Here is a 144179-nt window from a genome sequence, read left to right on the forward strand (position 1 = left end):
TTCCAAGCTTCTAGAACATCACTGACGCCAGCAGCCAGAGCCTGTTTACTTCCCTTGTCTATGCACACGTAAAAATATGCTGCTAGTGGATCCTTGAGTTTGCAGTTTGGGCTCCTCGCTGCTTTCCAGCCCAATCTCTCTACTATCTTGTCAGGATCTTGGCAAGGGGCTGCTTCAAAAACTGCCGTGCATTTGCAGGGGTTCAGATTCCTTCTGATTTTTATCTTACTCTGTGGGCAAACTTGCCCTGTCATTAAAAACTAACCTTTTTCACAGGCTGTGTGATCTGGAAGTGTGGAACAGCTCTACAGGTCTAAGTACAGCTAATCCTGCTGCAAGGTAAACCTTTGGGCTAGCTAATTTCCTGAGGCTCCTCTTGGTTCTTTCATCTATGGCCTTCTGGTCAGCTGCAAAAACATGTGTAGGGGAAAAACACCATCCTGGGCTTTACATAATGACAGTGGTGCAGAAGGATGCTAGTTCCAGCAAAGAATGGGAAAAGAAGCATCACAGATGCAATTTGCAGAAACCAGAGATTAGCTATTCAATTACCTCCTGGTCTAAATGGTTCTATTAATAAATTCTGCTCAGTAATACCAGCTGAGAATCTGGTCTCCAAAGTTTTCATCTGCATTAAGTTCTCAGGTATGGGATATATTCTGGGAAGGACATGATCTGGATTTGTGGTAGCATGCCTGAATGATCTGACTGGTCTCAGTACACAGCCATGTTTCCATCTCCAGAAGCTTACTCTTCACATACTGGATTCCATTTTTTTTTTCATCTTTTCAGCTTAAGACATGCCTTCTCCTTGCCGCCAAATCCTATATTGGGTTGAACTTCTGTTACTGTCAGCACAGACTTGGGATTGTCACTGAAGTGTCTCTGTTGGCATCCAAGGTAGTCAGTGTGTGACACCACCTCTTGGAAAGTATGCAGTTAAGTAGGACCTGGCCATTAAATATTTTCTTATACAGAAGTCAGTCTGACAGCTTGCCTGGGAGGCTGTTGGTACTTTGGAACTCCATGCTGTTATCCATCCTTTTTCAGCATACCCAAGATGACATACAAAAAATACAAGTTTTATGCAGATTTTATTCTCCCACTCTTTTCTCTTTGCAAGGTCATTCCTAGCTGTTTAACCAGCTCTTTTTACTCTGAAATGCCGAACTGTGCAAAATGTTGAGAAAAACATGACTGTCCCTTGCTACTAAACACAGTCTGTACAGGGATAAGATCTTCTTAACAATCTGGGGTTGAGGAGTCATAGTTTATATGGAATAACTAAGACCTGATTGCCAGGGGGACAGGAACGAACTGAAATAAACTGAGGGAGCTTTCAAGGTATTTTAGATGAATCTTCATGGAGATGCATGCATTTTTATGTCCTTTTGCTAAAAGTCATAGTCAAAATGTCAACAGTGGTGGGACTGTTTGTTCAGCCATTTCATTTAAAAGCTGGTAAACTGAGATGTATCTCAGTGCAGTTGTTTAAAGATAAATGTTGTTAAAGAAACCCAGAGCTGACTGTTTTATTAGGAGCTCTGCTCGTGTTATTGTCCTGCCTTATTTGAAGTCTGCATGTTCTGCCTCATTATTGTTTGACATTATCTGAAGAGAATACTATGAATGATGTATAGTCTCTACTGAACAAAGTGCAATAGAGAAAATAGTATCTGGGCAAAATCACTCTTACATTTCTTTATCACTTGACCACGTGGGAGACAATCCATTAATTTCACAGCAAAGAAGGAAAATACTCTCTTCTCTGTACATTTTCCTTATCTAAATAAAAAGTTTATAGATTTTCCAATATCAGAAGTGCTCAAAGGTTCTATTCTGTTTTGCTCTAGTTGTAACATTCAGGCTCATAAAAAAATGAAGTGAAAATTGTGTAGTTTTTGTTTGGTTTCTTTTGTGTTTGTTTTTTTTTCTTGTTGGAATTCACCGAATGTTAGAAAGGCTTATGCTAATAGAGAGTCCTATTGATTTAGGAAACATCAGCCAGCTAAATACATGTGCAGTAGTTTTGAAGGGCTAACCTGTCTTTAAATTGTTCTCCCCAGGCATTTTGAGTTCCACTGCATGCAATATGCACAATATACACACAGCTTGAGAATCAGAAACGTGCACAGCATGCCAAACGAAAGGATGTGATATCACTGTTCCCGGGATCTGTTTCCTGGAAGGAACCTGACTCCAGCAGGGGCCAAGAGGTGCTTGAAAGCAGGTTCATCATCTGTTCTCCAAATTGTTGCATCAACAGCTGGTTGGAGAGCCATGTATGTGCAAAATGGCAGAGAGGCAGGCATGAGCTTTTCTATTCCAGTTGCTGGGAGGTTGTGCTGGCCACTTAGCTCTCTTATAGGCTACATTTCCATTTATTACGCTCTTTCTGAGAGCCTTTTTCTCTACCTGCTGGCCTGCATCTTCTTGTAGCATAGCTGTTGTTCCTGAATGTTGGTTGAAGATTTGGAGTGGGATGGGGAGAAGGGAGAACAAACTCATTACAGTGAGGATTTTACTGCCTCCCTCACTATTTCAAGAGCCCAAGTTATGTGCAGAGCAACCTGGAGTTGGTTAAAGATCTGAGTCTTGTCTCTCCAAAATGCTTAATTGGTAGAGGAAAATGAGACCTGTTTCCTGAAGTATAGGAGACAGTCTGTGAGTCAGTCTTGTGTCCACTAGAGAAAAGGTCTTGCAGAAAAAATCCTTCCCACAGCCTCCATTCAGCAGATCCTGCTCCCTTCCCAGCTGCTAGAAAGGGGAACAGGCAGCAGCCAAGACAAGAAACCTTTGGGGCTGCTTTGGCTAAGGGAAGGGCAGACTGAGCTCTGCGCTGCTGGGGCAGTGGAGAAACATGGGCTGTGACAATTACTGTCCCCTACCCTGGTGCCCTGTTGTGGGACATGCAGGATTTGTCTGTCTGGGCTGCACCCTTACAAACGCCCAGCCCCGGGCTCCTGCAGTGCTGGGGAGGCTGGCGGTGTGCTAACCATGCTAACCACCGGCGCCTGCTGTCTTGGCACTTCTCTACACTGCTTGTGCCTCACGCCTGCCTGCCTGCCTCCCTGAAGGGCAGAGTGAGAAGGGCCTCCCTGGTGCACCAGTGCTATACTTACTTGCAGAGCTGGCTAAATTCATGGTATGTTCACCAGCTGCTTTCTCACAAGCAAGCCACTCCCAGCAAGCTGCAAATCCTTAAATTCTGCTCCTTGTCTGCTCATCTGCCTACATGCCCTAATCAATAGGCACCATCCTTTCTTTAAGCATCAACAAGTTGATACAGGGCCTCCTTGCTCACTGCGTGTAGCACTCGTGCCACACAGGCATGCTCCTGCCTGGCATGGAGTTTACACAAGAACTTTCCCACGCTGTCTACTTCCAAATGCAGTATGTGGAAAGCAAACTCTTATCCACACACCCTTAAGCTCCCCAGAAACAGACTCTCTCTGTAGAGGAGATCTGCTGGGGAGGCAATAATGAAATTAAAGCCCTGGTGGAGGAAAGCAATGCTTCTTCTGCATTCTTATCTTCTGTGGGATGGTGGCCAAGCAGTACAGAGGAAGTTGTTAAATTTATGTTGTGCACGTAATCAAGAGCTCCTCAATCTAGGAGGAGTTCATGTCCTCCTAGCCTAGATAGAGAACAGTTAATGGAGGATGAGGAAAGATAATCCTGTTAATTGTCTTTTAATAATTCTTAGTGTTTCATCTCTATCTGAGATATTTGACTCAGCCCCTGGGGCTCTGAGTTTCATGAGGCTACAGGTTCTGTCAGGAAGGATGCACAGTCCCTGCTCCACGGGAGACCTCCTTGGGAGAGCTCATGATTTGACTCCTTGCTTTCTTTCTTCTGCTTTAGGCTGCCTGCATGTGCATCAGGAGCTACAATAATCACAGAGTACAGATGGGAAACAAGCACAAGCTCTCCTCTTTTTTTCCCATCTTGCTCATATATCAGGTATGTATATTGGTTGGACATAAAAACCATGCTGAAGGAAAGAGAAAGGAAAAACTGGAAATGGGATGAAATACAAAGGAATTTGTTCAGGGTAGGTCATGCCAAATTAACATAGTGCCTTTTTTTTCTAAGATAATTGACCTTTTCAAACAAGGCAAATGAGGTCAGTCCATTCTAAGAGGTTAAAGTAATACCAGAAGAGTGAAGATACAGAAGAAATGGAAATTTTAAGGTGAGGAGAGCACTGACAAAAAGGAAGATAATGGTGGGTTATGATGAAATGAGAACAAACACACCAGAAACAATTACTTGTAGAATTCCTCCAGGACTGGACTTGGACTTATTTAATATTTCATTCCCAGCTGTGGCAAAAGAAGCCAAAAGAAGACAGTGCCATTAATTGATGAAACAGTGTTAGGTATTGTCAGTAATGGGGCATGTGAGATGCTACCCACAGACAACTTGTTGGTTTGAGCAATAAGCAGTGGTGAGTAGCAAAATAAGTTAGGTGAAATGTAATGGGAAAGAGGGTGGGCCCTGATCTGAGGTTTTCTAGTAAGTTCTCCTATAAGCTAGCTGCTCCTCTGCTGGAAACAGGTTTACTGGGGAAAAGATCTATGTGTTAAAACTCAGATGCAACCAAGATTTGGGACACCTTGTCCCTCCCCTTTACTCACAGGCTGTTACAGCAGTCGCTGTGGCTCAGGCCTTTGCTGACATGTCACCTTCCCCTTGGGTGCCACGAACGAGGCAGACACTTTAGCCAGGTATGACAGTTGGCTTTTTGCCAGCTCCTTCTTCCAATGCATGGGGATGGAGCAGTGGTAAGGGCTCAAAGCTGGCTGTGTAAGGGGGAAGATGTTCAGTTCTTGGGCACTGTTTGCTACAAAACAGCCATTTCCTGTGGGGAAGAGATGACTGGATGGATGGGAGTATGCTATGTGTTGTGATCTGGAACACAAGTTGCATCATGCTGTATTAGTCAGTCATGGCATGACTATGAGCCACCAGTATATGGGAAGCATAGTTCTAGCTTCTAGTTCTAGTTAGTGTTACAAAATATAAGACATCAGCAGAGAGAAGGTGGCCTGATACAGGGATTGTTTCAGATTCATCTGGAAGGCTGTGTTCACTATGGATTTGTTCAAAATGCAGAGATGGGCATCATGAATGAGCAAGAGATGGAAAAGCCATTGTAAGAGAAGATTCAAAAGTGTTAGGCGTGTTTCAGTTAGCAGGAAGAGGTGAAAGGGAATGTGATGTCTGCCCATCAAAAAGTCTGTGCATCTGCAGTCTGGATGGAGGTGAAATAAAACCAAAAGTAAAAGACAGAGCTGACCACAGATAAATCAAGGCTTCAGAATAGCAGGTGTGGAGCCCCTTAGGATTGCTTTTTAATAAAACAGTGCGGCAAGCAACTTAACGTGTTTTAAATACAGGGATTCTTTCAGAGATTAATTTGTTCATGACAGTTTGTACTACAGCTCATAGCTGAAGACAGGGCTCAGGACAAAGTTCCCTTCCTGCTCTGGCTCTTTGCGCGTTGCTGTTATTTCCAGTTGTGCTTGTTGTTGAAGATGTGAGATTTCAAACAAACAGGTTTCATGGCTGACCTCAGGTAAAATGGAGAAATATTCCTCTCTTCCTCAGGCACCAAAGTCATTAGGAATATCACAGAGGCAAGGAGGAAATGATGCATCTCCCAATTTAATGTCACTGAAAAAAGCCACATGGCCATTAATTCATAAATTCTATCCCAAGTTCAGCCAGTGCTATTGCCTGGACATGTGTACATATGTACCCATGTACATGTGCAAGACTGGTAATGGCCCCGCACACGCTGGATTGCCATTTCAGCAGTAAACTGTCACTTAAGAAATAGAAGGAGCATACCATGTTTTTTTTCCATACCAATACTTGTACATGTTCACTCTGGCTCTTCCTAAGTCCCATTTTGGTCAGAGCGTGTATGTATCTTTGTATACATACATCTTTACACAGTTATATTTACTTTTACAGATATCTACAATTAATGTGGGAGTGAGAAGAAGGCGCTTAGGTTCAAATATAGATACGCTTATTTTACATGTTGATGTTACGGGACATTTTCCAGTATATTTCCAATAATTATACTGCCTCCCCATCTGGAGAGACACTGTGTTTACAGGATGGGCTGGAAGAGCTGGGCTTTCCTCAAAATTACAATCAGATTGCAGCCACTCTTGTATTCCCTGGATACTTTTGTTAGTTACAGGCCTACCTGCTCCTCTTTGGAAGCTTTTGATGAGAAGAGTCATGGTGGGTATCTTTTTTTCATTCCTTCTGGAGCTGCAACCCTGGAAAGTGTGCTGTGAAGATAGCCTGATGGACAAGTGCAGCAAAGAATAAGAAAAGGTGAATGTACTTACATGATTATATCTGGGCAGATCGTAGTAAGACCCAACTTTCAAGTGAACATGTCAAATCCACAGTGTGATACATAATTATGCCACACACACACACAAAAAAAAAAAAAAAAAAAAGAAAAAATGCTCCATTATTTAGTTTAATGAGCTTACTTACACTGCATCCACACTTGCCAAGCTTTGTTGTATCATTGTAGCTAGCTTGGCTAGATGGCCAATTCCTAGCACACACAAAGTAGAGATCCTTTTTTCTAGGGCTGGCATCAGTTTTCCCAACCTCTTCCAGACAAATCATAATATTCCCATTGCTCTGGTGCAGCCGCTTGTACAGCTGCCAGAGACACCTCTGTGAGCTCCCAGTTCTCACCATGCCATGCCTAAATGAAGATGAACTGTAATACGGACATTTGCCTCAGTGAGATGAACTACTAAATCCAATAGATGGTATTGACAAGCCTTCACACCTGCAGAAGCTATAAAGCTTTTGCAATTACTTACATCGAATTTTGAAAAATTAGGGTGGGCTAACTTTTCTCCTCTTTCTGCCTGTCTTGGTAACCCTTGAACTTTTTTGGCTGACAGTATAAAACCCAGATAAGTGGAAAAGCAGATGAAACAGCCAGGGGCAGCATAGAAGCACTTCAGCTTGGAGAGGCAGATGTTGTCAGGGCTGTGAGAGAGCCATATAGGAGGAAGTTGGGAGCAGCCTGTAATGAGAAGATGCTACCAGGCATCTTATCATGCACATGCATCTGGGTGTGTGCATGTGTGTTCACCTGTGTGTGCATGCAGCAGAACTCACTTGTGCCTGTGTAAGAACAGCTACCAGACCGAGGCTGGCATCTGCCTAGATTGGACACAGTTCAAGAATATTGTTTACATAACTTAATTATTTTGCCAATACTTTATGGATCCTCTCAACTGGGAACGGCATTTCCAACTAGCTCAAGTTTGCTACACGCAGTAAATGTGTGACTTGTTCCCCCAACATTTTAGCTGAAGCACAGAAAGAGGCAAGGTGAAAAGAGAAATTATATGATGATTATATGAGAAATTGTATGTATGAGATGATACACTTTCCTACCTCTACAATCCTTCTGGTGGGACAGGAACTATAAAAGACAGCATGTACATCTGTGGCCTTTATTATTTAAGTCCACCAGGATTTTGATGACTTCAATCCCTAGCTTCTTTCAGCACAGTTACAACTCTTCTCCCCAGAATTTCTTCCAAATAGATTCCCATTTATCTCCTTCCTCTGCTGCTGGAGGTGCTCAGGCTATCTCCACACAACTCCTACACAGACTGTGGAGAATATTTACAAGCACTCCCTCACATGTCTTAGTGCATGCTCAGCTCTTGTTTGTTTTTTTTTTTATTGTAGGAGGTTACTATTTTGGGGAGCTATTTAAGTAGCTCCCAATAGGCTTTGCTTTAGCTCAAGGTACATCTTATGTTTCATGTTGTGGGCAGTCTTGAAACGTAACTGATATGACAATGCAAAATGACTGTGAACTTTACATTCTTAAGGACACACTGACCAGGGCTGTTCATTTCAGAGCTGACTGTGGGAGCAACTTGACCGTGGAAATAGTTTCTTGACACTCCAAGAAGCAAGAAGAGGGCTTGAACACCTCTGACTTTGCATTCTAGGAAGACTGTTTCAGAATATACAAACTTCTATTCAAGAGACTGAATATTTATTTCTGAACCATAAACTGTCAAAAAGCCTTGGGCAATCCGCTTTCTGTTTCCTATTTGTAAAATTTGCTGTCTTTTTGGGTTACTGGGACACATTTGGATGTTGTGATGGTGCCTATGTATTTCCCAGGAAGTTATTAGGAAGCAAAAACACAATGCCATGATGTTACCTTTCCTGCCAGGACAAAGTGTGATGGGCAGGAGCACCAGGGCTGTGTCCTGATTGCTTTTTCAGACAGTGGTTTCTTTATTTATAGCTCCATTAAAACACACTTAGGTAACATATACTCTATGTATATACGTGCTTCAACTAAAACTCCCAGTGATTAGGTAGAACATTATTTTTCTATACTCAGTGGCATCTGAACCTGCGATGGAAGCAAGCCATTACTGCTCTGAATGTGGCCACTGTGATACAATGCTGCTCCCGTAGGAACTCAGTGCAGACTCACACGTTTTACACAAGCCACTGAGGTGGTGTTGAATGTAATGATTTATGACCACTGTTCAGCCCGCCTGATCTCCCTGGGTGGATGAGTGACCTTGAGTTACTGGATTTTGGACTCTCTTGCCAGTTCCTTGAACTGTCCCTCAGATAAAGTTTATTGTGAGTATATGTCTTACCCAATCCAGAGGCAGAAGAATGTGTTTAGCTAACTAGCTGCAAGATATTCTTGACATTTTTCTCATTGCTTGACTGAAGCAAAATATGACCTTAAAAGCATTAGTAAATACTGCAGTTTTCATGTAAACATATCAGATATACATCTGTGTTTTCTTTGTTCTCTACTGATAATAGAGAAATTGTAGAAGGAAGGCATGTGCATACCTTCTACTCTGTGGGCTCCTTTTCATCCTTTCAGCAGTGGCCTTTATCTACCAAGAAGTCTTTCAGAAAGCTTCTTACAAAGAAAGGAGATAGGGCACGGAGGTTTGGAGAATCTTAGTGCTGATCTTAGAATCACAGAATCATAGCATCATAGAATCATTAAGGTTGGAAAAGACCTCTAAGATCATCCAGTCCGACCATCCACCCATCACAGAATTTCCCACATGCTTCGGTACAACATCTAAATGTTTCTTAAACACCTCCAGGCACAGTGACTCCACCACCTCTCTGTGCAGCCCGTTCCAGCACCTGACCACTCTCTCAGAGAAGAATTATTTCCTAACTTGAATCTTCCCTGGCACAGCTTGAAGCCATTCCCTCTAGTCCTATCACTAGTCACAGAGGAGAAGAAGCCAACTCTCACCTCACCACAACCTCCCTTTGGATAGTTTTAGAGAGCAATAAGGTCAACCCTGAGCCTCCTCTTCTCCAGGTTGAATAATCTCTGTTCCCTCAGACAATTTATCTCAGCAGATAAACATAGACAGATTTGTGAAATTGGTCTAGGAGGACCAACCACAAATATAGTAACGTAACTTGATTCGTTGGCCAGATTTACCTAGATTCAGAGCAAGTAAGAAACATGCTTTAAAAATGTATAGAAATGTTTGGATGTTGGAATTTCCCTTAATGTGAACAGAAGTGATGTGTGAGATCTCAGCAGGACTGCTGGAGGAATAAGAAGCAATGAGAGAAGGGGAGAGGTGCTGACAGATTAACTTCTTGGTGATATCATGTGAAGAAACAGACCACAGAGCCAAAGGCACCCAAAGTCTGTGGTCATCTTGCACTAACACAAGCTATAATAGGTACAAAATTCACTACTTAGTATGTCCTGCTCCAAAGGTAATCATAGTACTCTGAATGAAGCAGGATAAACATGATGCTCTGCAGGATAATCCCAAATGTGACAGTAATAGTGGAATATTAGCCAAAGGCTCTGAAACATGGGAAAACAGAGTAGGGTAAGAAGAACAGGGATTAGGTAAGAATCCCAAGTTGGTACTTGGTATATCTCTTAATTTCCATCAAAGAAATCAATACTAGGTCAAAGAGGGTTTATGCTATTGATAAATTGGGGGCTCCAGCACCACCAAGCTCACACTTTCAGGCAGACTGTATTGCTGAGGTGGAAATCAGGCAGCCTTCAGTAGATGAGCTAAGAGTTTGTTCTTTGGGTGCTGCTACATGAGTCTTTACCCACAGCAGTCCAGATCCTGAAAGCTGCCACAACAGCTCGATATCTGGCCGGAGTTCATGACCTGCCACGTGCTACAGAGCAGTGTAACAAGCATGCTGGTTGTATAGAATGTGTCCATGAATGTGAAACTCAAACAACCTCTTGACCCACAATCCACCTATGGTTCAATCCACTCCACTCAATCAGATAGAAACCGCTTGCAGCTATGCAAATAGTCCATCCTACCTGTCTTGCTGGCCCTCACTCTGCCTGTCCTAATTAGTGTGGTGAGTAAATAGAAGAATGAGGTCAAATACAGGTCTGGATTTTCCTTGAAATGGCTCCAGATAGGGCCACGCTGCTTGATGCTGTGGTCACCAAAGAGCCTGCTTAGGGACCAGTGCCTGCAGCTTCCAGAGACTGGATGAACCAGAAGGGGCTGGAATAGTTATCAGCACCTGGAACTTTGGGCTGAGGGTTAAAATGAGTAAAATACTATCTTTATCCACTGATCTATATAGCAATCAGTATTTCCCCTTGTTTGAGCTCTGGACTTGTGCTCACGCATTCCTTTGCTTCAGATGCATTTCCAGGGCAAATTACAACAGCATCTGACATAGCAGGGGCTTTTTAGCATTGCAGCGGGCGCCAGGCAAATTTTTCTCTGAGTATGAAGACAAGACAGTCTACTCAGGAGGCAGGCAAGCCCAGTCAAGTTCTCATATACTCTTTCTATGGTATGCAGCCAAACTGTGAAGTTTTCCAAGTATTTTAATGAGAGTGTTTCAGACTTTTTTATTAACTTTTAATGCCTCTTCTGGCAGTTCTAGCTGCTCTGCTACAGGAAAGGCCAAGCTACCCTCCTGTACCACTCCAGATAAATAGGCCTTAACCACAAATTAACACATATATCTTGTACTGCTTCTGAAGGTAAAGGCTCCACGATCTGTCAGAGATTTGCTGTTTGCAGTGTAAAGTTGTGGTTTTGCTCTGTAAAGCCCCAGTCGGCTGTGGATGTAGGAAAAAGGGCTCCTTCCTAAACGCCTGGGCACTGGAGGCAACTTGGGGAAATGCCGGGGCATTTGATGGGCTTGTGTGAATGGGACTGGGGAGCAGACTGCACTCCAGGGAAGTGGAGTAGGGTGGCAGGGAGGGAAAGGAGAGATCAGAGGATAGGCACAGAGCATGGGAGGGAAACACCAAGGCTCCGTCCTGCTCTTTGCCAGTGTGCTTCTGAATTAAGAGGTGGGAGAAAGGTTTCAGCAGTTGGGAAGGGTCCATAAAACACTGACTTGCTTCTTTCAGATCCCTTTTGGTAGCAAACTTCAAAACTGGGATCAACATTCATATTTCTGTATAAAAGAGCCTATTCTGATCCAGGCCTTTAATTACTCCCATTTTACCTAGGAAGCAACAAGGATATAACATCTACTTCCCCAGAACACCCCAAGCCAGACCTCTAGGCATTATTTCAACACATACTTCCAACAGAGACAGGTCGAGCTGGAGGTATGTGCATCCGGTGAGTCTTCTGTTTTATTTAGCTGAATGTGGGAGGTTTTGTAATAATGTAAAACCAGGCACAAGCAAATGCAGACAGACCATTGCTTCATTGCTATCTATTGTTTTGACCTTGATACCCTCTGCCTGGCTTCCCCCGGCAGGATGGCATGTAACTTGTAGGTTGATCAAAGAAACCTGACTGCAATGAAGCAAAAAGCTGCACACACAAAGAAGCTGCTTTCTCAGTTACACAGTGCATAGAGAATAATTCTGGATTTATGCAGTGATTTGGCTCTATTCTTTGGTAAAGATGAAGTAACACAGATCTCGCAGATATAATTACCAATGTGAAGTTCTGCTTATTCTGCTACAAACCTTCCCCACACTAGAGGATAACTAAGCTGGACTAGTGTAAGGCACCTTCTTCCTGCAACCACTTTATCTGCCTAGGCTTTTACCTATAGAAATCACCTACTTATCTGAGATACTTATACAGAAATCAAGTCCATGAGTAGCATTTAAGGACATGTTTTTGTGATAGCCATATCCACCCACAAGATGCTCCTGTGGCTTCTCAACAACAGCACAAATAGTGACATGACAATTTTCCAGGTGATACAAGCGCTTCATGGGAAGCGCTCACATCTGATACTGGCACCTGAAGTAACTCTTGCCCTCTGCATCATGCATTGTAGGGCTGCTTAGCAGCAGTTCTGGCCTCTTGTGGTGTGGCTTATGTGCAGGAGCTGACCACCTTTCAGAAGCCTGTTTATCTACAGTGCCAGCATGGAAATGCTGGACTTGCTTTGGATTTGAACCAACAAGGTTCTGTCCTTTTCTGAAGGACAGAAAGGCCCACTACCATTTCAGTCTCTTCATACGTGTGTCCAAGATACAAAATCTTCTCTTCGTACTCTGCACATGAGAAACACCAAACAAATGGGCTTTCCTGCTATCTGCTCCATGCCTTCTTCTGGAGTGACACAAAAACAGAGTGGTATCTCAGTCTGTGTGTGGCAACTGGGAGAAGTTCCTGGAGGTTGGAGGAAAGCAAATGTCACTCCTATCTTCAGTAAAGGTTAGGAGGACCCAGGAACTGTGGGACAGTCACTCTCACCACAGTGCCTAGGAAGATGATGGAACAACTACCGAAACCGCTTTCTGAAACTGTTTCCAGGCATGTGAAGGACAGGGAGGTGATTGGGAGTAGTCAGTATGGATTTATGATGGGAAAGTCATACTTGACCAACCTCCTACCATAACACAAGTTTGCATTTCTCAGAAACTGGGAGGAGTGGCTGATGCCCCAGCTGGCTGTGCTGCCCTTCAGAGCAACATGGACCACTCCAGAGAGCTCAGAGCTCACCCAGCTTCCATATCTGCAGAGAGGAATGGAAGAGGATGCCAGTGCTGGAGTGCTTGTCTTTGTGTGTCTCGAGCAAGTAACAAAGCTCTAAGAGGATTTTCCAGTGGTTCCCCTGAAGGATTTTGAAGTTTGTTTTTTTCTGTTCTTGGCTTATCTTGAAAAATCAGTCCTTCTTCCTGGATATTCAATACTCTGATAGATAACACAGGTGTAGACATAAGTATGGACAGTCATCATGTTTTCCCTTCTCTTGCCAACTTGCATGCAAGACTTGTAGTAGTTTCTCATGCAGGAAATCATTAACACCAGCTCCTTAAACAGCAAACTTACGTGACCAAAGCTGCCCACAATTGTTCACCTCTGATTTCAGTATTTGAAGTGGAGCATTTATGGGTTCTCTCATTTCCTGCCCCATGTCTCTGCTACAATTGCAGGCACATTGGCTGCACTGTTCCTGGCCAGCTGCAAGCATGGCAGCTCTCTAAGAGCATTGTTAGCAGGACATGGAGTCATTGGGACCACTGGTTTGTGAGCTGCTGCTGTCCAATAAAATGTGTGGAAGTACAATACTGGTAGATTTTTCCCCCTCTAGCTAGCTACTTCTGAAGTTCTGGCACAGGCAGAAGAAGTTACAAAGCATTATAACAATGAATACCAAGAATATGAAGTGCAGCACTTTATTTGAAAGAAATTAAAAACAAATTAAAAATATCATTTCATAGTGCACAGATAATAAAAAGTATAAATTAATGATACATCAGCAGTGGTCACTTCCTGAGTATCAATCCTGGTGGAGAGCTTGAGACAGCAACGTCCAAGTTAAATATTTCACCAGTATTCAAGTGCTTTGAAAAGTGTGTAGGTTTTGATCTGTAGGTTGCCTTTATTTGTTTATGTTGCTACAACCAGAATTTTCTATACTTATTTTTTTTTAATGATATGGCAGTTGCACAACTTGCAGTCCCCATTGTGTCACCCCTGCTGTCATCCAGGTAGACACGGGGGTTTCTTTCCACATGTAGCCAATCCAACGGGCAGAACCAGCCCGATATTTGTGCATGTCATGAAGGGCTGGATGTGCACCTTTATCTCTGTAATATCACAACATTGTTACGTTTAACATAACTAACAGCTGCTTTACAAAACTCCTATGATGATACTTGGATTTGCCACATAACTTGTCCAGGGACTGGGAGAGGACAATTGTGACAAATCTGTTTCCATGAGTCCTTTCTCTTACTGTAGGTCAGCTGATTTTTACTAAGTTACCTCTTCCATTTTCTCAAAAATATTTTTTCAAGCCAGCCATTGTTTCATGAACTCCTGCCATGTGCCGCTGCGGTGTTCTGCTCCACTATCAGTGGAGCAGCCATCAGTGAATTCAGGCCACTCGGAGGTGCCTGGGAATGCCATGCTCTTCTATGTGCTTCTTCAAACTGATTTTCTGAAGAGCTTTAAGACTTCCCAGGAAAGGATTTCAGGCTGACTGGATGTAGCTGTCACTTGCCCTTGGGTGGCTTTCCTCCAGCAATGGCTTTTAGTTATGTTTTCCAGTCCTAAGGAATTTCTCTTGAAATTCTGAGAAGGTTTGTTAAGCATCTCTAATTTCTTTGCCCATTTCCTTCAGCATGCCTGCATGTCGTCTTTCCTTTTCTTCCACTTTTATGGATCCCAAGCTTTTTATTAACTATTTCTGTTCTTATCTCCTGGTTTCATAATTCCTCATCATCTGCTCTCAGTAATCAGATCCTGGCTTAAGAAAATATCTGTTCTCTTGTAGGCAGAGATGAAAAGTGTTAATATTTTCTTTGCCCTTATCGTTTATTTCCGATTACTTTTTAACAACTTTATGAAAGAAAATGCCTTCTCTGTCATCTTCATTTTTTTTTTCCTGCTTTCTTTTTCGGATGATCCAGGCTGATCTAAATATAGTGCAACACATTGGTGTCTCCCTCATACAATGTGTTCAGCTGTGACCGAGTGCCTTATTGCTCCACTGCCTATAAAGGTGAAGCGCATTGGCAGAGGCTGCTCGCATGGGACCATGATGAGGCCCTCACAGATCTCCAGCCAATGTGTGTGAAGCTCACTGGGGTTTTTCAACTCAGTGCTTGTGAGAGCAAAGCAACCAAGGCCTCCTTGAAAATGTGTTGCCCACCTTTGCTTTTCTCCTTGCTCTTGCCAGCTATTTGTTGAACTGGGCTATGAAACTTGGGAGCCTGGAGCAGCTCCTGCAGGGCTTGGGGCACTGGGGCTGGGGGACAGCCTGCTGAGAAGCACCACCTCTGGGCAAGACTTGACCACCCTCTCCATGAGGAAAATCTTCTTAACATCCAATGTAAACCTCTGCTGGTGCAACATGAGGCTGTTGCCTGGCATTCTGTCACTTATCACCTGAGAAAAGAGACCAACAACCTCCTTGTTGCAGCCTCCTGCTGGGTGGTTTTACAGGGTGATGAGATCTCGCCTCATCTCTTTTCCTCTGGACTGAGCAGCCTTGGTTCCCTCAGCCACTCCTCCTAAGTCTTACTAAATGAAACAAAGTCCTGTGCAGTCATGTGAAAGTGTACACGTATACATGCATGGGCTGTGTGTCACGGGATGTCTGGAAGCCACCGGCTGACTCCATCACATATCATACAATCATAGAATTACAGAATTGTAGAATCTCAGAATGGTTTGGGTTGGAAGGGACCTTAAAGTCCACCATCTCTCACCAGACCAGGGCTGCCCAGGGCCCATCCAACCTGGCCTTAATGCCTCCAGGGATGGGGCACCCACAGCTCCTCCGGGCAACCTGTGCCAGGACTCATCACCGAAATATCATTAACTCCCTTTTTCATTTTGCAAAAGTAAGTGAGCCGAGGGAGAAAATGAATGCAGTTCCCAAAATGTGGCAGCAGTGGCCAAAGACGCTTGCCATTTGTCACTCATCAGAGGGCAGACATGGGGTAATGGTTTTCAAAATGTCCCTGCCTCACAGAAGCCTCCAGCTGGCACTTTCTCCTGGAAGCCAGATTGGTTATTAACAATGCAAAGCCCACAGGAGGTCAGGTTTGCTGTGCAGCTGGGGGCTGCTTTCAAAAGGTTTCTAACTTGGCTGGGTTTTGGTGGGTTTTCACATGGGAAGAGACATCTGATGCCAGTTGCAGCAGCCATGTGGGAAGTCCTCAAGGAGAAGGTGCTACAGCTCAGTGCTCTTCATAGCGGCTGCCACGGCTACGGCAATAGTAGACCACATGGATGCCCAGCAGGGAGATGTGGAGCAGCACTGTGGGGCTCCTGCAGGTCTGGTGCTGCTTGCAAGGAGCTGGGGAACAGCAGAGCTTACAGGGGGTGAGAGGGAGCGGGAGCTGTGCTGCAGCATGCCAAATCCTGCTCTGCATAATAAGAAGGAAAATTGGCAGACAGGAAAATGCCTGTGAGCGATGGAGGGAGGGGGCCTAAACTGTCATGGGGTGTGGGGGGGACATGATGCTATGCAGAACTATTTTCAGAATAGCTCTACACAGGTCTCCAGGGGTGGCAGCTCCCTCAGCCCATCTGCCCCACCTCAGGCTCTTCTCTGCAGGCTGCAGCTCCAGATCAGGCTGTTCCTGCAGTGGCATCCATGAGCTGCAGCTCCTTCACACCACATCCGCTGCTGCACCGCAGGCTCCTCCATGGCTGCAGGTGGAGATGTGCTCTGTGCAGTGCCTGTGGGCTGCAGAGGGACGGCCTGCTCTTCCATGGGCCTCTCCTGGGTTGCAGGTAGCTGCTGCTCTGTGCCTGGAGCACCTGCTAGAACAGCTGGGATGTGATACTCACTTGGCTTCCAGGTGCCTGAGATATACGATATAGGCTTGAGGATGAGTGGCTGGATGACTGTGAAGAGGAAAGGAACCTGGGGGTGTTGGTTGATGCTCGGCTGAACATGAGCCAACAGTGTGCCCAGGTGGCCAAGAGGGCCAATGGCATCCTGGCCTGCATTAGGAATAGTGTGGCCAGCAGGAGCAGGGAGGTGATCATCCCTCTGTGCTCAGCACTGGTGAGGCTGCACCTCGAGTACTGTGTTCAGTTTTGGGCTCCTCACTACAGGAAAGATGTTGAAGTCCTAGAGCGTGTCCAGAGAGGGGCAACGAAACTGGTGAGGGGTGTGGAGCACAAGTCTTATGAGGAGCGGGTGAGGGAGCTGGGATTGTTCAGTCTGGAGAAGCAGAGGCTCAGGGGAGACCTCACTGCACTGTACAACTTCCTGAAGGGAGGTTGTGATGAGGAGGGGCTTGGTCTCTTCTTCCAGGAAACAAACAGGACCGGAGGAAATGGCCGCAAGTTGTACCAGAGGAGGTTTAGATTAGACATAAGGAAGAACTTTTTCTCTCAGATAGTGCACTGGAATGGCTGCCCAGGGAGGTTGCTGTCCCTGGCAGTGTTCAAGAGGCATCTGGATGAGTAGCTACGAGATATGGTTTAGTGCTTGTGGTAGCAGTGGTATTGGAGGGTGGTTGGACTAAGATGATCTTGCAGGTCCTTTCCAACCTTGTGATTCTATGATTCTATGTCTGAAGCCTTGATGTCCTGGCAGGCTTCACACACCTGTGCATGCAAACGCCCATAATTAACCTGACACAAAGCGCACTATGGTGCCAGGGCCTAACAGAGCGTGCTTGCAGGGATGGGTGTGGATGGATCCCACAGCAGTTCTGTAGCTGACTCGCATCCCATTCACATAACGTGCTGCAGCCAAAGTCATCTCCTGCGCTGCAGAGCCCAAGGGTGACAAAGACAACACACCTTTAAGGCCAAGAGGGCTGTGCTACCTGGCAGCAGCTGGGAGCTCCCTGTCTCCCAGTCAAAGGAACTCTGCAAACAGAGGCAGACACCTGCATGCTGTTGGCAGCTGGCAGCTTGCAGAGCATGGACACGGCCAGGGAAGGGGCTGGAAGGGAAGGGGCTGCAGGGGAAGGAGCCTCCAGCAGGATAGCAAAGGCCAGAAGTGCAGTGGTGCATTTCTAAGTAAATCCAGAACAGAAACTCAGCATGCTCTGGACCACTGAGACCTTGTAGGAGTATGTGAAAGTAAGGAGGTGCTGAAAAGCACTGTGGTTCACAAGGGAGCCTGTGTGCAGAATTCCTGTCAGCCAGGCTGAACTATATGATGCACCATAGCTGATAAATGGCCCCACAACCACGACCTGAGGCTCAGACATGCCTTCACACAGATGCTGATGCTGCTCATCCTGCAGCTGCTGGGAAAGCGAGATCTGAGAGATAGGATCCAGGAGGGAAGATGTACAGTCAGACTCTGTGCTGACTTCATGATGAGATGACACTGGCACAGCGGGAACTGTCACCCGTGATGCTGCTGTTCAAGAGAAAACTGAAAACAAGCCTGCTCAGCCTGTTGCAAGCTGAAGTTGTACTCACTGGGGCTTTGCAGATTTGCAAAGTCAGATGTAGCAAGAAGCTCATCTCACTGAAGAACTACGGTGGAGTTATGGAAGAAGCCATTCTGGACCAGACGTCTTCCAGAAGAGGTCCCTTCCAGCCTTAACCATCCTGTGAAACATGCTACAGGGCGTCCCACTGATTACAGCCCAGGCCAAGGTACAAACATGGCTGCTGCCAAGTGACAGCTAGAGCAACCTGATCTAGCTAAAGTGGTCCCTGTTCACTGCAGGGGATTTGGACTAGATGATGTGATATAGGGGAAGAGGTCCCAGCAGACCACCTGGCCATCCCTGGTCAAGTTCAGCAGTGCTGTGTTCTTGTTGCTCCCACATCATGGGGTTAGAAGATGGACAAGAAGAGCCAGGCTGGATGGCCATAGCTCAGGCACAGGCTCTTCCTTCCACTGTGAGAGAAGTCAGCAATAAGTGCACTTTCTCAGGTGACAGCAACTCAACGCAAATCCTTGCCACCCTTTTACCTGGAGCTATTTACTCATCTTGAAGCACTGTGCTAACACAGCCTGCTGCCAAAACCCAGCTCCTCCTCCAGCTCCCAGTGGGGAGAATCACAGCCCTTGGTCTTACCCTGACATTTCCTGTAAAAACAATCATTCCTCCACCGCTGACTAAATCTGTTAGCAGCTGCCATCTCCACGACCCTGAACAGGACATGAGAACAGGGAGGGGACAGGGAGGGATGGAGCAGACAAAAGGGCTGTAGCAGAAACTTCAGGAGAGTGAGATGGGATGCCAGAACCTGTCCTTTCTGCAGCTTATAGAGCCTATGGCTGTTGTCAGAGCTCCCTGAGCAGCACTGGCTATACAAGGCCTCCTTGAGTCCCACGTGACCACTCATGTGTTGAATTAACCACAGCAGTTTGATTTACACCACCTGTGCATCTGACCCAACTTATCTAACAAGCTCTACAAAGCTATTGCACTCCCAGCAATAAAAATGATGGGCACCCATGTCTTTCACAGGTTGAGTTTAAACAAGACTGGTGATGGATTTTACAGCTTTTAAATTGCTTCTGTGTACTTATAAATAAGTGTCAGGTATAGCATTAATTGTTTGGGGCTATTTTTTGTTTTACACCGCTGGAAGGTTGTGACAATGCAGAGCAGTCCTTTCCTCCGGGGTTCTGGCTGCACTCCTGGGCATAAGGAGAGATGGGCTGCAAAGATTTAGTGCCAAATTATTTACAGAACCTGTCTGAAAAGAGCTGACATTTCACTAAGTGTATTTGAATCATTAGGTCATGAATTAAAAGCTCTCAGGATTTTTTTTCACACTGAAATAAAAACATTATAAACAATATAAACATTCTTTAAAACCATCCAGCTCATGATCTGGGGAAAAAAAAGATGACATACTCCCAAAGTGACCTTAGCTTAGCTTAGCTTCTCAGCTGCACAGCTCGTGGGGCTTCATTCTGCCTTTCACAGAGTGCATTGATAAAGACTATGAGAAGCTTAATGGGGTACTTAGAACAAACACAGCTGAGATGGTTAGTGTGTTTTCTATTTCATAGTCCTAAGGCTTGATTTATGCAACAGCACTGAGAAAGGGGAGGAGGGGGATGATGGAGGTGTTCACCAGTGTCACGTTACCATTGGCTTGGGATGGAGGGTGAACCTGATCATCCCACAGTGTGTGCCTGTGGGTGCCTGCGACATTGGGTGCAGCTGGTTTACTGCCCAGGAGCTCTCCTTACATAACTGTCCTTCACAGCTGCTTTGGGATAGGCATTGGGGTTGGCACAGGCTTGGGAGGACCTGGAACATGAAGCTCTGTAAAGAAGTACACGGATTTTCCTCCTCCAAATATTTGCTATTCCCTGAGAGGGCTAACTGCAAAACTCATCCTTAAGAGTTTGGAGCCCTAAGTAAGCGACCTCCTTCAAATCAGTGCAGTGAGATATTCCAAGACCAATTGAAATTTCTTCTCAAACCACGTGGGCTGCATAGGACATCAAATATCTTCTCTGCCTGTGCGATCTGTCCATGGGGACGTGCTGTAGTTTCACAGATAACTGCATCTATGGAGGGAGTTGTAGTTAAAAGTCTTCCATGACTTCTTCCAGCCATTGAAGGAAACAGGCTGGGACATGTCAGGTGTCTGCTTGGGCTTTGCTGGAGGCTTTCATCCTGTGCTGCTCAGGTAAGACAAACTATGAGATCACTGGTTGCTGAACACCTGATGCGATTTCCCAAGGTTTGCCTCCATGAAACTCTGTAATGTACTCTGGTAATTTGGGTAGTGTTGACAGAAGCACTGAGTATTACCCAAAGCACTTACTGATTTCTTTTTAATGCTAGCTCCAACAGAAAAATAGTAAGTAGTTCACCTCTCCTTCATGACATTGTAATGCTTCTAATGCTCCACAGAAATCTACCTTCATGTCCCATAGCCATCACTCAGTCTGGGCTGCTCTATTGCTCCTTTTCCAGCTCCAGGGTTAGGATAGGAACAACCAGATTCCTGGACAGGATCATGTAGCTGCCAGCCTGAGTGAACCGTGTTGAACTGTGCTCTGTTTCTTCAGCAACCACAGTTTCAGCAGCCTGGGACTGGATAAACTCTTGCCCCTAATTCTTGGGTCAGATCCATCTTTACATCTTTTAGGTTAATATTTTTGAGTCTTTTAGCTTAATATCTGAAATGTGATTTCAAGTTGCATTTTAACACCGTATTCTGAGAGTGGAGCAGTGAGATCTTCTAAAAAAAATACATTGTTTATTTTTTCTTTTGTGACAAAGGAGTCTTTTCATTTATGAATCCTTTATAAATACTTTCGAGACTCCATATTGTCTTGTATTTGCTTTCAAGGACAGCCCTCCATTAAACTTCCCTGTACTACTGTTTGTACTACTGTTTACCAAAGGGCTCACACTGGCATGGATCTGTTCCAGGATCCCAGTTGCTGCTGGGGGGGAGTACTCAAAACCTGACCAATAAATAAATGCTGAACGACCCCATGGACTTCTGCACTTGTAGAGCAGAAAACGTCACAGCAGCTGCTGGAGCACCCATAGTGAAAAAGGCTTAGGGACTCTGGAAAGAATCATTAGCATCATTAGCATCATTATGGTTGGAAAAGACCACTGAGGTCATCTAGTCCAACCATCAACCCACTGCCAACAGTTCCACTGACCCATATCCCTAAGAAGAGCTTGGAAGGAGAAAGAAATACACGCAGTGGTGGTTACTAGAAGTACCTCTGAACTGCCCTTTCCATTTTAATGATGAAGAAGGAACAGGCATTAATTGGGATAACTGTCATCCAGCTTTACACTCTCATACGGGGTCACATACATTGCTTATAGTCAGAAGGAATGTTTATGCAAGCATTATTGATAATTGTGTAATAAAACTTCTTAGCTGCTGGTGTTTTTACAAAATCTTGCATTGAGTATTGAATACTGTTGTGCAAGGTAGTGTCTGTGTGCACTGTGTGTGCAGGACATGTGGTGGGGAGAGAGGGGAGGAATACTGATGGCAGTGCTGATCCCCTGTCCCTTGTGTTGGGACAACAGACTCAAGCAGCACAGCTATTATGAACACCTACACAATTTTCAAAATGAGATGGGTCTCATTGGCTTCCATTCGACAAGGTGTGATGCTGATAAGCACACACACCTTTGGAGGACCCAGGGACCTGCCACTTTAAAAGGAAGCTCAGGCTCAGGTTATGCTGAGGTGTTATTGAGTTTGTCTGTCCTAGGATTTTGTTTAAATTAAGTAATTGCGGAAGTTGGCAGAAAGCAGCCACGGGGGGTGGAGTTGCACAAGAACCTATCTGTGTGTTTGCTTGGGTGTGGGGACTTGTGTTTGCTCTTTATTTCACAGAATTGAAAAGATTTAATAAATTATGCGTGTCGCTTAGAGTAACAAATCCTCTACAACTTGAACTCTTCCATCACAAACTATTCCTTGTGAAGGCATTACTCCTTTGCGTTGATCTATCCCGGCCTGAAGGAGAGGCTGTGCTTTTGTGACCATCCCAGGGATGCTTCTCATCCCCCTGTTATTATAACCTGTTATTCCTGGAAAGGAAGGAACCCACTGAGCCAGGGTGCTGGTTTATTGGTTTATTTCCCACTAACCCTTGCCTTCAATAGCTGGACTGCAGGCAAACAGCGCACTGTTTGCTTTGTCCCTACAAGCCTTGGGTAGACACATTCTGCATGTCAGGATTTAATCACTGGTGGCACTGTACTGTTTTTGTTAAACACAGATAGCTTCTCTCTTCTGTTTCTCTTTTCATAGAATCACAGAATTATAGAATCACTCTAAGATCATCCAGTTCAACACCTACCACCAATATTGCCCACTGACCACATTCCTCAGTGCCACATGTACATGTCTCTTGAACACCTCCAGGGATGGTGACTCCACCACCTCCCTGGGCAGCCTGTGCCAATGCACTACCTCTTTTTTTGAGAACTGTTTACTAATATCCAACCTCCCCTGCTGCAACGTGAGGCCATCACCTCTCATCCTATCCCTGTTACTCTGGAGAAGAGGCTGACTCCCACTTCACCACAACCTCCTTTTGGCAATTGTAGAGTACAATAACGTCTCCCCTGAGCCTCCTCTTCTGAACAATGCCAGTTTCCTCAGCCACTCCCCATAAGACTTGTGCTCCAAACCCCTCACAGCTTTGTTGACCTTCTCGGGATACATTCCAGGTCCTTGCTGTTTTTCTTGTAGCAAAGCACCCCAAACTGAACATAGTACTCAAGGTTTTCTACTACCGATGCTAATACATAATTAGCATAAAATTTCATAGAATCACAAGGTTGGAAACGACCTACAAGATCATCTAATCCAACCATCTCCTCATCACCATTGCCACCACAAGCACTGAACCATATCATGCAGCACATCATCCAGACGCCTTTTGAACACTGCCAGGGACGGCGACTCCACCACCTCTCTGGGCAGCCATTCCAGTGCCTGACCACTCTCTGAGAGAAAAAGTTCTTCCTTATGTCTAATCTAAACCTCTGATACAACTTGCGGCCATTGCTCCGTGTCCTGCTCATTGCCTGGGAGGCCAAACTCCTCTTCACCACAACCTCCCTTCAGGAAATTGTACAGTGCAGTGAGGTCTCCCCTGAGCCTCCTCTTCTCCAGACTGAACAATCCCAGCTCCCTCACCCGCTCCTCATAAGACTTGTGCTCCACACCCCTCACCAGTTTCGTTGCCCTTCTCTGAACACACTCCAGGACCTCAATGTCTTTCTTGTAGTGAGGAGCCCAAAACTGAACACAGTACTCGAGGTGCAGCCTCACCAGTGCTGAGCACAGAGGGATGATCACCTCCCTGCTCCTGCTGGCCACACTATTCCTAATGCAGGCCAGGATGCCGTTGGCCCTCTTGGCCACCTGGGCACACTGTTGGCTCATGTTCAGCTGAGCATCAACCAACACCCCCAGGTTCCTTTCCTCTTCACACTCATCCAGCCACTCATCCCCAAGCCTACAGCGCTGCATGGGGTTGTTGTGGCCAAAGTGCAGGACCTGGCACTTGGCCTTGTTGAACCTCATCCCATTCACCTCAGCCCAGCGATCCAGCTTATCTAAATCCCTCTGAAGGGCCTCCCTGCCCTCAGGCAGATCGACACCACCTCCCAGCTTGGTGTCATCTGCAAACTTACTGAGGGTGCACTCAATGCCCTCATCTAGATCATCAATAAAGATATTAAACAAGATGGGCCCCAGTACCGACCCCTGGGGGACACCACTTGTAACGGATCACCAGCTGGACTTCACTCCATTCACCACGACCTGCTGGGCACGGCCCTGTAGCCAGTTCCTTACCCAAAGAAGTGTATATCTGTTCAGACCACAGGCAGCCAGTTTCCCCAGAAGAAGCCTGTGAGGGACCGTGTCAAAGGCTTTGCTGAAGTCTAGGAAGACTACATCAACAGCCCTTCCCTCATCTACCAGTCTGGTCATCCAGTCGTAGAAGAAGATGAAGTTGGTCAAGCACGACCTGCCTTTCACGAACCCATGCTGGCTGGGCCTGATCGCCTGGACACTGTGCACATGCTGTGCAATCTCATCCAGGATGATTTGCTCCATAACCTTCCCTGGTATTGAGGTCAGGCTGACAGGCCTGTAGTTCCCCAGATCCTTCTTACAGCCCTTCTTGAAGATGGGAGTCACATCAGCAAGCCTCCAATTCTCTGAGACCTCGCCAGTTAACCAGGAGTGTTGATAGACGGCCGAGAGGGGCTCAGCAATCACCCCTGCCAGCTTCCTCAGCACCCTGCATACGTGAGTTACCTTATTCACTGAAATAAAACAACTGATGCTGCAGAATATCTGCTGTCACACTCCCCACGTGCCCTGAAAGAGTGTTGGTTCTGACAGCTGGGAGCTGCCAAAACAGAAGCTGCTCAAGCAGGTGCTCCTGAAGGGCTGATGTACCCACCAAGCTCCAGGCAGTGCTGGCAGGGCCTCCCCTCCATGCTGTATCTCAAGCCCCTACACTCCCATTCCCACTGTTCCTCCCTGGGATCTCTTCCAGTAACTTCCTCCTCTTCTGGTGGGAGGCCATCTATTCTTTATCACCTGCAATGTGCAAGGTTGCTATTGGCCTATGCTACCACTGACCTTTAATTGAAATTGTTCTGTTTGATTCCTGGTAGCCACTTCCTTGAGGAATACCTCCTCCGCTCTCTGCACTGAGCAGACCCAGGACTCCTCCTAAGGTTGACTTCCTGTGCTCTCAGACTTCTTGGGGGCCCTTCCCATTCCCCATGAGCCTGCTGCCATGAGGCTATGCCCTCAAGTCCCACCACCCATTCTGCAGCAGCCTCTGCATCTCCTCTGCCTGGAGGTGCCTTTTATCAGTGTCCAATGGTGGGCTTCTCACTGCCAAGCCTGCATACCTTGCTGCCCAGCCACCACCTCTTGCTGAGGAGCTCCCAGACTTCTACCAACTTTGTATTTACACACCCACTTCTGCCATTCCACTTCTCCAGTTTCATGTCCCACCCAAAATATCTAGTTCTGCCAAATGAAATGCCATTCGTGGTCCAGATTACATCTAGGAAGCGACTCTCCTGCAGATAGAGTTCCTGGTAGCTTGTTTTCTTCCTAGTAATCACAGAATCACCAAAGTTGGAAAAGAACTCTAAGATCATCCAGTCCAACCATCCACCAACTGCCAATATTTTCCCCACTAAACAGCATCATTTAATACAACATCTAAACATTTCTTGAACAACTCCAGGGACAGTGGAGTCCCCCTCCACTCCCCACTTCCCTCGGGAGCCCATTCCAATACCTGACCACTCTTTCAGAGAAGAATTTTTTCCTAATATCCAACCTGAACCTCCCTTGGCACAACTTGAGGCCATTCTTTCTTGTCCTACTACTAGTGATGTGGGAAAATGTAATCACAGAATCATTAAGGTTGGAAAAGACCTCCAGTTAATGTTGGGATCTCAGGGCAATCCAGCATCAGAAGGTAGAAAATGTGGCTCATGTCCATAAATATGAAAACAGATTGGACCAACATTGTATTTTTATCTATTGTTACTGGCACGTGTAGCAGACGTATTTTGGCTAAAAAATTCTTAATCTGAAAGTCTCAGACTATTTCAGAAAACTTCTTCACAAAGAGCTGAAGTCTGGTGATTGCCAACTCAACCCAAAGTCCTTCCATGCAGATCACTTTGTGTCCTTACTCTGCCCACACCTACGGTTGTATGAAATGACCGCAGAACCACCAGCTCTCCTCAGGTGCCCAGAACAGCTCAAAAAGCTGCTGAGAACTGGGAGTTGTTTGCAAGGCACTGGGAAGAGGGAGAGGCTGGCGAGTGTTCAGTACCACTCTGCTCAGCTGCCACACGCTGCAGAGTGAAAGGACTGCAGAAAATAGCAACAGCCACTGTGGGTTCAGTTATGAATCATGGGAGGGACCTTTCTGTATCTGGTGACTCGGTGCTATGGTGACAAAAGCTCCACAAACACTTCACAGAGAGTAAGGTCATGTGTTTTCTGTTACTCCTCACGTAGGGTAGCACTGCCTGGGAATAACCTGTAGTGGTGAATTCCTTTGAGTTGGTTCTTTTTCAACACTACTCTTCTAGAATATGTTTTGCTGGGGTGACAAACTATTTCAGATGCCATCTCTGATTCACTTTATCTGGTGGGCTCCTTATTGGTAGTTACCTGTGAGCAACACAGCCCTTGTCATATTCTCTGGAGTCCCCATATCTGCCCTGAAGTAGTGTCAAACTTTGTACAGAGCCTAAATAGCAGCTGGAGCTATCCTGCCTTGTAACATGCAGGGGCTGACTCACTGCAAGCTTCATGCACTGGTGGGACAATGGCCCTTTGAGTCAGTGTGTGCTTCTAACAGGACTATGACCGCAGAGCTGAAGTGGGAAGGGTGACTGCCAAACCATCCTCTTCTTCATCCCTTTAGGTGTCCATGTAGAAAAGCATTTGGCACACTGGCTGTTCTTCCAATCTTTCCAAATTCTTCATATCACATTTGTTCCTGAGTCACCTTTAATCAATGCCACTCTTCAAATGTTTACAACGGCTCTGGCGGCTGTGCTGATATAGCAGAGAGCAGCAGTAACCAAATGGAAAGATTAAATTCCTTGTGTTCACACTCTTAAAAAAGTGAAGGGTGAAGAAACGCTCTTTCACTGCCCCTGAGTCTGGTCTTTCTGCAAGTACATTTCCCATTTCCAGACACCAAAGGAGCACAGAGTTCAGCGCTGACCACAACTCAGCCTCTCCATGCAGCTCTCTTTGACATTAACAAGGGATGCTACCGGGACAAAGTGATTTTTCTAGGTACCTGTCACATTCTGCAGGCATTCAAACAAACAAACAAAAACCATAATGCTCTGGATGTCAAAAGTAGAAAGGAGTTCAATTGGTGATCAGACAACTTGGCAAAACACGTTGACTTAGAGGTTTGAAATGTCAAGGTGGATTCAAGCTCCAGCTGAGGAAGTCTGGGGCAGACTGGGAGATGCGGGGAAGGGAATGGCACTGTTCACTTCTTGCCTCGGTGCTTGGGTGCCTTTTATTCTCTTTCCCTCACCAACACAGTTGACATGATGACTTAGGCCCCTTTCTGGAGCAAGCACACCATGCATTTAATACAGCCTCTTCACGTGCATGCATGGTCAATTTTCACTCCCTACACCTTTATCCACATTGCCCCCACCCTGTCTGCCCCATAGTTACATGATGAGGAGAAGCCAGGGGCTGGGAAAAGGGCTGGGATGCTATCAGTACGGCACACTGGTGGGTGCAGGGTCTGCACAGGTGGTGCTGGGTAGTGTCAGCAGGGGGGGCCTCCTGCTAAACCCTGCTGGCATTGGGTTGAGGATAGCAGCATCAGTCCTTGCCTCCATGCTACTGTGGTGTTTGCTTGTGGTATGAGGAGCTTGGGAGAAGTAATACGAACCCTGTTGTTGTGTTAGGCTTAATGACCACTTATTGGCCCACGCACTGTTGAGCAAAGAGACTCCCTCTTAATGAAGGTCAGAGTAAATAACAGTGTACAAATGATGTTTAATGGCTCAAAGTGATGCTGAGTCCTTTAAGATCAAGGTAAGTGGTCTCTAATCATACTTGGATTTATTCTTGCTCAAATGAGATTGACCAGTACACCAGTTCAGCCAGGGAAGACATTTATAAGTAAAAAATACATCATTTTTATTGAAAATGAAAAAAAAATGCTTTGTCATCTTTGTGAAATAAAGGTTACAGTGAAAGACTGTGTGGATAAATAAAAACAGATCAGTAATGTGCAAGTAACTAATAGTACTTACTGTCTCTTGTCTGGCTGAGAAGATGGGACACACTAACTCTGCAGGTGGAACTACAGAGACCAGGAAGAAGGATGTGGCTTCTCCAGTCACACAATGGCTTGCTTGTCAAGTACAAAATACCTGAGTGGAAATACACAAACACAAAAGCCTGTTCACAAATGGGAATAAAACACGAAAAGAATCAGCAAATTTTTCTGTTCCTATAACAGAAGGGTTACCTGTTGTGAGGACAAAGTATCAAACGTTGTATAACACCTGCTGCATCCCTGACTGCCAGCATCACTTATCACGCCAGCTCCCCCTGGGGACACTGGAGGGGCTGTTGGCAGAAGCTGGAATCGGGGCTGTTTGTCAAGAAATGGTTTTATTTGATAAACTTGTTGGCACTTGGATTCCTGCTAATGGCAGAACTGAGGAACGAGCACATCAGCAGTGTAACCGTTTCTAAGCTGACTGCCACACGGTTTTCCCGTTTTGCATTTATACTGTGCCAAGTGAGCTTCTCAGACCTGCTATAAACCCTTCCTTTGCTCTCCTATTGCTGGACCATGAAAAAAAGAGGCAGCTGCTTCCTCCAGCCTCTTTGTCAGCTCGCCTTCTATCCCACTATTTACCTTACTTCTTTACCTTGCAAACAGCTCACCTCTTGGAGCCTGAGCTAAGCCCAGCCCTTTTGTGCCCTGCAGTCATCGCTCCATCTTTAGGGGAAAGCTGATTCCCAGGAATGCTGTGCATGCACATACCTATCTGGGCGCTGCACCCACACCTGCCCACCCGCTAACCCAGCGCCCGCTGGCCCTCACAGCCACATTCCAGCCAGCAGAGCTATTGCTCACTAATTGTTACCTGTCAAACAGGTAAATGAGGCTCTTGGGCCAAGTCCAAACAAGCACATATTCCCACCAAATCTTAAATTTGCAAAACTTTAACTTTGCTGCAGCCCTACTGATGGTTTTCCCTGAGACTAATCAGAAAGTATGACGGGTGGAAAAAAAGCTCAGCGTTTGGCTGTTTGTTGTGACGAAGCTCTCCTACACGTCGATACCTGCAGCAGGGCACAGCAGGCACCCAATGCACACGGTGTGTGCGATGGCTCCCACACCACGCGAGCAGCCTTCCAAGATCACAGAATGCTCTGCTGATCCCAAAACGGCATCTGGATGGTGAAGGGATTAATATGTACAAGCTCTGGGGGCTGGAAAAGTGAGTGTGCGTGCAGCCTGGAGCCACGTGGGAGGGCTGCGAACTGGCATTTCCTGCTCCATGCACCCAGTTCAGACTTGCTCTGCTGACTGCAGCAAGAGGGTCTGTGCTCCCGGGCGCAGGCAGCGGCCTGTTACAGTCGCACAGTCTGTGAAGATGGCTGATGTCAGCTTCCTGCAAGGCCACAGAGGGAAAACGGTGCCAACCAAGCTGCTCCCACCTAAAGCTCACTCCCCGCATCTGCCTCTGCAGAACAGACGTTGCCCCGCAGAAGCATTCACAAGAAGGCAGCCTGCTCTTGCGGTAATATATTTCACGTGCATCTGCATCAAAGTGCACTGAAAGAAAACCCCACAGCTACAAATCCCATTAAAAACAGTGCAGGTGTCACTGCTTTTCTGTGCCCCCCTCTTGCAGGCTCCTGGCTTGGACTGCAGGCTCTCTGACCAGGGCCGTGGTGCCACATATCCCCACACACGTGACACCACCTGACGGCATTTCTGAGCCCGTAACGTGACAGCTTCACCTGCATGGTGCGTTGAGACCCTCAGCTGTCAGGGCCTACCTGACAAAGAAAGAGGGGAGAGTAAATGGTAGAAACCAGTTGTTACTGGTAATAACAGAAACATGATCTTCCCAGCAAGATGGCAATCTTCCCCCCAAAAGGCCGCAGTACCTCCATGGTACACCTGATTCTGACCTCTCACCTCAACTTTACCCCGGTTATACCAGAATGCTTGGATCTCCCAGGCGTTGCCTCAGACTGTAGGTGAATTCTACTTTGGAAGTAACCTGGCAAAAGCAGTCATCAGACCACTAGAAAAGCAAATGGTTTTTTACACTTTATTTGAAGATGCACTTATATATTTTTCAACTTAACAGCAGCTCTGGAATGAGGTTTAGCACTGTTTTTTTGGAACAGGCTAATGCTTTAAACTGATTTTTATTTTTTCTTAGCTGTATTTGCACAGCTTCAGCTCAGCCCAGCACCTTCCCTAAGTAGCATGAGATTTGCTCAGAAGAGATCCTGAGAGTTACAGCTGTGGTACTGGGTTTCAAGGCGCTGAGTTGAGCTCTGGGCTCCTGCAGACCCTGTGTGTCATGCACAGATTCATATAGAAATTAGGAACTCCTCTGCAGTTTCTTCTCTATGGTTCTCTCCTTCTTCTTGACTTGGGATTTCTCCTTCTTTTCAACTCACAGCAGGTAAGCAGCTGTCTGATCTGCTCCTTGCTTCTTGCCAGGCTCTGGCACAGAGTGCCTTTCCAGCCTGCAGCCCTGTCACTGGCTTCCTACGCTGTATGGGTTGCTGCACTCTGTATCTTCACGCTACTACTGTCCAGCAGTGCCTGAAACCATGACTAATGGTTCCCAAAGGTATTTTGCTTAAAATAAAAGGGAAGATACCTTAAAAGATACAACGCACTGCTGCTTAAAAAACACTGTGTGAAAGCTGACAGCTGTATTATTACTAATACCCACCTAGAACCAGTTAGAAATACCTTGGCCAAAAAATGTTATTCCTGTGTATCTCATTTCTATTTTGACAAACGTACTGAACAATGAGCATGATTTCAGCAATCTGTTGCTCCACAAAGGCTATTAGGACTCCTAGAGCAGCTGGGTTCTCTGGGCTGCCCTGCAAGCCAGGCAGCTTATCCACAGCAGAGGTGGCTGCCTGGGGCTGTTGTCTCTCTTTTCCCTAAGGATTTTGTGAGGGGGCAAAATAGCTTGAAATCTGAGGTTTCTTTCAGACCTATAGAAGAACTTCTGTGCCTACAAGTCTGTTCACTTTTCACAATCCTCTTCCCAGATCACCAGTTCTACAACATAGCTGCTAGGGATCCCATGTAATAAGTGACAGGACAAGAGGTAATGGCCTTAAGATGTACTGGGGAGTAGGGGTCCAGATTGGATATAAAGACAAATTTCTTCTCAGAAAGAGTGGTGAGACAGTGGCTGCCCAGGGAGGTGGTGGAGTCACTGTCCCTGAAAGTGTTGAAGAACCGTGGAGATGCAGCACTGAAGCACGTGGTCAGCAGGCATGGGGGGATGGGTTGGCAGTTGGACTGGATGATCGCAGTGGTCCCTTCCAACCTAAATGATTCCATGATTTAGCTTTTTCTCAGCAGCTGGAGAAGAGAGTTAGCTGTCTGGAGGGCTGGTCAACTGGAGGATTAAGGAAACCAGGCTACAAGCGCCCATCTGGTGATTGCCAGAAGAGCAGACTTAAGCCACCAGCCCATGCACTGCAGGTCAATGCCTACCAGCACGGGTTCTTCACATTACCTGCTTCTGACTTCAGCTTGTGCAGAACAGCATTAGTCAGAGCTGGCAACACAGGAAAAAAAGCTTTCTAGCTCCTCTAAAGCTTACAAGTGAACCTTCCTGCTATTGCTACTTGGTGTCTTTGTGAAGTGCAATACTGGTTGATTTAATTGAGAGGGTGTGTAACTGTAAACACAGCTTTAAACTGTTGTTTCAGATTTGAAAAAGTAAATGTGAGGACAAGGAAACATGCCCTTCCAGAGAGTTCCAAAACCAGCATTCCCAAATGAAAGTATAAATAAAGGATTCTCACCAGCGGGAAATAATTGAGCAAAATAGATGCACCCCTCATTAAACAAAGCCCAGATTAGTTCAGTGCTGGCGGTGATGCACTGATTTGTACCATTTTGCAAATCTTTCTTTTTCCACAGACCGAGCCCTTGGGTTCACATAACACAGGCACATTATTTGAAGATCTCTTTGATTCTTCAGTTGTACACCAAGGAACAGATTGAGAGGGAAATGCTGGGATGCTGACAGACAGATTATATATTTTTTAAATGTCATGATTCTAAAGCACCGTGTGAGGAAGGGGCTGTGACTGCCTGTGCGCACTCACTGCAGAGTCCAAAGCAGAGTTTGAGGCTCAGGGTCTGCAGAGCGTGTTCCTTCATCTGCTGCAAACATGACATGAAAGAGGTAAAAAGTCACATAAACTTGTGCATGTGTTAAAAAGTGAGGGGAAAAAGAGTTCAGGCCTCAAATGCCTTTATGTTTGCTGTGGCTCAAGACACAGCAAGCATCTCTGACATTGCTTCTGTGCATTATGGGAGAGCTACACTGCTAACGCTATGTTATCTTCCTACCATCACACTGCCTGCTGCCCACAGCAGTTTCTTTATTGCTGGTATCAAGGGCAAGAACTGATTGCACGGGCAGAGGTGCCTGTGCTCGGGGTGAAATAGCTCCTAGCCACTAATTAGCCGCTAATCCTGTGCACCGAGGTTCCCACAGACCGTGAGGGCTTCCTTTGGTGACTTTTCAATTAGCATCATAACACCCCGAGCTTTGAATGCTTTGTGTATATTTATCTTTGCTCCCAATTGTCAGGGCCGGCCAACGGGAATTAAACCAATTTAACAGCATCTGTGTGTCTATCATTTGGCAGCTATTAGCCTAAATTGACATAATCTTCCTCCCTGCTGAGAGATAGATACATTTATATTAACCTCGGTGTGACTTGCTAGGATTCTTCCACAGAACATGCGAGAAATCGTGCAGATAGCGCTAGGAAAGTGGAATTTCAGCACGTACAAGAGACAAATCCCCTTACGGCACCGCTAGCGGCAGCAAGCTGGGCTGGCCGAGACGGGCAAGCGTTGCTACTGGTTACTGCCCCATAGCTGGTGGAATGTTAACGACCGCTTTGTCATACCGAGGGCACCTAACAGCCATCCCATCCAGCTCAATAGGCACCGCAGCCCAATTCCGTTCAGCGCAGCCCAGGGCAGCGGCCGGTGCAATTCCCTGCATTAACGGACACTCCCTGAGCAGAGGCACTTCAAAGCACCCTCCTCAGGCTCAAAAGGCTCTCCCCATCCCGGTACGATGGGTTGTTTACACTGAGGTAATTGTCGTGTGTGTAACTGGCCTGAGAAGATGCTCAGATATCCTCGGTCTCCCTTCCCCTCTCCTAGTCTTGTTTGGAAGTTCTGGAACCCAAAGGGAACAACAGAGGGGAAATATCTGCCTATCTGCCCCCATCTTGCCAGGCTGGGTTCTGAGGGCCAAAGCACCTGCTTTAACCCCAGGCACAGCCGACAGAGCTTGAGCCAGCCCTACAACCACTTCCAAAGCACAGAACAGTGATGCAGTGCAAAGGGCAACTCAGAACGACCGACATTCTTCATAGTACTGTCATAAAAACCAGGAACGTCTTCTATACACACACTTCTTGAAGGAAAGACTGCCATTTAACCTGCAATGTAGAGAATACCTTCTTGATTGGATAGCTGCTCTCATTCATAGACTTCCATGAAACTTGGTGGCTTCACTGGGACTATGGCGATGCAGTACTGTGCATCTGCAGAAATTCACTGCTACTCCAGCCACTGGAGGAGGCTGACAGGCTCAAAGAAACAGCTGCTGCTGCAAGAGCCGTGGGTGATGCTATATCTCTGCAATGCCAAGAGACATCACACGAGGCAGCCACATGTCAGACTGGAAGAGAAGAACTGGGCTGGGTCAATGCTGCAATTAAATCCCCATGCTTACACCTGTGAGGCTTTCATTCATCCCAAGCAGAAAAGACTGCTTTTCATGAGCTTTCACAACTGCTAAAACTCAAAGCTAAAACCGAATTACAGCAAAAAGAGGTGGGTCTGCCCTACAACTCCTGTTCCCTTGCTTTTGTTGTCTCCATCACTCCCACGCTTTGGGAATGGAGTTTTACAGGGTCAAACCAGCCTACTTACTTGCCTGAAAACTAACCCTACTGAAAGCAAAGACAAAACAGTTCTCTGGAGGGTGAAAGAGCAAGGTTGCTGATATGACAGAAGAGGGAAGAAATGCATTCTCTAGGGTAAGGAGAAAGCTCCTTTGGGTAGTCACATATTCTTCCACTAAGCAAAGTCAACCTGTGGAAACCGGAATGCTTTCTACCTATTAGACCTCCCAGAAAAACCAATGCTTTGCTCAACTTCATTGTAAGAAGGGGGATTGAAGCATGTTGTTAACAGGACATTCTCATCCCTTACCTTACAAACAAGGTTGCAGGACAGCCAGGTGACAGGACCTTCTGGCATTCTCCTGTGTGCTGCTTTTTTCCCAAGTTGCTGCATGTTCATTACTGTGACCTTGGGGCTATCAGGGAAATCCCCATGACTTCCTGCTCCACTGTGCTGTGGTGCCAAGCTCAGTGCTTACTGCCTACACTTCATACAGGAGAGAAATAATGATGAGAAAGTAAAACCTTGGTGGGGATGGACTCCATTCTGCCTGGGGTAAGACCTTTCCTTGAAGCCAACTACAACATTGCATCATCAGCTGTCCTGCATAAATACTGGTGTCAGCTCAGAGTTATCCATGCAACATTTAGATTCAACCTGTGTAGCACAGAGGCTAAACCAATTGGCTCTGATAAGACAAGATGAAGGCATTTGCATTTAAAATCCTACATTTCACATGTGGATTGTCTATTTAGCGAGCACTGTTCATTCTGAATTCTTTCCCTTTGCACTCTATCTTTGTCTTTGCTATTGATTTAAGCTAAAAAGGGCAAGGTCAGGCTGAAAAAAGGCACTATGCACTCTGTCAGGCTCTGTCTGGGAGGCTACAGGAGGCTGAGGCGGTGCTTTCAGCGAGCAGTCAGTTAGGGCTAAGAATCTACAAGGCACTCAATGCTCTGGCGCTAGTTTGTCCAAACATGTAGGCTCTGCCTCTACAGTTTAAAAATAAATGCATTCTAAACTGAAGAACTTGCTGGTTTCAGTGGGAATGCAGGCATAATTTCGAGGAGTTGGGCTGAAGCATTTAGCAAACTACCTGTCTGCCTCTGGCACCAGCCTGAGAGATGGGCAAGGGCTACTGAATTCCTAGTTCTGCAGATTCTTCACAAAACCTTTGGCAAGTGTGTTGCTCAAAAACCTCATGTACAAAATGGAGAGGTGCTGCACCTACCTCCTAATGTCTGCCTTGTGCTCCTCCTTCGAGAGCTCCACAGGTCAGGAACTGTCGTGGACAGCTGGTATCTGGGTCAGAACTTGAGCAACTTCACCAAAGCTTGAGCAACTTCATCCTGATACCAACCCGTGTCTCTGCCCCGGAGCACAGAGCCTGCAGGCTGTCAGCCTGGCCTCCCTCTCACACAGGTTTACTGGAATGACACCGCCAAAGCGTATGAGTTTTGCCTCCCTTTCCAGGCAGCTCAACTGTGGTATTAATTAGGAGTGATTTATACTCCCAGCAATGGTAAAGCAGAGCTCATCTTCCCCTGAGAAGTTCTAGTAATCAGAGCGAAGTTTATAGTGAAATAAAGAGCAACACACATATCTTACTCCCTCCCTACCCTGCAGGGCTATTGCTCATGTGTGGGAGCTCAAGAAAAAAGCAGTAAAGAAATGTAAATGTAAATCTGCCTGCTTTGCCCCTCACACCCAAGCACACCATATAAACAAACAGCCATTGCCAGGTACTCTGTTTTCTAGTCAAATAAAGAGAAACAAATACTCAGCATCTCTGTGGCTGGAGCCATACAAAACTTCTTCGCCTTGCTTAGGAAGAAGCTAAGATTTCCATCCACTTGGGAAAAAGGAAAAAGAAATAAAAATGGAAAGAAAAAACACAGCTGTTGTAAATCCTGCTATTAAAGAAGGAACTCAGAGAAACAAAGGTAAGGTTAAAAAGCAGCATATGCCACAGTCATAGGACACAGCCAAAGGAGACAGAATAAGCTCCAAACTCCAGTCTGTTAAAACACAATATGAAAATCAATACTGGTTTGGGCAGCGTAATAATGCACACAGGTAACAGTGATAGTGTGAAAGCAAAATGAAGTACAAAAGAACTTGGGACCTGCATGTCTCACTATGCTCCATGAGCCCGGCTCCCGGTCTGTCCCTCCCAGCACAGTAGCGCAGGACAGGACAGAGCAGTCAGCACACCTCCCTGTCTGGCAGGGCAGCTCCACCAGCAGAAATCTACTTTCACAGCAGAGACTTAGCAGTGATAAAGCAGGCTTGTAGGTGCATGCAGGGCGTGTGCGCTGTACAAACACGGTATTGCTGAGATGCTGCGCCTGATAGTGCAGGCTGATGGAGTGACTGCACGCATCTACAACGGGGGTCTTCCCCAAGCCACAGCTTGAGCTGATCCTTGAGGCTCCTGAGCAATGAAGAACCAAACCCAGACAGCAGAGAAGGACAAAGATTATGTTGACAAACTCTGAGCCTACACTGCCCCAAAGCCTGATGGAGTAACACTACATACTCACAATACTGCCTTTATATTTATGAACGAGATCAGTGGGACTGCTTTCTTCTGAAATATTGCTCTATTTCAAACGAGAACGACAGCAAATAGCAGAAGGACCTATGCCTGTCTGTAAAGGTGCTTTAACATGAACAGAGACAAGTGGCCTAGTGACCCTTCCATAGAACAAGGCACAGCAGAGATCTCTTGGCTCCAGCAGGGGCTCCTTTTGTGCCACCAGACCCCTTTGTCCTCTGCCACAGGGACAACTGAGCAGCAGCCTCAGGGCGATCAGCCCCCCCCCTTTTCTCAGCAAGCCTGGAAAGCTGCTTTTCCACTCCCTGTGATTCTTTAAGCACCTTGCTACTTGATTAAGGCATCGATTCATTTTGAGGAAGAAACACATTGTTTCTAAGCAAATCCAAAGCTTTGTTTCCAGCTCCCATTGCCCTGATCGGAAGTGTTTCTGTGGAATCTGTGCTGAATTTACTCTAGTTTCCGAGTGTGGGAAAAGTAAACAAGCAATTCTTTATATCCCATCCTTCACTGTCTGCACATTGGAACACCAGAGCCTATTTTAGGACATACCGTTGCAGCAAGAAGAGATGCACTCTTAATCAGCTTTTGACTGCCTCTTATTTCAGGATGGGGTGACAGATCTGTGGAGCTTCTCTGCTTTTTAAAAACACTCAACGGATGCAGAGACATATGAAGCTCTCAGAGATGTGATCAACATGTGAAAACCTATTTCAGATTCCTTTCAAATGATGCTCTGCAAATCATAATGATTCAAGACAGACTGATGAAGGAAGGCTGGGAGCGGAAGCCCCAGCAGCCAATGCAGAGAGCCATTCCTGCTCCCCTGTGAGAGCCCTTCAGCAGGAGCAACCATCCATCCAATTGTTTGTTCAACTGTGTCACTGAAAAAAAGAAAAAGCAGCTTTTAATTATGAAAATAAAGATGGCTTTCAAAGTACTACTGCTGACAGCCAACCAAAAAAACCCAAGCATACAACACACTATGCGTGTTCAATGAGCAATTCAAGGGGAAAAAAAAGGATAGACAACTATTAGGACAATTTTCTTCTGACATACCTCAAGAACTCTTCACGTCATAAACAAACTATAAGCATTTCACCTTTCTCCCCAGACAGCTCAAGTTGGGATTACTCAAGATGTGTCTGTGAAGCTGCAGATTTGTTCTGTGATGATGGAGAGATCCTGGTGACTATCACAAGAAGTCGGACAAAGCATCACAAAGATGCACTCGATATTCTTCTCGGAGGCCAGGTTGTTTATGTCCCACAGCTCTACCCCATTGTGACACAGTATCAATTTCAGCTTAATTAAGGTATTTCCAAGTCCCAGGTCCCACAGCACATCAAGCTGTCTTCCAGAGATGTTTTCTTATTCTTTTTCAGGCAGAGTTTTTCACTAAAAGCAAAACCACAGCCATTAGGTGACCTAACTGTAGTTTCCCCTTGTCTCAAAACGCTTGGCTGAATCACTGGAAAATGCTATCAGAGATCAAAGCATCTGCAGAAAAGCCGTCCCTGTGTATTACATTCTGTTGAATTGGTTTCAAACTGGTGAGTAATCTTTATGAAATGGATTGGTACTACTAATCAAGAAGCTAATATTCCAGTCTATTGTCAGACTTAGCTACCTCCTCAGACGTCTCCATGTCTCAACCCAGAAAGGAGTGCCACACTGAGGTATTTTCACCACTAAAAATGACTTCTGTTTTAAGTTGAAACAAGGTTCTGTGTGCCATACTGCCTAAGACAGGCATTGCAGATATGTAGGATATTTACATAATAACATCTTTCAGAATCATGAACTCTATGCTCATAATGAGCAAACAAAGCCCCCCCTTTTTCTTCTTACATGGTTCCATGTTGCTCTGAGGGCTCTATAAGACACGCAGATCAGCATTTCAGATAGAAGTGGCACGTGCAGCCCCATGCCCTGCCCTGTGTCCAGAAGTGCTCGATCATAGAACTAGAGTGGCCTGGGTTGAAAAGGACCTCAAAGATCATCTAGTTTCAACCCTCCTGCCCTGGGCAGGGTCTCCAACCACTAGCCCACGTTGCCCAGAGCCACGTATTCCATGGTCCTCTGTGCTGCTCAACTGCTGTTGCCACGCATGATGTGGAGGCATTGGAGAGCTCCAGGTTGTTATGAAGATCCCAGCTGAGCTGCCTGGGAAGTGCAACTGGCAGTTTCCAGGCAGCAGGTAGTTGCCACTAGTCACAGAGCCTTCCATTCTGATAGCACTTCCATAGTTTCATTGTGAAACAATACAAGTAACCTGCTGTTACGACTTTGGTTACTTAGGATTACTTTCTTTATGTTAGATGCTAATAGTGTAGGATAATCCATTATCAGAACATACAAGCGATCCATTTGGAGTATAGGAGACCTGCACTAAAATCTATTTATTTTGATGTACGTGACGGCGTCATTGAAGTCAGTTGAAGATCAAGGTCTGTACAAATTCCAGTAAACGTAGTTTCACATAGAAGATAACTACAAAGGGAGGGCTATGGGGAGGACTAACAGTAAATGCATTACAAAATTAGTAGGTAGGTGGTTGGCTTTGAACTTACTGCAAGAGAGCATTTTATATCAACAGCCATCAATTACAGAGAAACACACAAATAAAAATACGTGGTAATCACTGCCTACTGCAAACACTTGTTTTCAAACATCTGCGCTCTCACTGAGCTGCCTTACAACGCTGTTTTGACATAAATACTTCTCTAACATCTTTTATCAGACAGACTTCTTTTAATAGTCTTCTGAAAGATATTTTAGGTACTTACTGCAATTAGCAAGCTGAGCTGAACCTTGTTTGTGCACCCTACTTCCTCTGCCCAGTGCTGGCAAGTCCTAACAGCGCTGATGCTGGCTGCTATGGAACACATCATGTAAACACAAGGTAGATGGTTGAATTCTACTCTGAATCCTTGCAATAACAAGCAAGCAAGCAAAAAAAAAAAAAAAAAAAAAAAAAAAAAAAAAAAAAAAAAAAAAAAGAAAAGAAAAAGAAAAAGAAAGAAAGAAACACCCTACCGGCTTCTATGCAAAGAAGTAAACAACACAAAAAAGTGATCTGGTCTTTTAGATTGTTCCTGTACACTCCAAAGACAACTCCTAGATTCATAAAAACGTATTGCATGACCATTTTATCTTTGGCCTATACTGCCTTTATTCTATGAGAAGCAAGACTGGCCTGGCCTGAAATAACATTAGATGATTTTTTCAGTGACTAACAGATTAGTTTATAACAATCCTGGAACTCATGAAGAATGAGCACCGGGCTGGATGAGACAGGACCTGTTTGACCTGCTCAGCTGGACGCTCACAATTGAATTGCAGTTTGCAGTCTGGAACAAAATGCTCATCCAGAAAATGATGAGCCCAATGTCTTCTATCTACTTAAAATAATTTTCAGGGTATATTTTTCACCTAAGCAAGTCTCAACTAAATAAGCTGTCATCTTCAACAACCTCAAATCAAAAGTTCATTACTGCATTTTCCACTTCTGTTCCTCACTTTGACCTTGAACACTTCTGCAGCCATGGAGCAGCAATTCAGTCTCCCAACTGCTACATTGGAAGCAATCCCTCCTGAGAGCAGGCTGCTAAAGGCGGTTTTGTAGCTGACCCAGGACTAGAACAACAAATTCCATTTCAGTCTGAGTTACAGTTTGGGCTTGGTCCAGGACTGCAGATGGCATCAAATGCTGTTTTCTTCCCTGCAAAATCGTACATCAGCAGCATTGCTAACTTGGGGAAGGTGACATTTTCAAAGGTGCTCATTGCTGATCCTCCTTTCCTTTTTCCTATACATTTCATAGAGAGAAAAAAAAAAAAAAAAAAAAAAAGTGAAAGCCACACATCCAAACGTTTCCCATAATTTGAAAAAAGTAAAAAGGGAAAGAGGATACCTGAATTGAGGTTAATCCTATTTACAGCACTCAATTAGGTAGCCTTTTCAGGTCTCAAAAGCCTCTTTCAACATAGTATCAATATTTGTGAATGAAATCTTATCATTTCTGCAGTCAGTCGTAAGGTTTCATTAATTTAAACCGTGATGGGATTCCCATTATTCCTGCAGAACAGCTCACAGTACCTCGTGATAACGTGTCTGGGAGGCTCAACTTGCTTTAAGATGACATAGTAATTCTTTATACAAAACAACTGCACTATTTGTAGTGAAAAAATTACTCGTCTTCTTTGCTTTGCAAAGTCTTACAGCTTCCTCAAAATGTATTCTATAAACTGACTTATACAGGCATTGTTACGAATAACGGCCTACAAACTGAGAAGTTCAATACTAGTATTTGCTATCCACAATTCAGGCCACATTAGCAACTTTTGATGGGATTTACAGATTGCATAATGATTCTTCTTTCCTGTGACTGAAAATTAAGGAAGGCTAAGTAATACTTCGTGCTCAGTCCAAGTGTCAATAATCTAGCTAAACTACATTTCTTATTCTGTTAAGTTAAAAACATAACAGGGAATCTGGGAGAGGGACCTGAATAGATGATCTTTCGAGGTCCCTTCCAATCCTTGACATTCTGTGATTCTGTGATCTTCATGAGACTGCACTTGAGCTGACTTAAAACTGAGCTATATTGATTTGGCTTTATTTGGTTGTTACTATGAATACAGGCAAAAGCTGAGAAATAGTAACAATCATTTGTGCCTGACTGTGATACAGTAATATCTTTGACTTTAATGACTTTAAAGCATCAGTCTTGATTTCCACTGCATTGAAAGAGGATCAGACCTCCAGAATGCAATTCTGTGAGCTTACAGACACACATTCATAGACAAACATACTGAAGTTGCTCTGAAAGTAGTGCTGCCTATTTATTTCCACGGAAACTACAACACAGAATGATAACATTATTTTATAGAGCAAATTCTCAGCTACAAAACACTATTTTTCAACACAGCCACCACCAGTAGCTGATCCATGTGGATGAGCTGGTTGAGACACTTCTTTTTGTGGGCTGACAGCTGTGCATGGCCATGCAGAACGTGGCTTTCACGTCACTGCTGAAACACACCACCTATCGCCTCCCTGTGCTCACATCCACTGTCAGCAGGTGCCATTTTTTCTGCGTGGAGGAATTTAATTCCATACCTTTGCTTCATATGAACTTTCATGTCAGACACCATTAGTCAAATTGCCCTTCTGCTGCTATCTGCCACAAAGCAAAAACACATAATGGATGTTGGTGGGAAGGCTCAGCCTCTACATCCATATCTGATGCTGTGGCCCAACAAAACAAAAAATTAAAAAAAAAATAATAAAATCACAGAATCAAAAATAGGAGGCATTACTTTTGGAGCAGCCCTCACACTTGGTTATACAGATGCTTATTTCTGTGGGCACCTTTCTGCTCTGTCCTCACCAGCCGAAACGAAAGGTAGAAAAGTCGTTCTGCTAGGCCAGCATAAATTCATTCAGCTACTTAACTTTCCTGCGAAGGTCACCGTGCGATATAACGGCCCATTTACCCTCTATGCAGCACTATTTGTAAGGCAGAGATGAAGCCCAGGAAGATCCCCGAGGTGAGGATCCGGGCGGGATGCCGACCTGCCCCGCTGGGGGCACAGCGACAGAGCGCAGGCGCTTCGTTTTCTTCTCCGGCTTCCGAGCTGACCCGAGGAGCCCTCTTCCTACATTTCCCCACCATCGGATGACAGCCGCCGCCCCCAGAGCTCCATCCGTCCTTTCGGACAGCACCGAGGCGCCGGCGCAGCGCACAGTTGCTCGGCAGCTCCGCGCTGTGAGCGCCGTGCGGGCGCCGGGCAGCTGCTGCGGGCAGCCGGGACTCGACCGCCCGCGCTCAGACCGCGCAGCAACGGGGGCGGCACCGTCCGGCACCGTCGGAAATAAGCCAACCGGCAATCAAACCCCTCCAAACCGACCCCAAACCCCCCGTCCCACGAGGAGCCCGGCTGCCGACCGCTCCCCGAAGGCCGCGGCGCCCGCGGGGCCGGCCGTCGGCAGCCACCGAGCGGCCGCCACCTGCCCGAGTCCCGCCGCCCCGTCACGCCCGGCCGCCCGCGAGGCCTCCCCTCGGCCTCGGCCGTGCCGCCTGCCGGGGGGCCGCCACCCGAGCGCCAGCGCGGCGCCGGCCCTCCCCTCGCTCTCTCCCTTCGCTCAGCGGCGGCCCCGCGGTGCCTCCCGGCGCGGCGCGGCGCGTTACCTGGAGCTCGGCGGCGCCGTACCTGCGCGCCTCTTCCAATGGCAGCGCACCTGCCGCCCGCCCCGCCCAATCAGCGCGCGGCTCGGCCCTCTGCCCCGCTCCTTTAGTGAAAGAATCCGACGCCGCTCGGAAAGTTACCTGCGCGCGCCCGGCCCGGCCGCTCTCCGCGCCGCTCCCCACATGCGAGGGGGAGGGGGCTGGGGCCGTACCTGCGCGGCGCTGCGCTGCCCCGGCGGCGGAGCGGGGCCAGGGGGGCACGGCAAGCAGAATTACCTGTAGCTCTGGTTCTGCCGCACCGGGCGTTCGCGCGCACCTTCACCTGCACAGACCTGAAAGTCCAGTTCCACCGGGGAGACCGAGCGCCGGGAAAGGGGAGCGAGTTCATTGGAGCAAACATGTCACAAGAGACGGACAAGTAAGTGCGCCCGGCGCGGCCCGACCGGTTGGATGTGTTCCGCCGGGCCGAGCGACGCGCGGCGCCCGCCGCTCCGCAGCGTGCGGATCCGGTTTGGTTTGTTTCGTTTCTGCCTGACTTTGGTCTTTTTTTGGGGACGGTCTTCTCCCCGCTTCCTCCTCCCCCCCCACCTCGAGGATCCCCACGTAAGGCTGCGGGCGCCGAGGGCACGGCCGTGCGCTGCCGCCCCGCACAGAGCACGAGGCGCCGCCGGCCCCGGGCCCTGCCGTGCCCTGCCCTGCCCCGCGCCCCTCGGCGCTCACGAGAACTGCCGGCCCGGCCTCGTGCCCGGCCGCCCCGTGCTTTGTTCTTTCCCGTAAGGCCGCTGCCAGGGGACGCCCTGAGGCCCGGGCGCAGGAATGCGGCGCGGGCCATCTTGGTTGGGTGCGGGCGTCGGGCGGGTAACGGGCGGAAGATGGAGGCGGGAGGTAACGGGAGGGAAGATGGAGGCCGGGCGCGGCGGGACGGCCGCTCGGTGCCGCCGGTCCGGCCGCGGAAGGTGCGAGGCGCTCCCGCCGCCCGCCCCAAGGGCCTTTGTGGCAGAGGAGGCGGAGAGGAGGGGCCTGTGGCCGTGCGACCTGGGGAAGGGCGCGGGGCCCCTGTGGGGACGGAGGGGTTACTGGTAGAGGGCAGCAGCGGGGCCGGCTGCCGTGCCACGGCGGCGAGGTGAGGTCGGCCGCGGCCTCCTCGAACGGTCGCTGCTGGCGTGAAGTGAGGCCCGTGGCGGCAGGAGCTGGGAACGGAGGTTGGAGCTCTGCGAGTGGCAGCGGGAACGAAGGCCTGAGGCTTCGCTGAGGGCCGCGGCGACTCAAGTGCGAGGAGGGGAACGAGGACGGAGCTCCGAGGGCTGCTGCGGGGCGGGGAGGATCCGGGTTCGCCGAGAGCTGTGGGGCACGGGCACGCATCTCTGTGGGCGCAGCCGGGAGCTGTGGGAAGCTGCAGCGAGGCCTAACTCACGCGTGAGACTACAGGAATGAGGGCGAAAGTGCTTTTCCTCTGGTTTTCGAACGCAGCCAGTCTCAGGACCGCCCTTCATTGCGCAGCATGGCGTGAATGTAAGCCGCACATGGTAGTATCGCTCCCTCTGTTCTCACACCCCGATGGTGTCACCACCGAAGGGACACCCAGACAGCAGCACTGCCTCTGTGCAGGTGGGCCCATGTTCTGCCTCTAGTTGCTGGGAGAGCTTGAGAAAACTTAGAGGTGAGGGTTTGGGAAGGAAATCAAAAGTGAAGAAATCCCCCGAGCTCTTTGTATACAAGTGTAATGTGAGTAGACAAATAAATTCAAGATTCAAAAGTAGACAAATAGAAAGATGACCGAGTGGAATGAGGAATTAGATTAAGCTGAGATGGTGCATGGGTAGGTTTTTTTTTTTTTGTTTGTTTGTTTTTTTAAGGCTTTTATATCATATGAAAACCTAATCCAAGGAGTATGACATTGCGCTCCTTCACGTGGCCTATTCTTTATGTAAAAACAAACCTTCCCTAAGACAAGATGGACAGGGAGGTCAATCACTTAATGGTCAGTTGATTTGTCAGTATTGGTGGGCATGTCTTTGTGTGGTTTGTGCTGGTAAAGCACTGCTGGAGGCAGGTGGTCGGGAGGGACACAGAAGGCAGGAAGGGCCATTGGCAGTGCTCCCTGCATCATCCTCTTTAAGTGAGGGAGGTGGTGGGGTGAGAATGCTAAAGAGCAGGTCACTGGATTCTAATGCTAACTGAGGGGGCTTGGAAGGGGAGATTATCCCTAAGATACTGTGCATATCTCCCATCTTTCCCCTTAGCTGAGCTGCTTAAGCTGGGTCTGGCCTGCTTTCTTCCCTAAACTCCTATCAGTCAGAGGAGATAAGACATGGTTTCACATGCATTTCTCAGAGGTAGTACTGACTTAAGCAGGCTGTGACCACTTGCTGCTGCCTCCCTTTGCCTCCTCCCAGCGGTGTGAGTAGAGGTGTTTGTGCAGCAACAGAGCTGGCTAAGGGAATGCTAGGCCAGCATAGCCCGGCCTGCCATTGGCAAATATTTTTGACAACTTTTTGACCAGCTTCTTGTCGATCTGGCTACATCATGCCATCCAGTGATGTTCTAGGGCAGCAGAGGGAGGGCAGGCAAATGACTGGAGCTAAAGACAGCTGCTTAAGCTAGAAGCTCTGCGGAAGGAAATATGCTTTTGCCTTTCTGTGAGTGTTCTGGAGACCCATGTGGCTGCCTGTTGTCACCCGTTTCTCAGAGGTATTGCAAGGGGGCTTTTTTGGCAAGGGTAGGGAGCATCCACTTGGCAAGGTGTCTGCATTCCTGGGTTCATGACTGCATTTGGACTCGATGATCTCTGGAGGTCCCTTCCAACCCCTACAATTCTGTGATTCTGTGATTTGCAAGCTGAAAGTTGTGCTTGCTGTAGTGTGCAGAAACCATTAATCCCTTCAAAACACAGCTAGAGCTGATTTGGTGACCTTGGTACTTGTGAGACTTAACAGGGTGCTGGACTGCTGCTGGCACTGTGAATGAGGAGCAACAGTAGTCCCACCACAGTGCTGTCCTATCTGTTCCCAGTTTTAGGTGAGTGGCAAGTCCCTCAGCGGCTGGCACTGATGCTGCCTGATGAGTAGGGTTGGAAGCAAGCTTGTGCATGCTGACCCTGTGGCTTCAGCCCCAGCTGGTTAGGCTGCAACACTTCCAGGACGCAAAGGAGTGACTGAGGACAGGGGGCAGATGGAGTTGGGGTGTGCTCAGACCAATCTTGTGAAGGAGGGCTGGGGGCAGCCCAGGTCTGCACTGAGTGTGTCCATGTGGGCAAAGAACTGGGGGAGGTGACGCTGAATGTGGAAATAGGTTCAGACCTGTTCCTGTGTGTCATTGGAAACATGTTCCCATCCTGCCTGCCCGCTTGGCAGCGTGACTGAAGTCCATCTTGGACTCTTAACAGAGTAATTTTGTTCTGGTTTTGTGTTTCTTCCTGGATGTAGTTTCTGCCTTTATACTATTTAGCTTAAGCATCCAGTACTGTAACAGCAAAGGGCATTTATGGTTTTCTGTGTGATTCTGGGAATTATACTTAGTTCTTTCTTTGAGGGCCAAACCTATTACCCATCAGCTCATGAGGAATGGCAATTAGGTTGCAGACTGCTAATTTATATTTTTTTTTCCCCCCCACTGCTGAGAGTCTGGATAGAGCATGTATTGAGATGAGTTTTCCAGTATTAATCATCAAGGAATGAATGGAGAAATGAGAATTTAGAGGTTTTAAAAGCTTGTACTTTTCAGATATCAGACTTGTTCTCATGGATATTCCCCAGGAAGTATCCTCTTTGCAGGGAAGGTGGAAAGTCAGCATGCATAACATTGCAGAACTTGCAACCACAACTTGGCTGAGTGGAGTAGGGGTACGAAATGGTTACTCAGTCCTGTAACACAGGTGTCCCTCAGTGGTGAGACCGGCTGGGGGTCTGAACAGGAGGGAGGAGGGGATGTTCCCAGGTCACTTCCATGGCTACAGTGGTGACATAACCTCCTCCTTGGGCTGGGATCAGTAGGGACATCATTCTTGGTTTGCAGGGACATGTGAAGGGGAAATAATATTAACCCAGCTGACATTTGTTGTCAAAATTTTTCACAAATATTAATCCAGTGCAGACCGTGATGGTTCCCAGAAGTATTATTTTTTTTTTCTGTGATTAGGGATCAACCAATTAACTTACCTTTCTTGCAAATGCACAAAAAATGTTTTGAAATGCTGGTTAGGAATTAATCACGGGATGAGTTTTCACTAGGTTTCTAATCAGTGATTGGGACAGTAGTAGCTAATTGAAAGGAAAGGACTAATTGGCTTGGCTGGCCCAGTGTACAGGGACGCTGTCCTGTACCTTAATGGCACCAGCTTCATAAAGAAGAGAACTGTTGCTTATGAAATATTTAACCAATGAAACACTATTAAGTGCATGTGAACTGAGGAGAAGTCAAACATTGCAACATACAGGTAAGCTGAGACTGTCTCCAACCTGAAGATTACACATCTGCATAGTTCTGTTCATTTTCTAGTAGTTTGAGACAATGGTGTATTTCATATTTCTGTATTTTATTTGCTCTGTAAAGTATACTTCTGAGTTTACTTTTTTTTTTTTTTTTTTTTTTTTTTTTTTTTTGTATTTTGGGTAATCTTACCTCCCAGGGTTGTTCAGCTGTTGAATTTGTCTTCCTCCTGGCCATATAAAAGATTTTGTATTTTGAAAATCTGGCAATCTGTGCTGTCAGTGCAGCGATTCCATTTCCATTAACTCCCATGGGGGTAATGAATGAGTCAGGGCTGTGGGGTCAGTGGGCAGGTTAAACTGCAGCAGGTCAGGGAAGCTTTGCCGTGACCTGTTCTTGATTTTAAAGTCTGCTGCTGTTTTTATAGGCAGCCAGAACAGCCTGTATGCTGTGCATGCCTGAAGTATGCTTCTGAACAAAACCAGTGTGGCCCAATCTGAAACTGCCAAGTAACTGCTACTTTTGCTCAGCTGTGTGTTGTGAGCTCCATTTGTCCCTTTTGTTAAGCTTCATTTTTTGAGGAGATGTCACAGTGTTGTGTGTTCTTTTTTTTTTGTTTTGTTTTTTTAACCTCTGTTTTGGCATGCTTAGTATTTCTTTCAATGTTAATGAATCATCAATTTATTTTAATCTTTTTAATCGCTTAAAGTTATTTTAGTTCTGAGTAAAAACAAAACTTCTGGAAAGCATCTGATTGTTGAATTAGTCTTTTTTTTCCATTGATTTGTGCTTACAATTAATTTCACTTCCTCTCTGAGTGTTTTTTAAAGGGGGAATAATCCATTTTAGTCATTTAATGTGCATGATCTTGCTCAGGTTGGTCTTGCACTCAAAAAGAATAATTGCCCAGAAATTGTGAGGGTCCCAAACCTGCAGTCATTAGTAGGCAAAATTACTCTGCCTCTTTAATGGAAGCTCCTTGGTACGGGCGGCTGCTTGGGCCACATGTTGTGTCTTCTGGGCTGCAGATGGGCTCCTTGGTTTGGTTCTCCTTCACTCCCAATCATCTGTGTATTGATAACAGCCCTCCTGGATTGGGCGCAGTGCATTTTGGAGACCTGTTCATGCTTCTGGGGAGGATGTGATTGCTGGCTGTGGAAGATGAAATACCAAGAGACATGGGCTGGGATTTTCCTGTTCGTTAAACACTTACCTTCCTTTGTAGCTTAAACAACTGTCTAATTGAAGTGAAGATGTTGCTGATCTTTTAATTATGACTTTGGCAATAAATTCTGAGGAGTCAACACTTTTTTAAAATAAAACTTGCAGTGAGGCAAATGTGTACGTACAGTTTTCTTTTTAAGCCTATGTGTAGGCAGAGCAGCATACAGATGTTAGTGAATTTGGGTTCACCTCTTCAAAACAAATGCTTTTGAGTACTAGGAGGACTAGGGCTACGTTTCATTTACACATCTTTCTGTAATGAGCACAGGCAGGAGTGTATGATCAGTGATCTAAAGGTTTTTAACTTACCCAGCTTGGGTATCTGTCTTTTAGATTAGGTTTTTTCTTTTTTAATGTGGTTACTATAGTCAAATTGGTGCCATGGATTTGTAAGTACACTTTGTAAGACAGCTGCTCTGAATCTGCTTTATAGCAGTGGCCTCACAACTGCCTGGAGAGTTGTGCAAGTGTAAGTTAATCTTACAGAGGGCTTCAGGACTATTGAAACACAGTAAATGATCCTGCTCTGCCCTCCTTCATTATGTAAAAACTGAAGGAGGAGCAAGTTGCAGCTCCTGGATGTGGCTGGAGTGGGTTCCCATGTATTTTGTCATAGCCAACAACACATGGGTGCTGCTGGAGATCTCTGCCTCTTTGCACAGGAGGAAAGCTGAAGCAGGTAGGTTTTCCTCCCATAAAATCCCCAGCCACAGCATTCTTCAGCCTGGTTTCTGGTCTGGACAGTTAAGGGATCAGGAACCCAGGATGCAGTGTGGTACGTGTCTGCCCACAATGCAGAAGCAGTCTCTCTGGCTTGTGTCTAGTAGAATTTGCATTTCCCCCAGTTTCCATGCTGTAGACAATTGCCCTGTGCACTTTCTTATCATCCAACAAAAAATGAATTTATGATAAGTATTCTGTGGCCTTGATGTGCTGGGCTGGGAGCCAGGACACAGCAGTCTGTCTTACCTTTTCCAGTTATTTGACTGGCATTACAATTTCTGTACTTCATAAGAGCTGTGTGGACCAAAGCTCATATGTGAGCTCCTAAAGCAACCTTTTGAAGAATGTGCTGCATACGTGTACCTGGTGCTCTTATCTCACAAGTGTCAGAACAGGCAGACCTCTGAGACAGGATTCCTCCCAGTCCTCTACTGCCATGCGTATGTTACTTGGTGTGCTCCCATCCAGCACCTTGCAAGCACGGGTGGGGGAAACCCTCATATCTTACGTGGGGGAATAAACAAGTCTGTAGGGATATGTAATAGAGCACCTTGATTCTTTTTTTTTTTTCTTCTTTAGTTTGTTCTTGGAACAAATGCAGTGTCAAACGAGCAGTCAAATCCCAAGGAATGCCCAAGATGTGTCTGTTTTCTGTTTCAAGAATGAATTTCCCAGATAAGACAAAAGTTGGGGGCATCTGCATGAGTCTTTGTTCCCCACAAACACTGTCTAGAACAATGTGTAACGCTGAGCATATGGTAGAGTGAGTGGAATGTTTGTACAGTTCCTACAGGCAAGTTGCATCTGGGTCCATCTGTGCACTTGGGTTCAGGGTTGCTCTCAGCCACCCCTGGCATCTTTGTACATTGAATTTAAGAAAAAGGAGACTGAGTATGCATGAACTTTGCAAATCCACTGGAAAGCTTGTGTTCATCAAAAAGGGAAAGGAGACTGGCAGGAAATCTTGTTTTTCAATAAAAAGCAAGCTGCTCACCAAGCTGCTTTTTTTTTTTATTTTTTTTATTTTTTAAAACCACTTTTCTTGAGTGTATTGATGAACATTTATGGTTCCATCTTAAGTTAATTTACAAATTGCATCAAGTTGTGTGGCGTTTCATCTGTAATAGGATTTTGTAGCACCAAGTGCTGGCTGTTGAAAGTTGCTCATCTCCAGTCAGAAGGAGGACTTGAAAGTGCTGCCATCAGGATGGTTGGGTCCTGTGCCAGTGTTCTTCTCCAACTTGTACTGTGGGATTCCAGGTACTGCAATGAGGCAAAGTGAGCCCAAGTTTGGATGTCTGTATTTATATGCTACGCTCACAGAATTTAGTTTTATAAGCTTGATGCAAACTAGAACATTGCTACTGAACTGTTTGGAGAAAAGGATTTTGCAAATTAAAGGTTGTGTGAAGCTTAGTCATGAACATACATGAAGTGTCAGGCAGTCTGGCCCCTCAGCTAGCCCATGCCTTGGGAAATGGCTCCATCCTTACACATCTGTGTGTTTAGATACAAATTGCCTACTGCTGTTTAACAGAAGACAAGAAAAGCACTTGGCATTCACTAGGAGCTCATGGGACAGCTGGAAAGGAAGCTTGTGGCTTTCACATACCGGCTCTCCTCCCTGAGTTTCATCTGCAGTAAATGTGGTGTGATGTCAGAGTGCACAGGCGTGCCACTGGCTCTGGCTGGTTAGTGTGCATCCTGGCAGTGGGCAGGCCTGAATGTGGTGGGGGCATGGCTGGGGCTGGGCTCTTGGCTTGCACTGGTAGGCCTCGGGAGGCTTTGATGTGCCTGGTATCTGCTGCTCTTGCTGTCCTTTCTAGCCAATTGAAGGGGATGTTATAAAGTATGGCTCTTTTCGTTAGGGGGAGGCTGGTCTTCTTGGAGCTGTGCCTCTGTCACATCTGGCTGACCCGATCCTGGAGGTTTGGGAGCTGTGGAACAGCAGAGGGGACACGTGCACATGCTGCAGCTTTCGTTCTCCAGGCAAACATTCCCTCCATACAAACGACCTTAATTAATAGAGAAGTTTTCTTAGAGCGAGCTGGGTTGTTTTGGCTGAGTGCTTTGCGTACAATCTTTGAAATGATTGACTATGTTAAATCATGATAATTAGGTCTGACCATTAACCTCCCACAAAGCTGATTACAGCTGGAGGCAGGTGGGGGGGGAGGGGGTAAGGAAGAGGAAGTTTTCTATTTTTCTTAGTGCTTTTGTTTCAGTCTGTTTGCAGAGTAAACACAACAAATGTGTGGGTTGATTAGCTGCAGACCATCTCTCTTGTCAGAGGAGGAGGTTACTGAGTTTTTAAATGTGAAAACCTGGGGTTTAGGGAAAACTGCTGAGAGGCCTTGGGCCTCTGCACGCGTGGCTTTGTGGTGCCCGCCTGCTGATGTGCAGGCTGCTTGTTCTGGAGCTCCTGCACCTTCACTTCCCAACGCAGTCACCCATGACACCTGTGTGGGACAGCACTATCTTCTGATTGCTGTAGGATTGACTTTGCTGAGCTGGGGCAGTGGGGAGCAGCTCCTCCCCTCCAGCATTTCTGCGTCTGAGCGCTGTGTGGTTGTTAGAAGGTGCTTCCAAAGGGTATCTGCTGTCTGCCTGCAGCGCTCGTAAGCAGTTAAGACTGCTGTGTGGGTAATAGAGCTCAGTGCAACCAAAGGCAGTGCTGACAGTGAGCTGCAGGCATTTTTTGCGAGCTGGACACTGTGTGCTGTGCAGTGCCGGTGCTGCAACTGAAGGGGAGCTCTGTTGAGGAAAGGAGAATCCTTGCATGGAAAATGAGCAGCGAGCCAGAGAGAATTGGCTACTCCAGAGTGGGGACGGGCCTTCTGCCACCCCTGGCACGAACAATGGGGCTGCTGCAAATCTGATTTGAGCCGCTAACAATAACGCATTGAAAAGGAAAGCAGACCTCGCAGGTCTCTCTGTCTTTCCCTGGGTCCCTACTTTGTACTTAAGCTTTTGTTTGCTCTAGCAAACCCACGGCAACACAGATCTATGTGTGAGTACAGGGAGGGTGAAAATCCTTAGAACAGACAGCAAAAGGTCAGGCAGAAAGAAAGGCCCTCGGGAAAGAAGGGGAACTTCCAAAACTCCAGGTATTTCAGATGAAAGGAGAATATAATCTGAACTGTAACCACTGCATGTATTTTGTGCAGCTATGACGTACTCTCTTCCTCCAGAATTCATAAAACTGTTCCACATCTCACATAGATCATTTTGTTTTTCACTGAATAAAGAAGCCTGCAGCCAGTGCTCCTGCACCATGGAGATAGTGATCTCACCCACCCCCTCCTCTTCCCCACAGGCCAGGGGTCACGCTCTGTTTCACGTGGAGCCCACAACTGTTCCCGTGGCTGAGGTCAGGCAGTGGGCTGTTAGTCCTGGGGCTACCTGCGAACAGAAGCCGCTGCACGGCCCTCCTTGTGGCGTTGTGCAGCCACCATGGTGTGGCCTGCCGAGCTGGCACTGCAATAGCTAGAGGAGAGCAAAAAGGGAAAGCTGGATACCAAATGGTTCCTATGCAGAAGATAGCAAGAAATGGCTTATAAAAAGCTACAGTGTATTCAATTATTTATTTGCCGTTTTTGGATGTATATAGGATAATGTGTTAAAAGTTTGATTCATTGGGATCTGTGTAACTCGAGCCGTACATCTGGGCAGCGCTCTTATATGTGCAGCAAGCACCCACTTCTTTCTGCTATTGCTCCGTCTGTCTGTTGCTCTGCTATCTTGTGTAATAGGAATGCTGCTTTTTTTTTTTTTTAATCCATGAGATTATTGAATGTTTTTACAAAAGCAGATACAATTATCTTCATTTATGTTTCCATTACACTGGAAATTCCTGCTACATCTGCAGCAGAATAACCTCTCCCATTAGACTTGCTGGCACTGGTCAGTTTGTACTACTTTCCGGATGGAGGAAACTGCTCTACTGCTAATCCCACTTACTAATGGTCTTCAGTATATTTACAATGGATCTGTAACTGCATCTGATGAGTGATGAAGTGGGAACTGAGCTCAAATATGTTGACTCATTATGTTCCATCCATAGACCCTTTGCTCGTACCTTTGTTATTGAAAACCTGTCTGAAATTATTGACGCATTACATTCCACAAGCAGAAAATAACTCAGTTATTGGGTGTACCCTGTTATTAAATACTGAACCAGGCTCAGTTTAGGTGAACACCAGACTAGCATTACATACATTTTACTTTTTTTCCATTTGTGTCTTATTGTAATGGATTTTAGTTAATTTTATTTTTCCCAATCAAGTGTAAGCTAACAAAAATATTGGTGCAAAATTGTTCTTGTATTGTAACTTCCTTTTTTTTCCACAATTAGTTTTAAAATATCTCAATAACTAATTGTAAAAATACATTTGCATTATTATCAGGGGTTAAGATACCTAATACTGTTAAATATTTGTGTCACCGAGTTTATTACAGAGGCACTTGCTTGATGTAACATATCACTTTCATTTAGCTATGTGATGTTCTTTAACATGCCTTGTGAATTACGAATAAAGTAATCCCTCCTGGATCACCTTTTATTCTTCCTGTCTATGCAGTAACAAGCGACTTGTGGCCTTAGTGCCAAATGACACTTCATTCAACACCAGACGAGCCTACACCAGCGAAGATGAAGCGTGGAAGTCGTATTTGGAGAATCCCCTAACAGCAGCTACCAAGGCCATGATGAGCATAAATGGTGATGAGGACAGTGCTGCTGCCCTTGGCCTATTATATGACTATTATAAAGTAGGTAACTCCATCGGTATCTCTCCCTGCTGCACTGGCAGGGGCCCACTCTTATGAGGCATCAAAAGAGCCAGTTTTCAACTTGCTACACCTTGTTTTATCTCCGATACTACATCAAGTGTCCTTGCCACTTTAGGAAGCCTCCCTGAGGCTGTTTTCACATATTTAGTTCTGAAGAGAAAGAACAAAATCAGAATTCTTATATCAAATGTGCAGGCATGGTTTCTTCTACAGTGCTGCATTCTTCCTCTTACCTTGGAAGAGCCTTGGATGAATAATCCCCCTTTATTTGATGCCCCTATACTTGCAATACTAGTTTAAAAGTGGAAAAAAGGAGACCTTGTCCATCTGTAGGTTTGTCTGCTTTTTTGCTTCATTCTACAGATGTTTTAATTTGTTCTTTGGCTGGAGTATCTCTCATCTGACAGTTTCCCATGTTATTTTTATTTGTACAATGATTGTAGTAGGCTGTGTACAAACATACAGTGAGGTCTAGCCCTTGCACTTGAAGTTTGCAGTCTAAATAGAAAGGTGGAGAACAGAAATGGAGCTGGACACAGAGCTGACTCAATGTACAGGGTAGGCATTTACGTATAATTTCAGTCTGTTATCTGATTTTAAGCCTAGGGCTTTATCTTCCACTTTGATACCACCTTTCTTTTTCATGTATTTCATAATTTAGGGCTATACCAAAGGATTCTGCTGAAGTTGGAGGAGAGCCCTACAGGGTACTTCTCTCTGTAATGCAGAAATGTCACTCTGAAAACAAGGCTGACCTCTTTGTGCTCTGGAAACAAAATCCGTGATGCCTACTAAATGTTAAAATCTGGAATTGGGCTTTTCACTTAAACTGCCTTCGTACTCCTCAAACCACTGATGTGTGACGTGAACAGATGACCTTCTTTGAAAGCCAACAGAATAATGCCAGCTCCACTCTTAATTCGTGAAGAGGTGGCAGAAATGGAAATTGAAAATGAAAAACCTCTGCTGTTAGTATTTATTAGCATAAATGCTTTTGGAGAATGGGTTTCTCAGTCTGCTACAATTATTAGATGAGTGTTCAGGGGAATTTATGCACAAGATGCCATATGCCGACATTAGCGTTAAACATTGTTTTATTTCATTACTGATTGCATTTTGAGAGATGTTCCATTCTTTTGTCAGTTGCAATGAGTAGGGAAGGGTATTTCCCAGTGAGAAAGAGGAACGGTCCTGTTCTCTGCTTGGCAGAATTACCAGAGTCTGTGAAGTTAATGTGGACTCATACAATTCAGGATGTGTACGACCATCTGGAGTACTGGCTTCTGTCCTAGCTATACCCTTGTATCTAGCAGTTCATTACTCTGCTGGATTTTTTTGTATAAGAACAGAGAACAGCTCTTTCCCTTCCCAAAACAATGTTTCAGGAAATATGTCTATCCCAGGTTCCAGACAGTTGCAAGAGCCCCGGGGGGTTCAGATGGAATAAGCTGTGTTAATCTCAAAGCCATTTCCAGCATTCAGTAATTGCCACTTCTGTCTTAAAGTGAGAGAAAAGGATTGTTCTTGATGATGCTCTCATACAGGAAGTTGAAACCTAGCTTCAAGCCCTGTGCTGCACTGTAGAGGAGGATTTCCTATTCACAAGACTCTTGAATTGCCCTTGTTTATCATCTGCTTCATTTATTCTGACGTGCTGGTAATGGTGGTTTTTTTGAAGTGCTTTTCCTTGTCAATAGGAATTATTAGAATATACTTTTTTTTTTCCTACCTTCTCCTTCTACTGATATTTGTCTAAACACTGACTCCCCCTTGGGGATAAATATATGATAAATACATGAATGGGAATCAACAGGTGTTAGCTGTGGCTTGGATCACACTTCTAAAATTCATGAAAGCAGTTTGTTAACCAGAAGGACACTGGATAGGGAGAGAGGATGTCTCTAAGAGGAGGAAAGGCTCTGGCTGGCACTTCTAACACTACTGTGGTCTTGCAGATACAGTTGATGTTAACCTTAGGTACTGTAGTGCACTGTAATATCATATTTTTCCCTCTAAATACAAGTGTTTTCCTGATCTTTTAATAAAGTATTTAAAGATAACAGGCATGAGTTTAGCCCATCCTTAGGTCTGTTCTTGTTCTTTAACCATGAATTGACTGCTGTGATGGTGTGGAAAAAATAGAATGAGAAGCGTTAGTTCCAAAATTGCTGGTTCAGCAAAGAAAAACACAGCCATGGCAGCAACTTTGCCCTTGGTGATTTCATTTCTATGTTAACTTCAGAAAACCAGCATGTGGGAATCTGTAAGCCATTTGGTGTCGATTTGAGTCTGTCTGGGGGCCAGATTTGCCTTAATTCTCATGGCTGCCATTGCACTCACCAAAGCAGAAGTCAGTGCTCTCTGATGACATGCCAACACACCCTGACCTCTTCTCATGCTAGTGAAGAGAAGGATTTGTACGCTTCCCCTGATACAAGTTCTGCGTCTTTCTGACTGCTCTGTAACAGGAGGACCTCACAGCTGGCTCTTGTGGTTTAATTGAAAACTTCCTCTAAATGTTCTTCACAGAGTGCTCTTCAAAGCATCCCCTTTTCATTCTCATCATTTGTTAAGCAGTGAAGAGCCCATGTGTCTGTGTGTTTGGGAATGTAAGCTCAGATTTTGACATGCTTTAACCTAGTTTGATATTCCAGAGATAGACATGTAGGAAAGAGCTTTGCTCTGGATTTATTTACCCAAGAACTAGAAAAAAAACCCACAACTTCTACATTTCTTCTCTTTGAAAATTATCTTGTTCACAGTAAGTCTCCCAAAGAAAAACAGCTCCTTGCATCTGTATATTAGACAACTCTTGGTCTTTCTAGTTGTTACAGTAGAGCTAACTGAAGTTACAAGTACCTGACAGTTGCATTTACCTGACCCCATGCCTGATGTTGTTCTCAGGTTCCCAGAGATAAAAGGCTGTTGTCTGTTAACAAAGTGAATGATAATCAAGAAGACCAAGATAAAAGGTACAGTATTATTCAAAATCATACACCCAGATACTAACAGTGTTGATCAGTTGTGAACTGCAGGAGCAGTGATAGCTTGAAGGTCTATGGTTTTCTTCCAAATGATATGAGAATGAAGGCTATCTGGGAAAGCAAACTTTACTCCTTATTACTTTTAATTTATTAAAAAATAGAGCAGGATTATTACGTATGCAATTTGTATGTAATACACAATTACATATGCAAAGTAGCAGAATTTTCATGCCTTGTGTTTTGTTCTTTCACTGCTGCTGAGATTAGTAAGTCAGATTACATTGACAGTTGGCTTCACTGCTTTTCCTTCAATTTTCTTAGGGCAGAAACTGAATGGCTTGGCTTCAGTAACCCAATGTGTATAGTTTTATTTGACATAACTGTCTACCCATAATCAAATAAAGTAACTATTAAAATCGTTCCCTGAGAAGTTCTTGTCTGTCTTCTCAGATTTCAGCCCTCCTCAGCAGGCTAAAAGTTGTAGAGTCAGAGGAGCCTGATTCCTGTTTTAATTTAGACCTGTGCACAAGGGAGAGTGTGTTTAAGGAGAAATAACTAATTTTTTGCTATGCAAAATTTCTCAGTGTAGCTGATGTTGTACAAGGCTATCCATCTGTACTAGTATGCGTTAGGTGACACTTTAAAATAGGTAGTAGTATAAATCCACTGTTTCAGAACAGAATTAACGTTTTTTGAGGAGCAGTTTTACTTCTACTAACCTCAGAGAAGCTCCAAAGTTGAGTGTGGTTGTCAAAACTGGCCTCAAGTGAAAAGCTTGAAGAGAGAGGATCCCTAATGTCAGAAGCACATTTCCTGGGTTGAAGACAAAGCAGAATGTTAGATCTATTGCAAGGTTTATAGGTTAACAATTTTGTGTCAGAGCAACTCCTGTGAACAATCTGTTTGTTTTCAACAGTGACCACAGGCAGAGACGTGGGAATGCTGCTGGAGGTTACCTTGCAGCCACGATCTCGTTACTGATCTACTCTGATACAATAGGATTCCTGTGCTTGTTCTTTCAGAAGAGCATTGGTATCCGAGTCACACAAGCAGTAGTGTCTGGAAAGAGCATACAGCATGTGGATTTTGCTGTTCCTGCTTTTTCACATGCAAATTATCTACTGTTAGTAGTCCATACCTTGTGTTACTCTTTATGCCTTTTTGTGCCTAAGGGTTGTTGCACTCCTAGGTTGACTTCCCATCCAAATTATAAGCCAAGGCAAGTGTAATCCCAGATAGGCATAATTGATCCTAACAAGTCCTACCAATTATAGGTCAAATCAAGTGTATCCGTCTTTCCCAAGCTGTTGAAGAGTTGGGAGTCTCTCCGCCTGCTTCACCATGTCGTGTGCCTAGGATTTGTTAATGTACTACTTGTTATGGCAATGGCTTATCGCAGTCGAAAGCGCACAGATCTCCTTCCCTGCCACCTAAGGTCATTAAGCTATTTAAGGAAGAGATTTACTTTATCTGGACAGTTTGTAATGTTTTTGTTTTTGTCTCACAGAAATTGTCTCAGTTCCACGGAAGCTCAGAGTAATTTGAGTGGGGGAGAAAACCGTGTGCAAGTCCTGAAGACAGTGCCTGTTAACCTTTCCTTGAACCAAGACCCATTGGAGTCATCCAAGAGGGAGTACAACACAAATGTGTCTGGCAGCTCCACGCCAATTACGGGGACTGCAGTGACTGTGATAAAAGCAGAAGAGTTCACCCCTGTTTTCATGACCCCACAAGCACACTATACGAGAGGAGAGAATGAGGAGCACCGAGGGGTTATCTTTGAACCGTATGAAGTGTCCAACATTGCTCCCCACACCAATTATCTCAAAGATGATCAGCGCAGTACTCCTGACAGTACCTACAGCGACACCTTCAAAGATGGAGGAACAGAAGTAAGTTTTTGATCTCAAATTAGCATCTAAGAACTCAATAAAAAGCTGTAAACAAGATAAGGGATTTGAGCTTGTAAACAAGATAAGGAGATTTGAGCTGTCCACAAAGGCCATTGAAAGAACAGTAATGTTAGTTTTAACAAATTCAACTCTCCTCTTTGTCATGTTGATACCTGTTTTTGCTGATTGTAGGGGACAATCGTGAGGTGTTTCTGAAGACAGTTTTTAAGTTGTTTAGTGGAAACTTAAAGAGTAACAGTTACTGATGTTTTGTCTTGGAGGATATTATAGCAAGTAGAAGATAGATACCATTCCCAAGAAAGATCAGTTATCCATTAACTAAATCTGCCTTCAGACCTTTTCCTAACTGTAAGAAACAGCACCCATTTTGTAACTGGGAAATTCTTGATGTTCTTCTGAAAGTGCAAATGAGCAGTGTCTGTCTGCTGCTAAATAAACCTAATTTATTCAAAAGCTGTCCATTACACTAAGCTCTGCTCTGCAACATGAGCAAGGACATCAAACTAGTGAGATTAGGGGAATGGAGGGATTAACAAGCAAGGAAATACTCAGATGCTTGTAAATGAAGAGGAATGATGAGGAGAAGAGAGAGAAGGAGCTGTCTTGTCACTATTTTACACTGTTCTGCTGAGACAAAGTAATTATAAAACTAGCCTTAGTATAGTAAGTACCTCTGCCTGCAGCAAAGTAGTCCAAACAAGTCAGAGCTGCAGAAAGGTAGAAATAGTTTAAGGCTGACTCTGCTTGTGTAAATAATTATATGTATTAGGCGGTAAAACTCTCCTAAGATTTTCTGCTCCTCCTCTGTGAAATGGTACAAGTAACAAATGAAAATAGGAAAGAAGTTACGTTAAGGGTAATTTGATCTTACTTGAATGTTGGAGAAGTTTGTTATATGTTTGTTACGTGTCTGTTAGAAAAGTAAATTGTCTCCACATAAGCACAGTGATTGAGGACATCTGGAGATGACATCCATTTTAAGATAGAGAAACCCATTTAGGTCAACTAAATGAATAATTAATGAGAGAATTTAGATTGCCAGTAAAAAATCAGTAAAATCAAACCTGGGATTAGAAACGCAGTTCTGCATTATCACATTGCATGTGATTTCAGCTATTTTTCTTTGTTACTGGTTAATCACCCTTTATGGAAGTCTGGTGATAATGCACACATGGCTTTCCAGGGGAGCTGCAGCCCAGCAATTCCGTTATGCTGATTTGTTAGGGGACGTTGTGCTGGAAGCTACCCTAAAAGGCAGTGCATGCTGTGCACTGTCATATCAAGCATGCACAGGTGGTGGTGGGCAGAAAGGGAACTTACCTTTTGCCTTGCATCCCAAACTCTGTGTTATGGTGTCAGTAAAATTTTGTTTAATGTTTTTTAAAGTTGCTGGTTATTTGTGCAATGTCTTCTAAAGCAGTACGGTGCTTCTCATCTAGGCTTTCTCTGCAGCCTGTGGAGGAGGAGGCAGCTCACACCTGATTGCTTGAAATGGCTGGCATGAATTCCATTGTGGCATCCACGCCTCCATCTTAACTTCACCTCTTACAGGGGGATTGAGCTTTAGCCAGGTCTCCCCTGTAGCTGCTTTTGTGCTAATATGGGACAGTTTTCATTGTAATTATCCCCTCACGGTTTAGATTTCTTGTGGTAGCTAGTGCACGTGGATCCTTGACTTCTGATTTTGAGGAAATACCCCGGGCTGATACATAATAACTTTGCATTTCACTTCTGTCCTACTGGATATTTGTTGTGGTGCTTCTGGAAACAAAACAGCTTTCTATTGCTGAGCAGTGATCACAAAAGAAGTCCTGGAAATTAAATGTAATGATCCGTCAGTGACTGAGAATCACTACTCACATAGTAGAGTATAGATGGGCTCATATGTTCAGGAAGGCAGAGTATAAATGCTTGATTAGTCTTCACAAAAGGACTTCATTTTTGAGAATTCTTTCTCCTGATATAATTTTTGTTTTGACAGATGTTTTAATTTTGTAATGAGTGAGTGAAAGTTTTACTTCATCTTGTAAAGTGTGCATTTTGCTCAAAGGAAATATTGTATTGAAGGCAAAATACTTCACAGAACCACAGAATGGCTGAGGCTGGAGGACCCTCTGTGCCCCTCTGGCCCATCCCTGGTCCAGCAGGAACACCCAGAGCAGGGGGCCCAGGCCTGTGGCCAGGCAGCTTCTGAACATCCCCAAGGAGGAGACCCCACAGCCTCTGGGCAACCTGTGCCAGTGCTCTGGCACCGCACAGCACAGCAGTGCTGCCTGGTGCTCAGAGGGAGCCTCCTGGCACTGGGCACCACTGAACAGAGCCCAGATCTGTCTTCATTGCCGTCCTCCCTTCAGATATTTATGGACACTGATAAGATCCCTCTGAGCCTCCTTTTATCCAGGCTGAGTAGCCCCAGTTCTCTCCACCTCTTCTCATAGCAGAGGTGCTCCAGGCCCTTGATCAAAGCCTTAGCCTGCATCACTACACCTATTTAAAATAGCATGCAGCAATCTAAATTTGTATCAACATTTCTTTGTAAACCTTATGGACAGCTGGCCACATATAATTTTAAATAAAGCAGAACAAAACAAAAGTCACCATGAAATCTTTAGGAAAACTGATTTCTTCTGAAAGTGTGCTTATCTTTGAGATGGGGTATGTTTTTACAGGTTTGTTTTAGAATGAATTAACGTACAAGCAAGAACTACAACAAGGAGAAGATGTTTTTCAGTTGCATTCCTGTTCGTTATGAAAAACTCTAAAAGCTTGGTATAAATGAACTTTATCATTTCTAGTGTGAGGACCATTTAGTCTTCACTTTGGTTTTTAGGGATTTCAATTTTAAATGACTGATGTTTTTTTTCTGGAGGATTCTCAAGTAAACACAGTTTTGCTTTTGTTGCTGTTTTCTGTTTGTTTGCATCAAATTATACCTAAATATTGTTTTTGTTTTTCAGAAGTATCGCAGTGTGTCAGTGGGGGCTGAAGAATACATTTATGAACAAACAAGGTATGGCATCAGCTTTGAAATATGTTAGCAGACATCACATAAGGGTTATCAAGGAAATGCTCCCTTGTCCACTTCCCACCCTCCTTTTTGTCAATCTGGGGCACTTGCAGACCTCTCTTGACACTGAGCAGCATTGTCCTTCCCTTCTCTGCATGCTAGTTTTCAAATCTGTGTGTATCTTCACCTGTTATCTTACCTTGGTTTGGGTTGAAACTTCTCTCGAGCCCTTGAAGTTACGTGAGATTAAATCTGTTCAGAAGAATTCTCCAGATAAAGGGGTGCGGCTTTGACAGCTGAGTCATGGAAAATCTTCCCCACCTTTTCAGGATGGCAGGTTGCACAGCTCTGATGTCTAAGGTGGCTCAACTAACTCTACTGACCTTTTGAAATTTCTGTCTTTTGGTTTTTTCCTTCCAGCTTTCTTAGTTACTCCTTGTAGGTTTTCTGGGAAACCCTCTGTCTTTTTACAATGCTTGTTATTATGTTTTAAGTTACTTATAAAGTTAGTAAAGCAGTTATTTAAAGTCATGTAAAACACGGAGAGTTTTTATAAGTTTTGGAAAAAAAAATTTAAAAACTGAAGTTTGAAAGGAGCACTGACCTCCCTGCTAAGAACAGAAAAAATGCCTGCACAGAAAGGGCAGATGCTGCACAGTCACTTAACTATGGCAGATTGTTATCAATGACATTTATAAGCCGATGCTTAATTTTAATCTCGTGAATAGTTCTGTTTATATCTGAGAGATTATACATGTTTTAAAAAACAGGAACATGCCTACATTATTTTTTTTTTCCTGGAGTAGGCACGGCTGCTTCTGTAGCAGAGGTTTCTTAGAGCCTGATCTTTTTTTTCTGAGCAATATTAAAACAATCATTAACTTCAGTGCGCTTGGAACTGAATTGCTGTGTGGGCAGTACGTATGAGGAGATCTGTAACAAAGAGTGCTACAGACTTAGACTGCCTGTTTATAAAATCAAATCCCGAAGCATTGGCCTTGCTAACAGTTCTCGGGCATTCAGTCTTTTCTGCTATGACGCAGGTCCACTTTGTACTGTAACCTCCAGATACGCACTAAGGAAAGAAAAGTCTTCTTTCCTAGGAGTTCTGTGGAAGTTGTAGATGCTCAGACATTAATGTTTCAGATTGAAAGTGATGAATGTGAAAGTAATTGAATATTTGATACAAAAGTCCTTAAATACATGGGCTTTAGTTAAAATCCATGGTGAGATTTAGAATAGCATTTTAACCGTTTGAGTGGCTGAAGGAAACTCCTGCTATAGCACGTGCTCTGGTTTGCCAGCTGGGAGCAAGGAGAAATTTCCCAAGTAGTAACACGGAGATTGCACAACTGGCCAGGGGCAGCCTGTCTGGGGTTTACTGTTAATGGAGCTTTAAAATTTTTGTGCTTTAAGATTTGCTCCTGAAAGTGAAAAGAACTAAAGCTAGGTGTTTTCTTCTGATTCATTTTTAAAAGAAGACTTGTAAAACCTTAATTGCATATTTTCTTTAAATAAATGAACTCCTGCCACTCCTCTTTGTATTGCTTCTCTGCCTAGTGCTTGAAAATAGCAGTTGGACTTTCTGTTCTTCATGTGCATCTTTTGCAGCAAGTTTTGTTCTGTTCTTACTGAATTTCTGTTTCTGTGGCACTACTAAGTGTAAATGTCTGTGGAGGTAGGTGGTTTCCTGATTAATACTGTAAATTATGCTTCATTCCTTCTTGGCATTTGACACTTTTGGTGGGATACATAGCCATGTTCTTTATGATGGTTCTCGGTTCTTTCCAGAGAAAGTAAAGAAGAGGTCTTTGATCCGAGACACTTACAGTTCAGATAGTTTTATGCTCACTTGCCAGACCTGATAAACTCAAAAGAAGAAATTTGCATTTTTCAATACTTGTGACATTTTGCAAGCATTTTATTTGTTTCCTAAGCCCTTTGCCATGTATATATACTGTATGAGATATGAAATGTGTGGGGACCAAGAGAAAAGGAGAAAGTGATATGGAATTTATTGTTGTTTCTTTCCCTGTCCTTTCAACAGCACTTTTCAGTATACACTAGAAGCTACCAAATCTCTGCGTCAAAAGCAAGGGGAGGGGCCTATGACCTACTTAAACAAAGGACAGTTCTACGCCATTACGCTGAGCGAGACGGGTGACAACAAATGTTTCCGGCATCCGATCAGCAAAGTCAGGGTATATTCCAACTTCTTTCCTAGATGGGAGTGGAGCTCTTCATATAAATGTAGTTGTAGTTGGTTGGTTTTTAGTTTTTTTTTTTTTTTTTTTTTTTGTGGAAGAGGACAGAAAAAGCGTACTCTTACATCTGATTTAAAGGTGGGAGAGTGATATTGCTGGTGGACTCAGTGTTGGAGTTAACTGATGAGTTGGGAGCGATCAATTGTATATGTATATATCTACTTTAGTATATCTACTTCAGTAGATATATACATACCTTAGTGTATGATTTTGGCAGAATGATCATTGCCCAGATATTGCTGCTGACATGGGTGAACTTATCATTGCCCAAATTAAAAAGAAAAATCAGAGAACTGCCACATTTGCTATGTAAGTCCATCTTTATCTGTGTACTTCAGCAGGTGCTCTCCAGTGTATTTCAGATAAAATGTGAAGAACTGAAGCCATCCTCTATGACACCAGTTTTTAAATAGTTACACTGGTTAAGTGTGAGCTGTCACTTGATGTTCACCTAGAAATATGCCAAAATAGATGATTTGCATCTCAGATTCTGAAAGCAAAACTGAAGCCGGGTGTTCAGCAACATCTGCCTAGTGAGCAAGACTCCTCATTTCCCTGGTGATGTTTTTGAGTAAGCAAATCCTAACCCAGTAACCTTGAAATGAGCAATTGAGCCTCAGAGTTGATGCCCTGCAAATTTCACCCTGAAGCTGGAAGGGCTGCATATGTATGAGGCTGCAAAAGTGTTTCCATCCAAATAAATGTTCCTTAAAAATGTTGTGACTTTAGTCACAGGAACCAATGAAAATCAACATGAGCAGTGAAGCAGGCAGCAAAGTTATATCATAGAATCATTTAAGTTGGAAGAGACCTTTAAAGGTCATTTTGTCCAACTCCCTTGTAATAAACAGGGACATCTACAGTTAAACCAGGTTGCTCAGTGCCTGATCCAGCCTGACCTTGATTGTCTCCAGGGGTTGGACATCCACCACATCTTTGGGCAACCTGTTCAATATGCTTCTGTCATACGTGAAGTTTAGAGACATGCTTTCTAAAGGCAATGATTTGTAAACCTGAACAGTAGTTAATTTTTGGCCTGGTTTCCTAAGGGCATGAGCTTGATGATGGTTTCACTGTTGACTGAAGCTGGTATAAGACTTCCCTATCGCTGAAAAGTCTCTGCCTTTGACATCCCCTCTTTGTGGTGCCAGCTCTGCCATTTCTGCAGCTGAAAAAGGAGTTGGGGATCTGATCTGGCTGTAAGCCAATCCTTGTAAGTCTGATTCACTACATATACACATGAGTTTTGAAGCAGCAGAAGAGATGGAATTTGTAAAGGAGAGATTTCTTCTAGCGAATATGTGGTTTAAAGAAGATCATGAAATCACACACAACTTTCACAGTCCTGTTGTGTTTACCAGGCACTCATTCAAGCAACTGATTAATTTACTGCCAATTTCGTCCAAACCTGACAGAAGGGCAAGGTGTTTGAAGGTATTAAGCCTCTGCAAGTTCAACGTATATGGTGCCTAGAAGAAAAAAAGAATAGCACCTCCCCTTGATGATGAAAATCTACAGTCTTCCACTCTGAGCTGCCAGTTCTGGTTAGTGTGTGGGCTGGCCAACTAGCACATACCTGCTGGCCAGTCAGTATGCAAACTCAAGACTCATCCATGTCATGTGCTGCTTTTTACCCATTCAGCAGTACGACACAGAAGATGTATAATGATGTCAGTTAGCTTTTGTAGGTCACGGAGCACATGAACGGTTACAGTGGTGAACGTGCATAGGGACATAGGTCATGAATCAATTGTGATCCAGTTCCTTACTTATGAAACAGTTTGTTGTTGTTTTTATGAGCTTGGTGACTCAGGGTTAAAGGAAGAACAGGAACAAAAGAAGATGTGTAGAAGCGATTTTGTTGTTTTGTTCTCCGTTATTTCTTTTCTTTGCAGGTTTCCTAGCATGAGCATTCTTTCATTGTTTTTGTATTTTTTATTTTCCTTGACTACAGCAGGGCTTTTTAAAAAAGCCTCTGTTACTGATGTGCAGTTTTGTATAATGTTTCAATCTGTTTCCCTTGAACCGCACAGTTTAAACAGAGGGAATCCAGAACTTGAACAGAAAAGCTCAGTGAAATCCAGTAAATATTCATGCTGAGTTTGTCATTACATACCTGTATGCAAGAGTCTTGCTCCTAAGAAGGACATTTGGACATTAAAACTGTATATTCATGTAAGAATATGAAGAAAAGCATCAATATTATCACCAGTCACGCTCAAATACTTACATTTTGTGGAATAAAATTTGCTTGAGGTTTTGGTGGTTGCAGGATCTTAACCTACTACCTTTTTTGTCAGGACATAATTATGTAACCCACAGAAGGCTTCTCCTTTTAACTCCCAACAGCACAAAGATACCAAATGAGACTTCTCTCTGAAGTTTTTGTTCCTCCATTGCACTGTCATCAGTATCCCATGCACAACTAAACTGCCTTTTGAAAATGTCCTACCTTTACTTCTAGTAAGTCTGAGCTCCATAAAAATACAACCACTATTTTAAAACTACATTTCTTTAGTTGTGAAATTTTATATGCAATTGCAGTATTGGACTGCAATAAAACCAGTGATCTTTTACAATCCAAGCACTGTGGGAGAGCACTGATTAGAACTGTTGTGTTTCTGACTATTAATTACATATTAACTAATGCACCCTCTGCTGTTGATTTTCTTAGAGCGTGGTCATGGTTGTTTTTAGTGAGGATAAAAACAGAGACGAGCAGCTGAAGTACTGGAAATACTGGCATTCCCGGCAGCACACAGCAAAGCAGAGGGTCCTTGACATCGGTAAGTATGAGAGGATGTTTTGGAGAAGACTGCAGAGTGTGGAATTCTCTGATGCCTTTCACAGAGATGTGGTGGAATATGTTGGCAGTGGCTGTGTGGGTTACACCCTAACTTTTAGCAGTGACTTATCCCTGCTAGGAAAGACTGTATGGTCTGTGAAGTAGGAAGGAGACTTGCAGACGAACAGTCCTCAGCAGTCATGGAGTAAAGCTTCTACTTGTAAATGTACTTTAACAGTGTTCCCTCTTTTGCTGGGAAATTGGTGTCTGTGCCTTCTCAGGAGTGGCTGAAGCATTTCCTTTTGCTTCTCTATGACTGGTCCATTCTTCAGTCCAGTACCAGCCCACATAATAGTTAAGTTAGCAAATCTAACAGAAAGGCTTCCAGGAAGATGTAAATGTTTCAGGGCTGTGTTGCTGTAAGGGCCTCACTGTTGTGTAAGTGGAACCTGAGACTTAAGATACCGTCATTATGGTGACTGCAAATAAGCACCCAGGTCTCCTCCACCACCTGTTTTTGAGTCTTGTCAGTGTTGGAGTAAAGTGAGGGAGACATGCTGAGTTCTGGTGTGCTATCCTGAGAGACCTGTTTACTGTTCATCCTGTCTAATTCGCAAGCCCATCTCGATCAGAACTGCTCTGTCTGTGTGCTTGGGAGATTAGAACACAAGAAGAGCACGTACCTGTTGCACAGGAGCCTAAAGTTGAAATCTGTGGGAGTGTCTAGACATCAAGCACTTCTTCCCTCCCACGGACAGTTTACACACGCAGCCATCTGCAGCTGATCCTTGTCAAAGGAGATGGTGAGAGCAAAACAGACAAAGTCTATCTTGTTTTCACTGCCTGAGGGAACCAAACCATTGAATGGCAGGAATGAGAGGGAGCAGGGCGGGGAGGGAAACAGAGAGAGGACACTGATGAGCATACTGTATGACTTCATGGGGGACCAAACACCTCCAGCACTGGGAAGTGGTTCCCAGAATGGTCCTACTCATACAGTGCCTTTTGACTTTCAAATGCTGCACCCTCCAGTGAAGTTGGCATAAATCAGATGTGTTTGGTCAAAGCCACTGGTCTTCTATTCCAGCATCTCCTCACTGCCTCTTGTCTTATTATCATGGTTCTGGCTGAACAGTTTCCCCAACTTCCGTTTTTCTCCTGTGGGGGTATTTAAGGCAGCGAAACCTCCACCTCAGCCCAAATGACTCCTGTCATGACACCTGGTAAAAGAGCCAATATGTCATGTCACAGCTGTTTCTGAAGGCTGCCTTTGTGCTAGTCCCTACAAGCTTATGGTGCTAACGCATACCTTTGAAGGGATGTGTCAGAGAGCTCCTTCCATTGCCGTGCCAACACCTTCTGGCACTGCCACATCAGTGTTTTGTCTGTGGTGTGCAGCACACATCAGTCCCCATATCCAGCAGCTCAGTTTATGATACATGTTCTGTAAAACAGTGCTCTGAGCTGTGTGTTTACCCATCTTAAAGCAAATGTCTTTTATGTTGCCATTAATTTGAGATGAAATAGATCTGTGCTGACTTTTGAGGCACTGTGGCATGTTTCCTTTATTTGAACTGCAAACATGAGCAAAGTGCAGTGGAGGAGTTCCTGATACAGACCTGAGAACTGTAAGAGCACAGTTTGTTCAGCACTTTCAGATGAAAGGCTTGAATGCTGCTCAGGTACTGCTATCTTGAGAACATCTGAGATCCAGCTTTAACTTAACTATGTACACTGTTTTTTAAGCACATTTTGTTTTGTTTATGACTTGCATTGCGGATGTTGTTAGGACATGATGGCCCCAAATGCATCTTTTGTATAAGCATCAGCCTGCATTTAGCAAAATCTTCTCTTTTTCTTATGGGTTGATCTAAATTGACTTTGCTCTGCGGGATAGGCTTGATACCGTTAACCTCCAGAGTTCCTCCTAGCCTAAATCCTTGTGTCATTCTATGCAGATTTTCCTTTGAGTTAAGAATTCAGCCCAAGGTACTGGGAGAGCTCCTGTAAAGGAGCACTGCATTAATGGCCACACCCTGTGTAGTTAAAGGAGAGAATTAGGTGTTCATGAGCGAGATTAGCAAGTACCAGGATACTCCCTGAGGAACCTTTTAAAGGGCAGTGACGGAGTTTTGTTAAGGGCAGGGGTGTGCATCAAATCTGTTTTATCCTCAGAGGATGACCTGATGATCTCTGCTGGTAGCCCTGCTTCTCAGTTCTTTGAGCTCTCATTAACTAGCAGTATGCAGAGGGTTACACAGCTATTAGGCGCCTTTCTAACTCTATATCTGGGAATAGCCATTAACATGTATACTTTATTTCACAAAGTTTATAAACATTCATATTATTTTAACTTCACATTTGTAACATATATTTAACATCCGCGAGTCCATTTTAGTTGTTTATGAGTGCACTTTACATCCAAAGCATGACTTAGCAGCAAAAGGATTACATAAATTTGAAATACTCTAGTTCTGAAGTCCATCTATTCAGTCCTCAGGCAGGAATGACTCTGCTGCTTGTGCTGCTTCTTCAGTGATTCAGGTCTGCTAGTCTTCCTTCTTTGTATCCTGGAGATCAGAGGCAATAAGGAGGCTTATTCCCTCAGTTTGAACATGCAGGAGTTACTGCTGTATTTGTTTTGCAGACTGGTGCTCTTTTGGATAGGAATGGTGATTGAATGACTTAGATTCTGTGTGGATCTGCAGATGCATTATTATTAATAGGATAAGTATATACTTAAATGTAAGTCCTTAGTGCTTGAAGACTTAAGCAAGAAGGAATTTAGGCTAAAGCTGTTTTGGATTTTTGTGGAGAGAGCAGCACTTCGTTCTTGTTACCAGCAGGAGTGAGAGATATTGCTGAGTTTCCACACTGCTGTGCTATGATGTTGGATCTCTTTTAAAATGAAATGAATAAAGAATACAATATTAGGTTACATCAAATCAGAGTAAGTACTGTAAATTGACAAATACTGGAGCTTCCAACATGAACATAAATAGTGATTATGGAAGCCTGAGGTTGGGATTATCTGTGCTCCAGTGTTTTACCTATGTATTTTCCAAGAAATATTGTATTATTTATGTGCTGTATAAAAAAGAGCTACTAGAGTGGTATGTAACACATGACAGACATTAGCTGTTAATGTTGAAATCTGTCATTATTTAAAATGCAGCTTACCCACCAAAATGGGAAATAATTCCTTTAGAGCTGTTTTGCTTATTGAAGAACCTCAATTTTCTGTTTTTGGTAACTCATAGCAGTAGAAGATGAAAATTGTAGTCACTCTAATAACTTTTACATGTCCTTGGGTGTAAATGCTGTCATAATCTGCTGAGGATTTTTCTTGGCTTATCTGCAAATTGAAGGTAATGGGAAGGCATTCTGCTTTCAGCAGCATGTCACATACACAGTCCATGGGATGTGTGTGTGTGCCAATTGAGGAAGCAGGTGTGTGTGCTGGGGGAAGGGAAGGGCTGGTGGAATACTCTGTTCTGACAGCTTTTTATGGGAAGAAAACATGTGTCTTTACAAGACATCTTGTTCATGTCTTTCCAAAGTGCACCTACACAGCCTGCTCATATACAGCAGTCAGCTGCACGAGACACTTTCTGGTGAATCGTAAATCTAAGGGGTGGGAGGACGTGTGCACATGAATATCAAACTACTGTGTCTTCTAATTCCTCTCATTTGCATTCCCACACTGAATTTAGATAGTGAAGCCACTGACTTTGGTTAGAAAGGGGATCTGAGTTCACAATAGGAATGAACAACACTTCAGACCTCCCAAACACCACACGCAGTTGCTGCATCACCGCCTGTGGTCAGAGCGGTGAATTCTCATCGTATCCAAAATCACTTATGGATCCCAGGGACAGTTTCACTTGCTCACTGAAATGCCAGTGCTTCAGATGAGAGAAAGCATGGTAGTGACTGCCAAGTGTTAAATCATTCCTACAACAGCATTTTTGTTATAAAACTTTTAAAACAGTTATTACCTGTGCATTGTTTTTAAAGACCAATAGTTCATTTTTGGAAGGGCAAAGGAAATTAGTTTTGAAACTACTAGAGAAATGCATTCCATGTGTTGAATACAAAAATATCCTTAATGTAACTGAATACAAAGCTAAGAATCAGTATGCTTCTGAAGCACAGATTTGGGCAAATGTTAGAGTGATTGGGATTGCCAGGTTACGTAACTTCAGCTCCTCAGCACTGAGTCTGATTAAAGCCCTCACGGGGTTCTGAGGAAATATGTGGATCCCAGAGAAGGTTGGAGCATTTTTTAACCAAATCTGGAGGTTCCTTTAATGGAGAAGACATTACCTCTTTACAAACAAGATCTTTCTTTTAATCTGCCATCGAAGAGAACAAAATGTGTTTAAAGTGGCAAAGGGAACACAAAAAGAGACTTGTCTTTGTTTTCAATTAAAGAAGAGTGGCAAATTTCTTCCTTACATGCTTTTCTCACTGTTACACTGTTTGTTTTTTATTATTATTATTATTTAAATTTTTTGGTCATGTTTGAAATTCAGACTGCTTCCCTCTTGCTTTTTATTCCTTCTGTAGAGCTGCTTTAGTTGGTAATATAACATCAACTGCCACTTGGAAGTAAACAGGGAGAGGATGCAGACAGTTGTATTCAGACAGTACATCTTTTACATTTTTTGTTGTCTACTTTAGATACATACATACTTTGGAGAAAGGATCTTTGTTTGCTTTGTTTTAGTAGAGATGCAGCACCCAGTGCAGTAATTCTTGGGTAAGCTGAAATTGTTGGGTGAGAAAAGTGCACTGCTGTTAGCTTGTTAGAAAGCTTCTTTAGAATTTACTATGAGGTCATTTATTGGTAGCAAGCCTTAAACATCCTTTTCAATGTTTTAATAACTTTCAGTTAATTTTGAATTCTTGGCCCTTCCCTCGCCAAGATCATGAATGCACCTACTCTTTGCCACTACAATCACAGGTTCTTTTTAGAAGAAACAGTATTTTGCAATAACAGCAGCAAGTAATGTGCTCATGTTGCAATATATTACCTCTTTGCAATTAAGCTTATTAATAACTTGATGTAAATAATACAGTAGGTAGTTCTGATCCAACAGAAAACCCAGCTGAAAAGCAAAGGGCTGTTCTATAGTTGTACTATGAACTGTAAAAGAGAAAGTTCAAAGCTTTTTTGTGAGACTTTGTTATTTCTTGCAGCTGATTACAAAGAGAGTTTTAATACCATTGGGAATATTGAAGAAATTGCCTTCAATGCCGTGTCCTTTACTTGGGATGTCAATGAGGAGGCAAAGGTAAGGAAAATCCATGCAGATTATATCCCTTTATAAGTATCATCCATCCTCAGTCACTGCTGCATTTCTTTCCTATTAAACAAGGAGAATAAGAAGGGAAGGGAAGGTAGAGGTCTCCTGAAAGCCAGTCAAACGGTCTTTCTCTGACCAGAGGGATTCTGGCCATCCGAAATAGGGAAGATGGTTTGTCAGAGCTGTCAGGATAACACTATTAAGTGCCCTACAGATAAGGCATCCAAAGAGTAGCAGAGTGTTTCAGCTACAGGGACTACTGCAGGAGAAATGAAAAGCTGCAGATAATTATAAGAACAAGTTTTCCTCCAGAAAGCAAATAGCAAGGGAAATTAGGCTGTGTAAAATGAATGGGGCTATGGCAAGACTCTCCAGGACTTAGACATAATAAATTGACGATACTGTCACTCTTGATACTGTTTTTGTTTTTAACCCTGCCTGTGGCTGTGGAATTGCAACTTAATGATCCTAGAGATCCCTTTCTATTCCAGCCAAAGTGTCCAACAGTCAAGATGTGCTAAGGATCAATCAAATACAGAGACATCTTCATGCACAGTTCCCCACTGAATTTCTAACAGAACAGTGTCATCCTTGTGAGACTGCAGAAAATGAAGTGTGGTAGCACTAGCACTCACTATCCTGACCTGCTGATTGAAGGTGCTGAGCTCTGTACTAACAGGGATTTTCATTGTCAATGTAAATTTTGTAAGAATAGAGCACTATTTAAAGAAAAGGCAGTAGTTCTGAAAACTGCCTTGCTCTTTCGGAAGGTAACCTTTATGAACAGTTGTACTTGGCCCAGTTGCTAATAATGCTGTATTTACTTGCATAGTGATTACATTTTCACCGCCCTGGACACTCCCCTGCTATGTGATTCCATTTCCAAATACAGAGGTACATTGTCCTCCAGTCAAAACATATGACCATTGTATGCATGTGGTCATTATGCCAGCAAATGCAGCAGTTCATTTGGGATTTCCAACATGATTGACTTTCGTAAGGACCTTCACAGAAGCACTAACAGCTGAAGCATGGCAGTGCCATCTCTTCCTCCCACCAGTGATCGCCATCCCATTGCCAAGCTGGCCATTTCTAAATATATTTGCATTTTCAGCCTCCAGATTTAGGAAGAAACTATGTTGGTCTAGAATTGAGAAGGTTACAGCCACGGATGTCAGGTATTATCCTCATCCATTTTGTTCTAATATTGCACCGTTCATTCCTTCCTCGGCTGCCAAAACACTGAGAACACAGCTCTCACTATGATCACTGAAATATAACATCGGAGGATTTTAAAACAATGACTCTTATTGTTGCTGGTGTAACAAAGTGTCGAGTAAAATTTGAGATTGCCATTTGCATTTCTGCAGGAAATAGTGATTAAAATGCAAATTGGCTTATACTTCTTTTATTTTGAGGGGTAGTTATCAGATACTTAATATTTTAGGTGCTTAACTGCGAAAGTCTTGATAAAAGTAAGAGGATTCATTACGTTATTTGGTTATCAAGCATAAATCAGGTTGTACCAGTAAGCTTGTCGTCATCCTGCGCTGAAGAGTTTCCCATGTACACGTACACATGCAGACATGCACGCTCTTGTTGGAGACTTTAATAAAATAACCAACTGCAGTCAGTCTGGGGATTCCCATAGGATCCCCCTGTAGTGTTTGAAAGGTATGGACTTGGAGTCACGTCACTGAAAGCAGATTTTTCTCCAGCAATTACCTCATGCAAGAGAGATGAAGAATTTGAAGCCCTAATTACAGACTCTCCTTGCTTAAGCATTTTGAATGATGATCTTTAAACTGGCTCCATTGTTTCTGCTCAGTGTTGTTTTCCCTTTTCACCACAATTTCCAGATTAAAGGTAACCTCACAGGCACAAAGACCTTTCTCTTCTGAGTCAGACAAAAGCAGCACAGAGCAGTTCTTTCCAGGGCCTCTGAGATGCGATGTGATGAAGCGCTCTGCTGGCCTGGGAAAAAATAAAAAAAATAGAGCAGGCTTTAGAACTGCACAAGGGAGTGATCTTCAAAAATCTAACAGGAGGAACAGAAGTCACCTAACCAAATATCCCTGCTCCTGGGAGACCAAATCCTATATCTGGGAAGACTTACCTCAAGCATCAGATTTCTCAGTGCTCCACCTGGAGGGCAGCTGATTTAAAGCCAGATATTTTTCTCCTCTGACACTCAAGCTGAGTTGTACCTTCTTCCTGGAAACCTCACAGGATGAGAGTGACAACCAGAATTTGCCTGTTAGCAGTCAGTCTGCTTAGGAGTTATAAGGCAGCATTTCAGTTGCATCTTACGTGAAGAAATGTGTGTTTAATTAATTCAGGCAGAGGTCTCTCTATTGCCTCAGTAGCATGGCAAGAGGGTATTGCCTCTTTCTAGAAGGGGTAAACTCTTTCTAGAGATTACCATGGGGCTTATCATTCAGACTTGGGATATAGGAAAGCGAAGGATCTACGGCTGTCAGACTCTTTGAGACAAAAATACTGTTCGATAAGGAAACAATGATAGGAAGTAAAGAACATTTTTTGTATGGTCCGTCTTTGTTTCACTTATGCATTTACTTATGTATGCAAGTACTCAGCATTTACGGGCACAGTGATTTGCTGGTTCCCTTTAGCTGAACCTGTGCACCGTGTTTGTTATTTTAAAAATAATTCTTTAAAGGAAGGTAAGGAAACAAACAGCAGTTAACAAGAACTGGCTGACTAATTTCATCATCTCTTAAAAGACTTTTTATGATATGCTAAGAGGTAGGTAGTTGCCTTGCTGTTGCTGTAATGAAGGTTTTGCTGGAGTATTTGGCTGCTTGACAAAGTTTTAATGGAAGCTTTTGAACAGAGAGCTCAGCTTGCTTTTTGATAGACATACCTCTGCCCGCTTACAGTTTTATTGCTGGCAGAATTTAGTTTGCAAAGAAGGGAATTAAGAAGCAGAACACTCCTAGCAAAATTAGGTTATTTTTGTAGTAAATCATACCAGCTCTTTGAGATATACCTTGTTTCTAACTCATGATTTCTAATTTAATTTTCTAATTTAAAATGGTGAGGATGATGTAGCCTTGAAACAATACATTATTTGTATATTTTGCTGGACAGTGTTTTTCCAACCTTAAATTCTGAGGTGACTTCAGTGAACAGTTGGTGAAGAAAACTCACTTAAAGCAGATAAAGAATACTTCTCAGTGATAGCAAAAAATTACTGACTTGTGCAAAGTCATCCAACTTGGACATGCAGTAAACAGATATGTTGGTGGATGTATTATTCATGTAGGTGCTGGCACATAGTTTTTGGTAGTTGTGTGCTGTGCAGTTGTATCGAAATGTAGATCTCTAATTCAAAACACGCTGAAGCCCATGGGAACCTTTCCAGTTATTTAATGACTTTTGGCACAGCTGATACAGTAATAAGCTGTGTTTTCAAAGAGTGAGTGATTTGGAGGATTGGGTTCCTAGACATCGTGGACTGCAGTGAGATATGATTCCAGTGGGTGTAGATGTAAAACGGAGTTGATAAAACAGTACAGTCTGTAGCAGCAATTTGTAATGTGACAGTTCATATATCTTTAACATCAGTAGGAATATGTAGGAAAAAGTTTCTTAGAATTATAGAATGTCTTAGGCTGGAAGGGACCTTAAAGACCGTTTAGTTCCAACCTCTCTGCTGTGGACAGGATTGTCACCCGCTAGGTCAGGCTTACTGAGGCCCTATCCAACCTGGCCTTCGGATGGGGTATCCACAACTTCCCTGGGCATCCTGTGCTAGTTCCTCATCACCTTCCAGTTTCCCCTTAGCATCTAATCTAAACTTCCCCTCTTTTAGTTCAAAACCATTCTCATTGTCCTGTCTCTATCAGACCGTGTAAAAAAATCAGGGACGTTTTTATCTTTTTATCTTTTTTTTAATCTTTATATAAGATCCCTTTAAGTACTGAAAGCCACAATGAGGTCTCCCTGGAGCATTTTCTTCTCCCAGTTGAACAACCCCAGCTCTCTCAGCCTTTCTTCATAGGAGAGGTGTGCCAGCCCTCTGATCATTATTGTGGGTCTTCTTTGGACCCATTCCAACAACTCTATCTTTCTTGTGCTGGGGGCCCCATACTTGGATGCAGTACTGCAGGTGGGGCGTCATGAGGGCAGACCTGAGAGGGACAGTCCCCTCCTTCCTTCACCCTGCTGGCTACACATGGACATGGAGCTGTTGACCACAACTCTCTGGCTGCAATCATGCAGCTGGTTCCTTATCCATTGAATATTCAGTCCTCTTCAAATCCATCTATCTTCAATTTAGAGATAAGGATGTAGTGTGGGACCATTCAGGTCAAAGGCCTTCAAAAGTCCAGGTAGATGACATCAAATAATCTATCTTCCCTGGCCCAGTGGTGCTGTTACTCCATTATAGAAGGCTGCCAAATTGATCAGGCATGATCTGCCCTTAGTGAAGCCATGCTGGCTGTCTCAGATCACTTCCTTGTCTTGCATATGCTTTACCATAGCTTCCAGGAGGATCCATTCCATGGTCTTCCCAGGTACAGAGATGAGGCTACTAAACTGTAGTTTCCTGGATCTTCCTTTCTACTTTCTTAAAAATGAGAGTGATATCTCCCTTTTTCCAGTCCCTGGGGACTTTGCCTGAGAGTCATGTATTTCATACTAGATGGAAAGTGGCCTGGCAACTACATCAGCCAGTTCCTCCAGGACTCCAGTATACATGTTGTCCAACCCAATAGATCTGTACACATTACATTTCATCAGATGATCTCGAACACACTCCTCACTCACAGTGTGAGGGATTTTGCTCCCCCAGGGACAATTTCCCAGGGGATCTAGAATTTCACTCTTAAGGTTCATTATCCTGACTTTGCTCTTTGCCAGGCCCATATTCCTCGAGATCACAAGTTCAGCCAGGGTGCAGTCACTGCAGCCCACACTGCCTCCAATCTTAACCTCTTAAATGAGTTCATCTGCATTGGTGAGCACTAAGTCCAGTAATGCTTCTTCTCTGTTTGGTCTATCCAGTATCTGGATCAGGAAATTATCCTCAACAGACTCCAGAAGTCTTCTGAATTGCATGCAGTCTACCATTTTGCTTTCCCAGCAGACATCCAGGCGGTTGAAATACCCCATCAGGATGAGAGCCTGTGAGTGCAATGCTCCTTGCTGCTGAAGTGCAAAGGCTTTCATTCGTAGGGGATAAGTTAATATTTTCTTATTCTCAAAATTTGAAGGCTGAAGAAAAAACTGCTTTTTTGGGAGGAATTAGTACCATGTAGTATTGTACTTGTCATCTACTTTGATAAATCATATCTGCGTGTGTAAATGTGCATATTTATCTTTACTATATATATATTTAAGCATGCAAACATATCTAAACATCGAACACCAGATCACTGAGGTTGGAAAAGGCCAACCATCCAACTACCACCAATATTACCCATTAACCCACATTCCATAGTACCTCTCCTTATGCTAAAGACAAGTTAACCCATGCTAGCAAATGATGCTGAAATTTCGCTGTAGACAAATGGTTCAGTAAGTGTGCATCTGGGATTCAAGGCAAATGGCATTTTTATGTAGTTGCCAGGGTGTGGTGTGGATTGAGGAAGCTTCAAAAGAGCAGTGTAAACATTTGCTAGAGACATTTGTATTGAAATAAAACAAAGATCTTACCTTTGTATGGGATTTATAAGGTAACGGCTGGCAGGAGAAACTATAAAACCACAGTTTTTGTATATAGGAGGAACGATGGGATTGATGTTAGTAATTAAAGCGACAAGTCGTTTAACCTCTTCCTGCTACAGTCTGGAAGGATGAACCCTTTTTAAACAGGGCCATTGGGATTTTGCAGAGACCAGTCACCAGGCATAGCTTCTATGCATTATCACTATTCAGTAGAGAAATTGCTTAAAGTTTCTGATTCTGTGGATAACACTCTTCCCTCCCTTCTGCCCATGGCTCTTTCTGAGTTGATGGAAGTCAGAAGTGTAAATAGTAATAAAAATTTATATTAGAAATTTCGTAACTGCAGACCTTTAAAGTGTGTAAACTGAGAGACCACAACAGGAGTCACGTTGGCTGGATTAAATGATAAAAGGGGAAATGCATTTCTGAGCCTTGCTTTCTTAAGGCAGGTTACTGTATTTGGATCTTGTACATCACTAATTACACTGCAGTGTTTAACAAACAGCCAGTAATTCATATAATAACAGCTACATGTAATGGAGCTCAAAAGAGAGTGCATTTTTTAGGCATACTCTTTTACAATCAGAAGAGTTGTCATTATCTTAGGTCATTTTTGAAGCTTTCTCAGGCACCAAATGTTTCTCCAAATTAGTTTTTCATTGCTAATGGCATGTCTGAGCTGGAACTCGATGGGAGGAACGCTATCATTAATTGCTCTAATCTCAGATATGCTGACATCGTAAAAAAGACAACATTATAGTGACAACACAAACTTGTTCCTGATAGCAAAACATTGCTAAAATCTGATTTGCAAAGGAGAAAAAAAAAGTTTGTAAATGAATTCAGATATAACCATGGTCGCATCCATTAAAATAGTTCTAAGTCAAGTGTAGATGTGGCCCTGGAGAAAAAAAAGCAGCAATTGTTACCCCTGCTAGTGTCAGTTCTACACTATCTAACCACATAAGCTTGCCATGCAGGAGGCCAGAGCAGAAGGGCTCTGAGAGCTTAGTGCCTCCCCAGAGCTGAGGGCCTTCCCCTGCTTGAGGCTGCCCGTGGGGCCACGTGCTGTGCTGCTTGACTCAGCTCACTGTGAGCTGGTGGCAGGGGCTGCACTGGGGGGGTGAGAGGAGGGCTAAGGATGGGGCAGCAAAAATACTTCACTCAAGTAACACAACTTCTGTCATCTTCCTCTTCCCTCTGCATCCTCCCTCCCCTTTCCAAACCCTCACTCAGTGTTGTGCCCTAAAGAAAAGCTAGTAGATTGTGAACAGAGAGAAAATGTTTCCAACAATAAATGATATGTGTAAATTCGAATCCATCTGTCTTTCCATGAGGCACAAGTGATATGACAGAAAGTAGTGTACTCTTTGTGCATGTGAACCTAAAGTGATCATTGCTCCTCAGAGAGCTCCTGATGTATTGCGGTGTCACGATGAGGATATTGAATCTCACAGCACCAATCTATTATTCATAATGAGTAATCCACTATATGAGGACTCTCAAATTCATAAAGTCTGTCTTGCCCCATCGCTCCTACTGTGCTCTGTATGCCCAGAGGCAGTGGGAGAGGTGACACTCAGAGGATGTGGTTGATGAAGATAGGACAAGGCCTTTCTTTGCCTTTTGGCTGAGCGTGCAGTAGGGGTGGTGCATGCAAAGCCTGTCTGTCCCCTCACACTTTAACATACGGTTTGGAAAATCCCACTGTAGAAGTATGCTAAAGCACAGCGGGGCAGGATTGTTTCATGCCAGACCTCATTCAAGTGCTCTGTGTTCACACACATTTTAAAGCACTGCCTTGATGCTGTAAAGGAGTCTCAAGGCAAATGAAAATTCAGGCCATCGTATTTCAAAGGCATATGCACCCATATCCACACTTACCTTTGGATCTGGAGGAGACCAAGTTGTAATTTGAAACAGAAATAACACTATCAGTTTCAAAATCAGAGTTTCACCTAGGGCCCTTCCCCACCTCCCTCCTCTCCCCACAGTTAAAGTTCAACTATTTCATTTGTAAATGCAGCTCTGCGATACCATCTGAAGCAGAAATGCAGAGGTGCTATTAGCTCAGTCAGGCAAACAAGCTTGCTCTGGCTCCATCGTAAAAACCTGCCTGTAATGTACCTTCTGCCATTAGGGTAAAGTATCCCCCACCAGTTGTACCAGAGACCTTTATTCTGAGCTCACCTTTCTTTTGGGGATGTTTGCATTTTGTTCATTCGTTTTGAGTTTTTGCCCTGTTTATAGTCAAGCGGGAAGACTTCCTTCATTCTTGAGTCCTCCCAGATTCGGGGGGCCTTTGGCCTCACCTCTGCCTGGCAGGGTGTGCATTTGTGGTGTTCCAAAGCCCTTCTCACTGTGCTCATCCTGCTGGAGCAGCTGCACATCAATGTGGCTCAGGGAATGAGCACTGACAATTTTTTCTGTCCTTTTTCATACCTCCCAGTGCTTGTTTTTTGTGTGTGTGTTTTGGTTTTTTTTTTTCTTTTCTTTTTTTAACTAAGCACAAGTGGAAAGTAGAATTATTTTAACACACAACTGGTAAAAATTCTTATGTAAAGCACAAATTCTTCCCTGGGAAGAAAAATTGCTTTTTTTAATACAGTTTCATCTCTCATATTTCATGCACGCTGCCCTGACTGAAAGATCTTAGTGATAATGCAGATCACAGTAGCAGCTTTCTTTACACCAAAAGAAGCTTGGAGGTGGGAGACCCTTCTGCCAGCTTCTATATGAACATAAGGCAGAAGCGATAGTTCGTACGCAACATACGTAAAATATATGTTTTAGAAAGCAGGAGATAACTACTGGTTACCTGAGTAATGTAAGAGATGTAAGTATGTGTAGTAGGAAAGCATGAGAACAGGTTTTTGAAGAACATACAGGCAGAGTTTGTCAGGGATCGAAAGCATTGTCAGGTTTCGTAGATGCTTCATGGAAGTGGTGGGCTTCTGAGAAGAGGTTGGAGGTAGCATTAGAAATATTTAAGGAGCTTTTTCCCAGTTTGACAGAGAAGAAGAGATGCTTTTTGGACGCTGAAGAGAGACTGCGAAGGACCCTCACAATGAAGATGAGGGCTATCTGTTAATGAGATGGAGGAAAGAGTGCTGGTGTTAGGAGCATGGAAAGAATCTCTGAAAAAGCGTAGGATTTTTGCTTGAGCGCACTGACTGTGAGTTGCGAGATGTCAGAAGACCCAAAGATGGCTGGGAAGGACAATGCAAGGTCATCTCACTGTGTCTGTGCTAACAAATAGTATAAATGTACACATCAGGTTTGTGGAGTGGAACAAGTCAGGGCTAAAAAACTGACATCTACGTGAGACATATTTTTGGAGGTTTTATCTTACATTATCTTTAATCAGTTCCCATAAACTGAGCGGCCATTAGCAGCTGGAGCATCTGGGGTGTTCTCCTGGGTCACTTCTGCTCTGACTCTTCCCAAAAGAATCCAGTTTATGCACACTGGCTCTTTGATCCAAGGCATGGTAAGTTGGGGCAATCAAGTGATTCACTTCAGATGGGAACTGAACCAAACTAAAGCATTGATACATGCCTTAAAAAATCCCTTTCTCAACGTGGGAGCACCTTTGCTGGACTTAGGACAGAAGTGGAAAATAAATAAATGTGTGAGTTGTTAGAACTGTCTGAATTAATATTTTGGGGGGGGGAGATCTGCTCTTCTCTGTTTCCAGAAGTTTAGTGGTTGTTTGCACGTCATTTAAGGTCATCTCTCTGTCACACAGATTTTCATCACAGTGAACTGCTTGAGCACAGACTTCTCTTCTCAAAAAGGTGTAAAGGGGCTTCCTTTGATGATTCAGATAGATACATACAGCTACAACAACCGCAGCAATAAACCCATCCACCGAGCCTACTGCCAGATCAAGGTTTTCTGCGATAAGGTAAGTGGAATGTACAATTACCATGGATAAGGGAAGCACCTCATTTGACAGTTTGTTATTATTGCTGTATTTCAGATCTAATAAAAAGTTTTTCTCCCCAGTAAATTATGTTTCTGGTAGAATTTGGACCAGCTGTATCACAAATCTAGGAGGTTTTCACCCAGTTATTTTACTGCTTTGCAGCCTCTTTGGCCCTGATTCTTTGGCTTGTGAGCAGTAGTTGGACTGTGCAGGGACAGCATGGCACACGAAGATCAAGATAGTCACAGAATGCACTAAGATGCATCTCTGCTTGAGAAGTCAACAATGACCACAGGGTTATGCAAGTGCCATTCTGATGGTGTTATACCTTCTACTTCTAACAGTCAGCATAGGCAACTTTGTGGAGAGATCTGTGATAGAGAACTGTGATAGAGTTTTATTCAATAAAGGTTTGCTAGTTTGTCTTTAATGATGCTTTAGAAAGACCCAGTGATGTAACTGATGGCTTCTTTACTGCTTGATTACAAACAGTTATTCTGAGAGCTTGAATGAAAATTTTCATCACTGGAATTTTCTTATTCAAAACCAACTGCAAAAATATGTTAAACATTCTCATGTTGTGTTTCAGTATCTTTTGTTTCTTGCTCATTTCTTTTGCGTAATTTATTCCTTTACAGTGGTTTTTTTCTCATTCCTTTGTAGGGATTGGTAAAATTTGGCAGGTTACTTTTCAATATCAAAACATAGATCATGTTTTAATGAGTCTGACAACGTCATGGTCAGCTGTTTATCACCAGATAGAAAGAGCTGTTCTGAAATGTTATCTCTGTGATGACAATTCTTAAATGTATAGCATGACTACGTTTCATTTGTGTTTAACGCCTGGCATCCCTGCTGGGAAAGATCTTCCTAGGGAGGGTTGATGCCTGGATTCTCGTCAAGGTTCAGGGATTCAGGAGCTTGCATCTTTTTATGTGACTTGGAAATTTATCCAAATTAGTCTTCCTATCTTACAGATGGGAGCAGAAAGTCAAAAGGCCTTGCCCCCGGGCAATACGTGGCATTAACTTTATAATGGAAAGGGCAGGAGTTCAACTGTTCCAGGTCTTTGCTACTGCTCCTTCCCCTTTTTCAGTTAGTTCTGTTCTTGCTGTCTTGACAACGGGATCGTGGGGGCTAATTGGTCAGTTGTATTACTGGAGTAAAAAATTTGAGAGTAATGAATGTAAATGTATGCACCAAGGTCTTCTTGCAGTCAAAGTGTTACACTTTTAATTGTAACTTTGAATGTCAAATATTTGGAGATATGAAGCTGCAGATAGATATTAAAAGCTCCATAAATACCAAAGTAGCAAGTCATTTTCGTCTACCTGTTTTTGAAAAGCAATTAGAAAAAAATTGAATTATTAAAAGAAAGGAAGGAAATTCAGAACACAAACTCATCAAGGGTGACCCGCAGACACAACTGGTGGAGATTTTGAATAATACATGCTCACTGCATCTACTGGCTTAATTGGTACTTCAAACATCCAGACGAGGAAGCAGGAAATTAATGTTAAGACTTCTAATCAAAACTGTCTCAAAGTAGAAGAAGAGATCACAGGGGTAATTAAAGCATTATGCGTATCAAAACTATTGAAACTGGGAACTGGAGGGCTCAAGGGTATTGATAATGAGATGTGTATCTATATAAAATAAATGTATACATGCATACACACACACACGAGGCTTTTCAACTTAATGCAAGGCTGAAAATGAATTAAGTAAATAAAACTGAATGAAAATTATCTAGGTCAATTCATATGACAACTTCTGTTCATTGGCACTTGGAAAGAGGCTGAAGCCCAATTCTCCTCTCACTTTACACTGGCCTATCTTTACTGACATCAGTTTCTCATTATGCTTTTGTCCGTCAATAAATGGTTGGAGAATCAAAACTCCTGTGCCAGCTCAGCGTGGTGATTGCACTCCTGTCCACATGGGAGCCATCCTGTGTTTCTCACAACTGCACATTGCACTCAGCTGCAGACAGCTGATGGAGCTGGACATGGCCATCTTTTCAAGGTGCCAGAATATATCCTGGCAGTGGCTGACACGATGCTGGGTGGAGGGTCGCTCCTCCAGGTCTTATACTCACCCTTTAGTGAAAATGACAGGATTTAGTGTCTGCTTGGTAAAGGCAACAGAGCAAAGACAATTTTTTGTCCAATTTGTCGTGATTAATTAAAAAAAATACTATGGAGGGATTGTAAGTAGCAAGCATATGATCATTTGATACATTCTAAAAGTCTGAATTGAACCGTTATACCCCAGTGTGGCAACCGCAAAGAGAAGCTGGTAAGAAAAGTGATTGATTTATTAAAATTATCTGGATTAGGGGAACTGCACAGTAAATTCCTCCCACTGAAGTTCTGAAATGTATCTTAGTTTGAAACAGAGACGAAGAAGTATTTGTTTTGTCTGTTTTTATAAATGGTCTGTCTGCAGCTGTGGTGCCTCTTTCAGAGCAGTAGATGTGTTTATCCTAGTTAAAACACAGGTAGATGTGTGTAAGTTTTAAGGAAAACATTGCTGATAAAATACATCCTTCAGCTGAAACATAGCACACACGCTGTGGAAAGAGTATCTGAAGAAATAGAACGACATCTAGCTAAGTAGCACATATTTTCTGTCTATTAGTATTCACTTGAGCACTTACTGAAATTTAGTGTTCTTTTACATTTAAACTAGAAAGCCACACAGATCCAATGTATTCTTTATGTAATATAAATGTATGCAGATGAGGGCTGCAAGTGGTGTAATCATTTTTGTTCCCTCTTCATTCTCCAACCTTTTTTCTGTGTTTATTTTCTAGTAGACAGTCTTGAAAGCAGCTGTTACAGTGCACATTTTGTTTTCTCAGTGCTAATCCGTTTTACCCTTGAGGTCTTTTTTATCACATGCAGATCTCTTATGCTACATTAAGATAAGAGAATATAGTTTTTATTCCTTAAGTATGTTGTCAAGGAAACTTGCTGCCAGCCCTATTTATATATTGCAAGATGCTTTAGCCACTGAGTGTGAAGGAACTAGTAATTCAGGGACATTCTGATTTTCTATATGTGATTAGCTTTGCTAAAAACCAGCAGAAGCGCTTGATTGGGCAAATATCCAAACACTCCAAAGTAAAATTGCAGTTGTTTTCCGTGGATTGTTAAAGGGTACTGAGCAACTGTAATTACCTGCTTGTCTTCAGCTGTAGAGAGAAAAAGGCTGCAGTCTATGCGTCTGTCCTACCAGGTGCGAATTCTTTGGCCTTCATCTAGAAAAAGGTGTACATGTGAGTTTGTGGTGGTGATGGGAGTGAGCCTAACGATGGTAAAGGCTTTGCTGGGCTGGAGCTAGAGTGCTTCACACCTTGAAAGACATAACCTTGGAGGAATTGAAGATTGGGGGGGAAAAAAAAAAACACCATATTTTGAATCAGCAGAAATTCATAGGCTGGGTTTTGCTAATTGTTGACGGTAGAACGAGTTGCACTGTACACATTCCAGACACCAATGAAAAATGAAAAGCTCCCTATGTAGTTTGACTGGTCAGAGCCTGATTTATAGCCCCCTATGACAGGGTTATTTCTTATTCTGTCCTGATAAGCAATTTCTGATTTATTCGATATGTCATATGTCTCTGCTGTGAAAATGGTCCAGCAAGAATACTGGTATGCAAAAATCCTGTTGTGGTCCATTGTGTCAGCACCTGTAGCAAGTACATACATTGTGCAGGCTTGGCTGGCCCTGCACAGTGCCTTATAGGCTGCTCCTTGCTCTGAAGGGCCAGCAGGTGGTTTTGGGGGTCCAGAAGCAGTTCCATCCTGTCTCACCTCCCACTGTGCCTCCTAATGGTGGTATCAGTGGATTATATTATGCAAATCTTTTAAACTGCCAAGCATTTCTCTATCTTATCCAGCATTTTTAGTGAGAACCTTTCCATTTATGTCAGTAGGCTTCATATCCAGCCTGCCTCAGATTGTTGGCTTTCTTAGGAATCGCAGTCACTGCGTTGCTGAAGTTAGACCAATAATACTGGTAGGCAGGGAAGGCTGCCATGCTTGGCAGTCACATGCAGGGTGTCGCATCTTAAGCATGTGAGGACAAAGCTGCCATACTTTCCTGGGCTCATAGTTAAAGAGACAGTTGAGGAAGGTCTGAAAACATGCATTATTTATTGTGTATAAAAAGCTGAGTCCTCCTCAGCTTCTGCTCTTCTGAAACAGCTGCTTGCTGCCGTGTGAAAAAAAAATTGCTTTCAAAGCCTGTCCCAACACCTGCGAGCAGTCAGCTGTGACACTGAGAGGTAGGGCTGAGTGAGGCCTTCAGAACACTGGCAGTGGGGCATATTTTTGCCTTCGTCAAATAGCAGGAAGCCTTGTAAGCAGTTTTGGTAAGAGCAGAACTCTGAATCCCTCGGAGTTCACGCAACACCTGTGGCTGATCTCAGTGAGAACTGGGCTGGGGCCTGGGTCCAAAGGCAGTGTTTCTGCTGGACACCTTCATGTTTTTTAAATAGATGTTTCTTCCACCACTCTTCCTTTGGAAAGTCACTGATAGTTTAAAGCCAGAATCAGGTATTTTCTTTAATCCTTTTTGAGCTTGATTCATTGGCTTATGTGTGAATTTTGCCTTCTTGAGAAAAAATGTTTTGCTTTCTTTTAGAGAAACTTCTAATATTAATTCGTAAAAAATCCTTAAGTTTTGCATGCCGATAGTCTGGGAGCATATGGATCTTTAATACAGTTCACAAGATGACTGTTTTCATATTTATAATGTAAATTAGGAGAACTTCAAAGGAGGTGTTACTGCTTTTTATTTCAATAACAACTTTTATTTTCTAAACTTACCAAGAAAGTATTTACACAACAGGGGCCTGCAACTTCCCAGGAGTTCCTGGGACCTAATAGGGTAATGTTATGATGCTTTCCAGTTTCTCCAGGGTTTCTCCCTGTTTGAAATGCCTGTAGGTTTCTGTAATGAGCCTTTGCATTGAAAACAAGCTGTTGGTGTAGTATTCTTGTACTGGCTAATCTCAAAGGACTTTATGGAGCTGGCCAGCATAAAGCAATCCTACCCCCAAAACAAGGTGGGTGGAAGGGAATTTAGGGAAAAGCTTAGCACAGACATGATCTAAGATGACAGAATCCTGCAGATGCTTTATGTACACGCATGAATTATGTGGCCTGAGAGCTCCATCCTTTGCTGAGATGCTGGATGCACAAAGCCCTTTGTGCTGGGTGTTGGCAACAGGCCTCCTCCAGATCTCATGCTGCTGAAGCCATTGGTCCTATCTCCTCCACACCAGTAGCAGTGATGCACACTGGTTTATTCCTCTTTCTGGCTTCAACCCTGGGGGCTGCTGGATTTAGGTGCCAGCCTAAATTTCAGATACAGGTGCTTAACAGAGAGTGGGCTGACCATCCACACTCCCCAGCAGCCTGGCTGCATTTAGCTGTAATGGGATAACCATTCTTCATTTGTGCATTTTTGATTGCAGGGCATGATGCTCTCAGTGGTTCGTTCCTCTTAGGCTAATAATATCTGTGGGTTGTCTTTTCTGCATCAGGGAGCAGAAAGGAAAATCCGAGATGAAGAAAGGAAGCAGAATAGGAAGAAAGGCAAGGGCCAAGCATCCCAAGCCTCCTGTAATAACTGTGAGTAAGATGGGCCTCTCTGTTTTGGGCTAAGTCATGCTTCGCATGCCCTCTCTCATAGCTGCATTACTTTGTGATCCTCCCAGCAGCTGAAGGAAAGCTGAGTGCGCTCCCTCTGCAAAAAAAGAGTGATATAACTTTCTTCAAAACAATGACTGACCTGGATTCCCAGCCAGTTCTCTTCATACCAGACGTTCACTTTGGAAACCTACAAAGAACTGGACAGGTAGGAAATAATAATGGGACGAGCAGGTGCCCACCTGCCATCCGACTGCATGTGCTCTGAGGCAGACTGTATAAATACAAAGCACTGTTATTGGTGGTTGCTTGTTTCAGCTCTTGGTTTTGGTAAATGCAGCTCTTGGTGAATAATTTAGCTTGCAGGAGACAAATGCTTTTCTTAGTTCTGGGTGCCCAAAAATAAATGTATACTTCATTAATAACAGACTATTCTATGTTTGTTATGATTTTGACATTCTTTTGCTAGTAAGGAATGGAAGAAGTCAAGAATTTTGGACTAGTAGTATGAGTGACTAGAAGTCTTTTTTGAAGGTTTGATTTGTCTTGATGAGATGAAGTGCCACCTGGTGGCAGAAGAGATCTCCCTGTCTGGAAAGACTGAAAACAAAGACTAAACTCATTGTACAAGGGTAGGCTTATGAAACACGACCGCCCATTCTCTGTAGGCATCACCTGGAGATGTGGCAATTCTTTAGAAGGAAGTATACAGTATAGTATGGGAAGTAAAATTCCATCATACTGATGCATAATGAAACATATTTAGTTTCGGCTTAGTGCTGAAGTCATGGAATCATTATCACCAGTAAGTATGAGGAAGTCTCCTGACCTGACTTTTTAAGACCTACTTTATTACTTGGTGGGAAATTGCAAACCTGAATTTTCGGGTCAGCTCTGACAGTTTTTTCAAATATGAGCTTGTTATTTATTAGCTTCTCAGGAAGTGGAATGAGACATTTCTATATGTGTTTATAAAGATAAATAGTAGATGATGAAACTTTACAGACACCTCACAGCAAGACATTAAAATAATGAAGGTTAAATGATACTGAGTTTGAATTGCTATTTGTTGTAAAGCTGAGAGGATTGCGGTAGAGCGGAGCACAAAGAGTGCAGACGTTGCAATCACAGCTGTCACTGACTCGCCCTCCCAAATTGGAAAGACGCCCACTCACATATCAGTGCTGGTACCTTCTGTCCTCATGGCTTTCAAAACAGAGTGTGGATTTGTCTCATAACAGAAGAAGGTGGAAGCGTTCTTCAGTGTATGTAATCCTGTAAATAATTTTCCAAATAACTGGAAGATGCTTTAGGCAATGTTCAGCCCTGTCTTCTGCTCTATAAGTTGTAATATCAGTGTTCTTACTAGCCTGAACTTTTAAAATTGTATTGCATGCTGGTTAATATTAGAACAGTTTATTGTGACAGTGTTTTGTAGCTCCTGGACTTAAAATGCATTTCAGATACTGTAGAGTTCAGCTTTGCACACACCTCTGAGTGTTAATCTGTACAAATTGTACAGGCTCAGAAGTCAAACCTTCAAGTGACAGCCAAATGTGTGCTGCATCTCATCAGGGCTCCAATGCCCTGCCTTCACCCCACACTGGCTCAGTAGTTCAGCAGCTGAAATACGGGTGTTCTTCTTGGTACAGACCCACACTGCAGGCATTATATGAGGAATTTGGCTGACTGTTGTGTAAAGCCTTCTGTCATGGGCTGTGATTTTATACCTCTGCTGCTCCTGTTGGCCATATTTGTTGCTGTTGTAAATCTGGTCCCACTGATTTACACAAAACTGTGATCTGGACTTGTTCTCCTGCCCACAGCCTGTGCAAAAAGATCATCTGTACCATTAGCAATTGCATTTCCATTTGGGCTCTGGTTTAATATTGGTCCTGATTGTTTAATTAGGTTTTCAGACAATATTAAATACGTATAAAAAGCTTTTGAGTGTTGTGGCTTAAATCATATTAAGGATAATTTGGGTGATTAGTGATCTGATTTAGAAAATTGTAAAATAAATGGAAAAATTATGTAAACCAGAGGAGAGGACAAAGTCTGTCAAAATACTCAGATATATTTCAAATAGATGATATTCAACAGCTATTTTTCAAAGCTGCACTTTATCCTGACCAAAATTAGAACTGGAGATGTGTGTGTTTCATAGAAGATGGATTTTTAACAGATTAACAACCTGCAAACCACTTGTCTTTTCTCCCATTCAAAGTTACTTTGTTAGGCATGTGTCAGTTTTTGGAATAATTCTTTTTCTCTCCTTCTAGGTTTACTATAATACAGATGATGAGAGAGAAGGGTAAGACATTTACTGTTTCATCGGCTTTGCAGTTGGCAGTACAAATTCGCAGAAAGCAGGCATAAAAATATGAACTAATACTGATCCCACTCTCCCCCTTTCCTCATGTTCTCTCATCACCAATGATAGGTGAATACTTTGTGTAGAAATAGTAGAGAGAAGGTTTAATGTATAGCAGCTTAATTTCCCTTTATGTGAACTGTCTTCTTTTCATACCTATTTTTTCTTACATTTCTGTGTAAAACAATTTGAAGAGCTGTAAGGTTCAACACAAGGTTAGGGCAATATATTTGATAATAAAGAGTCTTTTATGTAATGGTCTTCAAATAATCATAAAACCATGAATTGTTTAATGAAGCACTAAAATTCACTCACATTCCTGGAAGCTGTTTAACAGCACTTGTGTATGTGACAAATAGAGCAAATGCAGAGCAAACGCCCCAATATCAGAAGAGAAAGGAAATAGAATGGGAGATCCTGGGAAGGGAGAAGATTGGAAATGGGAGGGCTCACTGTCTGGCTTTAGAGGAACTGGAAGAATTACAGAAAGTCTCTAAAATAGAGAGTCACAAAACAAGGACTTGAACATGTGTGGCTGGAGTTCAGCCAGTATTAACTATGAGGCATGCATCCCTCACGCCTTTCTAAGCTGGTTGAATCTCAAGGGAGCAAACTCCAATCAGAGAGTTTGGAGACAGACAGCTGAACTCACCAGTGGTCACAAAAGGTGGACTGTGGTTGGTGGTGGCTGAGCACCAACAGCTAACATTGACTTCAAAACATGAGGCCCTTTCTGTTCCTTCTGTGAAGCTGATGTTCTTCATAAGACTCACAGTGGAATTTGAGCAACAAAGGGTGTTATTGCACTAACCATGTAAGCCTTAGCTCTCTCATGGCCATCATGCTATAAGCCCTCAGCTCCCTGGCAGGGCCTGTCACAGCTGTGGGCTGGATCTGGCTCCAGGTGTTACTCCTTTTGAAACTCACTGTGCTGTGCGGCCTTGGACTTTAGAAATGCTTTTGGTATTTTCTAAGGTTCTCTCCAAAAAGAGAATGCAAAGTGCATTTCTCCCAAAAGAGATGAATGCATATACAAATGTGAATTCACTTCTTTACTCAGTTGCTTCTTCCTCACCCACTCTTCCAGTGCCTAAATATGTATTTAAACAGTTAAGAGTCTTGAGTGTTTTCTAAATAATATGTCACACTGAATATATTATTTCCTGTCACCTGTCCCAGTCAGTCAGTCTAGGCAATTTGAGAAGCTTGGAGAGTTCAGATATGCATGAAAAGCTAAATCCATGCAATTTCTGGTCTGTTACTTGAGTAGGTAGCAGGGCTTTTGCCAGAGTACCTTTGTACTTTGAGTGTAACTGCTGCTGTTGTCTCTTTCCTGTTGGTGGGAGCACAGTTTTCCATGACATGGCCGCTGTTGTGTGTTTTCTAGTAGCAGTGTCCTGGTCAAGAGGATGTTCCGACCTGTGGAGGAGGATTTTGGTCCATCCCCTTTGAAACAAATGAAAGAAGAAGGCCTGAAAAGAGGTAATTATCAATTCTTAGTGGTTAAAACTACTGTTCTGGGAGTCCTACTCTCAGACAATGAAAGGTGCGTCTGCCTTAGACAAAGACAGTTGTTTGATGCTAATACAAACATAGTACAGATGGGAGAAGATATCATCACACCTGCCCAGTATACAAGGTGGCACTTCAGCAATTGCTAATAATGATGTAAAAGCAGAAAAAGACAACCATGCACAATCTCGAGAAGGGATCAGGACAAAAGTGTAGAAGATGCAAAAAAATTAGAAGGTTTCTTGGCCCTTGGCCAAACTACATAGTTCAGAAATGTTCCAGTAGCGAGTCTGTGTTTGTTTATTTTTAACTTCTGCTCATCTTTTCTGTTCTGGCTGGGATCACAAGCAATATGCAAGATGCACTGGGTCAGATACAGAGACATTACACAGGCAAGCTTGTACTGTCTGCAGAGTGAGATTAGCCTGAATGAAATCTCAGAACTTTTCTACCCAATTCGAAATGTAAGGCATGGAGAGACATCCTCCAGTTGACATAGCTAAGTTATTTAAAAGTTTGTTTCCCTTAACTGTTCTTCGCTGCATTGAGAAAATACTACCACAGTTGTGTTCATTTCATGTGCTCTATCAGTCTAACCCATTTTCAAGTTCATACCAGTGCAAGTTAGCTTGAATAACATTGAAACAGTGGTTTAGATAGAGCTGTCAACTTTGCGAGAAGATAAGGATGAATGTAAGGTGGTTTTGTCCACAAGATATGCTTTGTGAACTGTATTTTACAACACAAAGTTATATGTGATAATGCCTTGCTCTGCTGTAGTTAGGCACTCTGAAGAATATTTGCCATTCCTTCAATCTCATCAGTTCTGTCATGTAAGGTTATTGGAGAATCTTGGGGTTTGACCAACCCATGTAGATCAAGCTCATTCATTTTTTGAGGTTCACCTATCAGTTTGTGAGACAACAGGGCAACAAGGTATAGAAGTGAGCTCGGTTGTTCTCAGCTACACCATTTGTAAGACTCAACTTCCCATAATCCTGTATTTGCAAATTTTTTCTGTTGGTGAGGTAGTATGCTTGCACCAAGGGAAGCATACAAGATTACAGGACAGAGAGTAGTGTCTTCCTAGAATGAATGTAAGCATATTCTTCCTTTAATTAATCCTTTCAATGAATAATATGAGATCAGCACTCACCACAGGCTTGCATCTGGTTGATTCAAGGCCTTGATGAAACTCACATTATCATTCTGGGCTACATCAAGCAGAAGGGGACAACCACAAGGATTGCATTAAGAACTGTCTTTTACTGCAGTTTCACCTGGGTTTCCCAGCTGGAAGCCTGGAGAGGTGCCTGCAGGGAGATATTGCTTTGCTTTGAATATTCCTGTCCTTTGCTGTGGTAAGTTGTTTTAATATTGTCCAGGAATTGCAACTATTTCAATGGGAAGATGCAAAAGAAAAAAATGTTTTTCAGCTGACGACAAAACTATGCTAAATAATTAAATCCAGGAGAGGCATGGAGTTAGAGAAGCTGGAGGATGCTCTCTTCACATCCCCTTCCTGTTCAGTATTTGTTGCAACTTGGTCGATGCTGGCGGGAGGCCAAACCTCCTCCAGCATGGCCTTTGCTCTGGTGAGCTTCCTGCCATCAGGAACCCTACATCTGGGATTGTACTGATGGAGAGCTCCAGCTGAGTCTGCCCACTTATCAATACTGTCTTTGCCACAGGAGTCTCTGGGCATTACTCTTCCATTTGTTTTCCCCAGTTCAGCATTTCTAGAAGCTTGGGCCCAGTGAGGGGTTCAAGTGCAAATGAAGAGTTAGAGTGACAGTGTGTTGTTTCCCCTCTGCCTCTTGGAGCTAAGTACCAAGGGACAGCCCTCAAGAGAATAGGGTTATGAAGGGGGTTACAAACCATCAGTGAGACAAGTTTCATATTCTCACACAGATAGCTGCATCTGTTTGAATGTATCTTTGATGTCCTTGGTCTCTGTGGAAAGTACAAGTGCCCAACACAGAAATGTAGAGGATGTTAATGTGCACTATGTGCAGATTTCAATGGAAGTTTCCCATTATAAATCCAGCAGCCCTGTTACAAATCAGGTTGGTTTCCAATCTCATCATTCTCAGCCTGTCATATTTTTTTTCTCTCTGTTGTGTTAAACACTTAAACCATTTTGGGTTCAAAAAAGATAAGGTTTGGTGTACCATCCCTATGAATACATTCTCTAACTCTTTTAGCTGAAGAACTGGTATCTGGGCGATCAATGAAAACTCCAAGAGTAGAAAAGGAAAGCCTGGTGACAGCTACCAGCCCTACTTTCCTTGTTTAAAATGTGCCACATCTCCATGCAGGGATGTGTTGACAAAGTGCCCTGGTTGCTCAGTGTGAGGCTGGGCATTGGTGACACCTGTGCTCAGCTTGCCAGTCTGAGTAGAGGACTTCCTCTCTCATCACGTTTTTAGTTTCCTTTTTGCCATGTCTGCTGTTGGTTTTCCACCTTGGCAGATTTGCCAATTGAGATCCAAGCTGTTGACACTTTCAGAAGAGCTGTCTGACATAGTTCTTTCACATTCATGTTTAAAACCCCTGTTGAGTGGCCTGACTTCCAGAAATCTCCCAGATACAACAGCCTGCCTTGCATTCAACAAAAGCTGCTTACTGGTGTGTTTTTGTGAATCAGTGCTATTTTTTAAGTACCTGAAGATAAATTTGTCACTTCTGCCTTTTGCAACTCCTTTTAACATCTAAAGAGCATTAGGGAGTATTGTGGGCTGCAGCTTTGACAAGAACACTGAAAGCCAAGTCCAGGTAGTGCAGAGATTAGGAAAATCTGAATTTGTCTTACTCTGTCAAAAATAACTCACTGCCTGATGCAAGATATTTTTTCCCCCAAATATTGCAGTCTCTGCTTTTGAAGTGAGATTGTCAAGGTGGCGTGGAGGTGGTGACAATAGGTGCACAGGCTGCTAGTGCTGGTTGAGTCACATCATCACACAAAGGTTTGCCGGGCTGCTTTGGCAACTGGAGCAGAGGGCAGTCTGAAGAACAGCTCACAGAACTGGGCTATTTTTTCACATGCATCTGCTCTTTTTGTTCGCAGTGCAGGAGGATTCACAGGGGCCAGAATAATGGAGCACAAGAGCAGAGAGGAGGCAGGATCTTAAGGCACTGATGCTGCCAGGAGTCATTTATGGAAAAGCGTGCTAGTGAATCAAAACTGGGCTTTTCACACCTGTTATTGGGAAAGAAAACCAACACCCCTCCCTTCCAATATGTTTACTAATCCTGGCTCTCTGTGTGTGTAATAGTGATTCAAGTCTCCTGCTATCCTTGTAATGGATCCTTCATTCAGTATAACATTCCCTGAGATGCCAAACACAACAGAGCAATTTAAAGCTGAGTGCTTGGTTTGTACCGTGACCCCATCTTTAGCCTCAGACTGAGGGATTTTTCCTCTTTTCAGACACGTTTTTAGTTACTAAGGTTGGCAGATGGTTCAGATGTTTGAAACTCTAGTTGCAAGAAAAGTATTACTGAAACAGTAAATATGTCAGTACAAATAAAAATAACATTTGAAAAGAGTGCTTGCTCATGCAAGTAAGAATATCAAAACCAATCAAGTTTTAACTACTGCTGTGAAAATTTTTGTTCCTTTATATTCTGACCATTGTTTAATTTGTGAGCCAAAGTTATCTCAGCTTCTTTGGCACCAAAAAGGACTCTTTCAAATGCCAAATGCAGGTAAAAAGACTGCTACAACAGGTATGCAGAGCCAATTTGAGGCTAATACTTTTAAATTGAAGATGCAAAAATTGCCATTATTTCTGACACCTGGTTTTGTAGACCAAGACAGGAAACTGATCTGGGCAGCCATGTTTTAAGCCTTATTCCAATCATTTGAAAACATGGGCAAAAAAGCTACAATTTGCTGCAAATATGCCTGAATTCATGCTGGTACAGTCTTCAGTTGTGTTTATTTCTATTTATTTTATACACATCTGCTTTGCTTTTGCCAGATAACCAGCAAGTCTCTCTGTCAGTGATTAGCATTTATTTTCCTTCTTATTGCTTCTTGTCTGTGAGGATTGGCTACAGGTCACCTTTTTGTACCTGTTTAGTTTGCTTTTGCCATGTAGTTTTGCCTTTTTTTTTTTTTTTAATGTCTTTCCCAGTCTTTTGGATGAAGTTTGGAGAAGATGCAAGCCAAGAAAAGGAAGTCCTTGCTTGCATGTTTTGTCACAGGACAAAACATTTTTTGTTGGGGTTTCTTTTCTCTGCGTACATGGAGGTTTAAATTCCTGAATGCCTAGATTTCCCACATTGAACTAAATTCATTGCATTTCCCTTGTGTGTTTTCAGAGCAGCCATGGTGTGTTTTCCGTGTTTGGATCACTGTTGATAGGGAATTCCTCTTTTTTTTTTTAGAGCAAACCATTTTCAGCATTTCATTTTTCTACTCAATGTGAGGTGTTTCATCTGTTTAGTTGGCTGGACTTGCTCCAAGTTTGACTTTTTTCTGTTTCAGTGCTTTTATATGTGAGGAAGGAGACAGATGAGGTGTTTGATGCCTTGATGCTGAAATCACCCACAGTGAAGGGGCTAATGGAAGCGGTAAGTATCCAATGTCCTTACTTTATCTTTCTTAGTAAGAAAATTTTGAGACTCTCAGTGTGTTGCTGAGATAAAATAAAATAGAGAGATGAAGCTATTCTCAGATATATTAAAAGCTTAAGGGCTTTTCGGAGCACATCTCTGAAATGTTGACATGTTCTAAACTGAATGCTGTCAGCAAGTTACTGAGATAAAATAGACTCACAGAACTGGTTTATTGGAGAGCCAACCCTTGAGGAATGGCAGTAATTAAGCAATGGCAAGAAAGCGGGGAAATAAAGGCTTCGTTTTCTGAAACACTTCTTATTGAACTGCTGATTCAGAACCTGTTGAATGTTCTGCAGTGCTCATTGGTGCATTCAGAGCCATCTTTTAAAGAAGAGGACCAAAGATGCACTGTTTCCATGTGAATTTCATCTGGCTTTTGTGCAGTGCTGTCTCAGCACACAAGGGACAGGTCATGAGCCAATGCAGGCAGGTCATTCATACTCCTGTCTCACATGCCTTATCCAGCCCTAGCTCCCACTGTGACCTGCTCAAGCCTGTCTCTTTGTCAAGATGCATCTTTCTCTTGAGTTTTTCTTTGTTACATGTCATCTGTGGTTGTGAGTGGATATTTTTATAGTTAATACTGTTTATATGAGCTGATGGCTAGTGTCTGTGTGGAATTTGGTGGGGGAAGGATGAAGAAGCAATTGTGTGTCTCATTGCTTAGGTGGGGAACTAATATGAGACTGACCTGTAGAGAGAAACTGCTTGGCCTGAGAAGATGGGAATGGAGGAAAATGCCTCTAGAGAGCTCAGCTGAGTGCTATAAGTATATATATTCGTGCTTGCATAAAATCATCAGTGTCTTGTAGCACGTATCAAATACAGTGCAGTAAGGATTGAGTTACTTGGCCAGAAGTACAAGACAAAAAGATCTTGTGGATTTTGGGATTGTCTCAAGCACCTACTCAGATCAGGGTATCTCCGAGGTGAGTCAGCTGCGTTACAGAAATGGCCTAATGTTTCTTTTGCTAAAGCTGTACCTGTGCAGAATGCACATGTATAATAATAGGAAGGCTTCACTTGAAGGGGCTGCAATCTGATTCATGGTAAAACTGGAACATGATGTTATCTTGTCTTTATATGAAAGTTAAGAGAAAGTTTTAATTCTTCCATAACACTTCATGCTAACGTTAACATTTTATCTTCGGTATTCTGTGCCTCTTAATGCCTGTATCCAGCTACTCTGTAACATAAAAATAAAGCTGGTCCAGAAACAGGAAAGGTTTCTGTATACTTCTGTCAGCACAGCTGCTAACTCAGTGGCATGTTTTCGGCACCAGAGAAATCTAATCTGTTGTAAAATGTCCCAGATCACTGGAAGGAATACATTCATAAAATTTTAATTCTCTTTGGTAGGATATAGTAGATAAGTGAATGCCAAAAAGCTGTCAAATTATATACTCCTAACTACTTTCTCTGCAATCTTTTCAGCAAATAATGCAATTTTGTAATTGTGCACATCCTAAATACTCAATTCTAAGTTCAGTGCAAGGATTCAAGAAACTGAAGATCTGGTGACTGACCAGATCCAAATCCTGCTTTCAGACTCATCCAAATTCCATCCAAAGTGGTTAACTCTTTGGATCTAGTAGGTGCTGCAGTCTAACATGACAGAGGATGATCTAAACTGGGAAATTCAAGCATCTTCCAATGTCTTTCTAAAATTAAAACCAGCTGAGTTCAACAGAGCTTGCTAGACCGCAGTTTATTGTACATGTCTATATGTATGTGTTCTTCCAACCTATTTAGGGCAACAGAGGAATCCATAGGAATAAATTGGCAGAGATATTTTCCTGCATTCCTTTACCAGCCCAGGTCATTTTTGTGTCTTTTGTGTCATCCTGACTTGAGCAGAAAAAGCATTTCTGGTGGCTTCTGCAATCAGATGTGTGCTACAGACAGAGTTGCCCTGCCAGGGGGCTGCAGCCCAAAGGGATAACCAGCCTGTCATTTCAGTACCACTCTGAAGGATGTCCCACAGCTTCAGGCATCCTAAGGGAAGCAGGGCATTCTCTGCTCAGAATATTTCACAATAGAGATTATAAGGGAAAATACTCCAAATAAAGATATATTTTATTTCTGTATTGTAGCATGCTTGTGATCAGACACAAAATCCTGTTTTATATGGAGGTTGGCAGTAGTGTTTTTCCCCCTGAGTTGGCAACAAACCTGTTTCAGAAAAAGGTGTTAAGTGAGATGCCCTAGCAGATGCTAGCTCTCTGCTTTCTCAGATTCTGCAGCAGGACTTAGCACATTTGTACTGGAGACTTGCTTTCTGAGCCTCTGAGTGGGAGGCTTTCCCATTCTCCTGCTTCAAGCCGTGCTTCCACAGCTCACCATTTAGTATAATTGGTTGAATCCTTAGGGGTTCCTGAGAAATGTGCTTAGTCAGTTGGCTGGAAGTCTTTCCCAAAGCTCACTAATCCCTTCATATCATATAAATCCCACACCTGTCACAGGCAGTGTGACAAGCAAGACTTTCTTGGCCCCACCACTCATAGCTTGTGTAGGAAGTGGTGTCCCAGGGTCCCAAACCACTTTGAGCAACATTTGATATGCAAGAGTGTTAGGCATCGCAAGTATCCTAGGAAAGTTTGATGCTGGAACGTGCAGAATGCTGTATATTAACTGCTGGTAAGCCTCTTTGAGAAAAGAATGTTTGTATCAAGTCTTCAGCGTTGGTCTTTACAATATCCTTAAGCTTCAGGGTTAAGGTGCCAAAGAAGATACAGCATTTCCTCATATTCACACAGGAGTTGTGACATTTTCACGTATCTCCAGCACAGTATCCAAGAGGGCAGTGAAACATGTTGGCACAAGTAAAAGTGAGGTATGGAGTGAGTGGGTCTGGTGAACCCTACCAGATACTCCTTAAATACATCATCCCCTGTTAGCCACAGATAGAAACTGCAAGCAGAGGAAACTGTTGGCGGTGTCAAAGTTTCATTGGCTTGTCATATCTGGGAGTTATGCTGTACTTCCTAAATAGAAAATTCTGTGTTAGGCAAGATGGCAGTTATACAAGTATAGGTGATGTAGGCAGGTACAGGCTAATTAATTTTGTAGCTGTCTGGATGAGAGCCGTGTTTGAGATTTAACCTGAGAATATTTGAGTCTGTCCCTGATGCTGAGTTTTATCCATTGCTTGCTTTTCATTTTCTGTTTCATAATTGCTTTCATTTACTTTTCTAAAATATGACTTTTCTCAATGGCAATCTGAGCACAAACACAAGGAAAGGATTTCACAGTGATTGATGTTTGACAGGTTTTAGTGGATTTTTAATTGTGCATTTCAGTTCTCTGATGCAGAAGAAAAGAGTCAGCTATTTAGCTGCAACCTCATTTAACCTGGGAAGAGCAAGAAGCTTACTTTTGTTGGCAGTAGCATACCACAGTTCATTAATCACTGACTAAAAGGTCCTTTTTCCATAATTATTCTTCCTCTTGGGACAATCCTATTCTAAAGTGTGAGTGGTGAGACCCATTCTCTCAAAGAAAAGTCATAATTTAGAAAGGAAGCTCTCAGTTCTCAGGAACATCAGCTCCAGGAATGCACCATAGGTTTGTTTTAGAGTGAGCCAACACACTGATGCAAACTAAGGCCAAAACGTTGCAGTGAAGGATGCTTGCTGATGCTGGCAATTTATTGGCTATATTCTTCACTCAAAGTTTTGCTATATTGTTTACTTTATCATGTGAGTGGATGTAAAGGAGTTGATTTTAAAAGTCCCTTACCATGTTAACAGACTTCTCTGAGGCATCTCGTTATGAGCACATTCAGGTGATGCTCTGTGATACAGCATTCTCGTTTTGCAACCCTAGTAATTGAGCCACCTCCCCAGCAATATGGTTTGTGCAGTACCATGGCCTCCCACCAGAAAAGGGACCCAGAAGATACTTTTCAGGCCAAAGGAGTGCCACAAAGGGTCCTGTTAGCTTAACAGATATTGAAATGCCATTGAGAAATAGTAGGTGTCCTGTTGTGTTGCTGCTCACCTGTCTTCTGCCTTGGATGAGGAGTATTTGCTTCCATGAGTCCAGAAAATCAGAGTAAGGAAAGGCAGAAAGATTGCTGATGGGATTGAAATTCCTGGGTAGCATCTGAACCTGGGGAGTGTGTTAATTCTCAAGCAGATCAGTAGAAAATGCTGAGGCAATGATTGATTTATCATTGTGAAATTATCTGTGAAAACTGTAGTCTCCAAGTTTCTGGGTAGAAAAGTCAGTATTTTTAATGAAGATTTTTAGGATTATTTCTCCCTGAATCATCCTTAAATAAAGATATAATGTCGTCGTAACTTTTCTCTTGAGACTTTTCTTCATAGTTATCCTGTCAAAGTTTGCAGAGACAGTGTTTAAATTGCCTTATGTAAAGCGAAGAGGTGAGGTGCTATTCCTCATTAGTCTTTATTTCCTTTGTTTTGATGATTTCAGATCTCTGAGAAATATGGATTGCCAGTGGAAAAGATTGCAAAACTTTATAAGAAGAGCAAAAAGGGGTAAGTAAGCCATAAGTAAACTAACTGTGGCAGTCAGGGATCCCAACTATGCCTGGGGCATCATTATACTAGACAGTACAAACACTTCTAGGAGACCTGCCCACAACCCTAAAATCTTACTGTCTATGGAAAAAGCAAACGGTGGCAAAAGAAGAAACATCCAGCCTCTCTCTGACTGGCATTCATAGGCTTACTGTGAAGGAGCAGTATTTATGTTGGGAAAATGTATTTGCGTAAAGCCTGTTTTACAGGCTATATACTTAATAACATTGTGGAGAGTGCTATGGGAAAGGCACAGCCTTTGCTGTGAATGCAGCATGGAGTTTCCCTGCAGCATTAAGAAGAAATGGGCCGCTGCCTGAATCTGAAAGGCAGGCAAGCACAAGGGAGAGCGCTGTTTGCTGCAGGGTTTCAACTGAGTAAATTTAGACATGAGCATCACAGCTGTGGTTTTATAATAGCTAGGCTACTACGCTTTATCATAAATCTGAATCTCTCTATTTTAACTTTTTGTTACTGCTAAATAACATCAATATTCTAGCAACATCATTTTAAGTCACTCATTTATTTTTGGCTCTAACTGTAACTTAGGGCAGTGTTTTGTCTGATGATTTATTTTGCTTTTGAAAATACAGGTGAGACTTGTCATGTTTTGCTTCTTTCTTACACTGTTTCCAAGAGATGTGTTTGTTGGAAGAAATCCTTTATGGTAAAGAGTGAGGATGACACTCCTATACACCTGTACTAGTACTCTTGCACCCGAGCTGAGTTCTGTGAGCTGTGTGCACAGCACCAATTACACTGCTTTCCCATGTCAGTGACTCACATCATGGAGGAGGAGCAGCTTTTTTGTGGCATGGCTGGGGAGTAGAAAGAGAGATGCACTTGGGGGATCTGGCACTGCACATAGGAAATGCTGGCAGAGTCTGCACCAAATCTGGTGTGCATCTGCAGGCAATTCCAGAAGTGGGTAAAGTCGTAAAGTCCCAGCCCTGACACATATCTAACTACTTTCACAAGTTGCAACCTATAATCCAGAGGCTAGAAGGGACTATGGGGCAGACCTTGATGATAATTTCCCATCTTGTTCCTGTACTGGCACGTGCTGGAGTCTCTTATTGTTTCATGTTGAAGTCAGTGGAGTGTGTGCATGCAGTGGAGTGCATGGCTTTCCCTTTTGCTGTTCTGGTATGTGAAAATACTGATTTTTGCCTTTGTCACCAGTATCCTGGTAAACATGGATGACAACATTATTGAGCACTACTCCAATGAGGACACATTCATCCTGCACATGGAAAGCGTGGTTGAAGGCTTCAAGATCACACTGACTGAGATCTAGCCTCAGACCAGAGCCCTTTCGTAAAGAACCCACAGCATTTCATTCTTCTTGGAAAGCAGAAGATGCCTATGGAAGTTGACAGACATTGATCAGAGAAACTGTTACAAGACTGCTTTGAAAATACTGTCCGTTCTGCACATGCACACCTACTGCATACAGGCTTGGGTTCGTCAAGCACAAGGCCACTCATGTTAACCTGGTCCCTTATTTATTGCTCCCCACTCTCCATTGTACAAGCAGTTACCAGCCCCCAGATTTGTAATCAGATGACCCACTGCAAATGCGAAATGCAGCATTTTAGTCCATGCTTTAGTGTGGATAAGCTCATTCTAAAATATAGTGAGGAACTTTGCTGGTCCAGTTTCAGAAATCTTATGTAAATCTCTTTGCCAGTAGTTCTCTCCTCTCGCTAAAACCAGTGCTAAAGGTGGGGAAAGTGGCTGACAGAGTTCACTTGCTCAGACCAATCCATATCTCTCTCTGGTGTATAGTCTTGCCAAATACCTCTGGTAGTTCTCAGCATGTAGCAATGAGGACTTGTAAGTAAGGCATTCAGCTACAAATGTCACTTGTAAGTAAATGGTAAAGAAACCATTTTAACCTTGTATATAATGTTTATAATATGCAATAATATATTTTAACTACTGTATGTGGGCACGTTTATTGCCACTATGTTTTTGTATGTACTGGGCTTAGGGTTTAACAGAATATTTCCTAGAAGATTAGATTTCTGCAATCTGTTAAGGAGTGTGTACTGAGAATCTGAGTCTGCATTTGTGCACTCCATCCCTGCCCACCCAGTTTTATACTGAAATATTGGAGCAAACAGTGCTACAGCATTTGGAGTGCACTGTCACTGTGGGACCCACCTTTGGTGCCCAGGTCTCAAACATAGACACCTGAGTACTCCGTCCAGCTTTCACCAAATCATAGAAGCACCCCTGTGTCTGGTGTGCCTAGAGGCCTGTTCTCTTAGTGAAGCGAGGGCTCTCAAAATGAGCCTGTCTCAAACCCCAACAAACTGCTCATTAAAGCATTCCTCTACACTGCAAGAAACTTCAGACATCTTCTTAAGGGAGTTTGCTCTTGTCTCTCCAAGGAATGATTCTGTTTTGACTCCTAGTGCAGTTCAATGAGGTAAAAAGTTGGGCTTGATGTAAATATTTTACAGGCTGGATCTGAACCAGGGGTGAACTATGCAGTCACACCATCAAGTTCCACATCTGTCACAGGAATTCTGAGAGAGAAAAGCTACAGCCTAATCATACCAGGAAAGGAGTCCAAGGCCTGGATGTCCCCAGCAAATGCAAACCTGGCACCTGTCTCTCTACTTTTCAGTTCCTCTTCCTGTCTTAGATTGCTCTTCACACAGTGAACAATCCTGTGGTTTTCAATTGTAAGCATTTCATTTCCCATGCACTGTGCAGGGATCCCATGAGACAGGCAGAAATGTGAGGCCTTTCCTACGAACAACCTTTAGAGTTTTATTGGTTCTTCCTTCTAAAGACTCTTTTTCACTTAGTCACAGTATTTTTTCATTAGCTGGTTAATGACGTAAAGAAACACTGCTGAGTTTAATGGGGCTCCTTCTCTCGTGGTTTGAGCTGTGGGAGCTATTTACATCCAAGCAAAGTAGTTGGAAAAGCTAACCAATCTGATTCTATCATATTTCTGCATCAATTGTCTTGCAAGCTCTTGCAATTTCTTAACTTCATTAGTGATAGCATCCCATTAAAATTTGATATTCAACCACAAATGTCAGGGACCTGTCAAAGCTCCTGCACTATCAGAGCCTATGGAAGCTCTCTGCTACTTGTGTCAGGGTTATCACATTCAGAATCCATACACATCTGGAAGGCAAAGCGTCTGTTTTGTCTGTCTTCTCTCTCTTTCTACTCATCTGTTGTGTGTTCTTTCTGCTCCTGATGCAGACTTGTGTAGTAATTCCATTGTCTTTATGGATACATACCCCAGTAAAATGCTTTTGCTACATTGCTTAAGGATGGACATCTTAGATTGGATACAGTGGATACAGTGGATTTAGGGTAATTTCATTTATTTTTGCTTGGCTCAGACTCAGATAAAAAGTCTTTGCTGACATAGCCCAGATACTTTTCCACTCCCAAAAAACAGGACAGTTTTGACAGGCAGCATTAAGAACCGGGGCCAGTACACAAGACTTGTGAGCAATGCTGTTGGTTCTTGTATTTATCTCTTATTTAATGGTGTTTGGGATTCCAAGGAATTTAACTGAGATTTCTCAGTTGGTCACGATGTCCCAGCAGAGGCTGTGTGCTAAGCTCAGCAGTAATCACATACATGCAAGATTTGAGCCCAGGTTCTGCCTCTATCAGTGACTGTGGTGTCTGGGGCTGAGTTGTGGTGTGCCGCATTAGGGGATGTCAGTGAGAATTTGAGGTTCACAGAGAAGGATGGGACTGTCCTGGCAGCACCAGCAGCCTTGTTAGTATTTTATCCTTGTATTACATAGAGGTGGAATTCCCTTTGGTAATTAGAGCTAGGCTCTGCTACATGCTGCAACGTCCAGCTCTGAGGAGCAGTATCGTAGAATCACAGAATGGCTTGCATTGTAAGAGTCCTTGGAGCACACCCATCCTCAACCCCCTGCCATGAGCAGGGCTACCACCTCCTAGCTCAGGCTGCCCAGGGCCCATCCAATCTGACCTTGAGCACCTCCAGGGATGGGGCACTCACAGCTCTCTGGGCAGCTGTGCCAGTGCTGAACACCAGCTCCCTCAGCCTTTCTTCATAGGAGAGGTGCTCCAGCATCTTCATGGTCTCCTCTAGACCTATTCCAACATCTCTGCACGCTTCTTGTACTGGGGGCCCCAGGCATGAATCCAATACTGCAGGTGGGGCCTCACGAAAGCAGAGCAGAAGGGGACAATCCCCTCCCTCACCCTGCTGGCCTCCCCTCTGTTGGTGCAGCGTAGTTGGCTGGCCTTCTGGGCTGCAAGGCACACTGCTGGCTTGTCAAACATTTGTTCACCAGAACCCACAGTATAGGATCAGCAAAAGCTGCCATGCTCCAGGAAATGCTGGAGCTTAAGGAACAGAGCTGCCTTTCCAATGCCATTTTAGGAGCTTTAGGTCAGGCACTGTCCAGGGAAGGAAAGTTGTTTCCAAGATTAACTGAAAGCTTTTCTAAATATATCTCTAAGTGTACAAATTCCTGGTCAGTAGCAAGAGAGCTGATCCCCCTGCCTTTAGCTCCATCTTACAGTCTCACTGTAGAGAACAGGGCTGAGGAGGATGGATAGCACTTATCCAGGCACTAAGAATATTTTAGAACAACTACTGGAGCTAGCTAGGGATGATCTTCATTAAGTTCATTTACCTGCCAGGGCCTGAGGACTTTGTTTTTCTGCTCCATATGCCAAATGCATCACAAGCATGTAAATAATTATGAAGAGGAAATCACCCTGCACTGGGTCAGTTTAGTTACAGCATCAGCTGCCGCAGAAGCACTGAACCTCGGTGCTGGTCATGGCAGCTACAGGGGTTCACCACCTCTGAGGGTCTGTTGCTCAAAATCAGGACATTGGTGTTGGGGATGGGCCAGCACCAAAAATTCAGACTTCTGAAGGAGGGACCCATTCAAAGGCCACAAAGGAGCATAAAGTCTCAGTCTGTTGTTTAAAATGTATGTGTTGCTTTTGTTTCATGAAGAAGTCTGATTAATGCTGTGTCTTCCAAATATGAAGAGTTAAATGGAAGTAAGATTTGGCTGTCATTTAGCACGAGACAGGAACGTCTTTGTTGCCTCCTTTTGTGGCACTGCTATGGTTGTTTACTCAAGAGAACAAAACTGATTTCCTTCTACAAGAGGACAGGCTGGAATCTAGTGCAGCCTCGAGGCTGCTCAGCATCGTTTCCATACAAAGAGCGAGAGCAGTGCAGTGTCTGTAGATTCCTGTGAAAGACTATGACAGTGGTGCAAAAGGCAGAGTAGCCTTCTAAGCTCTGGCCTTTGTTCCTGCTGCACATGCGGCACTATGTCTGTCCTTTTGATCATTTGCTATAGAAACCCAAATTTCAGACTCTGCTTTCCTTTCACACAGTCAGGTGCTTATACCCCCAAAATGTAGTGCCTCCTTGCAGCGAAACTTCGTTGATGTATGGCAGCATTCCCATCAGGGTATTTGGAGGACTTTTTGTCACTGAATGTTAACTACAAAGAAAATAGCTTCTTTTTTCTTTCTTTTTTTTTTTCCTTTTTTTTTTTTTTTTTCTTTTTTTTTCTGTGTGTTCTCATTAAGTCATTGGTCAGTGGAATTCAGAGATCAAGAGCCTTTCTTGTACATTTTCCTCTTTCAGTCTGTGGACGGATTAAATGCTATAAATGAATGGGTAAAAACTCAGCCCTCCAGCTGTCAGAGAAGCTGTATGTTGATTGGTATGAAACTGGGAAGGAGTATCTTAGGGCCTTAAATGTAAAGCTTATGAAATGTTTATATGCTCTTCCATTTCCTATGAATTGAGACAAGATACAAACGAGTGTTTGTGCCAAAGTTTGTAACAAGCCCTCGCTCTGACAAACAACAAACTATGTATAAATAGTGTGCTTTTATACTAAGGAATAGCTCATGTAACTTAATAGTGTTGCAACTGGGAGAGGGGTTTGATAAACTGTAAATACAGTTATTTTATTTTTTGTACATTTTTAAGAAGGAAAAAAATAAATATTCCTATGTATGAGATAATATCTCTGTTGTTGTGGCGTGGGGATGGAGTTCCTATGAGTGAGCCCAGAAAGTGTACCAATAAGAAGAAAGTAGGAACCTGTGCTACAAGAAAACAAGTGCAGAGACTGAACAAAATAATCAGCAAACAGTGCATACAGCTTTTACACTTCTGGGTAGTGCCTGCTGGTGACACAGATGTGGTGTAAGAGTAGTGGTATGACTTCAGCCCCAGTCCAGCTCTCCTGGAATAGATAGGTTCAGGTCAGCTTTCCATCAGCAAAATGGATATGAGTTTATTAATCATTCTCTCTCTTCCTTTGTTTGCCCCAGATTTTCAATCTGTAACCAAACAAACTTGGCAGAGGAATCCCAACAGAGGAAGTACACTTCAGTGGATTTTTTGAGATTAATAGGGAGAGGAAGGAAAATTAATCTGTTGTACACTTCAGTAGTATTTCAGTCTTCCATTTCCTAGGTGTACACATTTTCTTTCTAACTCACCACTTTTCTGCAGAATGTTTAAGTGTCAATGTGAAATTGCCCAACCTTGGTGGGAAGGATTCACGAGAGTGCTGGGACAGGATTATCAGATTTATCTTAATTATTCAAATGCAAAAACTCTCAAGTGGAAGGAGGAATCTGATCACAAACAAGTGGGTGAGAAAGAGGATCCCTCTTGATGCACCAGATCTGGCTCTTCAAGCAAAGTAATCAGGAGAAGAGTTGAACTCCTGAGAGGATTTAGGGCAGAACCTTCCTCCCTGGCAGTCTGCAGCAAGTCTAGAAAAGACACAGGCTGAGCTTGAGCATGCCTGGAGCCCTCAGATCACCTCTCCTTTATAGGTTTCTCCATATCAGCAGGATTTTGCATCAAGGTACAACCAAAAGAGAAGCGGTCACCTGCTTCCTCTGTTGGCTGGACTTTGCGGCCTGGGTTCATGTAACCAAGCAGAAGCACCTCGTTTAAAGAGAACTGATGTCCTACAGTCAGTGGAGAGACACAGAGGTAGACATCTTTAATGGAGGCAAAGGTGAACTGCTGACTTTCTCCCATCCTGATCTCCTGGCATGTTGGAGCGTCCTGGGAACCCAGTGGAAATTCTGATAGTAGCACCTTGGTGAGCATGGGGCACCCAAATCTGCTCCCACTGTGCCCCGTGTGCCCAAGGCACTGATGCATACTGGCCCATGCCTCTTTCAGTAAAACACTTTCATAAACCATTTTGATTCCCACCATTTATCTTTTTTTTTTTTTTTTTTAACAAATGAGAGCCTAGGAGGCAAAAGCCCATCAGTTGTGAAAGCAGCATGGGGCAGCCGTGTTGTGTTGCAGGGTGGCGGAGATCGGAGCCGATACCTCCTGCTCAGGGCAAGTCCTGGCTGGAATGAGCTGCTGTGCAAGAGCCAACCTCAACACTTCCTTTCTTCCCAGAGAAGATTCCCAGGCGATGAGGGAAGAAATCAATTCTCCAGCAATCTCAGCCAGTGCAGAATGGAGTTGTAGACCCAGGGACTCCAAGAGTCAACTTACTCCCACCCATCGCCATCCCCACCAGAGGGGAACTCATCCACCTGCCTCTGGGTTGAGGAGTGTTCTCACAGCTGCCAAAGATTTAAAACAAGGGCTGTCTCTTGGAAAACGTGGTGTTTCCTAATCATTGTGAAAAGTATTTGTCACTGGTTGGTGTATCACACACTGAGGCACATGGTGCTCCATAGCTCAGTGCGTCTGGCTGACTAGATGACAGCAAAAGAAGTTTTTCTTCCAGATGCACTGGAAACCACAGAGCCCCATCCCCTCCTGCAACCACTCTGCCTGCTGCCAGCCCCAGCACAGCCCTGCTCCTCTGCAGCCAGCGCCTGTCCTCCAGCAGCAACCAACAGGGGTGTGATGCCCCGTTTCTTACATAGTTCACAGACTGACTGGGCTTGTCAAAGTAATCCCATTTCCTGGGTGCTGCCTGCGATAGAAGTTTAATAGTGTTTTATAGGAAGTCATTTTACGGAGTGGCGAATGCTTTAGGGGCTGAGTGGCTGGAAGTGCCCTGCCTGCAGAGGCTGTGAGAGGAGCAGCAGGAAGTGCTGCCACAGATGGGAACTGCCACAACTTCAGCAGTGCCCGTGTTTCTGAGGCAGCTGGGTGTGTTTCAGCTGCCCATCACCGGGAGAGGGCAAACCCCTTCCCTCGTGTAGGGTTTAGCTGAATTTTTCGATGGCAGCCTACAGCTTGTGTCTCATATATGAAGTGCTGAGGCCGCTGTGTTTGTGCAGCCCGGAGCAGAGGAGCTGAGGGGAGGCCCGATGGCGGCTGCAGCTCCTCACAGGGAGCGGAGGGGCAGCGCTGAGCTCTGCTCCGTGTGACAGCGACAGGGCCCGAGGGAACGGCATGGAGCTGCGTCAGGGGAGGGGCGGGTGGCGGTCAGGGACAGGGGCTGCAGCGGAGGGCGGCGGGCACGGAACGGGCTGCACGGGGCAGTGGAGGACAGTGGGCACGGCCCCATGCCGGAGTTCAGGGAGCGTTTGAGCAGCGCTCAGACACTGGGTTTGGATTTGGGGTGGGCCATTGAACAGATGTTCCATCAGCCAGCACCCTCCGGTCCCTTTCAAGCTGATATTAACACACTGTTTCACAAATAAGGTGGGTTTTATTGATCTGAGGTGGAAACAAGCAGTGGTTTCAATTACCTCCCAGTGGTATTTAAACTACTTTTAGCATCCTGGTGCTAATCCCAGCTCCAAATTTAACCCAGGTAAAAATGTGAGGAGCTTAAAGCAAATGCCTGCGGCTGCAGGAGGAAACAGCCGCCCTTGGAGCCAGCAGCCCTCCCACTGCCACGTGCTGCCTGTGCCCATGCATGGCTTAAGCCCTCACTAAGCTCTGGAAATTGACTTAGCTGGACACAGCCCAGCCGTGGGCAGGGGGGGGGCCGTGGAGCTCCAGGCTGGAGAAGAACAGCACATCCACGTAGCTGGCTGCAGCAGAATATTTATTAGTAGGAAAGAACACTTAGGGGATTTCAGTAGGAGAATTTGCGTGAACCTTCAGTATCCACCGTACGTTGGTTGTCATTGAGATTGTTCAAGGTTACATATTTATATAAGAAAACAAAATAATTCATATTTAGGTGCAATCAATAGTTCCAGTATGAAAAAGCACCATGTCACAGAACAGTTTACAATACAAAATTCTTCAAAATCTAACATTTAAAAACAATATTTGTTCAACAGTAATAACAATACAGTAAAAAAATTCTTATTATTTCCCTTCAAACAATACTGCTTATATATTTTGGCACTGGAAAAGAAACTATCACAAACGCGCCTTTTAACCACACAATGCTGTTTTGTGTCTATATAATGAAGAAAAACATGCTTTGAAGTCAGTCACTTTGTCAGGTGCAGTCTGAGCTGCTTTCTCCTTCATAAAGTTAAAAAAGAAAGGAAAAGGGATCAGTAAGCTGCAGCATGTCTTGCCTTTTGGCCCAGGACACAATCGGGAGAAGCATCTCTCTCAGAGCCAGCCCTACCTGCAGGATGGGCACAAGGCCCTCTGAGCCTGCCTAGAAATGTGGATCAGAGCCCTCAGATGGCCCTATCCCACAGGAACCGACCCCAAACTCTATGGTAAGCACCCCAATGGGATTCTGACCTCACACTTGCGGCTCAGGCTAACATTTAACTACACTGCAATTTTAGTCCCAACTCTTGTCCCGATGCGGCCAACTGTGTCAACCCAACTGGAGGTGACGGCAGCGGGGCTGGGTGCTGCTGGGAGGGACAAGGGCTGGGGACCGCCGTGTGGGTCTCACATCTGCCTGTGAATCAAAAGCTCGAGTCTGAGAGAGAGAGAAAGCCAGAAGCTCAGACTTTTCGGGAAGTTTCCACTCAGAACTGACCCCTGTGAAAATGGGAACGTGGTACTACACGTCAAACAACGGCGCTGTGTGCAGTTACAGCCCTTGGAAAGGCTGTTCCTAGTGAGCATGCAGTCCTTGGTGCTAGCTCTATAAGCCAAACGAGAACAGAAAAAATCATTTTCAATACTTTTTACATCTTACATCAAAGATGCCACTACAAAAACACAATAATATCACACATTAATTAGTACAGTCTTAAAAATGCAAACCAACGCTGGAAAGACTTCCATACATTCTGCATATCATATGTACAGAAGAGAAGAGCTTCTCGAGAGGAGAGGGCAGTCAGAGAGAGATCATCTTTTGGGTATTTTTCTGAGGAAGTTGCATGATGCAAATACGTTTCAGCATAAGAAAACTTTGCTGTGACACTGAAAATTCAGACGAGTCCTAGCTGGCAGCGAGCAGCGGGGACGGGGTGCGTGCTGGGCCACAAACACAGACACAGCCTTCTGCCACACGGTCTCCTCCTATGACTTGGTCATCTGCTCTCCTTGTGGGGGTGGGGTTCACATGTCACGGCGAGTACACCTCCCTACAGCATGCAACGGCACAGAGACAAACCCCGAGTGCTGCCTGCAGCCTTCCTGCAGGTACCACTGCCAGGTGTCCCTTCGGCGGTGCTGCCCAGTGAGCATCGGCTGGAGTCTCAGAGCATCACCGCAGGAAAACACGACAGAAGTGGAGAGAGAAGTGAGAACATCACAATAGCTATAGGCAACCACACGTGGGGCACAAACCGTTTGAGACAGCCATAAGAAAATGATATGAACCAAATTCATTTCACTCATAGTTGTCCCTCTCCTTTCTGAGTTGCAAAAGTCTTTCTTAGGATATGTAGGTTTGCTTACAAAGAATTCTAGAGAGGTATTTGATTTTGCCAAGACACAGGACGTGCTGAACTCCGTGCTGCTGCAGTGAGTCTGCCCGTGGCAGCTTATTTAAAGTTGGGTTTGGTACCTCTGCTCTATGCTGCTGTGCAGGAGCAGCCTGGGGGCAGTGGTGAGAGAGCTCTCCCCATGGAATGGCCACGAACTCAATGGGGAATGGGACACTTGGACTCATTCAGCTATTGGCCACTCATTAACCTCTGCAGCATCAGACTTACTTGTCCAAATGTACGCAGTCAAATCTACATCTGTTTCATTTTCCATCTATTATGTTATTCACTGAGCAATATTTAAAAATCAGGAGATCAAGTGCTTCTGTCAGAACGTACTCACAGCAGTCACCTTGGGTTCAAGTGCAAAATAGCACTGAATACACAAATAGAAACTACCAGAGCGTGTGGATGGAATTGGAGTGAGCAAGTGATAGAAATAAGTATATTGAAATGCAACTCAGTCTGCTTGCAGGAAACGTGCCAACAAAAATAATCCCTAACTTCACTAAGCACTTCATTTTTAGTAGGCATTGCGAGCCCACCTTGCTCGTAATGCTCTGGCACCAAGATTTCTGCCAGTGTAGGGGCTGAGTGATAGCAGGCTGAATCGAGGAGGTTCCAAAATAAATAATAAAGCAAGAAAACAACTGAAAGATGAATAAGGAAATCAACCAGAAAATGCCAAAGAGACATGATCTTGCAGAGCACTCTGATGGCTGACATGCTGTGCAATGGCATTAGTCAGCTCCCTCAGACCCTCATCACATCGAAACTGGGGTTTGGTTTGGTCTGGGGGGGGGGTTATTTGTTTGTTAGCCTTTTCTTTCAGATCCTAATAAAAACTGCTTGGTTGTCCTGGAAACAGGAAGGAGTTCATGGTAGGGAATGAAAAGGTGGTGCTGGTGGCAAGGAACTGCAAGTTCTCCCCCAGGCAGCAGTGTGGGATCCATTAATCTTCCCTCTAAGTGCCACCAATTAACAACACCATTGAAGATAAGAATTTAAGAGGATTTTCTCAGGTGGGTTTACGAATCGCCATCATCCCATTCAGTGGGGGAATGTGAGGCCAGCCCTGAATACTGCTCAGCCCCAGTCCTGGCAAGCAGAGGAGCAGAGGTTGCACCCTCAATACATGCTTTGGACAGGCGGCAGGAAGAGTTTCTGCCTGACCTTATTCTATTTTGCCAAAATTATCTCTTGGACCACAGCATCTGGATGCTCCAGGCAGCATCAGGGCACCGCATGCTGCACAGTGACGCATGGGAAGACACTGTTCCTGCCGGGAGAAATCAGCCCTCTGTGGAATAAGCCATGTGAGCAGAAGGCAATCGCTGGCCAGGTTCAGCCTGCAGTGCCTCAGCAAACACATCAATGGTAATGAGAACCACATTGTTCCAGAATGCGGCGTGTTCTTGAAATGTTTAATACCACCACTACTTAATAAGAGTAAATAAACAGTGTAGTTGGCAAGGTGCATGCAGGAGGGCCAGAGGCTGGGAAACAAACAGAAGCCGTTCTATCTGAGTTAAGCCTGGCTCCTATGGCTGCCATAGGCACATGTTTGTTATTCATTTGTAGAGAGAGGGTGGGAATGGCAGCTGAGAGATGGACCAAGGCTCAGAGCCTGAGTGCCTGTCCCAGGAGGGTGGGAGCATCTCTGCCACTAGATCAGGGCAAGAGGGGAGGACCTCAGCTGTGTCTGAGCCATGCAGCAAGTGAATGCAATGGGAAGGGTACCAGATGGCATCCTTATGCCTAGACTGCAAGTCTCCAGCCTCAGCTTGTGGTGACCTGGGGCCCAGGTGGTCCTGTGAGCTGGAAAGGACAGAGGAGCTCTTCTGTGCCGCCTGTAGCTAATGGGGAGCTCTGCCCTGGGCTTCAGACCAGGTCTAAAGGTAGTGATGCAACTCACTGTCACTGCTCTTGTCTCTGCACATTTCTCATGACAATCCAAGTTCTATTTTTTTTTTTCCCTTGCTTCTTGTGCACTAGCCAACATTTTACAGATGATATCTTGATTCCAACTACGCATTAAATAGCAATGTGTGGGAGCCATGAGGAGATCTGACCTATGTATTCCCAGAAGCCTCTCACGTCTGGCTTGCCTGGCTGGTTCTGGTTAAGGTATGGAAAGCGTTTCTCATGCTGTGAAAATCCCTATCCCTGAAACAATACCTATCTTGGTATGAAGAATTTAGAACCAACAGCAACAAGAATGAGGCTGGAGCAAGGGATGTTGCCGGCTGAGACACCCAGTGTAACCAGGGATGAGTTCTGCAAAGGACAAGGAGGTCCCTTCACATCTGACATTGTTTTTCTGGTCTCAATGCAAGAAGGGTCTAATAACCACTCCAGCGATGATCCTGATTCCTAATGTCAGTGCCTTCCACACCAATCTACAGCCCCTTTTTTTCTTCAACGCACCTGAAACAGCTGTTCTCACCTTCACTTGCCTGCAGACTGTAACCCCAGGTCTGAGAGTTAAATGGAGTTTCCCCCTCGTCCACCACGGCCAAGAGGAAAGCTCCTGTCTGGAAGGTTTGCCTGCAGTTATACTTAGAAATGGAACCAACAGCTCCCAGGAGGAGCATATGGCGTTTCCTAACTGGGGCACGGTGAACAGATTGGCTGCTGCCATGCAAGGAAGAGCAGAGCTACTCTGCTTCTGCAGCTGCACATTCATGCTAAAGGTGCTCAAAGAGTATTTTGCTAGTACCTCCGACTGCATGCACACGACAGAGCTGCTCAGTTAGAAGATGCTGTGGTAGCCCTATCTCAGAGCTGTGGGGCTGGCGTGCCGCTGCTCTGTACCCTGTCTGCCTGCTGCACAGTCAGTGGAATACTCAGAGCACTGCTCAGCTGCATGGAGCTTGCCAAGTTTCTCTGTGTTTCTGAACGCATGTTCTGCCTGTGATACCAAGGAAACTGCCTTCCTCCACTTCCACACTCCTACATGAGATCGCACCCAGTATGACACACATCTGAGTAGTTGTGCAAATGGCAGGTAGAATGTTCTTCTCCACTGGCCTTGCACCAGTTCCTGGACAACAAATTCCTGAGTCCGAAAACCGCCTGGTTGAATGAAACCTAAGCAGCACTGTGAGAGAAACACAAGGAGGTGCTGGCAGGGCGGCGCTGGGGACAGGTCTCACCCAGCCCTCTGTCAGCTCATTTTACTTCACATCCCTTCACCAAGCTTCAAAAGCAAACTTTAGGAGGGTGCTCCCTTTATCCCAACTGTGCTACATTGCTGCATGTGGGGGTTCTCTTCCCACAGCCATGTGTCCTTGGGAACCTGCCACTTGTCACCGTGCTGCCCTGCTCACATGTACCGAGCGGTGCGTGGCCAGCAGCCACACGCTCAGCTCAGCTCAGTCTGTGGATTAGGGCTCTACATCAGGTTACCACCGCTCACCGAGTTTCCATGAGTCAGCTTAGCCCAGGTTTCTGCCTATCCATGTGCTTTCAGCCCATGGCAAATGCAAAGTAATACGACTTAACTTAGTCTGCTATACAAGAAAACCAGGCTAAGCCCCAGCGTTACACGTTTTCCATCAGCGAGAAGGGCACAGCTCAGCTCATGGGGGCTGGGGATGGGTGAGCACGTTGTGTGCCCCCAGGCACTGCTTCTGCACACAGACCTCTTCCAGCCACAGGAGCCATGCACTTCTGGCTTAGTGTTTTAAGCTGCAGCGTCCTGAAAATGGGGACGTCATGCTTTCTAGCAGAGACCAACACAGGACATAATGCCTCGGCAATAACGTAAAAATCCTAAAAGCTGCTAAGAAGAACAGCACAGAAACATTCACTGCTTTGAACTCAAAGGTCTCCAAATAATGTCAGAACAGATCTTTCCTTGGCCCCTCTCAAGCTCACAACACACACATGCTGGTTTTACAAGGGCTGCAAGTAACACAAGCCATGGACTTTGCTTGGCATCTTCTGGCCCAGAACTTGGCAAGTTGGGAATGCTGAAAAAATGGGACTGGCGTTTTCTGTGGATAGAGTCTAGAAGCTGAAAGTACTCATTAACTCATTTGGATGATGCACGAGTGAAGGTTACCTTTTCCACACACAAATACTATTAGACAATGTGTCTACAAAACTGAGAGGTGACATGCAATAGCACATACAGTCTGCTAGCCTACCTGTCCAGAAGTACTTTTAACTGATCTCTTGAAAGCATCTATCTTGCTGTGTTATCTTATATGGGGCGTGTCATAAGCAAGTGTAGAGTCTTGCATCTGGGGAGGAATAATTCCATGCACCAGTACAGGTTGGGGGATGACCTGCTGGAGGGGAGCTCTGCGGAAAGGGACCTGGGTGTCCTGGTGGACGACAGGTTGGCCATGAGCCAGCAGTGTGCCCTTGTGGCCAAAAAGGCCAATGGCTTACTGGGGTGCATTAAAAAGAGCGTGGCCAGCAGGTCAAAGGAGGTGATCCTCCCCCTCTACTCTGCCCTGGTAAGACCTCATCTGGAGTACTGCGTCCAGTTCTGGGCTCCCCAGTACAAAAAAGACAGGGATCTCTTGGAAAGAGTCCAGCGGAGGGCCACGAAGATGGTGAAGGGCCTGGAGCATCTCCCCTATGAGGAAAGGCTGAGTGAACTGGGTCTGTTCAGCCTTGAGAAAAGGAGACTGAGAGGGGACCTGATCCAGGTCTATAAATATCTAAGGTGTGGGGGGGCAGAATGGCGAGGCCGGACTCTTTTCAGTGGTGAGTGGAGACAGGACAAGGGGAAACGGCTGGAAACTGCAGCATAGGAAGTTCTGCACAAATGTGCGCAAGAACTTCTTTACAGTGAGGTGACGGAGCACTGGAACAGGCTGCCCAGGGAGGTGGTGGAGTCTCCTTCTCTGGAGATGTTCAAGACCTGCCTGGATGCCTACCTGTGCGACCTGCTGTAGGGAACCTGCTTTGGCAGGGGGGTTGGACTCAATGATCTCTGGAGGTCCCTTCCAACCCCTGCAATTCTGTGATTCTGTGATTTTGTTTTCAAAAGGGTTGTAAAAGCAGTAATGACTGCAAACGTTAATGGCAGCAAAGCAGAAAGCCCCAATGCTGTGTGCAGCACCACAGTTTTGCTGCTCTGAGGCCTGCAGATGCTCCCATAACCAGTTCAGCTACTGCTCACTTTGAAAATACACACAGATGCAGGGAAAGAAAGGGACAGTAAATAGTTTAAAACAGTACCAATCATCATCAGTAGTCAGGTAAAAGAATAACTTTAGTTCAGTCTGTAAATGTTTATACAATACTTTCATCTCCAGCTAAGATCTCTGCAGCTGTAAGCTACCTCTCACTCTTCCAGACCTCGTGAGCTGTGGAAAGCATTACATCTCCACTGGTCTGCAGTCACACTGCAGGCTGTGCTCTCACACACACTCTGTACAGCACCAACATGTGAAATTTCCAAACTACCAAGAAAACCAAACTGAGATGAGGTTCTGGGCCAGAAACGTCTCAGGAAACTGAAAAGAGATGGAATGCAGACACTTAAGTAAGATGCAAAGTTTTAAAAGTTACAATCACATTTTCAAGATTCATCCCCAGCAAATGCCAGCTTCTGTGGGCCTGGGCTGCTGGGGAGCTGGAGGCCTGCACTGAGCCTGGAGGTGCTCTGTAGAATCTCTGCTCATGGCAGCAAGTGGGGAGGTGACAGACACAGGTTTCTCCTAGGGAAAGGGAGGCTCAGGGTCTCCTTTGCAGGGTGAGATTTGTTCACAGGGTATCTGATGAGGGTCAGAGAGCAAGAGCTAAGGAACATTTTCATCAACTGTAAGAATCAGTGCAGAATGTGCCTGTGATGCTCAGAACAGCTGGAAGCACTAAGTATTGCAAGCTGTTCATGTCTGTGCACCTGTGTGCTTCTACCTTCTCACTTTTCCCCACACCCCTCTGCTCAGGATTTTAATTAGTGCCACGGCAATAAACTTTCGGTTGGCTTTCTGCAGTCCTTTGAGACAAAGGTGTGTGCCTGAACATATTTACTGAGTGTAATTAGCCACTCACAATCGTTTTGGTACAACTGATTAGCAATGCCATTTTCAATTTATTTTCATTTTATTGTAATATGCTTTGCATATTCAACCTGGCAAAGGAAATGATCATGAGAAATTAAGCCTTGGAATTTCTTCTCTCTTAGTTGTATATGCTACCTAGTGTTCAACAAAAAATTATTCACACTGCTACTTTTTCATGACTTCTAGTTAGTGAATCATCATCTGCAGAGCAGACTTATTTTACTTAGTTTATTTTAAATTAAGACTACTGGGGATTAGCATCTACAAGGTCACTTGACAAAACGCCAACCTTGCCTGTCAGGCAAAGGTCACACTGCCAAGCTCACGGCTCCCCATGGCTGCGCGTTGCCCACATGGACACCTCGCCAGCAGGATCACAGAACAGCCTTCAGCTAATGACAGATTAACGCCAATTCAGTCAGCGTAATGCCTCCAGTCACTAAAGCCTTTCTGTTGCAGCAGCACTTGTACAGTTACCAAGAAATCCCATGTCTGCGTCCTAGCTTGGGAAGCAGCAACTCTGACCGAAGGATAAAGGTTTGCAGCAGCAAATTTCAGAACTCCTGCATCCAGGCGAAAAGATAAACATTCAACATTTCTCTCAGAGCTGATCTTTTTTTTTGTTGTTTTGTTTTAATTTTTATATATATAAATATACCATAAAGCGTACCATTTCCTTGTTTTAGTACAGACTTTTGAACTTCACTGCAATGAAGGAAATATAAATGCTACAATCTTATGCTTAAAACAAGTTTTGATGACAGCCTTCCCCAAGGAGCAGGCCTGGAAACTGCATTAGCTATGTGGAGAGAGACAAAAACACCCCCAGAATGTCGTGCTACACGAGAACATTCCAAATAGCTGGTTTTCTTCGGTTCTAGCCGCTCGCAGGTGTACATCAGTTCCTTGGCTGAATGCCCGCTCTCCTTAGCAGAAACTACTTTATTACTAACCTGAACATTTCACATTCAACATGTATCTCCCTTAAATTCGTTGTCAATACCCCGTTTTTAATATCCATGTCTGCCTTTGCTGACCCCAAATGGCAAGAGGTATCGTCAGTTGTGGATTTTGGGATCAGGACTGCAAATTGCTGGATTTTCAGATAAAGCCATGTGAAATGAGCCGCTGTAAACCAAGTAAAAACTGTTGATTGCATTATTTTTTTTTTCTCCTCCTTCTCCTTTACAACACTGAAAATGTTCACAGCATTGAAACAATGAAGCGTAGGTGCAGGGGTGCAGACAGTGCAGCCCTCACCAGTCGTGCACATTCATCATCCTGTCTTTGAGCTTCACTGGTGCCTCCTGGGCAGGAGAGGAGATCCCAGGAGAGTCCTACCCCATCATAACCCTCTTGTTTCAATCTCTGCTACACTTCCAGGTCCTCTGGGTGAATACTCAGCTACTAAGCAGCAACCCAAAACCTGTCATTATGTCTTGTTGCCAAGGGTTTGTTGTTGGTTTTGTCCTTCTCAAGTGTACTTTCCAAAACAGACACGTTAAAAAAAAAAAAATCTTTAAAACAATGATAACACCACAATATCTGTTTAAAACAGTACTGCTCGTGCTCTGGACAAATTGTAAAGAGCAATTCAGCATTCTTATAATTAATCCACAACAAAAGAAGCTATAAGATGCCACAAAAGAAGGCATAATTGGCCATACAGAGGCAACACTACCATGAATGTTGTTTGGCAAGGAAAAAAAAAAGCGGATACATAATTCATCCAAAGACTGGGTTCAGAATTGCCCGGCGCTGCTGGGATCACACTGCAGGAGTCTCACTATTGATGGGTCACTCTTGGCGCCTCGGATGAACTCTTCTAGGGAGAGTTTTCCTAGAAAAGAGACACGTTGACTTAGCACCCATGGACGGCCACCGCACACCTGCCAAGCCTGCAGAGAAGAGTGGTGGAAGGAAAGTGGCAGGGAGCAAGGGAAATCCCTGGGGGTGCATGGCAGGTGGGTGCTTTCTCAGAATGCTGGTTTGGAAGAAGGACGGAGAGAGGATGGTGGCTGCACCCGCAGAGGAGCACTTTCTGTGGGCGCCTGTGCTGAGCAGTCAGAAGCACTGATCAGGTGAGAAGACATGGGGTCACATCTCCCCCAGCAACATCTTGTTCCTGATGCCTTAGAGAAAGGCAGGAGTGTGCCCAAATCCTCCTACTCTGAGGTAGGGTTGAGCTAAGGCCAAACATTCAAGCCCTGGTTATGATAGAGGTGAGACTGAGTCACCTGAGAATCTCACACAAGGCTTGTTTCCTTCCACAGACCATGGAGAGACCTCTCCTTTTGAAAAGAGGCCACAGCCACACTGATTTTTCCCATAGTTCAATAATTTCTTTTTTTTCTTTTCTTTTCTTTTTTTTTTTTAGGAAATACCACTTACTTTCATACAAAGTAGTGAGAAGATGAGTTGCATGTCAGAAATGTAGGGAAGTTTCACTTGTTTTGGATTCAACAACCACTCTACCAGGTGAGAGCAGACAACAAGGGCAAAGGTTTTTAAAAACCTGAAATACAGGCAAATCAATGCTCGACTCCTCAGTGGAAAAACTTAGGTGTTTATTCTGAGACTATCATCTCCTAGTGTGAAATCAATGAACTGACAAGAAAAAAAAAATCGTGTGAAACATTAAAGACCTGGATGTGGGTTTCTGAGCAGTGTTTCTGAGCATCACACAGCCCTAAGTCCCAGAGACAGCAGGGCAGCCTGCCTACAAAGGGGTGAGGAGAAATCCTTAGGCACCATGGCTTTGCCCATAAGGCTAGAGCAGGAGCAGTGAGGTTGAGGGGTCTGATGGCATCTTGCAGGGAGCTTACCATCACGGTTGGTGTCCATCTGGCGGAAGATCTTCTCTGTCCTTTTCTCTGGTGTTGACTCATCTTCTGGCATCTTCATTACAGAAGAAACCATCTTATAGATTGCCTGTGTGATATGACACGAGCAAAGAGCTGGTAAAAAGCACATTAGGTCAGTGTAGCGGTATGGTTACCACCTGGTGACCGAAACAGGCAGAAAATACCCTGGAAACATTAGCTGGGACATATTCTGTGGATGCTGAATGGAGACACAAGTACAGGCAGCTGCCCTCTTCAGTGGGATACTCATTTAGGAATTAAAGTGTTCCTTACTAGTCACAGTTAAACACAATCTCAGTTTGGACCAAGATTACATTTTGCCTTATGAGAACAGCCTTTGGATGAATTTATCACTTGGAGAGCACTTAGGCAGTAGCAGCTCCTGGGACCTGGGGAGCAGAAAGACCACCAGGGTCTGTCCCATGCTCCAGCCCACCTTCATGCTGTGGGCTGCCCAGTGCTACAGCCCGTTTCAGTCCTGCAGCCTATCTCAGTGCTGTGGCCTTTCTCAGCACTTCAGCCACTCTGGCTCCATCTTCACTTCTCCTATCCCTCACCCCACTTTGTGTACCCATCTGCCTTCTCCACCCTCAGTCAGCATCCTGCCTGTGGGAGGGCAATGACTCATCCCCACCTTTTCTGAAAATAAGGAAGGCTTGGCCAGCAATGAGATGGCCTTCTTGTGTGCCTACAGAGCTAGAAAAACACCATTCATAATTTCTTCCACACAGAACAGATGTCTTGGTCCCACCACTGTGGTTCTTTGCATGGACTGTCACATGTGATCCTAGCTGCCCCTAGAAGAGAAGCGATGTTAATTTTAAAACAAGAAGCAGTGATGGTCTCTTCACCTCATCCTCTTGCCCTGCAGGCTGAATCATTGTTGCAGGACCCAGAAGGCTCGCTGAAGCTCCTCTGCTTCACTTTCTATCCATGAAAGCACTCTGCCTGCCACACTCCAAACTTCTGGCCGAAGATCCCTAGGGAACAGCCCCAAGAGCGGTTCACCAGCTGGAGGACACTGCTGAGCAGCACGTTCTACATGCAGACCAACTAGCACCCATTGCCTCAGCCATCTCACTAGCTTCTTCTCTGAGGCAGAGCCAGCTCACCTTTCAAATTGCCTAGCCTTTAAATAACTTGAAGCATAAACACCCCAAGAAAGGCATTTATCTGTTTAATTAAATATTCATCACTTATGCTCAGCGCAGTCAAACATCTGCTCTTTCAGTTATGCCACCAAAACCGAGGCTGCAGATTTCCTCATCTGCCATCTCCTGAGACTGTAATGCTGCTTATAGATCATGGTAGAATAACAATTCAGCATGGTCAGTTGCTGGCTGAATAGGAAGGTGGTGAACATTCTTTTAATCATCATAAATTAGGCTGCGGGAATGCCCAAAGGATCCCAAGGAATTCAGGGTGCAATAGTATGAGCTGCAGAACAGACAGGGATGCTCTCCACTCAGCCTTGACTATCAGATGACCAAGAGAATAGTAGAAGGGATGAACGTGGGAGCAAGTGGACATCAGGATGAAGGAGATGCAGGAAGGAGGGAATAGAGGAAAAGAAAAAAAAAAGGAGAAGGCGATCAGTAAGAATCTGCACTTGCTTCATCCCAATCAGCATGTGAGCCTCTCAGGGGTTAGAGCAGAGATGAGGTTCATAAAGCTGCCATGTGTAAGCATCTTAGGCTGTCTAGCTTTTGTCTGAGGGAGGAAGAGGTGGAGAGGTCATTCCATTGCTCAGGGTGAGAGGACAGCAAAGCAAAGAGTCTGTATTGAAAGTGTGGGAGGAATGCCCTGGAGCAGCAGCGCAGGCGTGTTTACTTTGGTCAAAGTAACCATAGTAAGAATTTGCAGATTTTTAGGACAAAAAAAAACCTCTTCAAGATGACTTCATCCCACAGGGTCCTTTTCACAGAGGCGTGTGAAGGGAATAACAGATGAGATATTCTAGGAAAGCCAGATGGGAATAACATAGTAAGCATTCCTTTCATGCTGAAAATGGTTCCTCTGGACAAATTCTTCTGTCCTTACTCAGAAGTTCAGTGGGAAGTTTTCCCAAAGTAAAAGCCAGCTAAAACTGATTCAGAATCTAGAGATTTGCCCCAGATTAATTCATTGCAGCTACAAAGAGCTTTCTATTACTGATTTGAAAGGCGAGTCTTGAAGGAAGCGGGTTTCATGCAATAACCCTGTGGAACTTGGCTGTGCCAACCCTGGGCTGCATAATCTGGCACTGAAAGGCTGTGGGAGCTCCAATCCACATGGAGAACAATTGCTCAGCCTCACGGCACCAGTACCTGGTACACCGTGCAAGGTTTGGAGCTGGTCATTTATCAGTTCCCAGGTGGACTTCTGCCAGGAAGCCCTCTTCAGCTCCCATGCACCCCTGGATGCCACTAATCACAGGCTCCACTTTCATCCACTCTGTCTGGTTCTTCCCTGAGCTCTTCCCTGTCATGTTCCACCTGCATTTATATCATCTGCAGTGGGTGCTTTAGAGCAAGTCTCACCTCTTCACCACACGTTGCTCCCAGCTGCTGCTCAGTGTAGAGCCAGTGGCAGTGCTAAACACTGTCCAGAAATCTCTGTGAGGTCTATGATTTCTTGCTGGAGCTGGCAAAGTGTTGAAGTGCTCCTTACAGTGATGGCATGATGACAGCACAAATGTTGAGGCAATCCTTTTTCCTCAATCAAAATTAATTTGACAGCTAGAAATCTCACAAAGTGAATAAAGAACCTGAAAAAATTGCTTTCCTATTAATCTCACTGGGATTGGCAGCCCTGCACATAGCAGGAATGTTGAAACTAGATAATCATTATGGTCCTTTTCAACCCAGGCCATTGTATGATTCTATGATTCTATGATTTTTGATACTATGTTTACTGAAAGCTGTATCAGCTTCTACTTCTTCCCATATCAGCTTTTGTTTCCTCCTGGCCCAGCAGATGAAATGGGTGTACTTCATTTTGTATTAAGCTGGAAGTGTTATTCTTGCCTCTTGTCTTAGGACTCTTAATGTGCATCCCATGATTCCACACTTTGAATAAAATGCACCCCCAATGCAGGGCTTCCATATTTTATTTCAATTTTATTTGCAAGAGATTCTTGCCAAATACATCCAGTTTCAGCCAGGGGAATAAAAACAAAGCTTCTATCTGGATTGCTGTTATTTTGGAATGTTCTGAGATTTAGAATTATGGGTAAACACATGAGAGATGTGAAAAGCATTTCTAGAGCAGTAGAACCTGTAGCAAGGTCAATCAGGAGGGCAGGCTATGAAGCCTCTTCCTGCAGTACATTGCAGATGTGCTGTGACTGGCAGTAGTATTAGAGAGGCTTCAAAAGGTTCTGAACTGCTCATAGTGCTGTTAGTGGTACTAAGAAGGAAAATGTATGTAACCATCGGCATTACAGAGAAAATGGCTGTGGAGAAATAGCTTTCCAAGCACAAAGAAAACAGACTGAAAAAGATGAGAAGCTTTCCATGCTTCTTTTCCACATTATTTCAAATGCAGTAATCCCAGGGCACCCTGGAGCTGTAAGTAGGGGCAGCATTTTTCAGGGAAACTACTATTTAAATTGGTTGCATTTTTTTTCCATTCATTTTGATATATTGTCTCAAACAAGAATCTAGATGAAAACATAGTAAACTCTGCTATATCAATATGCAAATGTATGCTAGATAAGGGACTTGTAATAGGTTCCTCTGAGACATACAGCAGAGATATTACAGAGTTGTGTTTTTCACAGCCAGCAGCTGAGGGCATCCACAAAGACATTCAATACAGAATCCTGTCTTTCCATATTAAAAAAATGATCATCTTTCATAAATGAAAGTGATAGTTACTAGCTGCTTTTTTATAAAGCTGATCAGTGTACATCAACGGAGCCTCTTGATAAAGCAAGAAATGGCACTTCCTGCCTGATTTCAGATCTCAGCTGAATGTACTTTCAGAAACCATGCAACAAATCATAGAATCATAGAATCATAGAATGGCTTGAGTTGGAAGGGACCTCAAGGATCATGAATCTCCAACCCCCCTGCCACAGGCAGGGCTGCCAGCCTCCCCATTTAACACTAGACCAGGCTGCACAGGACCCCATCCAACCTGGCCTTGAACACCTCCAAGGATGGATGGGGCATCCACAACCTCCCTGGGCAGCCTGTTCCAGCACCTCACCACTCTCTTGCTAATCCTACCCAACAGGGAGGAGCTAGGGGCTCCCACTGCCTCCTACACTGCAGGTTCACTTTGAGATGCATGCAGCATGGTTGTAAAAGATAGTGCTATAATTTGATACCAAGATGATGACAAAGAAGGCCAAGCATTTCAGCCTCAAAGCACGCTGGTGAGTAGGTTTGTGGTTGCTGGGAAAAGCTGCTATTTCTGCTGGTCCCTGCTTGGATCACCACAGAGATTCCAGCCATCCATACTTCAAATTTGACATGAACACTCTTGTATCCTTGTTCTCTGTATCTGTAAACCTTCTTATTTGGCAATGTATGTTGCTACTGGGCACTTAGGCCTCCTGTAGGAGGCAGCCTTTGGTTTGTCTCCTCCCAAGCAGAAGGCACTGGCTAGGGCTGGGATCCCTTGGTCTTTGCTTTGTGTTTTCTTAGTTCTTTGGGGATTCTCTTTTTATTTTTCATATATGAGAAGCATAGCTAGAAAAAATGTATTTGGCAGCCTGTTACCCTGCCCGTGGGGGTGGAAGATTTGAAGGAATAGAGTTTCTTCTAACGCAAATATTCCACTGCACCAAGACTGGGTGGTGTCTGCTCACTCGGGGCAGCCCTGCTTCTTACCCCAGGAATTGGAACACAAAATAAAATTGGTGGAATACAACACAACAACTCTACATTTGCAACGGAGCCACATATCTGTTATTACTGAAGAAGTGTGTTTTTACAGTTTGGAGGACACTGAAAATCCTGACAGAAAGACAAGGGCATCACACATTACACTGATTCCATACACACAGCTTGCTATCACAGGCTGTAATTTGTGTGTATTCTTTTCCCTTCATTTCTAGTACAAATACAAATCTGAATAATACAGTACATAGTGAGCACTGCAAAATTCCCAATGAAATGAAGGATCTGATAACATGATTTTTTTTTTTTTTTTTTTTGAGCAATGCTGCATTACACAGACTCAAGCTGTGTAAATGCACTACTGTACCAAAAATGTTTTAAAGCATTGAGTAGTGTGATGGAGTGATGTCCCTCAGGGGCAAAAACATGTTAGAGAAAGACAGAATGACGTGGGACTCCTATTAACAGCACAAAAAAAATGTGTCCAAAGAAGTAGTGTATGGAAACTTCATCTATCCAAAGAAGGTTTATCTGTACTGGCAAGTTAATATGAAGATAGCAGGTACTGCATTAAGTATGCAGACCATGCTGGAATTAGACAGGTAGATGTGTTTTAAAATACACGGGCTGTTTTTTCATAACAACATGATTTCAAAGCAGATTTCTTATTGAGGGAGCCTGCCTTTCTTAAAAGTAGGCTATCTGGTTAATCTAAGATACCTACTTGGTCCAACTGTAATTAACTGTAATTAGTTGGCAGTGATTTCCCAGAGGGCAGAAGCACACTGATCAGCAGGCTAACTGCTCTGCTCTGGCTCAACACAGCTCCTGGAGGAGAGCTTCCCATGCAGTGTATCACTCAGAAAAACTTAGCTTGGATATCTAATGGATGGTAGATGGTAGGATGAATTGCGACAAACCTTTGCCAAAAGAAATAGCATTTTACATTCAAGCGTTACACAGAGAACCCAGAACATCAACCCCCAGTGCTGCCACAGTTTTTCACCCAGCTCTCATGCTGGCATCACTCCATAGTTTCTTTGGAATGAGGGAGGCGAAGGGGTGCCGTTGAGCAGCACGTACCTGTACGATTTCCAGCATCTCTGACTTACTGATGTAGCCGTTCCCGTCGAGATCGTACATGCTGAATGCCCACTTCAGCTTCTGCTCCAGTTTACCTCTTGATGTTACGCTCAAGGCTATGATGAATTCTCTGAAATCTATTGTCCCATCTCCATTGGCATCGAAAGTGCGGAATACGTGTTCCGCAAACTTAGAAGCGTCCCCATAAGGGAAAAAGTTCCCATAGATTTTTTTAAACTCCTCCATGGATAAGTGTCCACTCGGGCAGTCTCTCAAGAAGCCCTTGTACCACTCCTGGATCTCGTGTTCTGTAAAGTCTGTACTTTCTAGCAAATCTTGCATGACTTCAGGGCGTAGCTTGCTGTTTTGCTTTCCCATGTTGGTGTCCAAATATTACCTACAGAGGAAAAAAACCCTTCATTTTAGTTATAATAGTTATTAACATTTGACATTATTAAAAACAATTAGTTTGAAGGCTGCAAAAGAGCAGTGTGTTGGAGTTTTCTGACGATGGTTTGCACTTGGGGATCAACTGAAAATTTTTACAGCGTCTCCTACTACAAGTACTCTCTGAAAAAACTAACAAGCCTCTCCTACATGTTATTTATTTTGCACTTTCACAGCATGGAGAGCTGTTGTTGCACTGAATTTATTGCCATCCTACTTTCCCTTTTAAATCACCATGTAAGCAATGGATGATGTGAGTCGCATGCTGACTGATAGCTGTGTGCTGCAGCACATCCTCCAGCCAACCCAAACGGCTCATGGACCTTACCCCAAAAAGCTGCTTTCTATTTTATTTATTTATTTTTGTTGTTTATTTGCAGGCTGCTGCAAATAATTGTTTTTATTTGCTCCAAAATGGGATCAGAGTGCACCTACCAGGGGCACAGAAACCAGGAGCTCCAAAGAACTTCTCGACACATCTTCATGAGTCAGTCAGCACCACCCATACTTTGCCTCTCTTGTTTGGCATGGACCAATTCCCATTTGATTTCAAATGCAGATAAAATCTGGGAAGATTTTGTGAGTGGTGGATTCCCCTGCCCCAAACGATGAGGAGTTTTTGTATTCGTTTTTTTTTTTTTTTGGTTTGCTTGTATAAAATTCTCCTTGTAGCCAGAAAATGGAGTTATTACTGAGTAATAGTAGCCTGGGTGGTCATGACTCTTTGAAAATGAACCTTTTTTAAAAAAGGGAGAGGAAAAAAATGAAGCATCCAGACAACGAAATTGGAAATTCATTTTACTGAAATTAACCATTAAGAAAAAATCTTTTATCTCCACCTTTCAGTTAAATCACTTTAATTATATCTTATTTAAGGCAAGTTGCTACATATCGCACTGTGCAGCAGATTTACTAATGATTGAATCATAGAATCATAGAATCACTAAGGTTGGAAAAGACCTAAAAGATCATCCAGTCCAACCGTTCACCTATTCCCAATAGCTCCCACTAAACCATGTCCCTCAACACAACATCCAGCCTTTCCTTGAACACCCCCAGGGTCGGCGATTCCACCACCTCCCTGGGCAGTCCATTCCAGTGCCTGACCACCCTTTCTGAAAAGTAATACTTCCTCATGTCCAGCCTGAATCTCCCCTGCCGTAGCTTGAAACCATTCCCCCTGGTCCTATCACTAACGACACGAGAGAAGAGGCCGACCCCCAGCTCACTACAACCTCCCTTCAGGAAGTTATAGAGAGCAATGAGGTCTCCCCTGAGCCTCCTCTTCTCCAGGCTGAACATTCCCAGCTCCTAAAGGAGGTGTTTGGATTTTAAGTCTCAGAGTCTGAGTGTGCTGGCTCCAAAGGACAGCACCATCATTTTTCCTGGAAGGTTAGCATTATACCTGAACTGTGGGAAGATACGCTTTGTCTACAGAAATCTGCCTGAGAATTTATCAGGGGAATGACAGTCACAACTAAAATCTGATGTGTGGACAAGTTAAGTAGAATTGCAAAATAATTTATACAAGACTCCCACGCTGTTGTCAGAACAGAATCTCTGAGCTGCTGAGATGGATTTACGAACGATGCCTGGAGTGGCAAATGAATGTTCAGTAAAATGTCCTTTCTAGATCAAGATAATACTTCTAAAAAACATAGAATAAAACAGAATCATTAAGTGACAGTAGCAGCTAGTGAGAAATGTACTATTATTTGAAGCTCAGCTCCTGCCTCTCCTATGTGACACTAGGAAAGAGAAATAGGGGCTCCCCCTAACTGATGTTTATTACTTCCTGTGGAAAGAAGTTGAATTTGAATTCCTCAAGGCAGCTGGAGGACTGTCTCCTTTGTCTCCTATGTTCTTGAACCACAGCAACCTCAAAGCTTTATTTCTCAGAGATGAGATGGCGGAATCCATCTTAGATCTGTCCATGCCTCCACAGGCTCCACTAGCTGCATGTCTGAGCTCCTAGAGCTGACAGAGAGGATGCTCCCTGCTCATGGACAGGAGGCTGACACACTGAGGAGTCCTGCCTGCTGGGAGCTCCTCCATCTTCTGCCCACCTCCAGGATCTGCACAACTAGCTCAATCCAAATGATGTCTTTTCTTCTCAAGGGATCTCCAAAACACTTTGAAAGTGGAAGATGCTACCTCAAAGATAATTTTTTCCTGTTACTTTTCCTCCTGATGAAAAGCTACCATATAGTCCTTCAGTCATCTAAGATCTTAATACCCTGAAAATGTCAGAAATGTCCCTGTTCTGTAGACCCAGTCAATAGCTGAGTGTTGTGTTGCCTTCAGTGGGCATTGGTTGGGATCCCCACTAAACAGCATGGAGCAAGTAGAGTATACAGATCACATTAGACACACTTGTGCTAAGCAAAATGGCAGGAGCAGGATCTTCTGTACGGATAGAAAAGCACCTGGGCAAGTGAAACAGCAAGTCTTAGTTTAAAGCAGCATCAGTTTAGCAAAAGCAATCCAGCAAAATCCCACAGCAGTTAGCATCTACCCGTGCCTGCAGCCGCCCCACAGCCCCAGGGCTGCATGCTCTGCAGACGTTGGAGGGAGGGAAGATCTCTGAACCATGCACAAGCCAGCTGTAGTGTGAGTGAGCTGGCATTAGCAGCATAATCCCTTGCTGCTTTTTAATACCTCAAACATTTGAGAATGCAGAACTCAGCCTGCACACTTCCAGTCTGGAGTCTTATGAATATAGTATCCGGTCTCTGGCCTTCATGAGATACCCAACACTGAGTTTCAGACCACAAAACAATGCATTTATAGCTGATAATGCATTTTTATCAAGGAACTGAAAAAAAAATAGGATAACAGAATGCACTGCATTTTATTGGTAGCTGCAAAACATCGCCATCAGAAAGAAATCTGTTCTCCAATCATGAAGGGAGAACAAATAGTATGTAGTTCAGCAAGGGGCAGAAACTCATAGCCACTGTGATACCAGGCAACACAGTCAAAAGCCATAGAATTATTCTTGAGCCCACTTGCAATCAATTTGTTTCATGGTCCTTGCCCTCCAATTTGTTTGTTATTAATAGGTCCTGTTCTAGGAACCACAAATATGGGATTTATTGTGCCCATTCCATCAACAGCAGATCAAAATGCCTTTGCAACCAAGTACAGAAAATCCTTGAAGACACTCAAAGATCCTCATAATCACTTTGTAAACTGCTGCCTGCCTCTTCAGGATAGATTGCATTACGGGCAGAGCACAGTGAGCTAAGAGACTTCCAGTCAGCAATGGCAGCAATAAATGCAAGGAATGAAATAAATCTGAATCTGCTCAGGCATTTTCCCCATATTTTACCACCGCTTGAAGATCTCTCAAAGTTCTAATAAATTGTGAGGTGCAAATAATTAAAGCAAGTAAGTAGTGAATAGCAATCAGTGGCAAAGTAAAGCACTGACAATCCTGAAAAATAAATACTGGAGGTATACAAAACAAAGAGATTTGTTTTTTAATGATGATGTTTACTTGCAGTTTCTCCCTCTGATACAACAATGCTGGATTTAATGGATGTGAATGACTGCTGTGTGGGACAACATGACACAATAATATTGTGATGCCTTATTTCTGAGGCATCACAATTTTATTTGGCAAATTATTTGGTACTGGGGATGCATTTATGGCTGGAAAGGTCAATTTCATTCCAGCCCACAGAAGATCAGAAAGGAAAATGCCACTGCTGGGTGACTGCTATGAGAAGAATCTGTTTGCTGGTTACTGTAGGAAACGCATAGAGAATGCTCCATACATCAAATATTTAGAGCTAGGTCTAATCAGGCCTGGCTGTGAGATTTTTCACGAGACCGAAGAGAGAGCTTTTCAACCATCAGAATGCTATGGCAATTCCAAGAGAACAAACAGAAGTAGTGATGGGTTTCTCCAGGATCACCTTTCCAGGATCACCAGGATCTGTGCAGCACACTGCACGGATGGACATCGGCGCTGATCCAGCCTTCCCAAGCACAGCCCTGACTGGGCAACAAACCCTTCTGCTGCTTTTATTCCACTGTATTTTCTTTTGGAGCAGTATCTCAGAACATATTTTTGAAAGAAAATACAACTTACTACAAATCACACAGGGACCTCAAAAAATATTCATGCAGATTAAACTTCTCAGCCTTGCCGCTCTCAGTTTATCTGATGGTATTGGCAAACAGCAAGGAAATGGATAAAATTCACAAGCAAGATTCATAAAAAAAAATCTGACATTCTGTTATGAATATTCACAAGGAAGAGCAGTAAACAGATTTGCAGTGCGGCATAACAAGAACACCATGCCTAAAACACCCAGCACAGAGTAGAACTTTATTGTCCTCCAGCCCCCTCAAGGGGACCTTCCCCTGCAGAAAGTGCCCTTTGAACAGCACTCGCTTCTGGGTTTCCTGCTACAGCCCCCAAGAGAAACCAAGGACAAGAAGTGACAGCAAAACCTTTGCGGCTCTTCTTGAAGCGGGGTGGGCAGCCCAAGGAGGAGCAGCTGCACAGTGTTCATGAGATGCAAACTTGGAGACGCTTATGGATATTGAACATCAAAAGCCCAGGCTTTTATCCCTGCAGATTTACCCTTGCAGAGAAATGTTACAGCTGCTCCACATCATCTCCTGTTTCTTTTTATCATAATTCCTTCATGCATTTTAGCAATGAGAGCTGGAGAGGGGAGTGGGAAAGGACAAGGAGCAGAAAGGCACTGCCCCTGTCAATAAATGCTAATGCACTACCATCAGGATCTTCAGAATCAGTGGCAGATGCTAGATAAGAGCTCATCACGTTACTCTCAGCAATGCAGTGCTGTAGACACAAGCGCTCAGAGGGTTAATGCCCTTGTGCCCCCTTGCACAGAGCAGATGTCTGAGTCCAAACTGCTTCCTGCAAGGCTGAGCGTGTGGTACAGGAAGATATGACTAGGTGTATTTCTGCTATTAGGAGCTGAGGGGAAAGATCGCATTATGCAGATATGCAAAGCGTTGTGCAGTAACTGCACTCGTGTTCATGGTCGGTAACACTTTCCATTTTAAAGCCCTGCTCATATAAACTTATCTGCTGAAGAGAACTATTCCTGCTCTTGCTCATATAATGGGCTCTGTCTCACCATCTCAACCCATCAGGTTTGGGTTGCACAGGAGCATCAACCAGATTTGCTCTCCAGCTGCTGGCAGTCAGCTGCTTGCTGCTGCCTGGGGAGCAGTCAATCCACACAGATGGTGAGGTCACAGAATCATTAAGGCTGGAAAAGATCTCTAAGGTCATCCAGTCCAACTACCAACCCACTGACTATGTTTCTCAGTGCCACATCCACGCTTCTATTTAAAATCTCCAGGCACGGTGACTCTACATCCTACCTGGGCAGCCTTTTCCAATGCACTACCTCACTCTGAGAAGAACTGTCTCCTAATACCCAACCTGAATCTCCCCTGGCACAACTTGAGGCCATCACCTCTCGTCCTATCACTGTTACCTGGGAGAAGAGGCTGACCCCCACCTTGCCACCTTGCTTTTTGGGCAGCTGTAGAGAGCAATAAGGTCTCCGTGAGCCACCTCTTGTCCGGACTGAACAATTCCAGTTGCCTCAGCCATTCCTCATAAGACTTGTGCTCCATACCTTTCAATCTCTACCACTTCAAAGAGCAGTTCAACAAGAGCTCTTTAGGAAGGTTTTCTACTCAGTTAGGTATAACCTCTGTTTTCATATAGGCCTAGACAAGTAGTGAAGACTTCCAGAGAAGTGACTACTGGAACTGCGCGTAAAGAAGTCCACCTTCCCAAGCGCTACAGTGACCTTCCAAGGGGTACATAGCGAGCCTGAACCCTGTGCTTCCCCATGCATGTGAGGGGACCACGGCTGTGTGCCTGGGACTTATCCAAAGTACTTTGGTAAGTGAGAAGAAACCCATCACCCTATGAGCTGTGTGAAAAATAACGCAGTATGTGCTGATTAGTCATCCTACAGGACTGCCCAGCAAAGGCTCCCAAAGAGTCTCCCTATTTCATTTCATTCTTTCCCTCATTGTTTAAGGACGCACTGCAATAAAAATCATGATGACATGCATGTACTTTTTGGTTCATAATTATTCCTTTATGTAGAACTGAGGAATGGCAGTTCACCATAGGCTTTGTAAGAAATAAAATACTGATTTTTTTCATTAATCCTGGGTAGAGCCACCTCAGGTCTTTAACATGACTAACTCTTTGCCTTGGAGATTTGAGACGACCCTTTTGTGCATTAGATATATATTTATATAGATTTGATTTCTTCAAACTCGAGGAGTATTGTTGCAGAAGTGTGCTTGCCTTTGCCCAGTATTTCAAGACCAAGGACTACAGAGACCTTGCAAACACAGTACATTAGGATGACCATCCTTAGGAGGATGTTTTTCCAGACTTTGCTGCATTCAGCAGTTTCAGTAAACACGGAACACTTGCAGCATTTACAAACACCGGTGCTGAGCTCTCTGCAGGGGAGCTGGCAGAATGTCTCAGTCTGTTCCAGCTGGAGTGGCTTTATCTCAGGGTGTTCCTTCCAAAGGAGACCATATATCAAGATTTGAATGACACACATTTTGTACACCGATTTTGTCTTTTTTTACGAGACCAACTTAGAGCCTGAAGTTTCTTTGTTTAACAACTCTGTTCAGGACCATGTTTTCTGAAATGCTCGAGGTCACATTTTTCAACCACAGTTTACCTCAGCCTTCTCAGCAGAAGCTCGTCTTCTATTTGGACACCTGTGTAATAGGCAGCTTCTCAAAAAGCGTCTGTAATCAGCAAGCTGAGATCTCTCAGAAAATAACACCATTTATTTTGAAGCCTAACAAGAGCCTGGGCACTTTAGAAGAGCTTTCCTCCTCGCCTGCCTCGCTGCAATTTGCCTTTATCCTGATTCTCACATCTCAGCTACATCGAACGCGGTTTCTTCTCTCTTCTGAAGTGCTCCTTCCCTTTGTGTAAGGCACTCACCAGCAGTAACATAACCCTCCCCAGTGCACCCAAGCAGAACCATCATCAAATTCACCTAGCAGCAACTTTATCGGGTTTCTAATCTGTCCTACATCTCACGCAGTCCCTTTATGTAACTATATATGCAGTACCTTGGTGGGAGGGAGTGGAAACTGAAGCAGAAAGCTACTGTTGCACAAAGTAATGGGAGAAGCTGATGTGAATTCATGATCTTGATTTTTTTATCTTGGTAAATAAATAGCATGTGACTCCCAAAGAGTGACATTTGTGCTTACTCTACCCTAAAAAAATTGCTAACAGATGGTCTCCTATCCCACAGCAGAGACTCGGTGTTGACAGATAAAATGAAAGCATGATACTGAAAAATCCCGAGCCATTAACTGCCAAAAGCGATGTGTTTAAAGATGGAAAAAGGAATGATGTTCTACCTGGAAAGCAACTGAGGGTTTTTGTTCCATACTGAAGAAATTTCATGGAACTTTCTCAGGGAAAGTAAGCAACAGGAGAATGGGAGTGGGAGGTCTTGGTGGCCAGGACCAGAACCTTGTTAAGGAGGTGGAAACATGATGCACAGAGTTAATGCTGGAGTTTCCCACTTATGAATACGAATGGCCATGACAGCACCTAGCACTGTCAGTGTGTCTGAACATGAGGGACCTAAGGAAGAGACGACAGTCGACACTGAAGTAATTTCGTAGAGATTGTAAGAATTTCTGAGAATGGCTTTCAGAGAACTTTTTTAACTGCAGAGAAAGCACTGATTTTTTCACTGTGCACATTGTTTCCAAGAATTCTTACAGCCTTGTATCTGCAAGATGAGCTTGTGAGCAGCACTGGGTGAACATTTTTTTTCATTTCCATCCAACAGTGCAGCTGAGTTGATGTCAAAATGCTTTGTGGAAATGTGTTGCATTCTGAAAAAAAATTCTAGAAAAATGTCAGAATTAATCATTTTAACTTTATCATTTCATTTTAACAAAGCTAAAAGTCTCAGGGTGCCATTATTATTAATTTTGTTTTGACTTTTATATTAGATGTTAAATTTTGTACTACCATAGTTTCGACATTTCTGATAACACAATTTATTACCAGTGCAATGAAATAGCTCGGTGCTTCCAAATAATTTTTAAATTCCATCTCACTGGGAAATTTTGATGTTTTGTTCCAATTTGTAGTGAAAATAAATGTAAATGTCAAAATTTCATGTGGATCGGGAATTTCAAATTCTAACCAGCTCTAATCAACAACAAAGCCATCTGCTTCGTGTTAATGACTTGGGGCAGCGTGTAATACTGCAGAACAGGGTGATTTTCTGTTGCTCAGCATCGCTTGTGGAAGTCAATGACATATGGCATGGTTTTAGCTCCCTGTTGCTTAGGGAAGTTTGAGGCCACTTCTATTCTTCATTCTATATTGCTACATTAAAGGAATTTGTCCTTGAAACCCAAGATTTTCCTGTGAGTGTATGAAAAAATATCCTCCCAGTGACATATGGCACAACCTACAGCCCCTACATCTGAAGGGATCTTGCTTAAGCAGCTGGATCCTTTCCAAACCACAGTACAGAAAGTTACTTTTATTTTGCAAAGATTTTAAACAGATAATTTAAATAAAACGTTTCATAATAATTTCTTATTTTTTGAAAATTAGTAGGAAGACAAATTTTTGTGTCTCACAGCTTCATTCAGATGAGTCACAGCTTGATTTCTATTTGAGAAGTTACGTTGACATGATGAACTTCAGTACTAGCAAAATAAAATAACCTTTTGATTCTAGTTTAAGGCAACATCTATGCTATTTTTTCCTAAAAACTCTTCCCTGTATTCCCAACTAAATTCTTCATGCTGCAGGCAAGGTATGGAAAAAACAGTTGTCCCTAAAGTGGTCCAAAAATCCAGACTACTTGCTCAGCCATAACCCTAACTCATAAAATTTGCTGCCTCACCTGAAAAGTTTCTTGTCAACAGGAATGCAATTAGCTTTAGCTATGATGGTATCCTCTCTTATTCTTGATGACACTCATGCCATGCACCAGGCAGATGGTGGATGTGACTCTACTCAACCCACCCAGAATTAAAATAGAAGAAATGGAAGAAATGTTTTCCACTAAAAGAGGGGAGATTTAAAATGGATATAATTAAAAAGTTTTTTACCATCAGGGCAGTGAGGAACTGGAACAAGTTGCCCAGAGAGGAGGCAGATGCCCATCTCTGGAGACTTTCAAGGTCAGGCTGGAGGGGCTCTGAGCATTCTGATCTGGCTGTAGGTGTCCCTGCATATTGCAGGGGAATTAGACCAGATAATCTGTAAAGATCTCTTCCTACTCAAACTATTCTGTTTCTTTGAACCTGTAAGCATAAGGTTTATCTCTCACAGCCATTTCAGCATAAAGAAAAAACTGTCGTATATATAAGGCCTGCACTGCTATTGCTGACAAGTTCTAGAGAAGCTCTATGCCCATTTTTAGAAGATAGCCAACATTCCCAGTGCTCTCCATGGGAGAGGGGAACTCTTCACTTAGCTGTGCTCATTTGAACTCTCCAAGCACCTCATTTCTCACACAAGCAATGGAAAGAGGGAAGAGGTAAAACTGAGCAGAGCTGGGATCCTCATGACATGTCCTTGGAGTACCAGCTTCTCTTCACTCTATAAGGCAAGTGGCCTGGATGGACACCCCAAGGTTCTGGGACAAACAACTAGCATTTAATGTGGACACACTGCTTTCTCTGGCAGCTACAAGCACAATTTGTGTACTATCTCTTTGGAATGCTTAGTTTGGGTACGATGTAACGGCTGCTAGAAGATTTGTGCTCATTTTGTAAGTAAGAATGATGTCCAGTCCTGACAGCACGCTGTGAAAAACAGGCCCATGTCATACCCGACTGCTGTTTCTTGTAAAACGTAGTGTGTTGCCCGATTTTAGAAATTACTCAACAGGAATGAATTTGAAGCTTGAACAACATGGTAAAGGTCGGTAAGCAAACTGCCTTAAGAGGCATAGAAAAACATCTTACAAATTAAGTGCAAAAATAATTTCCTGTGTTCTGTGTCCATCTCTGTCACACACGTATGGACATGTTGTATAATCTGTATCTTCTTACTATTCGCTTTTATCAGCAGGCAAAACACTAGCAGTTCTTCATATTAAGTGTAAGCAGTGGCTGCTCATATAAACAGTACCGTTTTGGGAAGGAAGCCTTGTAGTGATTTCTGTCATGCAGTCACAATATAGACGATTTAATTTTCCTGCAGTAAAATAAAAATAATTGTGTACGTAAAAAATGAAGACGTCCATATCCTTACATAAGGCACAGTGGGGAACACTGTATAAAAACTGGAACTGAAACTAGACTGAAAAATCTGAATTATCTGTTTGAATGTCTTTGTGCTACCACTGAAAATCCTTTTCCATAAAACCGAGATGAACTCCTCCAAAAATGAATGGGTAAACAGCATTTCTGCCTTCATTATTTACATCCCCTGAGGACATAAACAGATATCAGATAACTGGGTTTGGACAAATGAATTTTTGCTTCATCACGTGAACAACAAGCAATTTGTATTACTTTTGAATAGCCAAAGTAAAAATGAGACAGCTTCTTTCTAAAGTTTAACCTCAGGAAAACAGATTTTACACAACATGAAAAAAACTGTCACTTCCTAGCGACTGCAAATAAACAAAAATCCGGTTCCTACTACATCTTTGGGTCTGCTTGCTTTCGCCTCTGCTGTCCTCAAGATTTCAGTTCTCTGAGATTTCATTTTGCACTTCTCTTTTCTTGTACTTGACTTTCAGCACCTCTACCCATTTTTCTTCTCTCAAGAATTCAGTTTACTGTGTTACTGTATAGAGCTCTGTTCTTTCTTTGACGTTTTCTCTTTTCTCTTATTTCTTACTTTACTCTGCTATTTCTTGGCTCCTCAGAAAAAAAACCCACATCATTCTTACATTTTCTATTATCTTTGAAAACATCCATGCCATATCATTTCTTTTTACTTTTTCTCTATTCTCTTCCTGCTACTAATGTTTCTTGGCATTGATGTTTCCCCCATCATGTAGTGTGCAGAAACAGTATACTAAAAATGAAGCATGTCACGACCAAAGCAATAGGATTTGGAAACCTTGGAAGGAGGACATTTATAGCACAAATTCTGCATCTCTCTCTACTGAAATAACCCAAAGGAAACAAGCATCTGATTCCCAGCAAACTATTACCACTTCATCTACCATAATTTCATCTTGCTCTTTTTGTCTTAATGGTGCACTATCAGTAATGCCACCGCTAGGAGCCGTTTCCGAACTCCTTACAGCACCACCACCAGCACTGATTGACATATTGGTGATCTGATTTGTTTTCTTGGGAAACAAGACTTCTCAGACATGGAAAGAAGTGGAAGCACATGTGAGTGGGAGAGATTCTGATTCTGATTAGATTCCACTAGCCTGTAGCTAATGGAAATTTCATCTGTTACATGATGGTCAACAATACAGATCCATTCATGCGGTCTGTGCATTTACACAATCAGAATCTCAAAAATAGAGATCTCAGTCTCTGACCTTATTGATTCTAAATTTCTTTGCTTGTGGTGCACCTCAAACAATCTTCTTTCTACAGTTACCTTAAGTTCTTGCATTCTTGGTATCGTGCCTTAGGAAAAATAAGAGGCCTCATACTTGAAATGTCTGCCTCTTGCTGTGTGCTACACATAGCTTTCAAGATGTCCCGAAAGCATCTTTAGTTGACAATTCTCTCTTCACCAACCCTCACCCCAAACACTCCCCACTTCCACTCGTTTCAGGCAGAGAATATTTCCTAATTCTCTTCTCTACTACCAGTGTTATGAAAATCAGTGAAGATCCACTGCTCAGGAACAGCATAAATGCTGAAGAATCAGCCCACTGTTTGCAAAGTGCCATATAAAATCACCATACAAATTACTTATTCGATAACAGCACATCCTGTTCCACCAAACATGTCTCATATCTTAATGTTCTAATGACTTCACTGGAAAGTCACTTAAATCAGCGAGCAAGGCAGTGATCCTCCTGTGAATTGCCAAAAGAATCCTCCAAAAAAGATTAAGAAATTTGTTAACTATGAAAGCGTATATAGAACTTCAGATTTTTGACTTGCTTTTTCTGTATTAAATGAAGGGTGCTCCCCATGGGACTTACTGCTTTTTCATGACCGCTCTGGGAAAATGAGACATTCATGAAGAAACAGTAATATATGTCATGTCATGCAAGGTGCTCTACAATCTGTCACTTTGTTAAATTCAAATAGGGATGTTTTCACATTAGTCTCCACAGAATGATAAAACAGTCACTTATCACTAGTTTACCACCCAGCACTTCATTAGATTCATTTGATCTCAATCTAAATGAAAGATGTAACTATCATCATATCAGGAGCACAATTCAAGCCCACACATCGTTCATTCATTTGTGATCAGATGGGAACTGGTTGCAGTGATCTCATAACGCTTTGTGAAACCTTTTATCACCAGAGCTTGTCATTCCTCTGATTTTTTGAAGGTTGGCTGTGCAGTTGGTCTCCAAGCATTCAAAAAAAAAAAAAAAAAAAAAAAAAAAAGGAAAAAAAAAGAAAGAAAAAAAGAAAAAGGAAAGAAAAAAAAAAACCCCACACACGACAACCTTGGAGAAGTGCCAGAATTTTCTTGGAGATTTCCTTGATGAAGGAGTAGGAGTGAGATAGAGCAATATCTTTGATTTTGGCAGCAAATCTTAGCAAATCTTTCTTCTGGCAACTTCATTAAACAGTCATTCCCACTTTATGATTTATCAGCACAGAGCTGGCATTTCTGAGTGTGACTGATGATCCTCCCTCTGCTAACAAAATTAGAAACATCAATAATTCTTAGATTAATTGCTCAGAAAATTTCCAAGAGACAAACATTTCCTTATTTTTAAACCCTTGTTTTCTGCTGTAGTCAAAGCAATAGAGGCCAAAGTTCAACTGCATGTACTCCGCTTAAACGATGGGATCTCTCTATTCTGAGATTTATATGTGTGCAGAAACGTGCATCAGTGCTATGTGGGTGGGGAAATTCTGTGGTGAGCCCCCAGTTCCCAGCCCCTGAATATATTCTGACATAACTCAGAGTGGCCTGGAAGCAGTCTCGGACTTGTATCTGTATTTTCTTTCAAGTGAACATGGAATATGTGCATGTTAGGACCTCTAATGGGGATTACCAGGTGCAAGAAATACGAATGTGTGCAAGAGGACCTGTGTTCCCAGGTGCTGGCCCAGCCATAATGAAGTTCTGAACATGGCTGCTGAGTGGTAAAAAAAAGTCTGTATTAGCCAAGATGTATCCATGCTGGCAATGGCATGCTCTGCTGGTGTACTGGCACAGCAGCGGTAGTCACCCCAAGCACGGAGCTGGAAGCTGTGGAGCTGCCAGGAAACGATGCAAGTCTCCCCACTTTTTCCCTATTGATCACGCAAGGAAATAAATGTCTTTCCAAATAAGATCTGTGTGCACTTCTACACCCATTGCTGAGATATGCATTTGGAAATCATGGTTCAATTTTGGACTGGAAGTCTATTTTTGCACTTCTGAAAGGATCCTTATGCTACTCCTTAGTAGAGTGCCGTTGGGTAATTCTCAATGGCACAAAGGTATGGGTCTTCACCTTCCTTTGCAAATTAAATGGATAGAAAGGGATCAATACTGCAGCACTGCATAAAAAGCCATTAAAACACTGCTAACAAGCCAAATTTGTGAGAGGTTTTCCCAGATCTTTTGACTATACCTAGTAAGGTGAAAGCGAATGGGCTTTCACAGGTATCTCAAAGACTCATACAAAAGCAGTGAGCCCCAAGTGAAATGCTATGTTTTCTCCATCTAGATTTCAACATGTAACCTCATCAGTATAACATGAAAGATGCACTTGATTTTTTCCCAGGGTCTAAATTAATCTAGAAAAACCTTTATCTACCTTACAAATCTCTTAGGGCAGAGATATCCGTGCACTCCTGTCTTTGTTGTCTGTTTCTTGACTGGTGACAATCTAGCCCAACTCCCCTGCAACGAACAGGAACACCTATCCTGATAAGAGCCTGTCCCCTTCCTTCTTATAGCCCTGCTTTAGATACTGAAAGGCTGCTCTCAGGGTTTCTCAGGGCCTTCTCTTCCCCACGCTGAACAGCCCCAGTTTTCCAAAGCACTATCAGTTAAGAGGCTCAAGTTATTCCCCTATGCACACATCCAGGGCATTGTTTTCCTTTTACCCCAAAGCAGAAGGTTGGCAGAGCTGGGCTGCCCAGGCCAAGCACTTGACCGTGACTCGGGGACAAACCCCAAATGCTCTCTGCACCAGGCAACACATGTGGCCTTACTCTGAGCACGGCATGGGCTGTCCAGCTCCTCATGGAGTCACTAGCACAGACAGCTGGTATTTTGCACGTTCCACCTAGAAACCAGTTTTATTATTTGTTAAATAAACATCAGCACTTTTAGACACAGGTTTAAAGTGGGTTCAACGTAAACAAGGAGATTCAGAAAAGATGAGGCAGCTCAGGATAAAGACTGCATTATTCGTTCTTCAGAATAAGAATGATGCTCAAAGAAGGCAGCCTTCGTATGCAGTAGATGGACTAGAGAAACAATTAAAGTATCTACATCTTGATATGATGTCTTAATAGAATGATTCTGTCTCTTATTTCTGAGACATCCTATATGTAATATTCTGAATTACCAACATACTAATGGTCATTGTGATGAAAGAATAGTGTGTTTAAATTTGTATAACCTTACTCTATAACAGATGTACATGTTACACACCAGCTACAGGCTGTTTTTTCCAGTACTGTCTCCAGACTTCATATTCAAACTTAAGCAAAGCAAATAACTGATGCAAAGAGGGACAAAAATATCAGCATCAAACTCAGCAGTAGGTTGTTTCCTAAAACAAAGCAACATATTAGCTTTGAAAGTAGTCTACTCCAAAAAGTATAGTTCTGTTGATTTTTCTCCTGCAGAAGCCTATCTCAGTGGTATACTGACCATTGTATTCTACATTCCACGGCCACTTGAGAAATCTCATTTTTTATCTAGGCATTCTGCATCTCTTATACTTTCTAAAACCATTCATTTCCAAAGCTAGCTAATAACAAAAGTGAAATTAACTAAAGTTAGATAGAAAAATACCTAGATCATCATATTCATAGCAGAAAATAAGACTCCTCAGAAACACACTGAGATCCTACTTAAAGTGCGTGGTAATCACCACAGAACAAGAATGCTTGGATGCAACTTATCATTTCCAGGAATTACACACAGGTGGGATTACCCAAAACAGGAAGTTTTCCAGATATTTCCTGGGATGTTCACAGACCCACAGTTGAGTAAATAGGTAAATATGAACTTACAGAACACTAATATGTGTAAGTCTTTTTGTACGCTCACACATACACATTCTCAAACTGTTTAGGGAGGAGAGCCATGGTGAGATACAGGGAAGTTCGATAGATTTGTAAATAAAAGCTCTCTCTGTATTTAAGGAACCAGGGAAACAACACTTCCTCAGAGAAAGAGGTGAATGGGAAAGCATAAGGAAAATAGAATTTTGGGTAGTGTGCTATAGGCATGACATAGTGGGAAGGGACACATTTAATTACATAGACTGTATGGACCAAAGCAACTTTTACAGGAATACAATGGATTGCAACTTAGCTAAACAATTGTGCAGTCAAAAATAAAAAGAAAGACCTGACATTCATTCTGTGCCTGCTGAAAGTAGCAGAGCCCGCTGGACAGGCAGCCCACTCCCTGGGTCCTCCTCCTCAGCTGTTCCCTGCTGCCTCAGGCAGAGAGGCGTGGGGATGCTACAAGTCTCTGTTGCATAGAGACTGTGAGGAGTGGCTCTACAAAGAGTGCACTTCTCACAGTGTGGCTCTCTGCAGACACTGATCCTGATCAAAACACCCTATGTCAGCATCTCCACTTCCATGTGGAGTTTTGGTGAGAATCCCATCCTGGATTTCCCACTGTAGGCTGCATTCTGCTTTTGTGGAAAAAGAAACGCTGTCTGTTGCCCTGTTCTACATAAGCTTTACATCAGTATTCATCAAAAGATGCTCACTGCAGAGATTATTGAGGATTTAATTTAAATTAGCATCAGCACTGGCTAGAGCAAATCCCAACATTAAGAGGAGTCAGGCTACAACAACAAGACAACAAAAACTCATCACTTGTCAAAAAAGTGATACCTGGCAGCTTCAAGTCAAGAATATATGTACTAAAGGGTGGAGGCAAGTGGCTTTGAACTAGAGCAGCCATCTTCAGAAGGCAACAAGAGGGCCTTCTGAGTGGAGCAACTGTCTTCAAAAGGCAACAGAGAGCCTGAATACACAGGGAATCACTCTTTTAAGGCATTCATATTTCCAAATCTTCAGTCCATTAAAGAAGTTTTTGATAGAGAGCTCAGGTACAGGTCAGTAGGAGACAGGCCCTATTCATTTTGGCACTGAAAATAAAAGCAAGATAAAAAGTAAAAGTAAGGTCTCTCCACTGAAACCTGCTCAAGTCAAACAGCTGTAAGTCCCTGCTCCAGTACTGTTTGACCTTGGAAGCTCACAGACATCAGAGGCTGTCTTCTTAACACATTTTTTTCAGTAGAATTCAAGTTGTACAGCAGTGTCAATAGGGCTCATCACCTACCTCATACACGACCACTCTGGTGATGAGGGAACAAGTTGTTCCTTTGGCTTGAGACTCTAATGGGGAGGTGTGAACAAGGAGAATACAAGCTTCCCACAAAATGCTGCAGTCACCTCCACTTAGAGAGTGAGCGTTATACATAGACCTCGTGGTACTTTCCACATTCACATTTCTCTTCTCATTAGCTTTGGCTTTTAGAAGTATTTAGAAGGACAAAAGAAGCATAAATCATTAATTTGCCCTGAGGGCAGAATGATCCACTGGAACAAGAAATTCTGATTTCATAAAATGAACCTTGCAGAAAGCAGAGACCAGGAATTTGGGCTCCTTATGGCCTAGCACTATATGCCCAGTCATTCTGTACATTATATCTGAAATAGGGGTTTGATGCCTTGTGCCAAACCTTTTAGGCAATTTTTGTGCTTGCGCACAAGGCAGTCACAGTCATCATTGTGTCTCCAGTGAAGCTCGAGGAAAGAGATTTCTTCTCTTAAAATGGTAAAATTTCCTGTTGTAAATCCAAAACAACAGACTTTTCCTTGGACTTCCCAGAACTGTGTGCTCCTGGGCAAAGAGCAATATTAATGGCAAGGAAGGTTTTGAGGAAAGATTTGGGTGCTCCAAAGGCCACGGTAACTTTATCAAACAGCCCAAGAACAACTGAGCAGACCACATGCCCTGCAGTCCCATTGCCTGAACAGCCTCCTGGGCGCTTTTTTTTCTTCACAAACCAGAAGTGCTGTCATGTGGTGGTGAAGAAGCTTCTTGTGAGG

The 144179-nt window shown here is 43.8% G+C and overlaps 2 protein-coding genes across 3 annotated transcripts in view; one reads left to right on the forward strand and one right to left on the reverse strand.

Annotated features, from left to right (window-relative positions):
• Nucleotides 1-43202: 43202 nt before the first annotated feature.
• On the forward strand, nucleotides 43203-104672 carry GRHL2 (grainyhead like transcription factor 2). 2 transcript variants are annotated; one of them, XM_042869248.1, is made up of 16 exons: nucleotides 43203-43338; nucleotides 53876-54065; nucleotides 56991-57058; nucleotides 58578-58962; nucleotides 61941-61993; nucleotides 64038-64191; nucleotides 66929-67040; nucleotides 72242-72336; nucleotides 81791-81949; nucleotides 87527-87614; nucleotides 87704-87840; nucleotides 89915-89946; nucleotides 91394-91488; nucleotides 96011-96096; nucleotides 100582-100646; nucleotides 101871-104672. In XM_042869248.1, exons 1-16 carry the CDS (start codon nucleotides 43319-43321, stop codon nucleotides 101983-101985), a joined length of 1854 nt encoding a protein of 617 aa, XP_042725182.1. In that variant the 5' UTR covers nucleotides 43203-43318; the 3' UTR covers nucleotides 101986-104672. The 2 variants fall into 2 exon arrangements, with proteins under 2 accessions (XP_042725182.1, XP_042725183.1); XM_042869249.1 differs by having other exon boundaries at nucleotides 91397-91488.
• Nucleotides 104673-117514: 12842 nt separating this feature from the next.
• The window catches only part of NCALD (neurocalcin delta), a 42873-nt gene continuing 16208 nt past the window's right edge, over nucleotides 117515-144179 (reverse strand). Inside the window, exons 2-4 of the mRNA XM_042870004.1 lie at nucleotides 126288-126684; nucleotides 120340-120445; nucleotides 117515-119354 (exon numbers count right to left, since the gene is read on the reverse strand). Coding sequence (XP_042725938.1) covers nucleotides 119257-119354; nucleotides 120340-120445; nucleotides 126288-126665 — 582 coding nt within the window. The 5' untranslated portion in view covers nucleotides 126666-126684 and the 3' untranslated portion in view covers nucleotides 117515-119256. The remainder of the gene's footprint in view (nucleotides 119355-120339; nucleotides 120446-126287; nucleotides 126685-144179) is intronic.

This window comes from Lagopus leucura, unplaced genomic scaffold (genome assembly GCF_019238085.1).
Source record: "Lagopus leucura isolate 7727_CA_CO unplaced genomic scaffold, USGS_WTPT01 Super-Scaffold_100002, whole genome shotgun sequence".
NCBI lineage: Eukaryota > Metazoa > Chordata > Aves > Galliformes > Phasianidae > Lagopus > Lagopus leucura.

Excerpts from the sequence above, each read along its gene's own strand:
- GRHL2 (XM_042869248.1), top strand. The coding sequence starts at position 43,319 with ATGTCACAAGAGACGGACAA. Across the intron at positions 64,192-66,928 it reads ATCCGATCAGCAAAGTCAGG|AGCGTGGTCATGGTTGTTTT; the intron begins GTATATTCCAAC and ends TGATTTTCTTAG. Across the intron at positions 89,947-91,393 it reads ACAGATGATGAGAGAGAAGG|TAGCAGTGTCCTGGTCAAGA; the intron begins GTAAGACATTTA and ends TGTGTTTTCTAG.